This window comes from Miscanthus floridulus, chromosome 11, assembly GCF_019320115.1.
Source record: "Miscanthus floridulus cultivar M001 chromosome 11, ASM1932011v1, whole genome shotgun sequence".
In the NCBI taxonomy this organism is placed as follows: domain Eukaryota; kingdom Viridiplantae; phylum Streptophyta; class Magnoliopsida; order Poales; family Poaceae; genus Miscanthus; species Miscanthus floridulus.
This window is the reverse complement of record NC_089590.1, coordinates 34,847,431-34,980,274: the sequence shown is the minus strand read 5'-3', so window position 1 is coordinate 34,980,274 and position 132,844 is coordinate 34,847,431. Positions and strand designations below refer to the sequence as shown.

General features: G+C 47.7%; 2 protein-coding genes and 2 non-coding genes across 6 annotated transcripts; 2 read left to right on the top strand and 2 right to left on the bottom strand.

Moving 5' to 3' along the window:
- Positions 1-20,317: 20,317 nt before the first annotated feature.
- LOC136495033 (small nucleolar RNA R71) lies at positions 20,318-20,424 on the bottom strand. Its single transcript, XR_010768826.1, has one exon. It is a non-coding gene; the product is annotated as a small nucleolar RNA R71 (small nucleolar RNA).
- Positions 20,425-31,839: 11,415 nt separating this feature from the next.
- LOC136494788 (uncharacterized) lies at positions 31,840-111,703 on the bottom strand. Of its 3 annotated transcripts, XR_010768698.1 has the most exons (10): positions 110,481-111,548; positions 99,974-100,117; positions 99,553-99,862; positions 33,890-33,987; positions 33,522-33,787; positions 33,166-33,426; positions 32,873-33,085; positions 32,688-32,780; positions 32,452-32,590; positions 31,840-32,194 (listed from the first exon to the last, which is right to left on the bottom strand). XR_010768698.1 is itself a non-coding variant. In XM_066490972.1 (5 exons), exons 2-5 carry the CDS (start codon positions 110,523-110,525, stop codon positions 83,691-83,693), a joined length of 510 nt encoding a protein of 169 aa, XP_066347069.1. In that variant the 5' UTR covers positions 110,526-110,700; positions 111,582-111,703; the 3' UTR covers positions 83,369-83,690. The 3 variants fall into 3 exon arrangements, 2 of the variants coding, with proteins under 2 accessions (XP_066347069.1, XP_066347070.1); XM_066490972.1 differs by lacking the exons at positions 31,840-32,194; positions 32,452-32,590; positions 32,688-32,780; ... (2 more) ...; positions 33,522-33,787; positions 33,890-33,987 and adding exons at positions 83,369-83,701; positions 111,582-111,703 and having other exon boundaries at positions 110,481-110,700; XM_066490973.1 differs by lacking the exons at positions 31,840-32,194; positions 32,452-32,590; positions 32,688-32,780; ... (2 more) ...; positions 33,522-33,787; positions 33,890-33,987 and adding exons at positions 83,369-83,701; positions 100,199-100,229.
- A 2,143-nt stretch (positions 111,704-113,846) lies between these two features.
- LOC136491781 (zinc finger BED domain-containing protein RICESLEEPER 1-like) lies at positions 113,847-115,956 on the top strand. The gene is made up of 3 exons (XM_066488017.1): positions 113,847-114,051; positions 114,673-114,841; positions 114,975-115,956. Exons 1-3 carry the CDS (start codon positions 113,847-113,849, stop codon positions 115,954-115,956), a joined length of 1,356 nt encoding a protein of 451 aa, XP_066344114.1.
- Positions 115,957-125,034: 9,078 nt separating this feature from the next.
- On the top strand, positions 125,035-125,108 carry TRNAV-CAC (transfer RNA valine (anticodon CAC)). Its single transcript has one exon. It is a non-coding gene; the product is annotated as a tRNA-Val (tRNA).
- Positions 125,109-132,844: the final 7,736 nt, after the last annotated feature.

Below are 132,844 nucleotides of genomic sequence, written 5' to 3'. Positions count from 1 at the left end.
CTGTCTGGGTTTGTTTTGGTGGAGGAGGTCCTTGCACCGCGCTGAGTCCGGGACTCAGGGGCGGGGGCTTGGAGTCCCAATTTGGACGGGGACCTAGACACCCGGGACAGGAGAGTGATGGGTTGGTCCTGCTTGTGCCCGGGGTACAAGCGGGGCGTGTGTTTTCGGGGTACCCAGCTGGGGGCATTGATTCGCGAATCGCCGGACTATCCGGTACGGCTTGTCTACGGTTTAGCATCGTAGTAAGAACTGAAAGATGAAAGATGGAAGATGGACAAAGGAAATCTGATTGCTTACCACTTGCTTGAAAGTAGCACAGGTGCTTACATAGAATGGTTAGTTAATGAACCAATGCGGCTATTAATAAAAATCGAATATAAGGACGCACGCTTAATAATGCTTTCTGCAAATGCAACCCACAAACCTGATAGCCTTGCATATCCTTGGAGTCTTTTCTTTTCTCCTATCGGGTAAGTCTTGCTGAGTACAATTGAGTACTCAGGGTTTTACTCCCCCCTGTTGCAGGTGACAGGTGGACGCTTGAGCTGACCTTTGTGTGTGGATCCCTCCTGGTGGGCTCAGAGAGGATTTCCTTTACGCTGCGATCGTAGTTGTTATTTATAACTCTCACCAAATACTTTTATAAATGAAAGTTTCATAATCTATTGCCGTAGTCTATATATATCAATACTTCACCATGTCATTAATAGATGTTTATTTCCGCTGTAACTCTGTTCATATGTTTCTATTCCGCTGTTCAATTAAATTATTTATAACTCTGATAACATGATTTCATTCCGCTGTTATATTAATAAATATTATACTCTGATGTTGTATTAAAAGTGATGTAAGAAATGGTTACGAATGATGTAATCTTTATTCTCTCATTTGTGATTCTGGTGGCAAAAATGTGGATTTTCGGGTTCTCCCCTGGGGTGTGTCCGACGGAACCGAGTAATTTAGTGTTCTCCCTCGAGTGCTTAGTGTCTAATGGAAGACAAGCACTCTTGTGAGGCATTAGATTAGGCGGTTCTGCCACAACTCCTCACTCCTCGGTGCTCGGTCATCGACAGCAACACCGGGGACTCCTCGCTCCTCGGTGCTCGGTCATCGCTAGCGACGCCGGGGACTCCTCGGTGCTCGGTCATCGACAGCGACGTTGGAGACTCCTCGCTCTTCGGTGCTCGGTCATCGCCAGCGACACCGGGGACTCCTCGCTCCTCGGTGCTCGGTCATCGCTAGCTACACCGGGGACTCCTCGGTGCTCGGTCATCGACAGCGACGCCAGGGACTCCTCGTTCCTTGGTGCTCAGTCATCGCCAGCGACGCCGGGGACTCCTCACTCCTCGGTGCTCGGTCATCGCCAGCGACGTCGAGGACTCCTCGGTGCTCAGACATCGCCGCCTATGCCGGGGACTCCTCGCTCCTTGGTGCTCGGTCATCGACAGCGACGCCGGGGACTCCTCGCTCGTCGATGCTCGGTCATCGCCAGTGACGCCGAGGACTCCTCGCTCCTCGGTGCTCGGTCATCGCCAGCGACGTCGGAGACTCCTCGCTCCTCGGTGCTTGGTCATCGCCAGCAACATCGGGGACTCCTCGATTCTCGGACATCACTGCCTACGCCGGGGACTCCTCACTCCTCGATGCTCGGTCATCGAGAGCGACGTCGGGGACTCCTCGATGCTCGGACATCGCCGCCTACGCTGGGGACTCCTCGCACCTCGGTGCTCGGTCATCGACAGCGACGCCGGGGACTCCTCGCTCCTCAGCGCTCGGTCATCGCCAGTGACACCGGGGACTCCCTTGCTGCTCGGATCTTGCTACGTCTCGTCGGTGTGCTATGAAGCTGCTCCATGCTGTTCAGATCAGGGTGCTGATCTTGGGCAGCACATCTAGGGTCTTGATACGCGTATGTCAGACGATGTCGACAAGCTTTTGGACTTCTTTGACCCTGCTACAAGATTCATTCTTCATCTTCTAGTAGGCTCGGGGACTAAGTGGGCACACTTTACCTTGCGGTGAATGTGCTTGTTCTCATCTCGAGGCTACGCCCAGGGACTGGCTGCCTGCTCGGCTGGTCTTCTACTTTATGACCCTGACACCACGTGACTGCATCACCTACTGTCAGGATCAGGGACTAACTGTGGGGGTATGGCCCCCAAGACATGGGCCGCACCGTCGGAGGTGGCCCGGCCCATAAGATCAAGGCGTGCACAGCGCTGCTCAGCGTGCACCGTAAGACATTGTATAGTACCAAATAGGATACTTTACGTGTAACCCTGCCCCTCCAGAGTATATAAGGAGAGGTAGGGGTCCTCTACTCGACATCATGTATTCAATACAATACACCAAAGACATAGGACATAGGGTATTACGTCGATCAGATGGCCCGAACCTGTCTAAATCGCTGTCTCTGCGCTTTGTGTTACCATCCAGTTCCTGATCACGCGCATCCCCACCGACAAATCTACCATCGTGGGATACCCCTCGGTGGACTGCCGAGCATATTCTATCGACAATTACATAGACTAAGCTCCTCCTAGATATATGCATACATATGATGGAGAATGTAGTTTATGCATGATTGGTAAATTAATGCTCAAGGGAGTTTAATCTATATAATGCATGGAGAAAACATATAAATACCAAAGTGAAATCAACATGATGATATCGGTTTAGAAATACCACATGTGGAAACCAATTTGATTTATACCACTTGCAATAGGTGGTGGATATTTGAAGTATGATGCTTAACTCTAGGGACTCCATTTTCCTTGCAATGAGACTACTACACACATGATAAGCTTGAAAAGGTGTTAGTCTCAAAGCATCCAACTTGTAGAGTAACCTCCCCCTAAATTTGTGCACACAAGTATGGAATACTTGTAGGAGACATGCACATTGATTTTAGAATCATAAATACCACTTTAAAGATGACATCACATAAATGTGAGAATCATTTTCGAAAGTGATATTCGGGAGAAATTATCTACAATTTGGACTTTGGCACATATTAGATGAACAATTTTAAAACAAGCTATGAGCCGTGCTCCTAAACAATTTAAAACATGTAGGTTTGCTCCAAGGGTTAAGAGTGAAAACGAGCAAACCTACCATAAGATATACCTAGTATATGCAAGACAAAAGATTAAACATGCAAATGCAAACCTAGGCATGAAAAGGAGCTAGATGCTAATTGAAATTGCAAGAAATTAAATCTAGTTACATAACATGGGAAGGGGAATTTGGGTCCATAGTTGTAACACCCAAAATTTTTACCACAAATTAGCAATTAATTCTTAGCATTTATTACATTTTCTAGGTATTTTTAACTTAGGCCAAATAATAAATATTGAATAAATAAAATAAACTATAAGTTTAGAAACTTGTTTGTTGCATTCATGCCGAGTCATATGGGTTTTGATTGAGTGTAGGGTTAGAAGATTTGAAATTTGTATTCAAACTTATTTGAATTTGGCTTAAAAATGAAAATGGAGAAAAATAGAATTTGATAAACATTTGATTTGAAAAAAAAAGAGAAGGACACCTTCTGGCCCAGCTAGCCCGGCCTTTTTCCCCTCCTCCTCCCGCTGGCCTGTCCCGGCGGCCTGCCCGCGCGGCCCGCTCGCTTGGGCCCGCTGCCTCCTTCCTGCGCCGGCCCGCAATGCACACGGCCCAGCTGGCCACCCGCGCGCACGCACCAACGCGGCGGCCCAGCTGCTACTTCGCTGTGGCCCGCTTCGCGTGACTGCACCGTGCGGCCTGCTTGGCTTCACCGCGACGCTCGCCCTCTCCCTTTCTCTCTCGCTGCGCTCCGGCCCCATCGGTCAGCACCCTTCCTTCTTTCCTTTCTTCTTCCCCAAGCTTCCTTTTTCTCCCCCGGCGTTTTCCTTTCTTCGGCCACCGATGGCGCGTCCCCGATGGAAATCACCGGCGCCGTTAGGAAGGTGCCGAGCCCCTCCCTGCTTCCCTTCCTTATTTCCGCGCACACCCAGCCTATAAAACCCCAAGCCGACCCCGCCTTCTCTCCCCACCTTTGCCCGCTACCGAGCCACCGCCGCCGGTGAGAGCCTCCCCCTTCCGAGCGCAAACGCCGACGCCAAGGCCACCCGAAGCTTCGCCGGACCTTCCCGCGCCCGTAGGTACATTCCATTTCGCATTTTGGCGCTGTTTTGCCCGGCTACGCCCTCACCCACGCTCTCTTTCTCTCTCCAGAGCCCCGCCGCCGTCGACACCGCGTCTGGAGCTCGTCCCGAACGCCGCGTTCCCTTCCCGGCGACTCACGGTGAGCCCCTCCACCTTCCCGTGCTCTCAGCTTTCGTTTTGGCGCCCTAGGAAGCCGTAGCCCGAGGTCCCGGCGCACCGGCCATGGCGCCGCCGGCCCTTCTTTCTTCCCCGGCGAGCCATCACCCGGATCTCACCCTGTGCCGTCCGATCATCAAGGAACGGTCCAGATCAACTGGTACCGGTTTGGTCCACAGCGGACCGTGGACTCAGTCCACCGTGGCCGCGTCAGCGCCCACGTCAGCGCGCCCACGCCCGCGTGGTGCACCGCGCCCAATGAACAGCCGCCATGTGTCGATGAGTCAGCAGCCCGGTCAGCCATCGGGTCAAACCCCAGTCAACCGAGCGCGTTTTGCAGAAAAGCCCCCGCTTTTTCCAGAAATCAACCCGCGGTCCAGTCCAGTTCAAACTAATTTTTATTTAGTCCTGTTTTTATTCATTCAAGTCCCTGAAGTTTCCAGAAATAGTAAGCCCAGTCCAGATTTCTTTTAAATTCAGATTTTTAATTATTTTAATTCGAAAATAGGTTAGTTTATTTACAGAATTGCCATTTCATCTTATTTCATGCATAACTTTCACGTTTTAAGTCCGATTTGAGTGATTCTTTCGCTCATGTGTTCGTAGAAATGCGTAGAACAGATCTGTAAGTTTTTCAACATATGTTTTCACTGTTTGGTGTACTGTTCTAATAGAGTTCTATCTTGTATGCATGTAATGATTGGAATGATGCTTGATTGATGATTGGATCACGATTAGAGGGTGAGCCATTCGAGGTGACTGAGGACCCCCAGCAGGATCAGCAGTACTCCCAGGACGACTTTGAGGAAGGCAAGTGTACCAAAGGCCCCTTGTTACCTATGAACTACTACCACTTACATTCATGCATGAGTTTAAATTGAATTGCCTTTAAGGACTTTACCTAGATGATTCATTGTATCACATATCCTTGAAACCTGGGTTTATTGGGTAGGCATTTTGGATAGATGCTGCAGCGCTTAACATGAAGTAATTGTTAAACATATTTAAAGACTATATGCAATGTGATAAAATGGAGCTTTTTAGCAACAGATAGGGGGCTGGAGTATGGGGTTGAGTACTCTAGTGCCTCTCCATAAGGACTTTATCCTGAAGCGGCAACCCAGGAGGGACCGTACAACCCCGAGTGTCAAATGGCTCTGACTTTAACCTATTATCTAGTTTGTACTAGCTCGTCTGTAGCTCCAGTAAGGGGTAAGAGGGTATCTTTCCTTTTTCTGTTAGGGTGTGCACCGTGCTGCGATGCCCACGTGTGCCATTCCTTTGTAGCTACGATTTGTTAGTGCAACTAGCTAAGGGTTTCATAGTGAAACTCTGCCACACTTCCTGGGAAGAGGTGTAGTGGGTCTCGCGAACCCCGGCATTGGGAATCATGGCTCGGTGGGTAAAGATGTACAATTTCTGCAGAAATAATTAACCTGTTATAATAGCCGTGCTCACGGATACGAGCGGTCTGGATCCTTCGAGATTAGTGGTTACTGTGGATGATGGATGGTTGGGAATTGAGACAAAGCTGGATGATACTTTAATACCACTTGGGATTTGGGACTGTCCATTAAAGTTGTAATTCAGGTTGCTAAAAATTAATCAATTAAAATTGCGAACCGCAGTCAAACAGTGTCAAGCCTATTTGAGCCTCATAGATCCCTTTGTTATACTTGCTAAGCATGGTGAGCTTACACTTGCTTTACATCAAATGAAAATCCCGGATGGGTAACAGATAATGGATATGAAGAGTTTCCAGAGGATGTCCAGGACTACTAGGAAGACGTTCACCAGTTGGAGTCCCTGTGGCAGTTGGGCTAGTTTTTCCGCTGTGTTTGTAATAATATTGCCTTTGAGCAAACTTCGTATTTAACTTTATGATGAGATATACGATGTAATAAGTACTTTACTTTGATACTACTGTAATTTGTGATATATGTGTGTGTTTGGACATCCTGGGCGCACATATATGAGTACCTGGTTTTGCTTTGCAAAATTGGGTGCGACAAATTGGTATCAAAGCTATAACTGACTGTAGGACGAACAACCTAGTTAGAAATGGACGTTTCTAGGATCACATTATCTTTATTTTACTACTTTAATTTGCTATAAAATTTTTGCTTATATTCTGTTCTTTATCTATTGCCAAAAAATTATTTTGTTCTAATACTCAACCTTTTCATTCTTATAGATGGCTCGTACCAAGCTGACCGCGCGCAAGAGGACCATTCCGATGCCCACCAGGAGGACCAGGTTCACTTTGGGCAAGCGTGTCCCGGCACATCTGGTGGAAGCTCTGAGGAACCAGGAGGAGGAACCACCTGTGGAGGTACCCATGGGGAAACCTCTGGAGGACTTGTTGGAGGATCCGATGGATGAAGAAACAGAGGAGGGACCCATGTTTGAGGGACCCATTGAGATAGAGGAGTCTGAGGAAGATCTTGAGGAAGTACAGGAACAAGGTGGCCATGAGGGAGCAGGTGACCCCGATGATGGAGATGGTTCTGATGATTCTGATGGTGATGAGGGTAATGGTGGAGACGGTGGAGATGGTGGAGACGATGGAGACGGTGGAGACGATGGGGATGATGACCATGATGATGATCACAATGCACCGTTGGCTCAGGGATGGACTGCGGAGATCCACTACGACTTGGAGGGTGATGGCTACTACAACCCTAGACTTCTTGCACTTGTGCATCGCTACCACCCTGGAGGCACTGTTCAGTACAGGACGGAGCATTGGACCCACCCCGACTACACCGGCTTCTGGGAGATAGAAGTGTACATCCGAGAGGGGACTCGGGTGCGCTACATCCACCGCGCCACCACTGCACGGCTCACACGTGCGGCCGTCATCAGGGATGCAGCTCGACAGGCGTTGATGGTCAACCGCGACCGTCACTTCGACGACATCGCCTGGGAGGATGACCGCTATCTTCCCCGCCGTCGGAGCAGACAGTCTACGTGCAACATCGCTACACCACTTGGAGAGGCAAACCTGAGGCTGAGGCCTACCCTGTTGTGCTTGGCTAAGACCCACACTGACTTGGATCAGGCCCTAGACGAGCTCGATGTCATGGGGAGGGCCTACATGCAGCTGGCTCGTGAGAACGCTACACTGAAGCAACAGCTGGGAGGTCCAGATGTGGAAGATTCAGGAGTACCCGCTCAGTCACCCCCGAGGACCAGAGGAGAGTCTGGAGACCCCAGTATCAGCACCACCATCGACCCGTACCCATAGGAGAGTCTTAAAAATATGTAATAAGCACGCGTAGCTACGCGAGAGAGTATTTAGTTTCTTTCTTTTAATGGTTGGACAAGTGTTAGTTGCATGGTTGGATGTTTATCATTATGAATAATGTTTGATTTGGATCTTTGATATGATTGTGATGACTTGTGGGCATGTCCACGGTCATTTAGTTAAGGTTAAGGTTTAGGGATATTATGAATAAATAGTTGGGTTTCGTTTTATCATGCTGTCCATTCTGTATCTTTCGGAACAGTCTGTCTTTATCAGTTCATATCTCATAATCTAGATACTCAAAGGACATGAAATTTTTATGGAGATAAGTAGACTTCAATATCTTTCTTCTGGCTCTGGAATCACCTCAATAGCTATTATAAATTGTGAGATACAACTGTTGTAAGTCGAGGTTTCTGTGCTGTCAGGATTCCGGAACAGTACTTCTTATCGTCTGAATTTGACTAAGTAAACGTTGGAATCTGAAAAAGTATTCTAAACGAAAGTTGTAGAGAATTTCATAAGCTTTCCAGAAAGGTATGCTATGCAATCATATGATAAACAGAGACTGAGATATGCTCGTTTTACAGCACTGCTGCTATCCAACTCGCTGGAAAAAATTCAGAACAAATATCTTCTTGCATACCCTACATATATCTCTTGTCTACACCTACTCTTGTTACACCAGTATCTTGTAAGAGTTATATGCTTGGACATGTGAGACTTATATGATGCCTCTACAGATGGTGAACACCAGGAGAAACAACCAGGGAGGCGAGGAACTGCCACCACCACCCCCAGTCTTCATGGAGCAGCTGATGATAATGCAGACCCAGTTGCTTCAGCAGATGGCCCAGAACATGCAGAACATGGGGCAAGGGAATGGAAATACACCCCCTCATGTCAGGGATAAGAGGGGAGAGTTTCTGAAAGGACACCCACCTGTATTCAAGCACTCTGCCGATCCACTCCAAGCTGATGACTGGCTACATGCCATAGAGAGGCAACTGGAGATTGCCCAATGTGATGATAGGAAGAAAGTTTTATATGATTCTGGACAGTTGCAGGGAGCTGCACAGGATTGGTGGGACTCATTCCGCTTCGGCCGCACCGAAGCTAATCCCATCACTTGGGCTGAGTTCCGCAGTGCCTTTCGCACTCATCATGTGCCTGCGGGACTGATGAAGCTGAAGAAGAAGGAGTTCTTGGCTCTCAAGCAGGGGGGCATGACTGTTGCTGAATATCGTGACAAGTTTATACAATTGTCACGGTATGCACCTACTGAGGTAGACGAGGATGGAAAGAGGCAGGAGCTGTTTATGGAGGGCTTGAATGATGGTCTCCAGTACCAGCTGTTGTCCCATACCTTTGCTAACTTCCAGCAGCTGGTGGACAAAGCTTTAGTGATTGAGAACAAGCGCCGCCAGATGGAGGACAAGAAGAGAAAATTTCAAGGACAGCAATCTGGGAGCAACTCTCGCTTCCGTACCAACCCTCAACAAACTCAACCTCAGCAGCGCTATCAAGGTCAGACAGGTCTCAACCGCAACCAGCAGCAGCAGCGTGCACAGCAGCAGCAACAGCAGTTCAAGGCACCAGCTCAGCGCCAGCAGCAACCCAATAATGTACCAGTGAGGAATAATGCCCCCAATGCTCCGCAGAGGAATGGCGCACCAAAAGCGCCAAATGCAGTTAATGACAACAAGTGCTTCAATTGTGGAGAGCCGGGACATTACTCTAATAGATGCCCCAAGAAGACTAACTCACAGCAGAACTACGTTCGGGGAAAGGTGAACCATGTTACTGCTGAAATAGCTCAGGAGGCACCGGATGTGGTGATCGGTACGTTTCCGGTCAACTCAAACTCAGCTACAGTACTTTTTTATTCTGGTGCTTCGCATTCCTTCATAACATACACATTCATAAAGAAGCATAGTATTCCAGTAAGTGTTATGAAGAAACACATGTTAGTAAGCTCACCTGGTGGGGTAATGAAAGCAGAGTGGATATGCTTAGCTGCTAGTCTCAGCATAAGGGGGGGTAGAATTTCAAGCAAATCTTGTAGTCATAAATTCCACCGGTATCGATGTCATCTTGGGTATGGATTGGCTAAGGTTGCAGAAAGCAGTTATTAATTGTGGTAATAGTTCGGTGAATCTTATCACTTCAACTGGAGAAGAAGTGGTGTTTGTGGCAACTCAGTCTGCTATAGAAATCTGTCGGGTTAATCAGTTGGAGGGCACAACCTTAGAAGATATAAGGATAGCAAATGAGTACCCGGATGTCTTTCCCGAGGAATTGCCAGGTATGCCACCTGACCGAGACATCGAGTTTATAATTGAACTTTTACCTGGAACTGCACCCATAGCTAAGAGACCCTATAGAATGGGAGTGAATGAATTAACAGAACTTAAGAAACAACTAAGGGAATTGCTAGATAAGGGTTATGTTCAACCTAGTTCATCACCATGGGGTGCACCAGTACTGTTCGTAGAAAAGAAGGATGGTACACCAAGGATGTGCATAGACTACAGGTCACTTAATGAAGTCACAATTAAGAACAAGTACCCATTGCCTAGAATTGATGACCTATTTGACCAATTGAAAGGGGCTTGTGTGTTTTCCAAGATTGATCTTCGATCTGGATACCATCAGTTGAGGATAAGGCGTACTGACATCCCCAAGACCGCCTTTGTGACCCGCTATGGACTGTATGAGTTCACAGTTATGTCTTTTGGTCTGACTAATGCACCTGCCTACTTCATGTATTTGATGAACAAAGTATTCATGGAGTACCTTGATAAGTTTGTCATCGTGTTTATTGATGACATACTAGTGTATTCTAAGAATGAAGAAGAACATGAAGGGCATTTGAGATTGGTGTTGCAAAAGCTTAGAGAACATAAACTTTATGCCAAGTTCAGCAAATGTGAATTCTGGTTAAAAGAAGTATCTTTCCTTGGTCACATAATCTCTAATGGAGGAGTAGCAATAGATCCCAAGAAGGTTAGAGATGTGTTGAGTTGGAAGCCACCTAAGGATGTTAGTGAGATTCGGAGTTTCCTGGGTATGGCTGGGTATTATAGGAGATTCATCGAGGGATTCTCTAAGTTAGCCAAGCCCATGACTGCGTTGTTGGAGAAGAATGCCAAATTTGTATGGACTAAACAATGCCAGGATAGTTTTGAGGAGTTGAAGAAGAGACTGACTTCTGCTCCAGTGCTCATCTTACCTGATCTCACCAAAAGTTTCTCCATCTATTGTGATGCCTCACGGCAAGGTCTAGGAGGTGTTCTTATGCAAGAAGACAGAGTTGTTGCCTATGCATCGAGACAGCTGAGAAAACATGAGCTAAATTATCCGACTCATGATCTGGAATTGGCAGCTGTGGTGCATGCTCTTAAGATATGGAGGCACTACCTGATTGGTCATAAGTGTGAGATTTATACGGACCATAAGAGTCTAAAGTATATATTCACACAGTCAGATCTGAATCTGAGGCAACGAAGATGGCTCGAGTTAATTAAGGATTATGATTTGGATATTCACTATCACCCGAGAAAGGCTAACATTGTAGCAGATGCCTTGAGTAGAAGGAGTTATGTGAACATGGCCTATACAACTCAACTACCTGAAGAGTTGTGTGAGGAGTTCAAATACTTGAATTTGGGTATTGTGGCCAACACCATGGAGTTAGAGGTAGAATCCACTCTGGAACAAGAGATTCGTAAAGGACAGATGGGTGATGAGAGGATCAAGGATATTGCAGAGCATATAGTGATTGGTAAAGCCCCAGGATTCCATATGGATGATCAAGGGACAGTATGGTTCGGTAAAAGGATTTGTGTGCCAGAAGTAAAATCTATTAGGGAGTCCATCTTGAGGGAAGCTCATGACTCAGCCTATTCCATACACCCAGGAAGTACTAAAATGTATCTTGATCTTAAAGAGAGGTACTGGTGGTATGGACTAAAAAGAGACGTAGCAGAACATGTGGCTATATGTGACACGTGCCAAAGAGTGAAAGCGGAACATCAGAGGCCAGCAGGTTTACTACAGCCTATGAAGATACCCGAGTGGAAATGGGAAGAAGTTGGAATGGACTTTATAGTTGGATTACCCCATACACAGAAAGGATTTGACTCTATCTGGGTGATTGTTGACCGATTGACAAAAGTGGCCCATTTCATTCCGGTCAAGGTAACTTATTCGAGTGCAAAGTTAGCAGAGTTATATATGGAAAGGATTGTATGTTTACATGGTGTACCAAAGAAGATTGTTTCGGATAGGGGTACACAGTTCACATCACATTTTTGGCAGAAATTGCATGAGTCAATGGATACGAAGTTGAACTTTAGCTCAGCTTACCATCCTCAAACAGATGGACAGACCGAAAGGACAAATCAGATCTTAGAGGATATGCTAAGAGCTTGTGCTCTGCAGTATGGGACAAGTTGGGATAAGAGTTTACCTTATGCCGAATTCTCCTACCATAATAGCTACCAAAAGAGTCTTAGAATGGCACCGTTTGAGGCATTGTATGGCAGAAAGTGCAGAACACCATTGTTTTGGAATCAAACGGGGGAAAGCCAAGTCTTTGGACCAGATGTTTTGCAACTGGCAGAAAAACAAGTGCAAACAATAAGGCAAAACCTAAAAGTTGCACAGTCCCGACAGAAAAGCTATGCAGACACGAGAAGAAGAGATTTGGCATTTGAAACTGGTGATTTTGTCTATCTCAAAGTTTCACCCATGAAAGGAGTAAAGAGATTTCATACCAAAGGAAAGTTATCACCTAGGTATGTGGGACCATTCAAGATCATTAACAGGAGAGGAGAAGTTGCTTACCAGCTAGAGTTACCAGAGCAGCTCTCAGGTGTTCATGATGTCTTCCATGTGTCGCAACTTAAGAAATGTTTGAGAGTACCTGAGGAACAACTACCCTTGGAAGAACTGGATATCCGAGGGGATCTATCATACAAAGAGTATCCAGTGAGAATCCTGGAAACAGCGGAGAGAATCACAAGGAGCAAAATAATAAGAATGTGCAAGGTTCAGTGGAACAGACACTCAGTGGATGAGGCAACGTGGGAAAGAGAGGAAGATCTGAGAACTGACTATCCCAATCTCTTTGAACCATCCGAATCTCGAGGACGAGATTCATTCTAAGGGGGTAGGTTTGTAACACCCAAAATTTTTACCACAAATTAGCAATTAATTCTTAGCATTTATTACATTTTATAGGTATTTTTAACTTAGGCCAAATAATAAATATTGAATAAATAAAATAAACTATAAGTTTAGAAACTTGTTTGTTGCATTCATGCCGAGTCATATGGGTTTTGATTGAGTGTAGGGTTAGAAGATTTGAAATTTGTATTCAAACTTATTTGAATTTGGCTTAAAAATGAAAATGGAGAAAAATAGAATTTGATAAACATTTGATTTGAAAAAAAAGAGAAGGACACCTTCTGGCCCAGCTAGCCCGGCCTTTTTCCCCTCCTCCTCCCGCTGGCCTGTCCCGGCGGCCTGCCCGCGCGGCCCGCTCGCTTGGGCCCGCTGCCTCCTTCCCGCGTCGGCCCGCAACGCACGTGGCCCAGCTGGCCACCCGCGCGCACGCACCAACTCGGCGGCCCAGCTGCTACTTTGCTGTGGCCCGCTTCGCGCGACTGCACCGTGTGGCCTGCTTGGCTTCACCGCGACGCTCGCCCTCTCCCTTTCTCTCTCGCTGCGCTCCGGCCCCACCGGTCAGCACCCTTCCTTCTTTCCTTTCTTCTTCCCCGAGCTTCCTTTTTCTCCCCCGGCATTTTCCTTTCTTCGGCCACCGATGGCGCGTCACCGATGGAAATCACCGGCGCCGTTAGGAAGGTGCCGAGCCCCTCCCTGCTTCCCTTCCTTATTTCCGCACACACCCGGCCTATAAAACCCTGAGCCGACCCCGCCTTCTCTCCCCACCTTTGCCCGCTACCGAGCCACCGCCGCCGGTGAGAGCCTCCCCCTTCCGAGCGCAAACGCCGACGCCAAGGCCACCCGAAGCTTCGCCGGACCTTCCCGCGCCCGTAGGTACATTCCATTTCGCATTTTGGCGCTGTTTTGCCCGGCTACGCCCTCACCCGCGCTCTCTTTCTCTCTCCAGAGCCCCGTCGCCATCGACACCACGTCTGGAGCTCGTCCCGAATGCCGCGTTCCCTTCCCGGCGACTCACGGTGAGCCCCTCCACCTTCCCGTGCTCTCAGCTTTCGTTTTGGCGCCCTAGGAAGCCGTAGCCCGAGGTCCCGGCGCACCGGCCATGGCACCGCCGGCCCTTCTTTCTTCCCCGGCGAGCCATCGCCCGGATCTCACCCTGTGCCGTCCGATCATCAAGGAACGGTCCAGATCAACTGGTACCGGTTCGGTCCACAGCGGACCGTGGACTCAGTCCACCGTGGCCGCGTCAGCGCCCACGTCAGTGCGCCCACGCCCGCGTGGTGCACCGCGCCCAATGAACAGCCGCCACGTGTCGATGAGTCAGCAGCCCGGTCAGCCGTCGGGTCAAACCCCAGTCAACCGAGCGCATTTTGCAGAAAAGCCCCCGCTTTTTCCAGAAATCAACCCGCGGTCCAGTCCAGTTCAAACTAATTTTTATTTAGTCCTGTTTTTATTCATTCAAGTCCCTGAAGTTTCCAGAAATAGTAAGCCCGGTCTAGATTTCTTTTAAATTCAGATTTTTAATTATTTTAATTCGAAAATAGGTTAGTTTATTTACAGAATTGCCATTTCATCTTATTTCATGCATAACTTTCACGTTTTAAGTCCAATTTGAGTGATTCTTTCGCTCATGTGTTCGTAGAAATGCGTAGAACAGATCTGTAAGTTTTTCAACATATGTTTTCACTGTTTGGTGTACTGTTCTAATAGAGTTCTATCTTGTATGCATGTAATGATTGGAATGTTGCTTGATTGATGATTGGATCACGATTAGAGGGTGAGCCATTCGAGGTGACTGAGGACCCCTAGCAGGATCAGCAGTACTCCCAGGACGACTTTGAGGAAGGCAAGTGTACCAAAGGCCCCTTGTTACCTATGAACTACTACCACTTACATTCATGCATGAGTTTAAATTGAATTGCCTTTAAGGACTTTACCTAGATGATTCATTGTACCACATATCCTTGAAACCTAGGTTTATTGGGTAGGCATTTTGGATAGATGCTGCAGCGCTTAACATGAAGTAATTGTTAAACATATTTAAAGACTATATGCAATGTGATAAAATGGAGCTTTTTAGCAATAGATAGGGGGCTGGAGTACGGGGTTGAGTACTCTAGTGCCTCTCCATAAGGACTTTATCCTGAAGCGGCAACCCAGGAGGGACCGTACAACCCCGAGTGTCAAATGGCTCTGACTTTAACCTATTATCTAGTTTGTACTAGCTCGTCTATAGCTCCAGTAAGGGGTAAGAGGGTATCTTTCCTTTTTCTGTTAGGGTGTGCACCGTGCTGCGATGCCCACGTGTGCCATTCCTTTGTAGCTACTGATTTGTTAGTGCAACTAGCTAAGGGTTTCATAGTGAAACTCTGCCACACTTCCTGGGAAGAGGTGTAGTGGGTCTCGCGAACCCCGGCATTGGGAATCATGGCTCGGTGGGTAAAGATGTACAATTTCTGCAGAAATAATTAACCTGTTATAACAGCCGTGCTCACGGATACGAGCGGTCTGGATCCTTCGAGATTAGTGGTTACTGTGGATGATGGATGGTTGGGAATTGAGACAAAGCTGGATGATACTTTAATACCACTTGGGATTTGGGACTGTCCATTAAAGTAGTAATTCAGGTTGCTAAAAATTAATCAATTAAAATTGCGAACCGCAGTCAAACAGTGTCAAGCCTATTTGAGCCTCATAGATCCCTTTGTTATACTTGCTAAGTATGGTGAGCTTACACTTGCTTTACATCAAATGAAAATCCCGGATGGGTAACAGATAATGGATATGAAGAGTTTCCAGAGGATGTCCAGGACTACTAGGAAGACGTTCACCAGTTGGAGTCCCTGTGGCAGTTGGGCTAGTTTTTCCGCTGTGTTTGTAATAATATTGCCTTCGAGCAAACTTCGTATTTAACTTTATGATGAGATATACGATGTAATAAGTACTTTACTTTGATACTACTGTAATTTGTGATATATGTGTGTGTTTGGACATCCTGGGCGCACATATATGAGTACCTGGTTTTGCTTTGCAAAATTGGGTGCGATAATAGTATTCACTAACCCACTTGGCAATTACCTTGTCCATAATGATGCACCCCATGAAATGCACCCATACTTTGTCAAGTCTCCAAATTCCCCAAAGTCCATCAGACTTCTCACTTCCCTTTTGGGATCCAAACCTTCTTGGCGCTCTTCATGTTGGAAATGATCTCCTTTGGCACCCAAATGTGTTTGGCCCCATTGTTGGCTTGCTTGTTCACCTTGATGGCCACCACATTGTCATTTTTCTTCTTCTTCAAGAGATAAGGTGTGGAGGCCTTTTTGTCCACCTTGTTGGTGTAGGTGTTGGAGAGCTTGCTTGTTTCCTTTTTGTTTTTCTCTTTCTTCTTAGCTCCTCCCGCATTCTTCACCTTGCACTCATAGGGCTTGTGGCCTTTCTTATGGCACACGTAGCAAACCACGGTTTGTCCTTCATCAAGCTTCTTCACTCCCTTAACGGTGTTATCTTGATGATGTTGGGCTTGCTCCATTTTGCCTTTTACTTGAGTCAAGTCCTTGGTAAGGCGAGCCACTTCTTGCTTAAGTTGCTCATTCTCCATTGCTACCTCTTGTGTGCATGTATCTACAACAACTTTCTCAACACAAACTTGGTTGTACAAGGGTAAGTCTAAACATAAATCATTGCAAGAAGTAGAAGCATCCTTTTTAGGCATGTCAAAGATAGAACTTTGCTTTTTAGGTGCCTTGGTGAGGGTTGTACTGATGGCTTCAAGATTAGCAACTTTATTAGTTAGCTCATCATAATGTTTGCACATAGTTTCCATTTTAGCAAGCAAACTTTTATAAGCATGTTGTGAGCTAGCTAACTTTTCTTTTAATTTTTCATTTTTCTTTACAAGTTGCTCATCATTGATTGTGCATGTATTTGTTGTTGCACTAGCCTCGAGTTGCTCAATTTTAGTAGATAGTTCAATATTGAGATTAACAAATGTCTCATATTGTTCAAGTAAGGTTTTATATGCTTCTTGTGAACTACCTAACTTTTCTTGCAATATTTTTAGCTTCTTTTGTTGGCTAGTGCAAGTCTTAGCATATTTAAGATTTTCTTGCACAAGTTCATTAAGAGAAGGCATTTCATCATCACTATCACTCTCACTAGAGGATGAGCTTTCGTTACCTCATGCCATAAGGCACACACGAGAAGAGCTTGATGATGAGTGCTTGTGGCCTCGCCTCTTGTGATGGTCTTCTTCTTCACTTGAAGAATCATCCCATGACCTTATTGATGTGAGGGCTTTGTCCTTGCATACCTTCTTCTTTGTCTTAGGTGTGGGCTTGTTTGGACAAACTTCCACAAAGTGCCCCAACTCATCGCATCCATAGCATCCTTTCTTTCTTTGCTCATTTCTTTGATTGGTGAAGATGAAATCTTGAATTGGATGGGCACACCCTTGACATTGAGCCTTTGGATCATCTTCTCCACTTTGTTGATAAGTTTGATTGATTCTTCATCAAGGTCAGAGATGGAGGAGGAAGATTGATCATCATCACTTGAATCATCATCATCATCATCATCATCATCATCATCATCATCATCATCATCACCATCTTCTTCTTCTTCATCATCTTCACTTAAGGAGCTTGAGCTTGAGCTTGTCTCAACTTGCTTGCCTTCATCTTCTTTTTCTCACTACATGTGAGAGCTTTGTGCTTGATGACAAGGCTTCTTCTTGACCCATCTTCTATGACATTTCAAATGCCACTATCTTGCCAATGACTATGGCCTGGGTCATGGTGCTCAAGTCCTCCATGTTGTGAAGGATAGTGATGATGCTTGAATATTTCTTTTGTGGTAGCACGGAGATGATCTTCCTCATGATGTCCGCATCATCTAGCTTTGTTAATCCTATTGAATGGAGCTCATTGATAATTAGATTCAAACGAGAATACATATCATGAACAAGCTCATCAATATTCATTTTAAAGGAATCATAATTTTGTTTAGCTAGACAATATTTTTGCTCACGGACATTAGTTGTGCCATCATGGAGCACTTGGAGTTTTAACCAAATTTCATGTGCCATATTTAAAGTGAACACTTGGTTAAACACATCCATGCTAAAAGATTCAAACAAGCAATTTTTAGCTCTAGCATTGAAATGAATTTATGTTTCTTCACTCTTTGTGGGTTTATCAAGATTCTTAATGAGTTTCATCGCATCACAAGTGACTCTCCCAACACCCAAATCTATCACCTCAAGGTGACAAGCCATTCTAGCTTTATAGTAGGGGAAGTTAGTGCTATCAAAGTGCGAAGGCCTAGAGGTATCCATCCCAACTACTCTAAATAGCATCGGCTCAACGGCGGTGAAGCCAAAGGTCCAAATTGAGCCAACTAGCTTTGATACCACTTGTAAGGGACCATGACGCCTAAGAGGGGGGTGAATTAGGCAACTTAAAACTCTAACTCTAAACTATGAACTTTTTTTCTATCCTTAGAAAAAACCTATGCAAAAGATAAACTATCTAGATGTGTAACTACAGTTTAGCTAGTGTGTTGCTATCTCTACCGTAAAAAGGAGTTATGCAACCTAGGTTCCAAACATATCAACTAGCCTATCACTAAGCTAGGAAAGTAAAGCACAAACCAAGATTGCAATGTAAATGCGGAAGCTAAAGAGTAAGGTAGAGATATGCAAACTCCCGTCGACGACTTCGGTATTTTTACCGAGGTATCGAGAAGCGCGCAAGATTCCCTCTAGTCCTCGTTGGAGCCCCTCATAAGGAATCCCTCGCAAGGACCAAGCTCCCAGTCAGATAACTCCATGGAAAGCCCCGGGCCTTCTCCATATGCAAGTGGGTCTCTGGTATGCCTTCCAACAAGCCTCTCCCAGACCACTCCCTGCCATCTTCACTATCAAGCTTCTGGTCGAACCACCGCGGGCCTTATTCCCTTCGGTACAAAGTGGCAGCCACACCATAAACGTTGTTGGTGTGATCTCATAAGACTACAAGCCCCTCCGATGTACAACAATGGTGCGCGTAAGCACCAAGTGGTAAGAGATGTGCAAACCTCACTAAACACTAGGTCTAAACCTAGAGCAAGTGCATAAGCAGTGGTCTAATCAACCTAAGCTCTTCGCAAAGCACCTACGCTAATTACCTAATGAATCACTAAGCATTATGCATGTGGTGATCACTAAAATGGTGTATCAACACACTTGGTATGTTTCCTCAACTCTCCACATCTCAAATGGCTGGTTGGGTGGTCTATTTATAGCCCCACAAGTGAGAACTAGCCATTGGACCTGAGACCCAACTTTCTACTGGTGACCGGACGCTGATCACATCTCGATCGGACGCATCCAGTCCTACCGATCATTGGATCACGCGCGTTGATCGAACTCTAGGCCGAGTCTGTTCTCACTCAATCAGACACATCCAATCACGCTGGCGCCGCTCTAGAACCTTTCTAGACATGATCAGACGCTACTTCTTGGTGCGTCCAGTCGTCCTGCCATCGCGTCCGGTCATGCTGAGAACATTGCTATTGATGATGAACAGTGAAGTCCGTGCATCCAGTCACTACCTCGCTCAACGTCCTGTCACTACTACTGATGCCTACTGTTGCCGAGCAACTGGCCGAACACATTCGGTCCTTATAGGGCCGTGTCCGGTCACCTCTGTGGAGCTCGTTTCTTCATGATCTTGTGTCCGGCTTGGTTGCTATCTTTGTGCTTGGAGTTTGCTTGATATCCTAGATCCTCTCATATGCTTCTTGGGTCTTACTTAAGGTGTTGATCATCAGATCATCATGTCTCCTTCATCCAATTCATGTTTGCACCCTTATTGAACTACAAAACAATTGCTTGTAAATTTATTAGTCTAATTTGGTTGTGTTGGTCATCAAACACCAAAATCCAAAGTAAATGGGCCTAGGGTCTATTTTCCTTACACATAGGTTAAAGAATCTAGTAGGACATGATCATGAGCACATGCATGTAATGGTAGCCATAGTTTATGCAGGCTAATTCTACTTGTTTTCATCCTGCTGTGGATGAAAATAGGATAGTGTATGAGTGGTTTTGATCTACCAAACAATTACACCGATAATCTAGAGGCACTGCTAAGGAAGAGCTGGTCTTGTATCGCTTCTTCTTCTACTACTCCACTGGCAGTTGAACTAGTCACCCATGTACCATCTGCTACTACCGCTATGGCCAAGTCACTCCACGACTACTCCACCCCCGATGTTGCCAACATGCCCATTGGGACTGCTGTCAACATGGGTACCAAAAACTTTGAGCTATGCACTAGCCTAATCACGATGGTGCAGGCAAACCAATTCCGTGGTTTGCCAAGCGAGGATGCAAGTGCACACTTGCAACACTTCCTAGAGCTTTGCAACACCATTGTCATCAAAGATGTCGCACCAGCTAGCATCAGGCTCCGTCTATTTCCCTTCTCCCTTGTGGGGAAGGTGAAGCAGTGGTTCTATAAAGAGAAGGAAGCTGTCAACACATGGGACAAATGTTTTGTGGCGTTCCTCACAAAAAAATTTCCCATGGACAAAACCAATGCCCTGAGGGGGAAAATTGCAAACTTCCAGCAAAATTCACTGGAATCCATCCCTGAGACATGGGAAAGGCTCTAGGATTACATCTAGGCCTGCCCACACCACGGAATGGAAAATTGGCTCATGCTCTAGAATTTCTATGAAGGGCTCACGCCCATGTCGACGGGGCACGTAGATGCCACTACTGGAGGAGGATGCCTCAACGCAAGATCGTCGTCAAACTCCTCCTCAATCTTATCTTTAAGAAGAGCATAGGTTATATCCTTTGTTACAAACCCATACAACTTCTTCGATAGCTCATTCCTAAGATCTATAACATCCTTCTTGATATTGTCAGTAACAAGTGGAGGATCAACACCAACACAAGGCAAAGCCAAATACACAATGAATAGCAAACTCATCGACGATGATTTTCTTGCCACCTCCAATTTCCAACAACACTTTCTCTAGATCCAATATATCCATCAACCATATGACACCGCCTCTATTGATTTGATTAGCCTTCAATTTAAAAAGACCACCAAATCCCATCTCTCTAATCTTTTCCTTCACCTCATGACTAAGAACTTCAACAAATTGATTAATTTTCTTAGGCGAGCAATGGCAATTTAACTTCTTTGGCTACACATCATCAGAATTTTCAACACCAGGAACTTGCAAAAAAGTCAATTAAAACTTTCTATAATCTCCTCTAATATTTTTTTCATCTTAAATAGATAAATTGATTGATTAAAACAACAACATACACTGCATATGTATTCATTGTGACTATAACATTACAAGCCACACAGTTACCACCAAAAACACCTATCAGTTACAAATTATTGATAACATTGTACAAAAAAATATAAACAAAAATGATAAAAAAAACCTCAATTCTTTTTGATCTAGGCTTCGTTGGATAGCTTATTTTTTTCAATGGTTCATCGGACTCTGGTACATCATCAAGCCTACTTCGCTTCTTCTTATGCATAGCAAACTTTCCTGCACCCTACGCTCTAACAACACCAGTACAAATCCATTTAAAATAATAAGAGCAAAATAACAAAATCACTTACTGTAAGCACAAACTTCAAACAAGGGTACCGAAAAAAATACCTCACCATTCTTTCCTCTACGCTTCCTTTGTCTGCAAGAAGCATTTAATAATACATCTAAAGTTTCTAATGCAACATTCTCAGAACCACCACATGCTTCACCATCCTTGTCAACCCTAGAGAGATTTCCAATCAAACAAGCCTTTTCTGTATCGCAATGTCCACCCATCTAAATAAAAATGAATCGTGAATAAATTTTAAAAAAAGAAACATTGAAAAAAATTAGGTGCCGCGTAAATACAGACACTAGAAAAAATGGCAAAAAAAGGACATCCCCCACATACTATAATAAGCACATGATAAACGACTACAGAATCTTCGACAAAGGTAAGCGATTTGGTAGAGGAATGCTTACAGTGACACCACATGCAGGCAATGCGAACGGCTAGCCAAAAATCAAGTGCCACCGGGCCTCCGCTAGGGCGAGGTCTGACACCGGTGACCTAGCAATGCGAGGACAAAAGGCAAACAACAACCACACCACGCAAACATGAGAAACTACAGCAGAAAGTGAACACAAACAACAAAAATAACAGACCAACCACAACAATGCGAATCACTTGTGAGTCCCTAGGGAGAGCAACTGCTCCGCGATGCGATGGCTTGCCGGCAACTCTTTCGATGAGGAGGCGAGAATGTCAAAAGGTTGTAAACACCAATAATAAAGGCAGTAAAACCCTATAAAATAGATCGGTAACTCAGAGATTTAAGAAGAGCAATGGAATGGAATGGGAGAGAGCCAAAAAGGTAGCTTATCTCAGTTTCACCCAACGCATGTAGTCGCCGACGCTCGCTAGCTACCGGGGTCGTGGCCTACCAAGGACGCGGCCTGCCACCCCTGGGGAAATGACTGTCGTGGCTGTTGCCTGCCGCTGCTTGTGGGGATGCGGCTCCCAGTTGTGAGCCATGCCATGTGTTATTCCTCTGAGTGATGCTGACGCTCATCTCCTTTTCTTTTCTGGTTTGGGTGGCTCTCGTTGCATGCACTCGTAAGCGGAAGACATAAGGCAAGTTACACCAGGAAGACTGAGGAAAAAAGAAAAGCTAGGGGCAATGCGGTAATTTTAGTCCTTTTGTCCATCACATGAAATTGTTTTGCCAAACAAAGTGAATAAAAACAGCTTAGCTTCACCGATAAAACAGTTCATTGAGCTAAAAACCAAAAAAATAGCTTCACTAGTGAAGCTGAGCTATGCCAAATGGAGCCTAATAAGCACATGATAAACGACTACAAAATCTTTGACAAAAGGAAAGAGATTTGGTAGAGTAATACTTACAGTATAACCACATGTAGGCGACGCGAACGGCTAGCCAAAAATCAAATGCCGCCGGGTCTACGCTAGACTGAGGTCTGACACTAGCAACCTAGCAATGCGATGACAAAAGGCGAATAGAAACCACACTTCACAAACAAGAGCAACTACTACGGAAAATGTACACAAGACAACAAAAATAACAAACCAACCGCAACAATGCGAATCACTTGCGAGTACCTAAGGTAAGCAACTGCTCCATGACGCGGTGGCTCACTGGTGACTCTTCCGACGAGGAACCAAGAATGTTAAAAGGTTATAAACACCACTAATAGAGGCAATAAAACCCCTATAAAACAGATCTATAACTCAGACACGGAAGGGGAGCAAGCGGGATGAAGCCGTGCAACAAGGGCGGAAAAAAACACAGCGAACACATCACCTCCATATACAGAACAAACGCAACCAAAAATAAATACAATCATTGTAATTACTATACACATAGGTAGTAATCACTTTAAAACACACCTGTAACTCAACAAAAAATGACGCATCATGGGAGAAACCAACACATCCGTATATACCCGAGACACAAAATAGATAATCAGTTAAAGATAGGTGCAGTAACTGATGGAAAAACATGATTGTAACTCAATAAAGCGTACGGATCGGGGGAGAATCAAAGACATCACAACCAAAGCCCAATGTTTGTAAATACTTTAAATATAGATAGTAACTAATACAGAAACATGGATGTAAATCAACAAAGTGGGCGCACAGCGGAACAAAAAAATGATGTCACCTATATGGCCCACACACAACCAAACACAAACGATTGTAAATGCCAAAAAAATAAGGGCAGTAACTACAACGAAAAATGGCTGTAAGCCAATAAAATCGAGCATGTCTTAAAAACGGGAGCGGTACCCCACAAAAAATTACATCAACAACAAAACATGTGTGCGTCACCACAAAAATAGGAAAAATAGCCACACGCATGGCCCAAACAACAAAAAAGGCCAAGTTGGGCCATGGGAGGCGGCGATAGGTGGCATGGCCTGCCGGCATGCAAAAAAGATGTCCATATACAGCCTAGAAATAACCACAATCAACAGTTGTAACTGTCGGAAATTTGAGTAGAAGCTACAATGCAACATGGTTGTAACTCAACAAAGTGGGCGCAGCTCACAACCGCAAGCGGTACACAAGAAAAAATAATATCATAAACAAAACACACACGCGCGACCACAAAAAAATGTGGCCCAAATAACAAAGAAAGCATAGGCTGGCCCGGAGAAAAGAGGCCTCCTGGCCTGCGAAAAGGGGCATATCGAGTACACGGCCCACAAACAGCCAAAACATCGATTGTAACTACACTACAACACTACTGTAACCGAACCAGAACATAGCATACAAAAGATGATTGTAACTGCCTGACATTTGGTACAGTACCTAAAACACAACACCCATTGTAACCCGACACACCAAAACAAACAATGAAAATAGGATGCGCCTGCGCCACAACAAAAAACATAAACAAACAGGCGCACACGGCCCAACAAACAACAAAAGCTAGATTGGGCCGTGCGGGGAGGTGGGAGGCGGGGCGGCCTGCTGGCCCACACAACTAGGGATGTGCATAGTGGATATATAGTCTGCACGTGGGTGCAGGATATAATCTCTCTATATATATATATGGTGAAAATATTTCATACTATAGATGGATCTAGGAACTGTGGAACGACCCTATTTGGTGGTGGCGTGAATGGCAAAGCGCCAGGGTGCAAACCCAGTTCCTGTGACAAAGAAAGTCCATTGCCATTTATCATACCCAAAAAACTAAAAAACTTCAAAATAAATATAGAACCCCAAATAAATACCATGCAATTGTTAGAGAAATGAGAAAATTGCATTTTTAACAGCCCAAACAATGCGCTTCGCAAAACTAACACCTAAAACGTTTCTTTCATAAAAATAGCAGCCAAAACAATTGCTTCTTATTTTCATATGCGCCTACTCTAGGCTTAGGCTTAGTTGCTAGTGAGGTTTGCATACCTCTTGATCAAAGGTGCTTGTGCGCTCCACATTTGTACTTGGTGGGTCTTGTAGTCTTGCGAGACCACACTAACCGCGTTTGTGGTGTGGCTACCCCTGTGTACCAGAGGGAACAAGGCCTACGACGTTTTGGCTGAAAGCTTAATAGTGAAGATGGCGAGGAGTGATTCAGGAGAGGCTTATTGGAAGGCACATCGAAGACCCACTTACGCATGGGGAAGGCCCAAGGCTATCCATGGAGTTACCTAACCGAGATCTTGGCCCTTGCGAGGGGCTCCAATAAGAACTAGGGAAGTTTGCTTGCTTCTCGATACCTCAGTAAAAATACTAAAGTTATCGACGGGAGTTTACATCTCTACCTCATATTTAGCTTCTGCATTTATATTGCAATCTTATTTGTGTGCTTTATACTTCCTAGCATAGTTGATAGGCTAGTTGATAGGATTAGAACATAGGTTGCATTACTCTTTTATGATAGATATAGTAACACATAAGCAAAACCGTAGTTTCATATTTGGATAGTTTATTTATTTGCATAGGTTTTGCTAAGGTTGGAATTAGATGCCACAGTTAGAAATAGAATTTTAAGTTGCCTAATTCAACGCCCCTTTTAGGCGTCAGGGTCCTTACACACTCCACCCCACTCGTTATCCCTCCAAAACCAGTCCACACCAACCAATCAACTGCCCAAAACCATGGTTCAAAACTAACTCAAACTATCACTATGAAATGGTTGAGTAAAGACCGGTGGCCTACGCTCCTTTTTTGCATTCAATAACTATTAACCACGTGTTGCGGTAAGAGAATCTCTAGTAGTACTAACTATTTCTTTATTTAGGGTAGCCTCCAATTTTCATACTACCTATATTTTGCTCCCAACTCCAGTAGCACTACCTAAATCAGAATACCTAAATCAATCCTAGTAGAGAATGACATGTGGGTCCCATGTGTCATCCTCTTCCTTGTCTCTCTATCATAGAGAAACTCGGCCATGGCAGGGAGGGTGCCTGTAAGGAAGGGGCGCGTTGGACAGGGTCGCACAGCACTGCTGTGGCCACGGCGGAGAGACGCGCCTATGGGGGAGGGGTGCGTCGGACGAGGAGGGCCACCGGAGTCGCACAGGGATGGAGTCACATGGGAACCTCTCGGCCATGGTGGGGAGGGTGCCATCATGCGCCCATGGGGGGCAGCTGGCCATGCCTGGGTAGGGGAAGGCAGGGATGCTAGGCGGCTCGCCGGAGATGGCGACGTGAGAGAGAAGGGTGGCATGGGAGATGGCTCGCCGAAGATGGGAGGGGATGGTGGGGGAGGTCCGAGGAAGAAGTAGCCCATCGGTGGTGGGCGGATCTGGTGATGGCTCCCTAGGGCTGACCGGTAGCGGCTCTATAGAGGCGCTCCCTGTAGCGGCATCGGGCAGCGTCGGGTGCTTCTGAGTGCCTACGGGAGGAAAAAGATGATGGAAAAAATAGGTAGTCACTTTTGTTGGCCCAGCACATGTAGGTAGTGGGAGGGGAAATTTGTTGGGCCAACAAAATTAGGTAGTCTGATAGGTAGCCTGTTGGAGACATTTTTTGCCCTGCACTACCCAGATTTAGGATAGGTAGTGGGTTTAGGTAGCCTGCTGGAGATGCTCTAAGTGGTCTATGGCTCACAAAGTCATGACCATGCCGCCCTTACACCATGCCACTTGTTGAAACCACGATTTGAGCCCATTAGAAAACCAAAAGTGCATATCAACACCAAGCCATACTGGTCCACTCAAACACTTAACTCAAACCAAGCTCGCCCACTAGTCTTCTCAAACCGTTAGCCTCCAAACTAAATTAACCCAATAGGATAACCAGACCTTGGAAACTAGTTTCAACCCGAACTATTACCAGGTTTGATCCCGCAATCGCATTAGGCTACTATACCTTGTGCATAGCTAATCTAAAAAAGAATTATGGTAGCCACCTATAAAGGTATATATTTGTGTTCCTAAATTTGATATTAGGTAAGCGTATTAAGGAAAATAGGTATGTGTTGGCATAGTGTAGGTTCCAAAATATTAATAGGGTACAACTATGTGTATGACCAATATGCAAAAAAAAGGAAACAAAAATGATCAGGTGATCATTAGATACATTTTGCATGAAATGGATTAATAAGCACTTTTAGCTTAAACTATAAGCTAATTGAGTTAATCGTAAATTGTAAATATTGCAATAATAGATGTTATTGGGAGGGAATATCATTGGACAAACACTTTGCACAATAGAAATTTATGAAAAAAAATATATAGGGTCGACAATGCGAATTTACAAGCGATAGATTCAAGTAGTGATGTATTTACACATCAGGAGGTAGGGAGCGAGGGGCTACCAGGTGGGGCCGTCGCCCAACCCCTAGGCCCACCTATCAGCCTCCACGTTGTAATGTCGGTTCTCCATCGCCTCCTAGGCTACATCTATGCCGTTCCTTAAGTCGGTTTGATCCAAGGGCTCACGTTGGACGCTCCAGCCTATATATATCAGCCCCTGCCCCCTAAAGGCATCAAGTCATTTGAGAAGATAGAAACCCTAATCATCCTCAGAGCTCCACATATTCTAGGGCATAGCTAGTTAGGCTAGCTCTAGAGGGAGGCAAGCAGGCTTTGCTTGGATTCCCGATCATGTCAAGAGTGTGGTTCGGTATAATCTTTATACCCCCTCTCTCTTTTGTATCTCCATTATTTTTATATATTTGCTACAATTGTTATGACAATATGAGTAATCATCTTATTAATGTTCTTTGTTATAATGTTCATTGTCTACTTTGATTATATACCTAGTATAGTTGGATTATCATCATATTCATGCATATGTTCGTATAGCACTCACCCTAAGGATCCATGGGTGGGTGGTCGACATTGTGTAAGTGTGGTGCTTATACGTTGTTTACCTATGGATACACCCTATATTCCGGGTTATGTTGTAGATCGTGGATGTGACACTCCTGTTGAGTCCTTTGTAATCCACTCCCCGATGTAGGTAGCATGTAGGATCTGGTTACGAAGGGGGACAAGCTCTGTTCTTAATCTCCCTTAGTAATATCCCTTATGTGTAGATATGAAGATGATCTTAGCAATGACTATTAGGTGTAATTACACTCATCAATGTATGCTTTGACTTATAATTAAGAATGACATAGGAATTATTCCTCTAATATTCTACCTGATCATGCTAATGCCATAGAAAGGAGTACTCTAAGTGATTTATCATTATCATTGATCAATACTTATCATATATATATCATATCCTATGACTTACCCTTGTTTTGAGTAGAATATTGGTTATGGTTTACCTCTCCATCAATATTATAAGTTATCAATACATGTCGATGCTAGACCTTCCCTGTGGTAAAAATATAAATAACAATACCTAAAATACTCTTAGGTGAAGTGCTACAATGGTATAATTATCTGTGTGCTTGTAGATTCCTCTTCATTCATATCTATATATTCCTCCTAGTCACATAAATTATTAAAAGAACTATTTAGTCATATTCTAGTAGTAATGCTAGGTAGTACCAACAAGTAGTGGGTTTAGGTAGCCTGTTGGAGACATTTTTTTCCCTCCACTACCTAGATTTAGGATATGTAGTGGGTTTAGGTAGCCTGCTAGAGATGCTCTAAGTGGTCTACGGCTCACAAAGTCACGACCACGTCACCCTTACACCATGCTACTTGTTGAAACCACGATTTGAGCCCATTAGAAAACCAAAAGTGCATATCAACACCAAGCCATACTGGTCCACTCAAACACCTAACTCAAACCAAGCCTGCCCACTAGTCTTCTCAAACCATTAGCCTCCAAACTAAATTAACCCAATAGGATAACCAGACCAAGGAAACTGGTTTCAACCCAAACCATTACCAGGTTTGATCCTGCAATCGCATTAGGCTACTATACCTTGTGCATAGCTAATCTAAAAAAGAATTATGGTAGCCACCTATAAAGGTATAGATCTTTGTTCCAAATTTTGATATTAGGTAAGCGTATTAAGGAAAATCGGTATTTGTTGGCATAGTGTAGGTTCCAAAATATTACTAGGGTACAACTATGTGTATGACCAATATGCAAAAAAAAAATAGGAAACAAAGATGATCAGGTGTTGATTAGATACATTTTGCATGAAATGGATTAATAAGCACTTTTAGCTTAAACTATAAGCTAATAGAGTTAATCGTAAATTGTAAATATTGCAATAATAGATGTTATTGGGAGGGAATATCATAGGACAAACACTTTGCACAATAGAAATTTATGAAAAAAATATAGGGTCAATAATGCAAATTTACAAGCGGTAGATTCAAGTTGTGATGTATTTACACATCAGGATGCAAAAATTTGGGTCTGAAGTGAATATTTACATGGGATAAATTTTGTGCATCTAAGAGTTTATTTGAAATCCGAGGGATCAAATGAAATAAACTAAACTCAAATATCGTCAAGTATGGAATTGCACTTTTTTAGAAACACGTGACACCATAAATGTAAATTTACATGAGATAAATACCACATAGTGCAATCAGAGAATATGAGTGCTAAACAAGAAAAGTACTATACATAATTTAGAAATTTATTGAAACTTAGGGGATAATGGTAAAACATCCTTAAGCAATCTGGGCAAGGCACCAAGGCCAAATCGGGCAGAGTTGACCAGGACATTGGCCCCATCGAGCTTTTCATGAGGGAGGCTGAGAAAATCTATGTTGCAGCCTGCTTGATCTTTGAGCCCATTTGGGCCACCAAACCCTTGTTAGCGTATATTCCACAAATTAACCCTTTTAATATCACAATTATCTTCAAACACCAATTTTTCCTCCTAAGGGCCCATTCGGTTATGGTAAAACTAGCCTAGGAATTATTCTAACCGATGAAGCTTATACAAATTTAGCTAGCATTCCAGCTAGGATTTTTTCCAGGTTGTCATTCAAGGTGAAACAAATGAGGCCTAAATCTATAAACCGGATTGTCCTCTTAACTTTTAAAATTGTTTGTTTTTGCACCCTGAGCGGTTTAGACAATGGTTTTAGCCTATATGTTGCCACATTGGTGCACATGGCATGAAAATAGCCATGAGCAAGGTAGGACTACATTGATAGTTTGAGAGATCAAATAAACTATATTAAAAATTGTATACATATATAATTTCAAAAATGTCTAAATAATCTTTTCTTGAAAAGTTTTATGCAATTAAAAATATAAAACCATTGTTTATTCTCAGAAATTTGTTAGATCTTGCAAAAAAATGGAGTCGGTTTCAGTGTTCCCCAAAATCATGTTTTATCTTATGGTGCCTAGCTTCACATTATTTGAATCTTCTTTGGTCCACTTATGGTTATTTGCTAGTAAATTCTCTACTTAGTTGACATTGATGACCCAAACTACATAGAACACAAAGTAACTTTGAGATAACACAATTTTATGTAACCACTTCACCATTGGTCCAATCTATATAACCTATATAGATAGAACGCACTAAAAGATATGAACTCTTATTTCTCTACAACCACGTCGCTCCACGTCCCCTCAAATTCTTATCTCTGTGAGATCATCATGTTCGTTCAAATATCTATCCATCCATGTGGCAGAAGGATTGAATGGTCAGCAAGCTTTGGTGATAGTTGTGAACCCATTCATCATATTTTTGTGGCACATCAACAAAGCAACCATCATTCAACTTAGTTATGAACTAAGAAAATTGAACACACAACCTAAATGCTCCATCTGAATTGATTCTATAGGGTACCAATAAAAATTAAAAGAGACAACTTAGATAGTGCCCCAAATCACCAGGAACCGCAAAACACATAGTACAGATATTTGGGACTGGGGCTCTTACCTTGGAGGAGCCATCTAGAGGGTGAAGGGGGTAGCCTGTAGGTGGAGGACATAGGGGGCCGTAAACCCAAGCGTCTGGCTATCGGGCAGACGCGCCGACTAGGTCAGGGGTCAGGAGGAGGAGGCATACAGTCGTGGGCAATAGGCGCTGGCCAACAGTGGGAGTCTACACGGGTGGTGGCGCACCCTGGTCTTGCGATCGTGGCACCGCCTCGACTCGTGAGTTGTGATACCAAAAGGAAAAATTCTATCGACTTCAATTTGGAGGATGTGGGGGTATAACCCTAGATACCCATAGGGTTGTACATGAGCCACGCCGCTAGGAGAGGCCTAGCCCACACTACTAGAAATATCCACTTCTATAATGAACAACTTTCATCATTGAAGGAGCCAAATTCGTCATAATTTCTGTTTTGTGATGAATTGATGACAAAAAATGGTTCGTCATAAAAGTCGCATCATTCTTGAAATTCTATGGCGATTCTAGAAAATCATCATAGAAGTGGATATATCTATGACAAAAACTAACAGTCAAAGAACTACTTTGGCATGCATGGTAGGGGGCAGCCACGTTGGTGAGTGCTTCCATTGGAGATGCTTTCCATGTGTACATGCTATAACTGGTTGCATTGGAGATGGTTTAGGTACATGTCACCTTCTTATTGCACAACATGGCCATCTCTGGTTCTTGACCATTTTAGGTTCTTACTAGACCACATGTTGGGACCCTGTTATTCCACATGTCAGTTTTCTATTGGCACATGTGTCGTGTTGCGGTTGGGTTAGGTGTCACTTCTTCATTGGACCATGTGTCGTATTTTTATTGGTCCACGTGGCATGACCACAATACCATGCATGTCTTTCTTTTACTCGACCACGTGTCTCAATGTTGTACATTCACGTGTCGGTATTTTATTGGGCCACGTGTCGCGCCCTGAGCTACCCACGTGTCTTTTTCTGATTTGACCATGTGGTAGGATGGATTTGTGCCACATATTTTGTTTGTATTGGCCCATGTGCCCTGTTTGTGGCTGTTACACGTGTCATTCACTGGTTCATCCATGTGTCAGATTCTTATTTAAAAACATGCTTGTGCTAGATCTACCACGTGCACACCAATCATTACATCAAAGAAAATGATTTTAGATCTACACTGCTGCACAAAATGACTACATGCATAATTATATTGAACCTAAATCAAATAACAGTAGTTCAGCTCAACAGCAAACCACTAACAAAGTTCACATATCAAGCTGCCAAAATTTCACATCAAAACAGCAAACAATCCACATGTTCACTACATCAACAAGACTGAGAGTTACTAGCGCTTAAGAGCATCATCTGCTCATGGAGCTTATTATACTCCTCCTATTGATGTTTCTTGAACTCCTCAAACTCCCTATTAGTGTTTTCTGCCTACCTCTTAAGTTGATCCACTTGTTCGATGAGGATAGCTGAACTTTCCTAATGAGCAGCAAGCCATTCCCAAAGTCTAGAGTAGCTTGTCCTAATACCAGTATTCTTCAAAGAAAAGGTGTTGTAGCTGGCCTAGGAGAGGACCTTGGAAACAACATTAGCAATAGGTTCTGCTCGTATAGTTTCCATAGCTTCCTATGAAAACCAAGGAGTAAACATTAGGAAGAGGACTTAAATTGTAGAACCAAGAGATTATTCCATTACAAGAAATGAATAAGTCTTCCTCAGCCTACTATTGACAGAGATTCATAAGTGCAACGCATAGGTAACATATTAACTGTTGTAATATTACAACTTCAAAATGATGGTGCCACTTTAGGCTCCTCCTACTTTTCCTTCTTTTATGCCAATGGCTTCAGTAGATTTTAAGGAAAGCAAATGAAGATACTTACCACTGCTTTTCTTATAGCATCGCTCAGTCCCGTGTTGCTACTAGTATGGAAGTTGTTGAAGATTCCCACTGCATCAACATCTTCATGAGGTCGATCATGTTCTTCAACGAGCACTTCTTGATCGTGTCCTACGTCCTTCCTATTTTTATCCTTTTGTTAAAATTGCATATGCCATTCTGTTGATATAAAAGGCATTGCGTATTTAATATAAAAAGAGTAACACAACCATCACTTACATATGTTTGTACGTGGGAAATATAGGAGCGAGATCTTATAACCTGGTGGCACTTGAATTTTTCAAGGTTTCGCTTGTTATGCTCCAAGACTACCTATAACCACAATTGTGTTAGACTACAGCACAAGTAGACCACATAAAGACTAGACAAGAAATAAATGAGTTCACACACACACACACACACACCTTGTTCTTGGAACTTAACCATATGTGGACAAGTACACACCACTGTGTGTCATTCATGTAAGACACATGAGAGGTCTTTCTGATTTCATCAGCAGGGACGCAGTTGAAGTAAGATCGCTTGAACCTATACCGTGTCTACCATACAATAGACTGGAATATACTCGTGCATGCTTCTTTTGTTGCTTCATCACTGTCATCAATGGCTAGCCTCAACTACAGAAGTGTGAATGCAAATTAAATCCATTACTAAGTTGCTCAAGGCAGAGTTGACTATCAATAGAGGATATACATACTTATAGATAGCTTGGACACAAATCCATTGAGATGTTTGATCCATTGCTTGTAATGTTTCCAGTGCAGGAAAATTAGTACTTGAGACCTGACTACTGCACCTGCCTCTGAGACAAACTTGATAGCGTGCAATGGATCATGAGGCCTTCTGTTCCCCTTAACAACTGAGATGGGCATCCTTGTTCCCATTGATTGGGTGGTTTTGTGAAGCCCAACCCCCTTAGTTGCTTGCCTCAACTTCCTCGCTCTTCTCTGTAATGGTACTATACAGTTTTCATACATTCAGATTGTTAGAAAAAGTAACATGGATATCAAATAGAGTGACTTGATTTATAGACATGTCTAAGGTAGTACCAACCTTTGCAAGTTTGGTCATTCTACTAGTGGGGAGGTGGAGTCTCCTCTTCGGCATGGCTAAGGTCATCTTCACATGACCAGTCCCTCATAGGGCTTTTGTTCGCCTTTTGCATGCTGACTTTTGGACCTAGTTGGAAGTACAAGATGTTGCAACTCTGCTAGACTAGTTGGCTTCACTCTCTTGGATTGTCATCCCCTAGGACGCATATCGATGCTGCCTTTTGCCCTGCTGGCATGGACTTCTCTATGGCTTGTTTAACCAACAACCTAAAATTGGAGAAACAAACTTAAGCGGCAAGCACGTAAAAATTGCATTGCTACCTAAACCAACCCCCCTCCCATCCCAACATGACAAGATAGAACAAGGACCTCAATTGCAAGGGGTACTGGCTCTTCTAAATCTATATCTGTATCACCATATCCCTGAACACGCTCCCTTGCTTTAGAGAGATATTTTAGATTTCAACCTGTAGATTACAAAGGCATTTGTTGAGTTAACCTTGTACCGAATGTCAATAAAACAGAGCAGGAGCATGTAAATTAGGCGCCTAAACTACAACTTATATGGAAGCCATTACTTGAATAAAGCACATGTGAACTACAGCTTATACAGACGCTATTACTCAAAAAAAGCACATATGAACTACAATCAACTAAGAAACATGTAACCCCATCACTATATATCTACATGTCCTAGATCCAACCACTAGAATACAGCAGGCATCATAAGGCCTTCTTTGGATGCGCATGTATTCATCTTGATCCACATGTGTTGAAGTACATTGGAGTGGAATTAAACTATGTTCCATTCCAATCCACTCCAACACATGTGAATTTAGGTGGATACACATGCATCCAAACAAGACCTAAAAGAAATTTGGGTACCTCTTCCTATTCCTAGCTATGTTGCATCGTCAACATCGCCCTCTTGTCATCCTGGTCGCGGAAGTGGTGCGGCCAGCATCGACAAAGGGGTAGCAGATCCGGTGTGGCATTCATCAACGATGATGCTAGGGCTCGGTCATGGCAGGTGCTGATGTAGGGGGTCCAGATCTAGCATGTACCGCCATTGACGGTAGTCCTTCCATCATCAGTGGACCTGCTGTCGATGAAGGGGATTAGATCTAGATCCAGCTCTAGATCTAGCTAGGGTTTGAAAAGGTATGAGAGATGGTGCGGCTAGAGAGTGTAGAGGGAGTCAAGCTGCTGTGCCAATGAGCCTAGCTAGGGTTCAGACTAGGGTGGCAGAGGGGGTTAGGATTTGGAGCAGGATGAGAAACGGTGCGGCTGGTCTGGTTGGAGAATGGAGATGGAGGCAGAGATGATGACTCATTATGCTTTTATGTGGCCATCACAATACCACAAATACCCTTGTGTAAAATCGATGGCGTGGTAAACCAATTTCTATGAGTAGGGCAAAAGAGAGATCTAATTTTAAGTTCGTGTTGGCACACTACTAGGCGCGGGGATTTCATTTTTGCCCAAAATCAAATTTTTGTGTGGGCAGATCACTGCCCCATCTAGCGTCTGGTGAGTAGAGACTGAATTTTATATGATGAATGATGATGATGTATACGGAGTAATACACTAAGGCCTTGTTTGGATTCATGTGTATCCGCCTTAATCCATATGTGTTGGAGTGAAGTGGAATGAAATTTAGTTCAATCCACTTCAACACATGTGGATTGAGATGAATACATGCGCAAGCAAACAAGGCCTAATATGTATTAATCGTTGGATCACCAATATGAATCCCCAAGTTTCGGTGGACCCCCCCCACGGTAGTTAACAACCATTATAAACCATCAATATAACATGAATAAGGGCATAAATATGATCACCAACAAAGATCTAGGGGTTTAAACTAATAAATTTCATGAGTTTTGGTGAATCTATATTTTTTATAGGGTTTAACAAAAAAACCATCAAGGTGGACCTACATGTCAGATTTAATTGTGCTTATCCGCCACAAAACAGACACTAGAAGGTTCTAGAGGACACCAGAGGACACCATGCCAAGGCAGACAGGCAAAGGTTGCCAGGTAGGGCTAGCCGGCCCCACCTATAGGTCACCTAGCCCCTAGGGCCCACTGTCAGCCTCCATGTCGCAATGTTAGTTCTCCACCGCCTCGTAGGTTGCATCTACGTCATTCCTTAAGTTAGTTTGATCCAAGGGCTCATGTTTGATGCTCTGGGCTATATATACCAGCCCCTACGACACCCCCTAAGGCACCAAGTCATTTGAGAAGATAGAAACCTTAATTATCCTCAGAGCTCCACCATATTCTAGGGCATAGCTAGTTAGGCTAGGTCTAGAGGGAGGCAAGCAGGCTTCGCTCGGATTCCCGATCATGTCAAGAGTGTGGTTTGGTATAATCCTTCTACCCCCTCTCTTTTGTATCTCCATTATTTTTGTATGCTTGCTACAATTGTCATGACAATATTAGTATTCATCTTATGCATGTTCTTTGTTATAATGTTCATCATCTACTTTGATTATATACTTAGTATAGCTAGTGTCGGTGTTTCGTACAAGCACCGGCAAGTAAATTTATAGTAATGCGCGTTAGGTTCGGATGGTGCGCTAAAGGACACAGGAATTATACTGGTTCGGGCGGAACGTCCCTACGTCCAGTTTGTTGCTGCTTGTGTTATTAGCACCATAAACGATCTGTAGTAAGGGATACAAACTGCCGAGAGAGGGACTGGTCCCAAGTCTCTGATCGAAGGATTGAAAGGTGGTCAAGAGCTTCGTAGCTGCTTGAATGTGTGTGAGTGCGTTCTATTGTTCGGTCCTATTTTTTCCCCATCCCTTTGATGGAGGATGTGCCTCCCCTTTTATAGATGAAGGGGCTGGCTTTACAAGGGTGAGGGCTCCAGAAAGCGGACTCTACTTAGCCTTGTGGCTCATGTCTACCTGGTCAGGTCCCCCACTCTGATGAGTGCGCAGGAAGATAAGTGCTCACGATATTGTCGATATCTCTGTAGGATGTCCGATTAGTCACAGCATGCTGCCCCCAGGGTATGGGTTCTAATACAGTGGTTTTGACTTAGGAGCCTCCCCCAGCCTTGCTCCACACGCCTTCTGGCCATGATTCTTGTTGGGAGAATACGGGGTCGGGGTCCGGTGTAGCGCCGTGGCCAAGGCTCTCTGACCTGGAGGACCTAAGGGGTCGGGAAGGGGGCCCCCTGCTCCCTTGGGTCCACAGCGCGGTGACGGAGTATCCGTCGTTCGTGGAGATAGCAAATCTGTTCTTGGAGCGTAGCGGTTGTCGTATATCTTCGTTGGGTTCCGTGTCCCAGAGCTGAAGGCGGCGCCTACAACTCTACAGAGTGAGGTGCACGCACCTGTAATACCTTTTGGGCTCTGCGGCACCCGGAAAGGTCTAAAGTATTAGTCCTGTCGTTCCCTGGCAGTTCTTTTCCTGTCAGGGCGTAGGGTATGGTCGTTGGAGCCATGGTTGACCCGAACGTCTTGTCTCGTCCTGTACCCATCGTTATCAAGGATAGATATCGATCAGGGCGAGGCTCGTTCTGGGCCGTCGGATGAGACGGAGGCCAATCCCTATCTCTTGGGCGAGGCTAACCCTATCCCTCCGGGATCGGGCGAGGCGGAATCTATCCCTTAGCCTTCGGGCGAGACCGAGCCCGCCCTATAGGCGTCGGGCGAGATGGAGGTTAGCCTTGAGCCTTTGGGGCGAGGCAGTGTTATCCCATAAAGGCATCGGGTGAGGCTGACCCCACCCCTCTGGGATCGGGCGAGACGGAACTCATCCCTCAGCCCTCGGGCGAGACCGAGCCCGTCCTCAAGGCGTCGGGCGAGACGGAGTTTATCCCTCGGCCCTCGGGTGAGACCGAGCCCGTCCAAAGGTGTCGGGCGAGGCGGAACCGGACTCCTGTCACTCGAACAAGGGATGACATGGCGCCCTTATGCGTCCAGGAGTTTTTTACATTTGGTGGTTATCGGTTCCACCCCCGGGGGTACCCTGGTATTAGGTCCCCGACAGTAGCCCCCGAGACTCTAGGTGATTCGGGTAGAACCGCCTGGAGGGTGTTTTTTGATTTAGTTGAAGCTAATTTGCCGGAGGGTGCGCGCGAGCGCACCCGATGGGTGTAGCCCCCGAGCCCCCGGGTGACTTGAGTTGAGTCGCTCGGGGGTTTGTACCGGCCCCTTCGTGGGTAAGGCTGAAGGACTTAATTTTACATTAACTGGGTGTTTTTCTGAGTGGGTCGTGGCGTCCCGTTCGCTAGAGACTGATTCGGAGCTGTCCCAACTGGCGCTTCTGCCCTTGATGGCGGATCGTTCGCGGATTCCTTCTTAGTTGGGCCGGCCGGCAAGTTTCTGGGCCCTAGGTGGGCCAAAGAGAAAAGAAAAGGCCTTTGTGGCCTGCGCTTCCCCAGTGGGTAGAGAGTCCGGATTTGTTTGGGGAAGGCGAACCGTCCGCCGAGATTTTTGGGGTGAGAGGATAGGGACTGCGGGCGCGTGTCCCGCGATGTGACGCGGTGGCGCGCGTGGCAGGCCTGGAGATCGAGGCGGCCGGTTGCCCTTCTCGTGTCCGTCGCCACCTATAAAACCGCAGGGTTCGCCCCCAGGGTTCCGTATTTCGCTCCCCTTCCTTTGCGTTCTGAGACATCCGCCGCCAATCTTCCTAACCTCTCATGCCCGCATCGCCACCGTCAACCGGCCTGCGTTCGTGTTCCAGCCGCCGTTAAGCTCGCGCCTGCCCTTCCCCCCTACTGCTTCAATGGAGTTGTGGGGCAGATCAAGCATCACTTCCCGGCGTTTGGAGGGCCTCGTCCGCCGTGGCCTTCTCCGCCCACAATCCGCCGTCCAGGAGTGGTTGCTTCCTGGCGACGAGGGTGAGCCGGTGCCGCCCAAAGGGTATGTCGTCTCCTTTGCCCTCTTCCATGAGCGGGGATTCGGGGTACCCGCGCATAGATTTCTTCGGGGGCTATTAGATTATTATGAGGTAGAGCTGCAGCATCTAACTCCCAATGGGATACAGCATATGGCAGCGTTTGTTGCCCTATGCGAGGGTTTCCTGGGGATCGATCCCCATTTTGATCTGTGGCGGTATTTCTTTAGCGTTAGTCTGTCGAAGAGGAAGATTGGGGGGAAAGAGGTAGATGCGCCGATGGGGTGTGCCAGCATTCACCTGCGCCATACCCGATCGAAGGGTTACCCGTACATGCGTCTGGCCACATCCAACAAGGGATGGCATTCGCAGTGGTTTTATGTTAGGGATGATGCGAGTGCCCCCCTACCGAAGTACACCGGACGTCTTATTGTGGATGCTCCGGCGTCATGGGGCTGGGGCGTCTAGGCTAAAGACAAGAAGCACATCTCCGACCTTCTCTCCGCCCTCCATGCCCTGAAGGGTCGGGGTGTAAAGGGGTCGGGGATTATCGGTGCCTACCACGCGAGGAGGGTGGCGCCACTGATGGCGCGTGTGCTTCCCCTGCATCGGATGATGCCAGGGATATTGTTCGAGGGGACGGTGCTCGTTGACGAGGCGCTCCCTTATTCGGAAGTGGCGCAGCGTGTCAAGGAGGCGACGGAGCCGACGAAGGATTCTGCCGGCATGGTCCTTGACGTCGTGTATCCGGTGCCCGGGCATCCCCCAATGCGGCCGGAGCCTGGGTTTTTTGAATTCGTAAGCCCTCTTCTCCTGCACTCCTTTCTTTCTCCTGAATCTCCCTTCTTTAATACTTGCTTTTGTGATGTTGGGGCTAGCCGAGGGGGCTAGTCTTCAAGGATAGTCCGGCTCCACTGCCGAAGGACAGGGCTGTGGCGGCGGCGAATCGACTCGCGGCCGAGCGGGACAAGAAAGCGAAGGAGGAGATGAAGAAGGCGAAACGGCTGAAGCAGGAGGCACGGGACCGGGGAGAGGACGTGAGCAGCGAGGATGACGACGATGATGATGATGACGACGACGACGAGGAGGTAGCCGTCAACGTGGATTGGGGCGTCCTGGCGGACGAGGAAACGCTGACAAGTGGCCACCCACCCGTGCAGGGGCCCTTCGCTTTTCACGCAGAGGGAAGTGAATCAATGAGGTCAGTGGAGGCTGGCGAGTCCGCCGCTTTGCACGGCGCGCCAGCCGAGGATCGGTGGATGGGGGACACCGGGCTTGCTGTCGCCGACCCTGAGGCGATCATGGAGGGGGGGTGGTATTGGAGCCGCGCCCGGCTTTGGTGCCACGCCTCGTGATGTGATGGAGGGGAGCAGCTCTGGTGCTGCGCCCCGCGAGACGAGGGAGGGGGACAGCTCCGGAGCCACGCCCGACAAGACGATGGGGGGGAGTGACTCCGGTGCCGCGCCCGATGAGACGAACCCCCCTGCCCCGGAGCAGGGGGCAGGCATGAAACGGTCCCGCCCGGACGAGTCAGGGCAGGGGTCTGGGGATCCGTCCCCAAAATGCTTCCGCCGGCCGAGGACGTCAACGTAAGCTCTTGACTCCTCTGTTTTCTTCTCTTTTTCATTTTTATTTTGACTTAACGGTTATTACCTTTGTGTAGGTTCTTGCGGACGGGTCACCCCCTGGGGCTGGCACCCAAGAAGAGTTTCGCCCTTCAAGCGGGACAGACGGCGTCGCCTGGAGTTACCCCTGTTTCGGGCAGGGGTGGTGCCGATGTTGGGGCCGCGTTGGCCGAACCGACGGCGTCCATGGTGGCTCCCACGCCCGCGGAGGCTACTGAGCGAGCGGCTTCTTCCGTGGCGGGCGTGGAAGAGCCGCCCGAGGATCGTGTGCCGCCGGTGATCGTGACTACGCCGAGCCAAGATCAGCCAGGCGCGGTCGTGGTGGCACCCGAGGGCGTGGTGCAACCCGCGCCGCTAGGTGCCCATGTGGATCCGCCCGTGGCGCCCGAAGCGGTCCAGACGGAGGAGGGTCCAGCCGGAGGGTCCTTGAGTGCTGCGGTGGTGCCGCACAGGGTCAGGAGGGTGCTGCCACCGGCCCCTTTGTCGGGAGGAAGCCGCTCCCCTGCGCGGGGGGAGCCGCCGCTCCAGTGGATGGCTGCTCAGGACCCGACGTCGGCTCTTTTCTCGCTCGATGATCATTCCGAGAGTATGGAGCGAGAGGGTCTTGACATCGGGATTTCGACCATGCTGAACGCCCTGGACCAGGCCAGAGGAGCCCTTCGTGAGATCATTATCCCTACCTCTCAGGTATTCTCTGGACTTTCTTTTTTCTTTCTTCGTGTGTTTGTGGGTTCTCGTGTTTCTGATATCAGTCTTCTTCTTAAGATTCTTGTTGCTCGTAGCCGGAAAAAATCCCAATTCCTCCGCGAGCAGAAGGCGGAGCGGGATCGCCTCTCCGAGGAGGCCCGGCTACGAGCAAACATGGCCGCCCAGCTTGCCATCGTCCAGGAGCGGGAGGCCCAGGCGCGTCAGGATGCGGAGGAGGCGCACGGGATGTTCGAGGACCTGTCGGCGAGGTCCAAGCTGGATGGAGAGGAGATTGCCAAACTCCAAAAAGAACGAGACGAGCTGCTGCAGAGGAATGCCGCGGCTAATGAGAAGGCCAGCGAAATCCTGAAGGAGCTGGAGATGGAGCGGGACCTCCGGCAGAAGGCCGAGAGTAGGGCCACAGCCCTCCAGCAGAAGGTGGACGAGGACGTCGGGGTGGTCCGCTCTCTCCGGGCGGAGCTTGATGACGCGGTGAAAGGAAAGTTGAGTGCCGAGAACGTCGCCGCCAAGCTGGAGAAAGAGGCTGCCTATACGCGCAGGGCCCTTCAGGCGAAGAGCGATGAGCATGATCTTCTACAAGCTACGGTCGGGGTGGTCCTTAACGCCCTGAATGTGACGGAGCCTGTGGAGACCAGCCCGCTCGCGGCTCGTGTCGGAGGTATCACGGCTCGGGTGGGCCAACTTGAGGAGAGTGCCTTTCACGCCGGGATTACCCAGGCCTTCACCGTCGCCCACGCCCATTATGAGAAGGAAATAAACCTGAGGGTGATGAGCGAAGGCTTTTCGTCCACCTACGAGGATGAAGAGCTGGAGGAAATGGAGAAGATGGTCGCTCCTCTTGCGAAGAACCTGGCAGACAGTCTGAAAGAAATGGTTCTCCCTTCGCGGGAGTAATTAGTCGAACAATTTTGAGAATAGCTTATATGTAATATGTGGACAAGTGTCGGTATTTTTCGAGTCTGGACGCCTTTCGTGCTTTTGCGTCTTAATTTCGTTTTGTTTGATTTTTTGTGATTTGATTTTTTACGGTCTTACCAATATGTTCCCCTGAATTATGCCACTGATTATAATGTGAGGAGATTGAGGAGGTAGCCGTACCTTAACAGCCCCCGAGTAAGGTCCGACCCCCGCACCTGCCTGGGGTCGGGTGTTACTGGAGACCGGAATCGTGGTTTTGGTGACAATGGATGTCCTCGCAATAATCCCTGCCCTGCCTTCCAACAGAAATCCCAACTAGGGACTCTATGGGCTCGGCAAGGTGGGGCCTTTGCTCCTGCATTGTTTGGCCCGAGCCCTCGAGCCTTGTTAGGGTCTGATGGGGGTCGGCCGTTATTTGCATGTTACCCCGTCCTCGGTTTTCGCAATCGGAGGGGCTGAGTGAACGACACTTGCCTCGACGGCTTGAGTACCGTGCTCAACGAGCTCGCTAACGGGTACGTTCGTGTGGAATCCGGGTCCATCATTTGCTGATGGGATCGGCAGAGCCCTCTGGTGGCACTCCACAACTTCTTAACCCGCCTCCCGGCAGATGCCTGAGTCGTTCGATAAGCTCAGGGGGCCCGATGGCCTCTCCTCGATGGAGATTCTGTGGGTTTGGCTCGAGGTTAGAATCGAACGAGAGAAGGTCGAGACGTCCCGGTTCGCTTCTGAGCGGGATCGGGCAAAGCCGCTGGGGCTCGTCTTGGTTATCTCTCCCTGGCCCTGTTCGGCGTGAGGCGGCCTCGAGCCCTTCGCGGGCCGACCTTCGAACCTCAGCCTGTGGTTGCCTATATCGGATAAGGCGACAGCCGTTTCGTGATGCGACACGAATCATTGGGATGCAATTTTTTGCATATGAAATGTTTCGAATGCAAGATTTAATTGAAAATAAAAGCGGTAACGTTACCTTGGTGGTATGAGTGGCGGAAAAGCTCCTTCCAGATGGGTTCGAGCCCTGACGTTTGTGACGAGGTTGGAAAAACCTGCGTAAGAATTGCTATTCTTTGTTTTTGTGTCTCAGTGACGATCCGAGCTGTTCGATTAACTTGGGCAACCTGATAGCTGTAGGTGGATCCCTCCGATCCCTTCTTTGGGAAAGGCGGACGTCGAAACTAGAGACGCGAGAGGCGTTTGAGCGTAATCTTTCTGGTGAACAGAAACATCGTAGCTCCCAAGGCGTAGAGTTTGCTAGTTCATCCAGTTTTACTCAAAGCTCTGTGCTTATATATCGTGCCCTTAGTTTCAAGCGTACGGAGGGGTTGGGTGAAGAGGATGTCTGGATTGGTAGTCATCCTCGACAGCCCCCGAGTGATGTTCGCGCCCCTGCATTTTGACGGGGTCGGAATCTTGCGAACAAATTTTAACGCACAAAATGTGAAAGCTGAGAGGCTTATCTTTCTTTGGTCGTTCGTTCGTCGTGTCTTCTGGGCCGAACGGTCGACCCAGGAGGTCTGAAGGGTCCCGTCATCGAGTCATCCGTGGTCCTGCATGGGGAGGCGAAAAAGTTGTCTACCTATGTGGGCGCCTTAATCGCCGCGTCCGGAGCGGGTCAGTGGCGGGCCGTACCCAGGCAGTGTTTAGTTTGACCAAAGAGGGACGCTTCGTAGACCGGGGTTCGTCCCGTCACCTCTGGCGCGTCCCTTCAGATATCAATCAGCATTGATTGCGTATTTAAAAAGGGGAAGGGAGAGGGTTTTTCGTCCGACCTTTCGCCTTTCCTTAGTTACTGCGCCTCCTCTTTAAATAGGGAGGGGGAGAGGAGTTCTCATCCCACCTCTCCTTCTGCCTCCGAGCCGCTATCTCTCCTTCTTCCTTTCCGCCAAACGCATCCGTGCGTCGCGGTGGTTCCTGAGTGAGGAAGAGTAATGCCCGAGAGAGAGATAGAGAACTTACAACCTTGCTCGTGAATCTGGTGCGTGATGTCGAGCCGGAGGTTATCCAACGTAGATGAGATGGTACGCGCGGCCCTTGGTGAGGAGTCGCTGCTGCTGAAGGAGAAAAGGCGTCGGTGGGTGTCGTGCGTCGTTGACTGCGCCGTCGTTCGCTGCGCTCCTCCCTTGGCTGGAGGCGTTTCCTGCCCCTACGCCGTTGTCAGGGTTATGGCTGGGGATGATGGCGTAGTCCCTAGACGCCATGACGGTGGCGTTGCTGCCGGGGTTGCGGCTGACGACGATGGCGTAGTCCCCGGACGCTCCGGCGGAGGCGTCATAGATGGTGGCGCCTTCGAGGGTCCAGCGAAGATGTCGCCGATGGAGAGCGTGGTATGGCGCCCGCAGTAGATGAGCTGGCCCGTGTACATGCCCTCGACGTCGCCGATGGAGAGCGTGGCACGGCGGCCGCAGTGGACGAACTGGCCCGTGTACATGCCCTCGACGTCGCCGATGGAGAGCGTGGTACGGCGATCGTAGTAGCACTTGTGGTAGAGCTGAGCCGAGACTGTAATGAAATAACGTTGTGGGGAAGCCCCCGAGTAAACAATCTTCAGGGTATATTGTTCCTTTTTTGTAATGACATCGCTTTGTAAGTGGTGAATTCGTGCAAAAAATGAACAAAATTACATCCTTTGCTTGTGGCAAGTCATTTTAGCGCTTTCCAACTCTTCTCATGGTCTAAGTCATAGGAGGCTAGGAACGTGGGCAAACTAATTCTGATTGAACTGGTGAGCAAAGAGGTTGCAGCCGCTGGGGCGTGGGTGTCTCGCAGTCCTACCAGTTGTATTCAGAATTAGCTCCCAAGATCTTAGCCCTCGAGACTCATTTACGAGGCGAATGGAAAATTTATAGAATGTTTGTAAGTATAACACAGGGATTTTTTGCAAGCGCGATACTTGTATTACACATAACATATGTTACGATCACATGCCAGCCCCTGAGTGAGATCTGTCCCCTCACGATTTGTAGGGGTCGGAAATCACTATGGATCGGGGTTCTATTAAGACAAAAACTGATAAAGAAAAGTGTAAGCTTATTTTAAGGATAGAAACGACGTAGCTGCTCAATGTTCCAGGCGTTGGCGAAGACCTCCCCTTTGATGGTTTTCAACCGGTAGGCGCCTGGGCGAAGTATTTCCGCGACGATGTAGGGCCCTTCCCAAGGCGGGGAGAGTTTGTGACGATCCTTGTTGCTCTGTACAAGACGGAGGACGAGGTCTCCGACGTTGAAGGCTCGACCCCGCACCCGTTGGCTGTGGTACCGCCGCAACGCTTGCTGGTACTTGGCTGAAAGGAGGAGGGCGATGTCGCGGGCCTCGTCCAGCTGGTCCATGGCGTCTTGGTGAGATGCCCCGGCTCCCTTAGCGTCATATGCTCTGATTCTTGGCGCTCCATAGTCGAGGTCCGTCGGGAGAACGGCCTCGGAGCCGTAGATCATGAAAAAGGGTGTGTAGCCGGTGGCCCGGCTAGGAGTCGTCCTTAGGCTCCAGAGCACAGCCGGGAGCTCAGCGAGCCAACGCGCGCCGAATTTGTTCAACCGGTTGAAAATTCTGGGTTTGAGGCCTTGAAGGAGCATGCCGTTTGCGCGCTCGACCTGTCCGTTCGTCCGGGGGTGCGCGACGGCTGCCCAATCGATTCGGATGTGTTGTTCGTCACAGAAACGAACAAATTTCCTACCGGTGAACTGCGTGCCGTTGTCTGTGATGATGGAGTTCGGTACTCCAAAGCGATGGATGATGTCGAGAAAGAACAGCACAGCTTGCTCGGATTTGATTGTGGATACTGGCCGAGCTTCAATCCATTTTGTGAACTTGTCTATGGTGACAAGCAAGTGGGTAAAGCCTCCGGGCGCTTTTTTAAGAGGCCCGACCAGGTCAAGCCCCCAGACCACGAAGGGCCACGTGATGGGGATCATCTGGAGAGCCTGGGCCAAGAGGTGTGTTTGTCGAGCGTAGTATTGGCACCCTTCGCAGGTGCGTACAATTTGCTCGGCATCAGCTACTGCGGTGGGCCAATAGAAACCCTGTCAGAATGCCTTCCCAACCAAGGTTCTTGGTGCGGCATGGTGTCCGCATGCCCCACCATGGATGTCGCTCAGTAGGAGTTTTCCCTGTTCGCCAGGGATGCAAAGCTGAAGAATTCCGATGTGACTTCGTTTGTAGAGTTCGCCCTCTACAAGAACGAAGGATTTGGCGCGTCGCGCGAGCTGTCGGGCTTCTGTCTCGTTGGTTGGTAGTACATCGTGGAGGAGATAGTCGATGTAAAGCGTTCTCCAGTCATTGGGAGGATCGGACTCCATTGCTGGGTCTTCTTCAATCTCCATGACCATGGGGTCGGGAGGAACAGTTGGCGGATCGGCCTTAGGGGTCGGACTAGAAGGGCCATCGTCGGCCTGTTCCGACCCCGCGTAGCGTACCGAGGGTTTGTGTTGATCACTGGCAAAGACGCCTGTTGGAACCGGCTCTCGGCTGGATGCCGCTTTTGCGAGTGTGTCGGCCGCTTCGTTGAGGCGCCTGGGGATATGATTGAGTTCGAGGCCGTCGAACTTGTCCTCCAGACGTCGGACCTCTTGACAGTATGCCTCCATCTTGGTATCGTGGCAGCCCGACTCTTTCATGACCTGGTTGACGACCAGCTGAGAGTCGCCCCTGACGTCAAGGCGTCGGATGCCCAGCTCGATGGCGATTCGTAGGCCGTTGATGAGCGCTTTGTATTCTGCAGTGTTGTTTGATGAGGGAAAATGAAGCCGAACCATGTACCTCATGTGGACCCCGAGGGGGGATACTAAGACTAGTCCTGCTCCGGCGCCCTTCTTCATCAGCGATCCGTCGAAGTACATTATCCAGTACTCTTGATCGACGGCTGCTGGTGGCATCTGGACCTCGGTCCACTCCGCGATGAAGTCAGCCAGTGCCTGAGATTTGATCGCCGTTCGGGGGACATAAGAAATGCCCTGATCCATCAGCTCGAGCGCCCACTTTGCGGTTCTTCCCGTAGCGTCATGGCTACGAACGACCTCGCCGAGGGGGAATGACGTCACTACTGTCACGGGGTGTGACTCGAAGTAGTGGCGTAGCTTCCTTTTGGTGATGAGGACGGTGTAGAGGAGTTTCTGGATCTGGGAGTAGCGGGTTTTGGAGTCGGATAGCACTTCGCTGATGAAATATATAGGGCGCTGCACCTTGAAGGTGTGCCCTTCCTCCTCTCGCTCTACTATTAAGGCGGAGCTAACCACCTGGGTGGTGGCTGATATATATAGTAGGAGAGATTCTCCATCGCGTGGAGGAACTAGGACTGGCGGCTTAGTTAAAAATTGTTTAACCATGTCAAGTGCCTCCTGAGCCTCGGCTGTCCACTCGAAGTGGTCAGTTTTCTTCAGAAGTCGATAAAGGGGGAGTCCTCGTTCGCCGAGGCGTGAAATGAATCGGCTGAGGGCGGCAAGGCACCCTGTGATCCGCTGAACCCCCTTTATGTTTTGGATCGGGCCCATCCTCATGATGGCCGATATCTTCTCTGGGTTGGCTTCGATGCCACGCTCGGAGACGATGAAGCCGAGCAGCATGCCCCTCGGGACTCCGAAAACACATTTTTCGGGATTGAGCTTGATGCCGTTCGCCCGGAGTTTCGCAAAGGTGCGTTCAAGGTCGGCGACAAGGTGGTCAGCCCGCTTGGATTTGACTACGATGTCGTCGACATAGGCCTCAACGGTTCGCCCGATGAGGTCTCCGAAGCAACTAAGCATACAGCGCTGGTACGTCGCCCCAGCGTTCTTCAAACCAAACGGCATTGAAACGTAGCAAAATGATCCGAAGGGCGTGATAAAAGATGTCGCGAGCTGGTCGGACTCTTTCATCGCGATCTGATGGTAGCCTGAGTATGCGTCAAGGAAACAGAGGGTTTCGCACCCCGAGGTGGAATCGACTATTTGGTCTATTCGGGGCAAAGGAAATGGATCCTTTGGACACGCTTTGTTGAGACCAGTATAATCAACACACATTCTCCATTTCCCACTCTTTTTTCGGACAAGAACAGGATTTACTAACCACTCTGGGTGGTATACTTCCTTAATGAATCCTGCGGTCAGTAGTTTGGCTATCTCCTCGCTGATGGCCCTGCGTTTCTCCTCGTCGAAGCGGCGCAGGCGTTGTTTCACCGGCTTGGAGCCCGGGAGGATCTGGAGGGTATGCTCGGCGACCTCCCTCGGGATGCCCGGCATATCCGAGGGTTTCCACGCAAAGATGTCCTTGTTGGCGCGGAGGAAGTCGACGAGCGCGCTTTCCTATGCGGAGGAGAGCGCGGTCCCGATTCGGACTTTTTTGCCCTCGGAGCTACTGGGATCCAAGAGGACGTCCCTGGAACCCTCTGCTGATTCGAATGATCCGGACGACTTCTTTGCGTCGGGTGTCCCTTCAATGACCTCCTCCCTGAGGGTGGCGAGCTCTTCGGACGCGATGACCGCGGATGCGTGTCCGCAGCATTCGACCTCGCACTCGTAAGCGCGTTGGAAGGAGGTGCCGATGGTGATGATCCCACGGGGACCTGGCATCTTCAGCTTCAGGTATGTGTAATTGGGTACGGCCATGAACTTCGCGTAACATGGTCGCCCCAGAATGGCGTGGAAAGTCCCCGGGAATCCCACTACATCGAAGGTGAGGGTCTCAGTTCGGTAATTGGATCGATCCCCAAAGGTGACGGGCAGGTCAATCTGCCCCAGTGGCACGGCTTGCCTTCCAGGCACGACGCCATGGAAAGGTGCTCGGACGGGATGGAGGTTCGTTCGGTCGACGCCCATCTCGTCAAGCGTCTTGGCGTACATGATGTTGAGGCCGCTGCCCCCATCCATCAGTACCTTGGTGAGCCGCTTTGGACCGACGATTGGGTCGACGACAAGCGGATACCTCCCCGGGTGTGGGATGGCATCTGGATGGTCGGACCGGTCGAAGGTTATGGCGGATTCCGACCACCGGAGATAAGCTGGCATAGCCGGTCCAGCGGTATAGACCTCTCGACGTGCGACCTTCTGGCGGCGCCTGGAGTCGTAGGCCGCTGATCCTCCGAAGATCATGAGGGCACCGGTCGGTGTTGGAAAGGCGTCGTCCTTCTCCTCCGTGTCGTCAATGGTGGGAACAGGCTCCTTCCCCTGCTCCTCCTTGTTCAGGCCCCCGGCCAAGTATTTGCGCATAAGGCCGCATTCCTTGTATAGGTGCTTGGCCGGGAAGGCGTGGTTTGGGCATGGCCCCTCGAGCATTTTCTCGAAGTGGTTCGGAGTGCCCTCCGCGGGCTTCCGGCCACCTTTGCGGTCGGTTGCGGCCACGAGCGAGTTGTCGCGCCGTTGCTTCTTACTTTTCCCTTTGGCGGGACGGTTGGAGGCGCCTTCGCTGGCGCCCTCGTCCCGCCTTGTCTTTCCGTCGGAGCGATCAAAGATGGCTCCGACCGCCTCCTCTCCAGAGGCGTGACTGGTGGCGATGTCCAGAAGTTCCTTGGTAGTTCGTGGGCCCCTGCGTCCTAGCTTGTGGACCAGGGACTCGCAGGTCGTTCCGGACAGAAAGGCTCCTATCACGTCGGCGTCGGCGACGTTTGGGAGCTCGTTGCACTGTCGGGAGAAGCGCCGGATGTACCCGCGGAGGGTTTCATCGGCCTTCTGACGGCAGTTCTTGAGGTCCCATGGGTTTCCAGGGCGTTTGTACGTGCCCTGGAAATTACCCACGAAGATCTCAGTTAGATCCGCCCAACTCTGAATAGCATTGGACGGTAGGTGCTCCAGCCATGCTCGTGCCGAGTCGGCCAAGAACAGCGGGAGATTGCGAATAATAAAATTATCATCACTCGCACCACCGGCCTGACATGCAAGCCGATAGTCTTCGAGCCAAAGCCCGGGATTTGTTTCGCCAGAATATTTAGGAATGTTCGTAGGCGGTCGATACCTTAGGGGGAACGCGGCGTTGAGGATGTGCCGGCCAAAGGCCTGAGGGCCGGGCAGAACAGGGCTCGGGCTTCGGTCTTCGTTGCTGTCGTAGCGCCCTCCACGTCGGGGATGATAGCCGCGGCGCGCTGCTTCTCCCTCGTCGCCGTGGGCACGTCTCCGGGCGTCGATGATGCTGCGTACGTCGTGGCCACGGCCGAGGCGTTGATGTACAGGGACGACGGAGGGCTGCCCGCCGGCTGGCGGTGTTTGGTGTATGGATGCGTCCTTGGTGGGACGCACTGAGGGCGCGTGCTTGCTGGTGTCGGGTTCGCGTCGTCGAGACAACGAACTTTCCGCTTGCTGCGCTGCTGCATGCTCGAGCAACGTGCGAATCTCCCGATAAGCGTGTCGATCCTCGGACGTCGCGGCCTCCGGAAGGCCATGCAGCAAAGCGGTCGCTGCGGCGATGTTCTGGCTGGCTTGGGCAAAGTGAGGAAAGGCCCCATCGTCGGTGAGGATCCTTTGATGTATGGTGCGGGCTGTGGCGCGCGCGCGCCCCCCGTCTTTGCGGCGTTCAATCTCGCGATTGATGTCCGCGTATTCCCGTGCGAGCCCTTGCCCGGCCTCATCGATCTCTTGCTGACGAGCCCTTAGCTGCTCCATCCTCAGGTGAGATGGGGCTGTCCCCTCTTCCCCGGATCTGCCGTTAGGATTGTTTGTAGGGGTGGCCTCTTCCCTGGAGGCGCTTTCGACGTGACCCTCGGGGGTCTGCGTCATGTAGCACTCTCGGGAAGGATGGTGGCTCCCCCTACTGGAATCTGAGCTGGAGAGCGATATAGGCTTCTCGTTGAGGAGCTCGTAGAGGGTCTCCGTATCGCGCTCAATCACCCCCACGAACTCGATGTCCGTGGGTGATTGAACCACACGTAGCGCCCAAGGGCGGCCGGCGGTCGCCGCAGCGTTGCGGAGACCGAATGGAAACGCTGTCGGGGCGCTCCATACGGACCTTTCTGGATACATGGTGGCGTCGTGGGAAGCCCCCTTGGGTGACGGGACTCCTCGGGAGTTGTCTGGTGGGCCCTCAAGCCTGAGACGGCTGAGGTTGATGGAAGGGGGAGAGGGGGCGGCTGAATGAGTCAGCGCCAGCTCTCCTCCTAGCGTGATGATGAAATCCAGGTCGCCGAAACGCACGTGTGCGCCCGAGGCCCAGGTGATTGCGTGGGTGGCCATCCGAGACCTGATTTGGAACGCGTAAAGCCCCTACCTGGCGCGCCAACTGTCGGTGTTTCGTACAAGCACCGGCAAGTAAATTTATAGTAATGCGCGTTAGGTTCGGATGGTGCGCTAAAGGACACAGGAATTATACTGGTTCAGGCGGAACGTCCCTACGTCCAGTTTGTTGCTGCTTGTGTTATTAGCACCGTAAACGATCTGTAGTAAGGGATACAAACTGCCGAGAGAGGGACTGGTCCCAAGTCTCTGATCGAAGGATTGAAAGGTGGTCAAGAGCTTCGTAGCTGCTTGAATGTGTGTGAGTGCGTTCTATTGTTCGGTCCTATTTTTTTCCCCGTCCCTTTGATGGAGGATGTGCCTCCCCTTTTATAGATGAAGGGGCTGGCTTTACAAGGGTGAGGGCTCCAGAAAGCGGACTCTACTTAGCCTTGTGGCTCATGTCTACCTGGTCAGGTCCCCCACTCTGATGAGTGCGCAGGAAGATAAGTGCTCACAATATTGTCGATATCTCTGTAGGATGTCCGATTAGTCACAGCATGCTGCCCCTAGGGTATGGGTTCTAATACAGTGGTTTTGACTTAGGAGCCTCCCCCAGCCTTGCTACACACGCCTTCTGGCCATGATTCTTGTTGGGAGAATACGGGGTCGAGGTCCGGTGTAGCGCCGTGGCCAAGGCTCTCTGACCTGGAGGACCTGAGGGGTCGGGAAGGGGGCCCCCTGCTCCCTTGGGTCCACAGCGCGGTGACGGAGTATCCGTCGTTCGTGGAGATAGCAAATCCGTTCTTGGAGCGTAGGGGTTGTCGTATATCTTCGTTGGGTTCCGTGTCCCAGAGCTGAAGGCGGTGCCTACAACTCTACAGAGTGAGGTGCACGCACCTGTAATACCTTTTGGGCTCTGCGGCGCCCGGAAAGGTCTAAAGTATTAGTCCTGTCGTTCCCTGGCAGTTCTTTTCCTGTCAGGGCGCAGGGTATGGTCGTTGGAGCCATGGTTGACCCGAACGTCTTGTCTCGTCCTGTACCCATCGTTATCAAGGATAGATATCGATCAGGGCGAGGCTCGTTCTGGGCCATCGGATGAGACGGAGGCCAATCCCTATCTCTTGGGCGAGGCTAACCCTATCCCTCCGGGATCGGGCGAGGCGGAATCTATCCCTTAGCCTTCGGGCGAGACCGAGCCCACCCTATAGGCGTCGGGCGAGATGGAGGTTAGCCTTGAGCCTTTGGGGCGAGGCAGTGTTATCCCACAAAGGCGTCGGGTGAGGCTGACCCCACCCCTCTGGGATCGGGCGAGACGGAACTCATCCCTCAGCCCTCGGGCGAGACCGAGCCCGTCCTCAAGGCGTCGGGTGAGACGGAGTTTATCCCTCGGCCCTCGGGTGAGACCGAGCCCGTCCAAAGGTGTCGGGCGAGGCAGAACCGGACTCCTGTCACTCGAACAAGGGATGACATGGCGCCCTTATGCGTCCAGGAGTTTTTTACATTTGGTGGTTATCGGTTCCACCCCCGGGGGTACCCTGGTATTAGGTCCCCGACAGCTAGTTTATTATTTTTTATGCATAAGTTCACAAAGCGCTCGCTCCAAAGTACACAAGGTGTGTGGTCGACACTGTGTAAGCGTGGTGCTTATACGTTGTTTATCTATGGATACACCCTATATTCTAGGCCATATGGTAGATCACGGATGTGACACTCCTATTGAGTCGTTTGTAGTCCACTCCCCGAATATAGGTATACAAGTAGGATCTAGTTACGAAGGAAGACAAGCTCTATTCGTAATCTTCGTTAGTAATATCCCTTATGTGTAGATATAAAGATGATCTTAGACATGATTACTAGGTGTAATTACACTAATCAATATATGCTTTGACTTGTAATTAAGAATGACCATGCTAGTGCCATAGAAAGGAGTACTCTAAGTGATTTATCATTATTAATGATCAATACTTATCATACATATATCTTATCCTTTGACTTACCCCTATTATGAGTAGAATATTGGTTATGGTTTACTTCTCCGTCAATGGTATAAGTTATCAATACATGTCCATGCTAGACCTTCCCTGTGGTAAAATATAAATAATGATACATGGAATACTCTCAGATGAAGTGCTACAATGGTATAATTATCTATGCACTTGTAGATCCCTTTTCATTCATATATCTTTATATTCTTTCTAGTCATATAAGATGACAAAGACCTACTTAGTATTATTCTAGTAGTGATCCTAGGCAGTACCAATAAGCATCTCTAGCACCATCACTAGGGATGACAACCTCGTAAAGTAATGTTAGGAAATGTAGCCAATTAATAGGTGGCTACTAAAACAAGTGACAAGTTAATAAATACCAACACCCCCCAAGTTTTGATGGACGGCGACTCTTGACAGCGTTTGTGTCGGTGATGCAATTATGCGGCACATGGGATAGTCCACCGCTAAAGGCATTCTCTCAGTACCCATCTTTCCTCTATTGTGTGTCATTTCCATCACCATTCACATCCTCCGATGCCACCCACCCTATGCCACCTCCGCCCTCCCCCTCCAAAAATCCCCCACCCCCTCCCCCTCGCACACCGAAACCTCTTGCCCAGATCCTTCCACGACATGGGGATGTACTGCGTCGTGGTGATCTACCGCACCACCGTCTATCAGAGCGCCACTCCTCCAACGAGCAAGATGGTCGAGATCGCCTTCTCGCCTTGGCACGGTGAGGGCATCTATGATCTCTTTTTTCTTCATGATTGTATGGTATTTGATGAAATGCATGTGTACTTTTTTATGATTGTTGCGGATGGTGCAAATTAAAGTAAAGTCAGAACTACCACATCACAAAAAGAGCTTGAGGCAGGCAAACATTCTTCGAGAAGCAGAGGAATAGGCACCACCACACCCCAGAAAGAGCTAGAGGAAGGCTTGTAGTCTCCTAGAAGCTAAGGAACAACCACTACCATAGCCCAGGAAGAGGCAAAGGAAGGTGGACAGTATTCGAGAAGCAGAGGAAGAAGCAATCAAAGCTATGCTAGCCCTAGAGTCCAGGAATTCTCATAGGCGGACTCGAATGGTCTACCGACAGCAACAGCGTGAGGCGAGTGCTGAAATAGAACTCAGGGAGGAGGAGCTCACTAAGGAACAACTACAGCTCATGACCGAGTTCCACTCCAAAAACTAGACCAGTCGCTTTGCACCTTCCTGGGTCCAATCTAGAGTTAGTCATGGGTGCATGTGCGCTCACACTCATGGAGGTTCAATGTGTGCCACAATTGGCGGTACGAGGAGCAGTCGAGGAGGTAATTTGATCTCTGCCAATGGTGGTACGAGGAGCAGTCAAGGAGGTTTAGTGTCTACCAATGGTGCTATGAGGAGTAGTAATATTGTAACAACCCGGGTTTTTTTGAGAAACCAAAAATACGAACTTTTTAAAATTTTTCCTGCAATGTGTGAAGCATGTAGATGCTAGGTCAAACTAAGAACAATTTATAAATAAATTGTTGCAACCATGTAGAAATGCTCGTAGAGGTTTGCCGGTGTTCTTTAGTCGGTTTAGATTTTTGTTGGAGAGCACAATCCGTAGCAACTCTCTTGTCCAATCTCGCACCTCTTCCGAGTTCCTCCCGACCTTCCTCGAAATCCCTTCCAAAAATTCCATAAGCCATAATTCATAGGAGGGGGGGGGAATCCTTTTCTTTTCCCCTCAACCCCTCCTTGTTTCCTGCCTAGCTCATGCACAAACATATATGCATGCCACTGTGCTCATGTACTTATCACGTGAGCATCCTGCTACTTCTCTAGTTCTCCTAAAACTAGGAACACACAAGGTACATGCAAGCTGTAGGCAGCAACATGCACTGCCATGCTAGGCTCTACACGTGTATATACATGTATACATGCTAGTGCCTAATAGCAAGTACCGGAGCCCAGCTTCCCTTCCGGCCCATCACCATCACGGCCAGCCACAGCAAACCGCTACCCAATCCTCTAATCACGAGAGCTCCTTGCTGTATACACAGCCATGCAAGCACTCTATATGTGTATGTAGACGTATATACGAACTAGTGCCCAATCGCAAGGCCCATCTCGTGCAGCACCATGACCCAGCTAGCAACGCGGCCCAACTCGCGCTTGTGCTCGCCCGCAGTCCGCATGTGCGTGCGCACAGCCCAGCTTCCTTCCCTGCATCCCGCGTACACAGCACGTGACGCCGAACTGCATGGCCCTGTTCCTTCACCCAGTGGGTCCCGCACGTCAGCCGCACTACAGAAGGAACCGAAGCCTCCGTCTACCTTTTCTGTCCAGCGCTTTTCCTCTTTTCCGCTGGCGTCCAGAGCAAGGAAGCAGGCCACCGCGTCGCCCTCGGATGCTCCTTGCACCCCACCCTGGAGCCTGTCTCGCGTGACGAGAGCCCAGCCGCGGACCCCGCCTGGAACGAACAGACCTGCCACGACGCCACCAGGACATGGACCCGCATTGCAAGCCGTAGATGCCCTCGAACCGTACTGCAAGCTGGCGAGCCCGGCGCCCGTTCTGGAGCACTCCAGAAGCTTCCCAGCTCTGCTCACCTACCCCGCTTCGCGGATGGGCGCCACGCGTCCGGCCGGCCGCACCCCAAAGATCACCGCCGCCCGTAGCATGCCTCGGCCTCCGCGAACCCTAGCCCGAGAGCTATAAGAGCCATGCCCGCCGCCTCGCCCTCACCCTTCCTCCACACAGCCGCCAGCGCGCCGCGGCAAAGGCCCGAGGAGCCGTTTGGGCTGACGCCACGCCCTGGCGGCAGGTGCACGACGCCGCCGTCGCCGCGAAACCACCTTGCGCCAAGCTCGGGTCATCTCGGAGCCGCACGCTTGCACTGCGACGCCGCCACCGCGAGCCGTCGCCGAGCCGGAGCACCCCCGGCGTCGCCACCATCAACGCCACCATAGCCCGCTCTACGCTGCACCGACCTGTGCACCAAGGCGGAGCCACAGCACTACGACCGCGCCCTCCGGCCAGCCACCGTGCTGTCTCCTCCTCGTCACAGTGCGACATCGCCCGTGCCTCGACGGTCTTCGATGAAGCCGCAACCGCCGTGGTCACGTCCTCGCCGTGCTGCACGTCAAGCCGCCGCCAGCCGTCACCTCATCGCCTCGCCACGGCAGCACCTCGCCCTGCACCGCCATCCTCTCCTCGCCGCCACCAACGGTGAGTCACTGCAATCCCTTGCTTACCGTGAATACCGAGACCCGCCGTGGTGCCGCGCGCTCCCATGCCGAGGGGAAGCGAAGGCGGAGCTCTTCCGCTCCTGGACACTCACATCACGAGCACGCACGAGCAGTTGACCAGCCAAGCCAAATCGACATACGGCGTTGAAGAACGCCGGCGTGATCACCCTGACCGCCATGACCGTCATGGTCAAGACCATGCCCCGTCGACCATCACCGCTGTGTTCCGGCCGCCCTGAGATAGTAGGAGCAACGCGAGCCCCAGGACCAGCCCTGCCTCGACGTGAGACATACCGTGCACTGGCTGGATGTCTGAGCCAAGCCCGGGAGCCAACGCCCATCCCCTGCCTCGCCGGAGTCACGTGCTCCCATGTCGCCCCCGTAGCGGAGATGCCCCTGCCCTCTCCGGTCACCTCACGTCGCGGGGACGCGATGTCAAGAAACACCCTCGCCGACGCCTCGTCATTTGCCGCCACTGCCGTCGCTGGTCGCGAGCTCTTACACGCGCCCGCGCAGACCCGAGGCCCCATCTTTCCTAGTCGCCACGCCGTCGGCGAACCTCGTCGTGGCCATGACCACGCCTGCACACACACACACCACCTCGCCCTCACGACCATGGCCTAGCACCGCCATCGTGGCCTCACCATTGTGAGCTCAGCCGACCCCTGCCCTGCCAAGTGCCCGTGCACGCCGCGCTCTCTGAGCCTCACCTTCCCAGACGCACCGAGCACCAAGCCGCCGGCCTGCTAGTAGCCACGGCCTCGCTACCAGTCGCTGCTCCAAGCCGATCTGCCACGCCGTGTTCCACCGCGCCGAGCACCTCGCCGTCGCAGTCAAGCCTCGCCTTTTCTCATCGTAGACGCCATCGTCCTCCCTGCCTATGCCGTCCTGACCTCGCCGTGCGACTGCATGACCAGCGTGGCCATGGCGTCAACATGCCACAGCCACGACCGCGTCGCCATGAGCCACCGTCGCCTTCCTCTCCTTCGCCGAGCCACGCCAACCATGCTTCGCTGGCCTCTATGCCCCGCCTCTGTAGTACCCATCTCTAGGAGCTGCACCGCGTCGGGCTCCTTTACATGGTACCGCACACCACCACGAGGGCTTCGACAGGGCGCGTCACAGCGCTAACCGGCCACAGCAGAGCCCGCGGCCACGACCACCGATGCCGTCCTCGACCATGAAGCCGACCACGACGTGCCCCTGCTTCGACACGGAACCACGACCGGAGCTGCGACCTCGACCTTATTGGCCTTGCTGCCCTGCTACACCATGCTGGAGCACCACCACTAGCCATGGCTGCGCCAAGCCTCAACCCCGTCTTGGCCACGGCAAGCATAAGCGCATACTGCAATGCCTCGTCTTCACTGAATCCATGCCACCGCAACGCTGTGCTCTGTCTCCTCGTTCGAGCCGTGGACGCGTACATGGTCGCCGTCCCGCAGCACCTCCCCGCTAATCCGTGCCTTGCCCGAACAGCCGGTGAGCCACCAACGCCTATAACCCTTGCCTTTCTTTTCCATGTTCTTTTCGTACTTGTTGACCTTGATCATCAATATCATTTATCTACACTGTTATTTGATCTATCAATATCCATTGCCTATACATGATCATGATCTTTATTTATTCTATGCCTATGTCGTGCCTTCGTCGCCGGTCTATCTATCTTCTTGTGATTGCTATGGAGAAGTGCTACTCCACGTCGCGTCGTGTGTGGTCGGTTGTCGAGTCGTGGTTCGTTGTTGTGCCTTGTGGTCCTTCGTGGGTTGTTCGTGTGTCTTATGTGGACCGTGCCTTCGAGCCGGTTGGGAAACGTTGTGTTCGTCCATCTCGGTCGTGGGTTTACCCCGCCGTGGCCGTGGTGCCGAGCATAACTCGTTCCCTTGTGTTTCGTTGTCTTCGTAGTGCCATGATCGAAAGCTCCTACCTACGTCCCTAGGATGCAGTCACCATGGACTTGATATCGTTATCGATGCGGTTCTCATCCGCACCATTCGAGCCCTGTGAGACCTAATCTAGTGGGATATGAGATAGGGGACGACAATCGTGGTACCAGCGGGAGCCAACTCGTGTAGGTACAGCTTGTAGCCGCGAGTTCACCTCGCCATGACCATCGGGCTCTACCTCTCCTCTCTCGTTCTTGTCCTAACCACCTCGTATGTTTGTACCACCTCTACCACGGCGTTCCTTCAGGTCTAGCGATGACAACCACATCACTACGAGCCACAGGAATAGCCTTGTGCCGTTTAGTTGCACGGTTGTGATGCCCTATGAGTTGGTTTGGGTTGTGGATCGTGCCTCTTTTCGTCCAACTTTCGTCCGTTCCATGACAAGATGGTCGAAGGAGTGCGGGTTCCATTCTTTCTTCTTCCTCTCTTGTTCTAAATCCCCGTCGATCTAGTAAGATGTGGATTGAGCTTTTGGCTTGTTTGGTGTTTGTTGCTCTTTAGATTCCACTTCCCCGATTCCCGTCGTTGCCATGGCGAGTGGATCAGAGGAAGGTGAATCTTGTGTTCCCCTCTTTTGGTTCTCTCGTGCTTAAGCACTTGTATGCTTGTACCTTCTTCGACCGTAGCATTTCTGTGGTTCTTGCGGTGACAACCGCACCGCTAAGAACCCTAGGGATGTCTTAGTGCATTTAGTGCACCTAGGTCGTGGTACCCTACAAGTAACTTGGACACTCGTGTTCTTTGTGTGTTGCTCCCCTCCAATGCCTCATCTCTTGCCATGGCGTGTGTATTGGAAGTAGACCGCCTCTCCTCTCTCTTCTCTTCTCTCCCCGTTCCACCCTCTCTTGGTTCTCGTCAAGTATAATGGTGTACGGATTGAGAGAGAACGGAACTTCTCCTACTCGTAGTCCTTTTGGTTCTCGACAAGTCTCCATGGCGCAAGAATCGAAGACCGCGAGCTATGGTGTTTGCTTGGAATGAGCTAGGGCCTATGCCATTTCTATTTAAGTTGTACCGGTCGACACGATCGACCCGGGAAGTACTGGCTAGGCTAAGACCTAAGTTTGTGCTTAGCAAATCACCACTTGCATTTCTTTGGCCCAGGGATCGGACATCCGCCGAGAGGGCTAAGTCATTTCCCCTTTTTGTGTTCTTCTGGTGTAGTTCTTCTACGCCTTGTTGCCTCTCTTTCCGCAGTCTTTCTAGGTTTAGTGGTCTGATAGCTCTTTCGCTTGTCGCTGTTTCGAGGTAGTCGCGTCAAGTATAGCGATGATCGGATCGGGACCGTTAGAGGAAGGACATGCGGGTGGAGGAAGTACCATGGAGGAGTATGACTACAAGTGCACCGAGGATCTCAGAAAAGACCTTTAACAGGTGTCCCATGTCCCACCCAACCTCGTAGAACCTATTAGACATGCTACAATGTAGATGCTAGTGCTTTACTTTTATGCAAATGAACTGTGATAGGTTGCATGGTAGATTGCTTGTGAGCCATTACCTTGTCGCAACCTATTCCCCTGCACACCCGCTGTTAGGCTAGACGCTCGCATTCTACTTACTGCTTTACTTTCACTACACATTATACCTGTGATGTGATGCTTGGTGAAGGGATAACATGAGTGGATAAGGCACGTGGTGCCGATAACTTGGTAAAACTGGATAATGAACTTGGGGAGATCTTGGCGTGCGTCTTGGGTGTGTGGTGAGGGTTGAGTCTATCGGATAGGATCCTACGACGAGTCTTTGGGGCAAGTCATGCCGGTGGGGTGCGACCTGGGCATCCCTCGTGGGAGGTACCTGTGGCAGGTGCATGTGAGAGCAGACGGGGTGTTGGTTATCCCCGGTGGAGGTGCCGTCGAGGCACGGGGTGTTGGTTATCCCCTTGAGAAGATATCCTGTCCGGTCCCCCTAAGGACTGGTATGTCTTGAGAACCGGAATCATAGGACCCTTCGTGCACACCACTCGCTCCTGATGGGCGGGAGACGATTACCCGACTGACTAGGGCGGTGCCACTACTACTAGGTTGGAAGGTGATAGTGTAGGGAGGTACGGGCATGGGGGCCCACATCCTACCAAGATAGCGTAGTGACCCTGGGGGCCCGGTACTACGTCTCACAGTCTCAGCGTTTCGGTGGACTCCGGGGTGGCCCAGGGCTGAGTGGTAGGGTGGTACCGTACCGGTTGGGAGGCAGTCGGCATCAGCCTAGGCGGGGCACCACCGATGATGGTGATCTTGTGGATTTCCAGGTGTACACGCTCTGCAGAGTCGATCAATCTATACGTATAGCCGCGTCCGCGGATATGGACATTCCTATGACCTACGCTTCACTTGACTAGCGAGAGGAGTCCTTTCTACCTTCCCCCTGGGTTTTGGTGTTGGATCCGGCTTGGGCCGTTGAGGCAAGGTACGAGTGGGAGTCGACCTTGCCGCCTAGAGAGTGAGAGTGTGGTGAGATGTGTGTGATGGGATGGGTGAACGTGTGGATGAGATGGGTTAAAACTTGATGAACTATTATTATAAAACCTTGTTGAACATGCATTGGGAAACCTACAGCCATATATAGGCTTTTTCATCTACCCTTGCATTCCACTTACCACAAAGCATACGCAAAAGCATAGGGTGGGAGACAGTGGCCAGTACAAATCGTACTGATAGATTTTGGACAGGTTTGGACGAAATCTACTAAGACCACGAGGACTTGGAATAGGAGTAGATGGTCTCGTGCCTACGCTCAAGTGTGGTTGAGAAGATGGAGTCTACGCCCGCTGACATTCTACGCCAACTCTGATGACTGCCGTAAAGGAGGAGCCTTCACCCGCTGATGCGCTACAACGACTCTGATGAAGATGTGTGTGCGTTTTCTCTAGATTAATCGATGTAATGGGTGTGCTAACCAGTGTTGTATAGCTTGTGTAAACTTGTAAATCTGCGATGTATGACTATGATATCAGCTGATAATTGATAATGAGATGGATTGCTTTCATGATCTACTACATTATAAATCGTATCTGTGGATTTTCCCTTCGAGGAAAATCGAGATCGTTTTAGTTGGTATCAGAGCCATACTTGACCTTAGGACGAGACCTTTAGTACCAAACACTAGTGTAGACGCCAAACATTCTATCTGTAGTGGAGTCATAGCTACTGACACTTGATTCCCCGTCTCTACCTTGAGTTCTACTACTAACTGACTATCCCCGATCTAAAAAGTTGACCACTAGAAAATGATCCCCTATGTCGCCCACGCAAGATCGATAGATGTGTGAGACTCAAAGGCTTAGGAGTCGCCTTAAGTCAACACTATGCATATAGGAATTGTAATGTTGCTTGAGTGCTTGGATCTTTTTGCTTCTTTTTGCTTCTTGTGTTTATATTGCTTGAGTGACGAATATAGAAGCTATTTTATTTGTATGTGACTCCAGGACCCTGGCTAACCTAGCGGACTATGAACCAGGACCGCCATATGACTAGACAAAACCTCTAGAGATCCTTGGACACCCCGTACAAATTTGGATTGAGTTATCGAAGAAAACAAAAGGACGACAACTCCTTTTGCAAGGTTCTATGGACACCCTGCCTCTTCGCCGACCGAGCAACACCTAAATCTTGAGGACGAGATTCTTGTAAGGAGGGTGGACTGTAACAACCCGGGTTTTTTTGAGAAACCAAAAATACGAACTTTTTAAAATTTTTCCTGCAATGTGTGAAGCATGTAGATGCTAGGTCAAACTAAGAACAATTTATAAATAAATTGTTGCAACCATGTAGAAATGCTCGTAGAGGTTTGCTGGTGTTCTTTAGTCGGTTTAGATTTTTGTTGGAGAGCACAATCCGTAGCAACTCTCTTGTCCAATCTCGCACCTATTCCGAGTTCCTCCCGACCTTCCTCGAAATCCCTTCCAAAAATTCCATAAGCCATAATTCATAGGAGGGGGGGGGGAATCCTTTTCTTTTCCCCTCAACCCCTCCTTGTTTCCTGCCTAGCTCATGCACAAACATATATGCATGCCACTGTGCTCATGTACTTATCACGTGAGCATCCTGCTACTTCTCTAGTTCTCCTAAAACTAGGAACACACAAGGTACATGCAAGCTGTAGGCAGCAACATGCACTGCCATGCTAGGCTCTACACGTGTATATACATGTATACATGCCAGTGCCTAATAGCAAGTACCGGAGCCCAGCTTCCCTTCCGGCCCATCACCATCACGGCCAGCCACAGCAAACCGCTACCCAATCCTCTAATCACGAGAGCTCCTTGCTGTATACACAGCCATGCAAGCACTCTATATGTGTATGTAGACGTATATACGAACTAGTGCCCAATCGCAAGGCCCATCTCGTGCAGCACCGTGACCCAGCTAGCAACGCGGCCCAACTCGCGCTTGTGCTCGCCCGCAGTCCGCATGTGCGTGCGCACAGCCCAGCTTCCTTCCCTGCATCCCGCGTACACAGCACGTGACGCCGAACTGCATGGCCCTGTTCCTTCACCCGTGGGTCCCGCACGTCAGCCGCACTACAGAAGGAACCGAAGCCTCCGTCTACCTTTTCTGTCCAGCGCTATTCCTCTTTTCCGCTGGCGTCCAGAGCAAGGAAGCAGGCCACCGCGTCGCCCTCGGATGCTCCTTGCACCCCACCCTAGAGCCTGTCTCGCGTGACGAGAGCCCAGCCGCAGACCCCGCCTGGAACGAACAGACCTGCCACGACGCCACCAGGACATGGACCCGCATTGCAAGCCGTAGATGCCCTCGAACCGTACTGCAAGCTGGCGAGCCCGGCGCCCGTTCTGGAGCACTCCAGAAGCTTCCCAGCTCTGCTCACCTACCCCGCTTCGCGGATGGGCGCCACGCGTCTGGCCGGCCGCACCCCAAAGATCACCGCCGCCCGTAGCATGCCTCGGCCTCCGCGAACCCTAGCCCGAGAGCTATAAGAGCCATGCCCGCCGCCTCGCCCTCACCCTTCCTCCACACAGCCGCCAGCGCGCCGCGGCAAAGGCCCGAGGAGCCGTTTGGGCTGACGCCACGCCCTGGCGGCAGGTGCACGACGCCGCCGTCGCCGCGAAACCACCTTGCGCCAAGCTCGGGTCATCTCGGAGCCGCACGCTTGCACTGCGACGCCGCCACCGCGAGCCGTCGCCGAGCCGGAGCACCCCCGGCGTCGCCACCATCAACGCCACCATAGCCCGCTCTACGCTGCACCAACCTGTGCACCAAGGCGGAGCCATAGCACTACGACCGCGCCCTCCGGCCAGCCACCGTGCTGTCTCCTCCTCGTCACAGTGCGACATCGCCCGTGCCTCGACGGTCTTCGATGAAGCCGCAACCGCCGTGGTCACGTCCTCGCCGTGCTGCACGTCAAGCCGCCGCCAGCCGTCACCTCGTCGCCTCGCCACGGCAGCACCTCGCCCTGCACCGCCATCCTCTCCTCGCCGCCACCAACGGTGAGTCACTGCAATCCCTTGCTCACCGTGAATACCGAGACCCGCCGTGGTGCCGCGCGCTCCCATGCCGAGGGGAAGCGAAGGCGGAGCTCTTCCGCTCCTGGACACTCACATCACGAGCACGCACGAGCAGTTGACCAGCCAAGCCAAATCGACATACGGCGTTGAAGAACGCCGGCGTGATCACCCTGACCGCCATGACCGTCATGGTCAAGACCATGCCCCGTCGACCATCACCGCTGTGTTCCGACCGCCCTGAGATAGTAGGAGCAACGCGAGCCCCTGGACCAGCCCTGCCTCGACGTGAGACATACCGTGCACTGGCTGGATGTCTGAGCCAAGCCCGGGAGCCGACGCCCATCCCCGCCTCGCCGGAGTCACGTGCTCCCATGTCGCCCCCGTAGCGGAGATGCCCCTGCCCTCTCCGGTCACCTCACGTCGCGGGGACGCGATGTCAAGAAACACCCTCGCCGACGCCTCGTCATTTGCCGCCACTGCCGTCGCTGGTCGCGAGCTCTTACACGCGCCCGCGCAGACCCGAGGCCCCATCTTTCCTAGTCGCCACGCCGTCGGCGAACCTCGTCGTGGCCATGACCACGCCTGCACACACACACACCACCTCGCCCTCACGACCACGGCCTAGCACCGCCATCGTGGCCTCACCATTGTGAGCTCAGCCGACCCCTGCCCTGCCAAGTGCCCGTGCACGCCGCGCTCTCTGAGCCTCACCTTCCCAGACGCACCGAGCACCAAGCCGCCAGCCTGCTAGTAGCCACGGCCTCGCTACCAGTCGCTGCTCCAAGCCGATCCGCCACGCCGTGTTCCACCGCGCCGAGCACCTCGCCGTGGCAGTCAAGCCTCGCCTTTTCTCATCGCAGACGCCATCGTCCTCCCTGCCTATGCCGTCCTGACCTCGCCGTGCGACTGCATGACCAGCGTGGCCATGGCGTCGACATGCCACGGCCACGACCGCGTCGCCATGAGCCACCGTCGCCTTCCTCTCCTTCGCCGAGCCACGCCAACCATGCTTCGCTGGCCTCTATGCCCCGCCTCTGTAGTACCCATCTCTAGGAGCTGCACCGCGTCGGGCTCCTTTACATGGTACCGCACACCACCACGAGGGCTTCGACAGGGCGCGTACACAGCGCTAACCGGCCACAGCAGAGCCCGCGGCCACGACCACCGATGCCGTCCTCGACCATGAAGCCGACCACGACGTGCCCCTGCTTCGACACGGAACCACGACCGGAGCTGCGACCTCGACCTTATTGGCCTTGCTGCCCTGCTACACCATGCTGGAGCGCCACCACTAGCCATGGCTGCGCCAAGCCTCAACCCCGTCTTGGCCACGGCAAGCATAAGCGCATACTGCAATGCCTCATCTTCACTGAATCCATGCCACCGCAACGCTGTGCTCTGTCTCCTCGTTCGAGCCGTGGACGCGTACATGGTCGCCGTCCCGCAGCACCTCCCCGCTAATCCGTGCCTTGCCCGAACAGCCGGTGAGCCACCAACGCCTATAACCCTTGCCTTTCTTTTCCATGTTCTTTTCGTACTTGTTGACCTTGATCATCAATATCATTTATCTACACTGTTATTTGATCTATCAATATCCATTGCCTATACATGATCATGATCTTTATTTATTCTATGCCTATGCCGTGCCTTCGTCGCCGGTCTATCTATCTTCTTGTGATTGCTATGGAGAAGTGCTACTCCACGTCGCGTCGTGTGTGGTCGGTTGTCGAGTCGTGGTTCGTTGTTGTGCCTTGTGGTCCTTCGTGGGTTGTTCGTGTGTCTTATGTGGACCGTGCCTTCGAGCCGGTTGGGAAACGTTGTGTTCGTCCATCTCGGTCGTGGGTTTACCCCGCCGTGGCCGTGGTGCCGAGCATAACTCGTTCCCTTGTGTTTCGTTGTCTTCGTAGTGCCATGATCGAAAGCTCCTACCTACGTCCCTAGGATGCAGTCACCATGGACTTGATATCGTTATCGATGCGGTTCTCATCCGCACCATTCGAGCCCTGTGAGACCTAATCTAGTGGGATATGAGATAGGGGACGACAATCGTGGTACCAGCGGGAGCCAACTCGTGTAGGTACAGCTTGTAGCCGCGAGTTCACCTCGCCATGACCATCGGGCTCTACCTCTCCTCTCTCGTTCTTGTCCTAACCACCTCGTATGTTTGTACCACCTCTACCACGGCGTTCCTTCAGGTCTAGCGATGACAACCACATCACTACGAGCCACAGGAATAGCCTTGTGCCGTTTAGTTGCACGGTTGTGATGCCCTATGAGTTGGTTTGGGTTGTGGATCGTGCCTCTTTTCGTCCAACTTTCGTCCGTTCCATGACAAGATGGTCGAAGGAGTGCGGGTTCCATTCTTTCTTCTTCCTCTCTTGTTCTAAATCCCCGTCGATCTAGTAAGATGTGGATTGAGCTTTTGGCTTGTTTGGTGTTTGTTGCTCTTTAGATTCCACTTTCCCGATTCCCGTCGTTGCCATGGCGAGTGGATCAGAGGAAGGTGAATCTTGTGTTCCCCTCTTTTGGTTCTCTCGTGCTTAAGCTCTTGTATGCTTGTACCTTCTTCGACCGTAGCATTTCTGTGGTTCTTGCGGTGACAACCGCACCGCTAAGAACCCTAGGGATGTCTTAGTGCATTTAGTGCACCTAGGTCGTGGTACCCTACAAGTAACTTGGACACTCGTGTTCTTTGTGTGTTGCTCCCCTCCAATGCCTCATCTCTTGCCATGGCGTGTGTATTGGAAGTAGACCGCCTCTCCTCTCTCTTCTCTTCTCTCCCCGTTCCACCCTCTCTTGGTTCTCGTCAAGTATAATGGTGTACGGATTGAGAGAGAACGGAACTTCTCCTACTCGTAGTCCTTTTGGTTCTCGACAGTCTCCATGGCGCAAGAATCGAAGACCGCGAGCTGTGGTGTTTGCTTGGAATGAGCTAGGGCCTATGCCATTTCTATTTAAGTTGTACCGGTCGACACGATCGACCCGGGAAGTACTGGCTAGGCTAAGACCTAAGTTTGTGCTTAGCAAATCACCACTTGCATTTCTTTGGCCCAGGGATCGGACATCCGCCGAGAGGGCTAAGTCATTTCCCCTTTTTGTGTTCTTCTGGTGTAGTTCTTCTACGCCTTGTTGCCTCTCTTTCCGCAGTCTTTCTAGGTTTAGTGGTCTGATAGCTCTTTCGCTTGTCGCTGTTTCGAGGTAGTCGCGTCAAGTATAGCGATGATCGGATCGGGACCGTTAGAGGAAGGACATGCGGGTGGAGGAAGTACCATGGAGGAGTATGACTACAAGTGCACCGAGGATCTCAGAAAAGACCTTTAACAGGTGTCCCACGTCCCACCCAACCTCGTAGAACCTATTAGACATGCTACAATGTAGATGCTAGTGCTTTACTTTTATGCAAATGAACTGTGATAGGTTGCATGGTAGATTGCTTGTGAGCCATTACCTTGTCGCAACCTATTCCCCTGCACACCCGCTGTTAGGCTAGACGCTCGCATTCTACTTACTGCTTTACTTTCACTACGCATTATACCTGTGATGTGATGCTTGGTGAAGGGATAACATGAGTGGATAAGGCACGTGGTGCCGATAACTTGGTAAAACTGGATAATGAACTTGGGGAGATCTTGGCGTGCGTCTTGGGTGTGTGGTGAGGGTTGAGTCTATCGGATAGGATCCTACGACGAGTCTTTGGGGCAAGTCATGCCGGTGGGGTGCGACCTGGGCATCCCTCGTGGGAGGTACCTGTGGCGGGTGCATGTGAGAGCAGACGGGGTGTTGGTTATCCCCGGTGGAGGTGCCGTCGAGGCACAGGGTGTTGGTTATCCCCTTGAGAAGATATCCTGTCTGGTCCCCCTAAGGACTGGTATGTCTTGAGAACCGGAATCATAGGACCCTTCGTGCACACCACTCGCTCCTGATGGGCGGGAGACGATTACCCGACTGACTAGGGCGGTGCCACTACTACTAGGTTGGAAGGTGATAGTGTAGGGAGGTACGGGCATGGGGGCCCACACCCTCCCAAGACAGCGTAGTGACCCTGGGGGCCCGGTACTACGTCTCACAGTCTCAGCGTTTCGGTGGACTCCGGGGTGGCCCAGGGCTGAGTGGTAGGGTGGTACCGTACCGGTTGGGAGGCAGTCGGCATCAGCCTAGGCGGGGCACCGCCGATGATGGTGATCTTGTGGATTTCCAGGTGTACACGCTCTGCAGAGTCGATCAATCTATACGTATAGCCGCGTCCGCGGATATGGACATTCCTATGACCTACGCTTCACTTGACTAGCAAGAGGAGTCCTTTCTACCTTCCCCCTGGGTTTTGGTGTTGGATCCGGCTTGGGCCGTTGAGGCAAGGTACGAGTGGGAGTCGACCTTGCCGCCTAGAGAGTGAGAGTGTGGTGAGATGTGTGTGATGGGATGGGTGAACGTGTGGATGAGATGGGTTAAAACTTGATGAACTATTATTATAAAACCTTGAACATGCATTGGGAAACCTACAGCCATATATAGGCTTTTTCATCTACCCTTGCATTCCACTTACCACAAAGCATACGCAAAAGCATAGGGTGGGAGACAGTGGCCAGTACAAATCGTACTGATAGATTTTGGACAGGTTTGGACGAAATCTACTAAGACCACGAGGACTTGGAATAGGAGTAGATGGTCTCGTGCCTACGCTCAAGTGTGGTTGAGAAGATGGAGTCTACGCCCGCTGACATTCTACGCCAACTCTGATGACTGTCGTAAAGGAGGAGCCTTCACCCGCTGATGCGCTACAACGACTCTGATGAAGATGTGTGTGCGTTTTCTCTAGATTAATCGATGTAATGGGTGTGCTAACCAGTGTTGTATAGCTTGTGTAAACTTGTAAATCTACGATGTATGACTATGATATCAGCTGATAATTGATAATGAGATGGATTGCTTTCGTGATCTACTACATTATAAATCGTATCTGTGGATTTTCCCTTCGAGGAAAATCGAGATCGTTTCAAATATAGAGAAAGAAAGAGGTGGTTCAGTTCTATGACTTTCGGTATTATAGCTCAAAGAAGATACGGAGGATCAGATTCTACGATATTGAGTTCTGGTTTCCACTCCTCAAAGAGCCTGGCACAAAATCATAGTTCTGGACCGTGACATAGGAGAGTTTCTTCAGGAGCTACTATGCTAGAGGGATAGCACTAGCAGACCAAAGGATACTTCTTTGAGAAAGCAACTGATATACCCATTCGGCCCCTCTTTGAGCGGTTCCCTGGCTTCGTTCACCTTTTTAGTGAGGTTGATTGGATTATGATAAGCTAGGTGCGTCAGTTCTATGCAATACTGTGGATTCATCCGGAGCATGACTTCATTGGTTTTATGCTCGATGGTCGGCCAGAGCGATTATACTATAACTGCCTACAATAACTCCTTGGGGTTGGCACTTCAGACAAGAAGCTCCACCAGATAGTCTATGGATATGCACTTCCTCCACGTCGTAGTAGGGCTAGAGGTACTTTTCCTATAGACCAGGTGATTCGGCCACTCTTCATGGAGCCCTTTGGCGATGACTCCTTGCGTACACTGAATAGACTGCGTCCAGAGGCTTACATTCTACACATGGCTCTGAGGAAGATAGTCCTACCTTGTGTTGGCAATAGGGAGTCATTGACTAGCTTACAATAGTGGCTACTATTATCAATATAGAGAGGCGAGCAGTATGACTTCTTACACTTTTTCCTGTCTAAGATTGAGGATGTGATAGCTAATTCTATCAGTACTAGATGGCAACACATGTACCCTCACATCATCAGCTATCTACTATGCTCGATTGACTCTGAAAGGAATGGGTTGTTGTACAACGAGTCGACCTATGAGGTTATGACCTACATGCTAGCAAGTCTGGACGATCATCATCGTGGACTATGTGCCCTTAGGTCTATTCAAGAGCTGTTACCATATAGGACAGAGAAAGACATAAAACAGTGGATGTAGCCCAAGAGCAGGTAGAGCACCAGTCTAGGATTGGAGGAATCTTGAATGTACGAATGCAAGATTCAGACTCCGATGACAACAACTACTGTTACCCTATGTTAGACGACCATGATGAGGGAGGGTCGTCCTTCGGTGGTGTGGCCGACAAAGAGATGGACGATGTTCTACCTACTACAGAGATGTTAGCCAAGTAGGCACCACCTCTAGTGTCTATTCAGCAACTGTTGGAGCTTGGACAGATACTTGTTAGGCTAGTTATCGGCCAGGAAAAAAACTAGAAGCGTATGGAATGATAAGAGATGTGTTTGAAAGCAAGTATTGATAAGCAAGCGGAGAGTGTTGTCCTTCTCAAAGAGTAGATGAGCCAGCAATCATCTTCTTTTGGTGAGGCCATCAACCAACAAGGCCAAAAAATCAACATGATGTGCAATGTGTTCACCGGTTGCTTTAATCAACTGTATAGTGCCATAGGGGTTAAGGCCCCTGACTTTTAGACACTTCAGTTGTAATGTGGTAGTTAGGTCAACCTCATTGCTAGTTATCTAACTAGTCCAAATAATACAACTATCAACAAAGAGTTACCAATTGCAACGCTACATAAGCAGAGTTTAGCTTTAGGTTCTGATTAGGTCGGTGATCCACCTTCTTCACCCCCTCAGGTCGAGGTTCATGCTGCCACGGAGGCATATACAGAGCCTCTCAGGGCTTCTCCAATTCTAGAGATACCTAAGCCAGCTTTAGGTCCTAATGAGGTAGGTGATCCACCTTCTTCGCCCCCTTAGGTCAAGGTGCAAGCCGCCACGAGGACACATACAGAGACTCAGGGCTTTTCCAACAACCGAGATGCCTGAACCTGCTAATGCTAGTATTACTACATTCAAACATAAGTAGAGTTTAGCTTCAGTTCATGAGGCAGTTGATCGACCTGCTCTTCCCAATTAGGTCGAGGGGCCAGATACTACGTGCGATGCCATAGGGGCACATATATAGCCTCCTAGGGCTTCCCCAATAATCATGGAGCCTGATGCGACCACCAAGCCTACTAATCCTAACATTGATAGAGCTGAGTCGACCCTAGGGTCTGATACTACTACTTTAGTTTATAGACCGGAGAGTCCACCATTCGTCTAGGTAACCACGTCACTAAGCATGATGAGACATTGGATTTGGACGATGAGTTTTTAGCATACTCACCATGTGAGATGCACTCACTAGGCGAGTTTGACCTCAACAGCACTGTGATGACTTTGATGCCTACTTCATCGTCATCACCACATTCTTCGGATGCGTAGTCACCTTGATTCCCTATCGAGGAAGGGGCATACAAGATATTAGTGATAGTTTGATTGTCGAAGGGAGGGATGCGGTAGAAGGTGAGGGAACGGAGGCATCAAAATTTGGATTTAGAACGATTCTTGATGTAATAATTGAAGTCTTGCTTATGACACAATGTCTATTTTATGGTTCTGTAATAAGTTGTACATGTTGAACCATTTTTATCACTATGTTGCCACTGTAAATTAAACCTAACATCTAAGTGTGATATGAGCGACATCTATCTAATCTGACTACCTTGTTGCAACTCAAGCCGTTTATTGGTATAAATTAACGCACACAGAATAATCCGCAAGCGCACGGATAATATACCAATGTAGATAACTAGCAATCCTAGTTTGTTGGGAGTATCCTAGTTTTATATCAAACTCAAGGAAACGTGTGTGAGAATAACTAAATCTAACTTAATCTAACTTCACAATTAGTGCTAGATAACAGGAGTATAAAGGACATCACAAAGGTTTTCTACTTCTAACTTCGGTAAGCTTTGTCTTCTATTGTTCAATTCTAGGGATATTACTAAAGAAAACATCAGCAAAGTATGTTCTCTATAGTAACAAGGTCATACTAGGCCTACAAACTAGAGGTGGACTACAAAGGATTCAATGAGGCTATAAGAGTCACACTCATGAGCTACCACCAATCCAGAAAGTAGGGTACATCCACGAGTAACCGAGTCTAAGCACCACGATTACATTACGAATACTACTTTAACCTAGGAGCTACAAGGGTTAAAGTACTCCAAAGAGAGTCGCAAACCTAAAGAATAATATGAATAAGATGCTTTCTTAAATTAGAAGTCGATTATAAGAGAATCTCATAACCAAGCTCAAAAAGAACTTAATTCCGCCAGGGTACAAGATGTACAGAGAGCACCGATAGGCCAACACTTCCTCAAAACTCTTCCCTCTTACTCTATCTCTCTATTTCTAATACAAGACTAGATCCTATTGAGGACTAATCTTCCCTTGATTGCTAGCTCTGATCCCAGTGGAAATATGAAATAGGGTTTCTGGCCCATAGGCTCTCAGGATCAAATGCATGCATTTTCTAGAGATGGGGGTACAGGTAGGTATATATAGGGGCCTTCAAGCATCCTAGACCCTTAGATCAAACTAACATAAAAAGACAGCATAGATGCAAACCTAAGGCGGTGGAGAATCAACATAGCAAGGAGGGACTGACAGGGTGGTGCCATAGGGCGATCGGCCTGATAGTGGGGCCGGTCGGCCCCACCTATCAGTGGCTCAAGCCCTGCTTTGGTGGAGTACCTCCTGGGGTCTTCTATAGTCATCCCACGTAGGTATCGCTGTGGAATTCTATGATTTCCTTTGACAAACAGATCCTCCTTGGCAGTTTTCTGATTAAATCCTACTGGAAACACAGATTTACCAAAACTCATGGAATTTGTTAGTTAAAACCCCTAAGTCTATGTTGGTGATCCATTTTAGTCATTTATACAAGGTATATTGATGGTTTGTGATGTATATTAACTACCGTCAACAAACTCCCCTACACTTAGACTTTTATTCATCCTCGATAAAAGGATGGATTACTTAAGACATAACCTTAGGACAAGACATCAACATAAAACCATTCCTGGTCATACATACTCTACAGGATTCAACATGTCTACCATGAAACTATGGGTGGTTGAAGAATGGAACAACTTGAAATAGATCACCATCTTCCTTCAGTCAAGTGAATTAGAGAAATATTTTAAGATTTTGAAAACATAACATAGCTTACCTTCTCCTCTTGTGGTACTCTCAAATCACTCAATATATATGTGGTATTTTTGGATCCTCACCAAGGTAATGATAACTTTGCCTTCTTTTTGCCTACTTCTAAAAGCTTATGTGGAGCTCAAGTAGGGATAAATACGAAAACATACTTGCATTGCATATATTATAAAGTCAAAACAAGGATCCAAGGAGAAAAATGTCATACTCTTAGATCAAGATGTGCATGTGTGTGCATGGATATATATATGGTGGCTAACATAATTCTACTATGCTCCTTGGAATATATCTCTCTTGTTTGAAACTTTGAAATACTTTTGTTGCAAGAAAACATGGGCTCTCTTATTCATCTTTCTTTTTCTCTCTTTTTTTAGGTGGGTATCAGAGTATCCAATGTTTTAAATATCTCGGACACTTGTTCATTTTGTCAATACTTTCTTTTTTTCTTTCACGAATAACTCTTGCATAGCACATGCCTCTTTTCTACAATTGAAACTTTTCAAGAGAGATACTTACAAGACTTAGAGCATTTATCCTAACAAACTTATTTTTGTGTCTATTCCCAGTGTAGGAGTAGAATATTTTTGGGTGGATGAAAAACATGTTGTTGCATACTCCTAGTGTAGGAGTAGCAGATATATGTGGAGTGTACGTGATCTTGATCTTGGGAGCATGATAAATTTCTCAACAAGGGTCACAAGGTTTGACCAAACTAAATACAATGACAAGTAGTATATGTAGAAGGTTTTCCTAGTCTATCATATCATGAATGGCTTTGGTAGGACATTACTTTACCACAAAGGAGAGGTGTAGCTATTCTTTTAACTTTTTGAAATAAAATTCTCCAATAACGAGATATCAAGAATCAAGTTCTCATTATTCTACTATATCTCATTCCACAACAAATTAAGTAACATGGGGTCCCTAATAATAAGTTCCCAACAGTAGCAAGACTTCCAGGAAATGTATTATGTGAGTCTATCCTTATGTCATGACTGAAATAATCTTTCCTCAAGTTTTAAAGTTGTTTATTAAAGAATTTTCAATTTGGTTCGAAACAGAAAGCGACACATGTGAAAATAGAACATATTGGACTCAAACATGACTGTGGATGAAGCGCGAGGTGAGGCAGAGCTATGATGGGCCGGCTAACCCATGTAGGAGATCGGGCGGCTTGCCCCAAAGCACAATCGGGTCCTGCTTTGGTCGACGTGGTTCTTGGTCTATTACTTCCTGAATTTCATGATTTTCGTGATCGGATTTCGTTCTATTGTCACCGTGTGCTTCCCCCACACCTGTTTCTTATTTACCTTTATGCACAACATGTGGAGACAAACAAATATACAGAATAGAGAGCAGGTAATAATAACATAATTTATTAATATCATAGGGCACTTTATTACACAACCAAATCTAAGCACAAACTTTAATTACTCTAACTTCTGAGCTAAGCAAAATGACCTAAACATTGACCTAATTGTGCCCTAATGATCCACAACCTAACTCTTAACTCTCATACTTCTCCTTGTTGCAATATAATGACTTAAGATCGCAAGCTCATATTCTAGGTTCTTGCGATAAACGTGCTCCTTATCTATCCTAAACTGCAGAGCGTGGGTATAATCAGTGAGAGTTTTGATCTTGTCATGTAGCATGGCAATGGTTGGCCATTGGTGCTTCTCATCATTTTCTAGATAGAGGGTGGTGCCCTCTTCTTCTTCTCCTTTGGTGGCATGACCTTGATTTGCTCAGGAATAGCACAAACACCATCAATGCTCAAGTGAGGCATGACCAACTTGTACTTCGCACACGTGATGTCTCCAAACTTGTTGGTCTTTATCCTGATCAGCGTCTCGTTCGCCCTTAGAGGAAGGAGGTTGTTCTCCTTCGGGACCTTAATCTTCGGCGCCTCCAGCTAGTGTGGCTTGTCTTGAAAAAGTAGACACAGCGGCAGCGGAGCGATCATTGGACAATAGATGGCTTGGGCAAAGTAGGATTGGTTGGAGGGAACAGGAGCTACTTCTCATGGTGGAATGATGCTGAGCGGTATAGGGGATGATCTCTCTACCGGCCATTGGAACTAGGGAGGTGGAGAGCTTAGGTGCTGCTAGAAGTAGAAGGCTTTGATGGAATGGCTATGGAGGCAAGCAGGGGCTTGTTTATATAGGGGAAAACTTGTAGCAGGGGTCAAGATATTATCCTATAGGGTTTCATAACGAAGGAAAAACGAATGCGGCAGAAAACTATGGGATAGTAGAGGGGAAGGTTCTAGAATACATGAGAGAATTGACCAGAGGTGAGGCGACTGACATGTGGACTGGCCGACTAAGAGGTGGGCCCGATCGGCCCCACATGTCATCTCCTTGTGGGGGTTTTTCTCATGGTGGTTTCTAATGCCTAACTAATCCCGAAAAAGATATTCGCACATTACAAAACATAAAGAGGATGGTAGTGGTGTAAATCTATAGAAAAATAAGAAAATCTACCTCTTCCAAATCCTCAAGTGGTTTTTCAGATTCTAGAAAGATCTTGAGACGATGATATCCAGGTACCAGCCATCAAGAAGCAGCACCAGCCAATAAGGATGATATCTAGGTAGTTCAGAGTTTATCTGAGCAAGCTCAAGGTGCTACTACGAATCAGATATAGTATAATCCTAGATCGTTAGTGCAGCATGTGTAACAGCCGACGGGGCAAGATCAGAGCCAGATGATTTTGGCACATCAGGCCACATACCGTCGTCAGCTCAAAAATAGCACCACCAATTCAAAGGATCCGTAGAGATATAGATCCTAATGTCTATAACCAGAGACTTCAAGCGGCAAGCCAGCAAAGGACCCAGCAGATAGAGATTCCACAGTGACATCATTATGGCACAGATTACAACACTCTTCACATGATTCCAAATCTAGGGTATCAAGGTACACGAGATTCAATCCATAGATGGGTCAACAGGTGTAGAGAAATCCAAATTCAAATGCTGATGAGTTGTTGCTGAGAGTGTCCGAGATGATGAAGAATCAGTTCAGTCTGAAGCCAAATGGGTTGACCTTCTCATACAAATGCCCATATCAAGAATGGTATGAATTGGTCGCTTTTTCTATAAATTACAAGCTCCAAAGTTTGCTAAGTTCACTAGCCAAGACAGCACAAGCACAATAGAACATGTCAGTCGGTATCTTACACAATTGGGCGAGGCATCCGTTGAAGATGCCCATTGAGTTCATTTCTTCTCCTTGTCACTATCAGGGCCTGCCTTCACTTGGTTTTCATCACTGCCAGTCAACTCCATTGCCAATTGGGCTGACCTAGAGAAGAAATTTCATACATATTTCTATACTGGGACTGGAGAAAAGAAGATTACCGATTTGACAACTATAAGGCAGAAAACTAATGAATCGGGCACTGAGTTTCTTAAGAGGTTCCGAGACCAGAAATGTGTGTTTCTCATTAAACTTGGCTGATGATCAGCTAGCTGCTTTGGCCGTTCAAGGGATGCTGCCAACATGGAAAGAAAAGCTGTGGGGACAAGAATTTGACAATTTGGGTCAATTGGCTCAACGAGTGGCAGCGCTCAATAGCCAATTCTAGAGTATACGCAGAGATACCCGATTCCAGAAAAATACCACAATGGTCAAAGCTTATAATCCATATTCAGTCGATGACAGCTATGAAGATAAAGAAGAGGTTGCCGCAGCTAAATGGAATTGGGGCAAAAAGATAGTAATGGTGTCAAATCCTTGGGGAAGAGGAGTCGAGGAGAGCTATAACTTTAACGTCACAAAATCAGACAAGCTCTTCGACTTCTTGCTTGAGAAGGGATAGATCAAGTTACCCGATAATCAAGTTATGTTGCCCCCTGATCAGTTGAAGAATAAGACGTTCTGCAAGTTTGATAATGCCACATCTCATTCTACTAATGAATGCAGAGTTTTCCAGCAGCATATACAGAGAGCTATTCAGTAAGGAAGGCTCAAATTTGATACGCCTCGAAAGATTAAAGTTGATAATAATCCTTTCCTAGAAGATCAAAACATGGTCAATGCTAGGCTGCTCAAAGGAAAGACTAAGGTCCTAACATCAACCAAATCAAGAGAAACTAGAACAGGCGATATAGAGATGCAAATATTGACTAACGAATACAAAGAAATTAAAAGACGTCGCGACAAGCAAAAGAGCCGATATGAGCAGGGAGAAACGCCAAAAGATGGGACGACAAAGCCGCGAGTAACATCTCGAATTCTATTGAATAAATGGCAGCGGCAGAAGGAAAAGGATTATCAGCGTTGGTTAGAAGAGGAAGAATACCAGCGTCAATAGGAAAAAGAGAGGTATGAAAGAAAGCAAGCTGAATCACATTGGAATTATCCTTTCTTTAGACATTGCTGAAACGAAGGTTTGAAATTGCCTACCAAAAATAACTATCCAGAGTGTAGCGATCAATATTGGGAGTTTAGGCAATCTCAAGCCAACCACCGGTCTATCCATGCTCAAGATACGTATCATCATAATAACATGGATCGGCGCTTAAAAAATGGAAGTGTTCATGGTTGGCTTGGAAAATGAGTTGTTGATCAAAACTGGGCTGATTATAAAAGTAATAAAGAAGAATGTGTTTGGCAGGAAGGCCAATGGTGTCCAGGAGGTCTGACAAGAAATCAGAAGATAAGAGTGCAATGCCTAAGGAATAGAGAGTTGAAACAGGCTCAAGCATCCGATAAACCTCAAGTATGGCATGCTAAGAAAACAGCTGATAAAAGACAACCATCGGCTAATATTCAAATGGTTTTTTTTGTTGCCGTCAGAGTTCAGAGCTCCAGCAGATCAAGAAGTTTACTCAGATTTTGATGAATCAGAGTATGAGGAGATAGTTGCCAAGTTGATAGTTATACAACAGGCAATATTTGATAAACTAGTCAACCGTCGGCACTTAAAGGCTTTATATGTAAAAGGTTTTGTTGATAGGAAGCCAATGAATAAGATGTTGGTGGACGGAGGCGCGTTTGTCAATCTCATGCCTTACACCACTTTTCATAAACTTGGCAAGGGACCAGGAGATTTGATTGAAACCGACATGATGCTTAAGGACTTTGGGGGTAATGCGTCTAAGACCTAGGGGGCAATGAACGTCGAACTGACAATTGGGAGTAAGACTCTGCTCACCACGTTCTTCATCATCAATGGAAAAGGGTCATACCGTTTACTCCTTTGTCGTGACTAGATTCATGCAAACTATTGTGTGTCATAGACCATGTACTAGTGTTTGATTCAATGGCATGGAGATGATGTTGAGCTGGTTCGTGCTGATGTTTGCCATCCATTTGTTATAAACTGATTTAAACCTCCTAATCAAGATTTCCTTATACACAGGCACTCAATCTTCCAGCCCTGAGTTACTCTTTCAATCTTGATGAAAATGAAATCAGTTCGTCAGTCACTTCCTCTAAGAAAACCTTGCCAGAAGAGACCAAATATCAGCTAAGAGATGTTCTGCCAATGTTTGAGAAGAATATAGCCGATTTGGTCCAAGACACTGATCCAATGCAGTCTTCTTGGCCATCAAGGGTAATCCATCCCCAGCTCTCTTCAAAGTCTTGTCTCCTTTTTCTATCTTTGAAGATCAGGTCCTAAAGGTGAAACAGGCTCAGAGGAATCTGTTTGATCGTGAAACTTTATTGGCCAAAGGGAACTCTAATAGGCAAGAGGCTAAATTACTATCACAGTCGATTGATCACTTGAAAAACTCCTCGCTTAGTATTGACCTAGAATTGTCTCAACTGGAAGCTAGGCGTGCAAAACTTGAGAAGGAACTAGAAAACGTGAAGACGGCCATTGATCGTTATAAGACCACCTGGCTCAAATACCTGATGCCATTCAAAAAAACAGAAACTGCTGGCCAAAGTTAGAGAAGGCAGAGCCATCCGAAGTAGCCTCGAGAGCATTCCTGGATCAACCGAAGAAGATAAACAATAGATCGCAGAAGCTGATGGTATTCGGCTAGAAGTGTTGAAAGCGATCTAGGATGTTCTAGACTTGTAATCCATGTATCAACATATGTCTTGTGTAGAACCAATGACAACCACACTTTCCGTTGTCTCACTGTGTTTTTCTTTGTTCCGGCTAAAGAGCCGATTTTGAAAATAGTCGATTCCAGACTCCCGATCTTCATCCCATTTAGGTCTGAAGACAAGGCCTTTATTAAGAGAGCCCCTTGATCTTCTGTCTTTAGTCGCCCCACGCCGTATTCCCTTCGGTATTAGTGAAGTGGTGCTTCGCTTTCTATTGATTGTGGTTGCATTTTGCATGTCCTGAGGCATCTACCTCTTCGCCCCGTGGCTTCAAATACCAGGCGAGGGCTCCGACCTCGAACACATCTGCACTCGCAACCGCTCCTGTTCCTTTGCACTTCTCCTCCCTCATAGAACTCTGTAGCGGCCTTCCTCCCTTCTCATAGATCTGATCAATTTCATGGCCGGCGAGGACAACCGCGGCAAGCGTGCAGTGGAGGTCCCGGAGGAGAATATGCCAGTGAACCAGCGCCTCTGACGCACGAGGTGAGATTGACATCTTCTGCTTGTGACGACAAACTGTTCTGATTTGTCTATAGATTTATTTTGAATGATAGTCTAGATCCTCTTCCTAGGGCCGGCGAGCCCACTGACGTTGCATCTTCTACGCCGACCTAGTCGTCGGATTCTTCCGACTCATACAACGGCGACGATGCCCAGCGTTTCCTTCACGGGTGGAGGGCAGCTCAGAGCCGCTATGCCAAGGCGACTTGGGAAAATGGCCAGCTCAATATCCATCTCGGGGTCTCTCAGGCTACCCTTCATGCGGCCGAGGAGGAGGCCAGTGCTGTTCAAACGCGGCTAGCTGAGTCTAACGCCGCGGTGGCGGGTAAGATGAATTCCATGAATGCTTCTATTCTAATTTCCACTGTCTTTATTTTGATAGTGCTTCTGTTTTCTGTGATCGTCAGCCCTAACAGTGCAGTTAGAGTCCCTCCAACTGGCGGCGAACACAACTGCGGACGCCGTCAATGCTTGGGGTCCCCTCATTAATGCTTGCCTCCAAGACATTCTGACCCACGTTCAGGAAATCTCCCTCCACGACGATCGTCATGGCACGTCAGTAGCTTTGACTGCGGCGCAAGTCCAAACCAGGTATGAGCTCCACGCCATGGAGACTGGCTTCTCGATGGGCGACGGCCCCGAGGAGCATGAGGATTTGCTAGAAGAATTCGTCGTAGTTTGTGGACATCACATCTGCTCAGGATGTGGTGAACAAGGTCTTTGATTAGTTTGTATTTAGGGTAAATCGATGAACAAAAACTCATGTTCTTCTATGACTGTGTCTTAGTGCAACGCCCTTGTCTATGTCATGATTGTCTTCGTTTTCGCTTTTGCTCTATAAGCGATACATATCATATCAGCTTTTACATCTTCAGGTTTATTTTTGAACTAGAGGCGATAGCCTTCTGGTATCGGCTATTAGAGCCGACGACTACACCAATCGACTGTCAGGTGTTGATCACACGCTAGGATAATACCCCTTCAAATATTTTTTCATTGATTGCTATTAACAGGTTGCACCAAAACTCTCCAGACCAAAGGTTAAATGATCGATCGATCCAGAGCAAGCATCTCATCAAGCGCAACAAAACTTCCTTTAAGAAATCTATCAACTCTGACTCGCACTTAGGATTCCATTTAGTGTTCATATACGTCGGCATAAACCCATATTCAGAACCAATGCTTATTTCCCTTAATCCAACGGTCGACGCGAAGCCATGATTACTAACTAAAACAAACCCTCAGAGCCGATTGCTTGGATCGGCTGTTGACCTTCATTGCTGATTTTAATGAAGCCTCCTTCCCATAACTTGTCAGAAAAGCATTCGAAGTCTGCTAACTCCCAAAAGACTGGATCGGTTGTTGCGATACTTATAGACTCATCAGCGTGAACTAGTTCGACATCATCTCCATGCCATTGAATCAAACAATGATGCATGGTCGATGGTACACAACAGTTCGCATGAATCCAATTACGACCAAGGAGCAAATTATACGACCCTTTTCCATCGATGACGAAGAATGTGCTAAACAGAGCCTTACTCCTAATTGTTAGTTTGACGTTCATTGCCCCCTGGGTCTTAGATGCATTACCCCCAAAGTCCTTAAGCATCATGTCAGTCTCAATCAGATCTCTTGGTCCCTTGCCAAGCTTGCGAAAAGTGGTGTAAGGCATGAGATTGACAGAAGCACCTCCGTCCACCGTCTTGTTCATCGGCTTCGCATCAACCAAACCTTATACATATAAAGCCTTTAAGTGCCGATGCTTGACTGATTTATCGAATATAGCCTGTTGTATAACCATCAGCTTGGCAACTATCTCTTCATACTCCGATTTATCGAAATCCAAATAAACTTCTTGATCTGCCGGAGCTCTGAACTCTAATGGCAACAGAAAAGCCATTTGAATATCGACCGATGGTTGCCTTCTATCGGCTATTTGCTTAGTACGCCATCCTTGAGGTTTACTGGATGCCTGAGCCTGTTCCAACTCTCTATTCCTTAGGCATTGCACCCTTCTCTTCTGGCTTCTTGTTAAACCTCCAGGACACCATTGGCCTTCCTGTCAAACATATTCTCTCTCGTTGTGTTCTTCTTCATAATCAGCCCAGTCTTGATCAACAACTCTTTTTCCAAACCGATTATGAACATTTCCATTTTTTAAGCGTCGATCCATGTTATTATGATGATACGCATCTTGAGTATGGATAGACCGGCAGTTGGCTTGAGATTGCCTAAACTCCCAATATTGATCGCTGCACTCTGGACAGTTATTCCTGGTAGACAACTTCAAACCTTCGTTCCAGCAATGTCTGAAGAAAGGACAATTCCAATGTGATTCAGCTTGTTTTCTTTCTTTTTCTTGCTGACGCTGGAATTCTTGCTTTTCTAACTAACGCTGATAATCATTTTCCTTCTACCGCTGCCATTTATTCAATAGAATTCGAGATGTAACTCGCGGCTTTGTTGCCCCTTCTTTTGACGTTTCTCCCTGCTCATATCGGCTCTTTTGCTTATCGCGACGGGCTAATTTCTCTGTATTCGTCAGCCGATATGTGCATCTCAGGATCGACCGTTCTAGCTCCTCTTAATTTGGTTGATGTTAGGACCTTAGTCTTTCCTTTGAACAGCCTAGCATCGACCATATTTTGATCTCCTAGAAAAGGATTATCGTCAACTTTTATTTTCCGATGTATATCAAATTTGAGTCTTTCTTGCTGAATGGCCCTCTATATATGGTGTCAGAAAATTTTATATTCATTAGTGGAATGAGAAGTAGCATTATCGAACTTGCAGAACTTCTTATTCTTCAACTGATCAGGGGACAATATAACATGATTATCGGGCAGCTTGATCTGCCCCTTCTCAAGCAACAAATCGAAGAGCTTGTCTGAGTTTATAACATTAAAGTCATAGTTCTCCTCGACTCCTCTTCCCTAAGTATTTGGTACCATTACTATTCTTTTGCCCCAATTCCATTTAGCTGCGGCAACCTCTTCTTCATCTTCATAGCCGTCATCGATTGAGTATGGATTATAAGCTTCGGCCACTGTGGTATTCCTCTAGAATCAGGTATCTCTGCGTATACTCTGGAATGGACTATTGAGCACCGCCAATCGTTGAGCCAATTGACCTAGGTTGTCAAATTCTTGTCCTAGCAGTTTTTCTTTCCATGTTGGTAGCATTCCTTGAACGGGCAAAACAACTAGCTGATCATCAGCCAAATTTAATGAGAAGCACAAATTCCTAGTCTCTCGAAACCTCTGAAGAAACTCAGTGCCCAATTCATTAGTTTTATGCCTTATAGTTATCAAATCGATGATCTTCTTTTCTCCAGTCCTAGTATAGAAACATGTATGAAATTTCTTCTCGAGGTCTGTCCAATTGACAATGGAGTTGACTGACAGTGATGAAAACCAAGTGAAGGCTAACCCTGACATGGACAGGAAGAAGAAACAAACTCGATGGGCCTCTTCAACGGATGCTTCGCCCAACTGTGTAAGATACCGACTGACATGTTCTATTATGCTTGTGTTGTCTTGGCCAATGAACTTAGCAAACTCTAGAAGCCTATAATTTGTAGGAAGAGTGACCAAATCATACCATTCTGGATATGGGCGTTTGTACGAGAAGGTCAACCCATTTGGCTTCAGATCAAACTGATTCTTCATCATCTCGGTCACCTTTAGCAACAACTTGTCATCATGTGAATTTAGATTTCTTTACCCTTGCTGACCCATCTATGGATTAAAATCCCGTGTGCCTTTATACCCTGAATTCGAAATCATGTGAAGGATGTTATAATCTATGTCATAATAATACACATGTGGAATCTCTATTTGCTGGGTCCTTTGCTGGTTTGCTGATTGAAGTCTCTTATTATGACATTAGAATCTATATCTCTACGAATCATTTGAATTGATGGTGCTATTTTCTGAGCCGACGACGGTATGTGGCCTGATGTGCCAAAATTAATCATCTGGTTCTAACCTTGCCCCGCCGGCAGTTGCACATGTTGCACTGACGATCTAGGATTATACTGTATCTAATTTATAGTAACACCTTAAGCTTGTTCAGATGAACTCTAAAATGCCTGGACAACATCATTACCAGCTGGTGCTGCTTCTTGATGGCTACTACCGATTTGATTAGTCCCTTGAGTCAACAAATGTGGAATAATGTAATAATTCGGTCCAACCTGATCAACTAAAAACCCATGAAACACCTCTTTCATGGTGTTATGGAATATGTTCAAGAAAATTTTATTATGGTTCGATATGACATCATGAACAGACTTGTTTATAGCTTTCGTGAAGAAACGTCTGTCTTTAGTCTCATCTGCATCTGTCTGCCCTTGTAATAGAACTTTAGGCATTGAATATTTCTGAACAATTGTATTATCACGTGTTTTGGTATAGGACAATAAACACTTGTTATGAAATTCTTCTATAGCTTTGTCAGCGACATCTTTATCTCCATTAGGTAAGTCTTCATAATATATCATAAGGATGTCGTTGTTGTTGTAAACGACATGATGATTGTGGGGTCCCACCGGGCGTGATAGAACGTGTGTCAGCACGAAATTTCGTCCTGTGTCGAGGGCACACAAGCAAGCCAGAAGAGTTCGCTCGATGAAGCTGAGGATCCACCAAGCTTTAACGCAGGAATTATCGATCCTACGCACTCCACCCGAGACGTGCCAGTCAATTTGACACTGCAATTGACAAGGAGAGAAAGGTAATCAGTAATTTAAGACGGAACATGTCGATGTTGCTAGACAGTCCCGAATGTGCGGCTTTGACAGCTGATGTGGAAGAAAATCGACTAAATAGTCTATTCCAGCATGCTCATTAGAATAAATCAGTTAAAGCTCATGGGGTTGCGAAAAAAAAATTAGTTATCATTCAGGATGAACATCGTTATTTAGACAAATATTAGTCAATGGCAATAGAATGTCAACAATAATCATTCTATGCTAAGTCAATGACTGCAAGTAACTGAATCCCTTTTTATATAAAAGAAGCAGCTCATCATCATTTAACCATTTAATAGAGATAAATCTAATGAACATATTATATCTTATCTATCGTTATGACCAATGGGGCATGAGACAGAATCATGCAGGTCGTAGAAACAGCGATAAATTCAACGATCCTAACTTATTACTAATATCAGTAGGACATGAGACAGAATCAAGTAGGCCGTAATACAATAATAAGATCATAGGGCTAACACATCTTTCAACCTATTTTTACTTCAACAATCTCATGACGTGAACTGCATATGTGAAAGCACTCGATATCGGTTAAAACAACCGATTCAGGCATAGCGCATAGTTAAAGTCGTACTCTATCAGGAACAGATCTACCAAATAACGATCCCCACTCCACGGTGCTAATAGTGGGGTGTGAGGCAGAATCACATAGACCGTGATAACGGGCCATGGAACAATTTTCGTTAGCCAATAGATCTATTCAAGACCAGACATATCTTAACCGTACACTATGCATGATCAAGATTGACATAAAATAGCCGATAAAACATAACTCGTCGTTTAAGATGCAGATTAGATCAGTTTAGATTAACAAACAATGAGTTAAACAGGATATAAGGTCAATCTAGATCAATTCCAATCGGGCGAAGTGATATTGCTGTTATTAAATAAATAATGAAAGCAATAAGCAATATCAGTAACTTAATAAATCTATCGAAGGAACGTCACCCTTAGAGCCGATAACTTGACCTTAATCTAGTTCGAGCAGTGGAGGTCGACCGGATCAATGCAGTCATACTTGAACTAAACAAGAGTCGATAACTAGCTTATACCAAAGTCGCAGTGGAGGTCGGTCGGATCGATGCAGCCGTACGAATAGAAGTATAAGCCATGACGGTACTTACAGACAAGCTGGAGGTCGACCGAACCGATGCAGCCCTGCTCGCTGAAGAACTCGCCGAGATCTACTCTACTCCTACTCCTAAGGGGTAGCCGGAGCCGAAAAAATTAACTTGTATTTGATTGATTGTGTGTCCTCTTACAATAGCTGGGGTCCGATATTTATACCTGGAGCTTAATCATGAATCCTACTCGACTACGACTTATTACAATCTTCGGCATAGAAGAAAATATTCCTAATTTAAGATAACTTGGACCCTAATCTTTTCCTTTTTGTAGAGTCTGATATGCAATTTCCTGGTGCCAACCATAGCTCATCATCGCTATCTGCTAACGTCATCCAAAGAGATCTGATTCCAGAGTCGTATCTGAATCAGCTGATATCGATCCTTATGCAATCGACTCCTTGATCGACATAATTTTGGAAGCTTCGAGTTCCCACGTTTTTGTCTCCAAATTTTGGTGTAAACACTGACCCTACTCCTTATTAAATTCTTCAACGTGCCCAGTCGCCGTTCTATTGGGTACATACATCCGTACTATACGGTCCCTCTAAAAAGTGCATCGTCAGGTAGATGGACAGTCAAGTGCACCATAACATCAAAAAAGGCTGGTGAAAAAATCTTCTAAAGCTTGCATAAGATTAGTGGGATGTCCCATTTCAGCTTTTTCATGACTTCTTTCCGAAGAGTTCTACTACACAGTTGCCTGAAGAAGTTCCCAAGTTCTAAAACAGCTTCATATACATCTTTAGGAACAAAACCTCTTAAGCCTGCAGGTATGATCCTCTAGAGAAGGGCATGGCAAGTATGCATTTTCAGCTTGCCAACTACCTTGGTACCATCTGCACTTATGGATTTTGCTAGGTTGGCCACATAACCATCTAGAAACTTGACACCCTTACGGAACTTGCAAAATTCTACTCTGTGTTTTTTCGTCATGACATAGTGAGCTTCCGGAAATTTAAGCGAGGTGCCTTGTAGCACGCCGTGATATTAAGGCCTTATGTTCTTATCATGCAAATCTAGCCTAGCATTTGTTGTGTTCTTTGTCTTGCCCTCCACTTTTAGCAATGTGCAAAGAATGTTTTCACATGTGTTCTTCTCGATGTGCATGACATCAGGAATATGTGGCAGCAATAGGTCCGTCCAATACGGCAGCCTCCACCAAGCAGATTTTTTATTATAAATCACTAGCTCTTCTCCACGCTTTCGTTTCCTTTTTCCACCATGCTTACCTGGACAGACATCTTTCACCTTTTCGAGTTCCTCAAGGACTTCCTGTAAGGTGAACTTTTTCGGCACATCTCGATCCTCAGTTTCTACATCAAAATCCAAGCTCTTCCTCCGAGGATGATCCCTAGGAAGGTAACAATGGTGTCCAAGGTAGCCTAGCTTCTTTCTTAAGCTACTTGACAATGGATTTTTGTCGCAATAAATACATGCATAATAACCTTTTGTAGTTTGGCCTGACAAGGTGCTCAATGCTAGAAAATCGTGTATACACCAAAGCAATTCGATGGGTTCACATATTCTCATCGTGGAGTGAAGCCCTTCTTATTATCACGATGTAGTACATGAAAACTATCAACACCATTCCATAGTTCTTTTAGTTCTTCTATAAGAGGCTCCAAGAATACATCAAAATCCTTTCCTGAAGAGGTTGGACCCGAGATCAGTAGAGACATAAAGCAATTCGATGGGTTCACATATTCTCATGGTGGCAGCAGGTTCAGAGGCGTTACAAAAATAGGCCACATACTATGACACTCAAAGTGTCAGGTACCATAAAAAGGGGTCCCCTAAGCAAAAACCAAAAAAATCGCTTAGATCTTGTAAATATCGAAGCCAAGAGATAACCACCGGCAAACCCCCATCTTATCCGAGGCCCGGCTAGACCACCCGACCCACCTCGAACAATATCCAGGCTCACCCAAAGTGGGCTCGGCCCTCGAACAATATCCAGGCTCACCCAAAGTGGGCTCGGCCTAGAATGAAACCACGAGGCCTCGGACGAGGTACTAGTTTTCCAACACGCCCGAGGCCCCATGCCACAAGGCCTCGGACGAGGTACCGATTCTACGACTCGCCTGAGGACCCACGCGCAAGGCCTCGGACGAGGTACCGATTCTCCGACTCGCTCGAGGCCCCGCACGCAAGGCCTCGGACGAGGTACCGATTCTCCGACTCGCCCGAGGCCCCGCGCGCAAGGCCTCGGATGAGGTACCGATTCTCCGACTCGCCCGAGGCCCCATGCCACAAGGCCTCAGACGAGGTACCGATTCTTCGACTCGCCCAAGGCCCCGCGCGCAAGGCCCTGGATGAGGTACCGATTCTCTAACTCACCCGAGGCCCCGCGCCACAAGGCCTCAGACGAGGCACCGATTCTCTGACTCGCCTAAGGCCCCGCGTCACGAGGCCTCGGACGAGCACCCAGTTATCGGCTTGCTCGAGGCCGGCTCGGCATCAACCCCGTCACCGCCGCCTTGATCGACTTCTCTAACGGGACGTCACATCCAACTAACGCGTCCAACCACTCCCGCGACGTTAGCCGAACGACAGCACGATACAGCGAAGTGGCCGACGAGACGAGAGTCACATCGACGCCATGCCGTCCGGGACAGGATGGGACAAGCGTTACCGACCGCTGTGCTCGGCACTGTGCCCACGGCTGACACTCGTGCTGCACTGTGCTGCCCAACCCTTGCTCCAAGGACAGCACGGCATGGAAAGTCAAGTCCGGGTCCCTGTAGCCTCATAATCGACGTACAAGACCAACTGCAACCTCCGAGCCTCGGCTATCCGCTTCTAGGCTCCTGTAGCCTCAAGACTCACGCCCACCGAGCCCCCCACAATGGTTCAGCCTCTCACTAACTAGGCCTTGGCTCTCTACATTGTCAGCACTCTAGGACCGGCACGTCGTCCGCAGTACGCGCCATGTCCTGCATCAAGCTGTAGGAGCTCCCACGTCGTGCACAGGGCCGAGCTCCTGTAGCCTCGGAATCAGCGCACCCGTGCCATCGCATCTACCCAGCCTCGGCTCTCCGCGCCGGTCAAACATACAGTGACCAGCACGCCTCCAACAGAAGAAGGCGTGCATGCCACCACAGGAGCTCCCACATCGCACAGGATCAGGCATGACCGGCATGTCGCTCCAGTGAACCGAGGACAAGACCGCTCCACCGACCATGCCGCCACAGTGATGAGCTGCAGGACTCGGACATACCGCCTCTGCTCACAAAATGCCACGTAGCAAATACATGTACCGCCCCTATGCCTCCCTTCGACTATAAAAGGGAGTGACCAGGGCCGCTCCTAGGGGGAGAGGGGACTCACACATGCAAGCAACGCACAACGCTCTGTAACACACACGCTCCCACACTGCAAGAGATCAACATCTCAAGCAACCCACGCCACTCTACGCAGAGACCTGAGACTAGCTCCCTCTCCCGCTCAGCTTATAAGCCCCTACTACAAGCACCTCGGTGCAAGGAATACAAGATCGCTCTCTCAGACTAGACGTAGGGCACCTATTGCCTGAACCAGTATAAATCTTGTCTCTACATCACCATTCGGGATTAGGGGCGCACAGTACACTTTTACTAGTCGGTTGAGGACCCACCGGACCCAAAACACCGACAGTTGGCGCGCTAGGTAGGGGAGCTACTGCGTGTTAGCTTAGTCATCCCAACAAGTTCCGGATGGCAGAGCCCGTGTGACCACTGTGTCTCGACACGGTGATCTGGTTTGGGAGCCTATAGTTCATGTCTCTAGGATATGAGTACGATATGGTACTCCTCCCACCTAGGGCCCCATCGATCGACGACGACATCACGCACCAGTAGCCTAGGCGTAGATGGCGCCCGGGCCGCCGCTCTCATCGCACTCGCCAGGCACGACACGGGCGGTACCACCCCGACACCGCGTGAGCTCAGGGCGATGCACCGCGCTTCGCTAGTATCCCATACCCGGCTATTGGTACAGAGTCCCTGGCTAGGGACCTGTCTAGCTTAAGCCTAGGCAAGGGAAAGACGCCGGTAGCGCGTAGCGACGCCCCATCATCAAGCTCTGCCCGGCCACCTCCTAAGGAGTCGACTCCAGTGGAGTGGAGCCCGACGACGACACCATCCCCGTACCCCTTCGGCTTAGGCAATGCCGCCGCCACCTACCAACGTTTTGCCCTCGACCTCATCGCTACAACCCCGACCCACGCCCATGCTAACTCCTTGAAGGAGGACGAGGCGTGGGCCGGAGCGGACTTCTCCGGGCTTCGCGACCCTAAAGCCATGCGCCGCTTCATGGCCCCGAGCGACCACTGCTTCGGTTACTCCGACTCCGATGACGAAGACACTTATGATCCCACTCGTGAGTGCTTCAACGCCGAGCTCGGGGTGCCGAGCGCGAGCGATGAGGACAAAGGGGCAGACAATCGCTCCCCGCCCCATGAGGGGGTAGGCGACGCCACACCTCCATGCGTCGAGCCCCCGGTAGCGTGGAACGAGAACACCGCCCCTGAGGAACTTCGACGCCTAGACCTGGAGCAGCTCCGTGAGCTTCGGGCCAAGGTCGAACAAGACCGACTCCTTCTGCAGTAGCTCCAAGACACTCTCGAGCAAGAGTAGCGGGGTCGCGGTGATGGCGGAGCAGCTCAGCGGAGGGCTCGCGACGTCACCACCACCGCATCAACAACGACGAAAGGGGCGAGCAACCCCCTATCTTCAATCGCGCTAGCCAGAACATCGCGGCAGCAGCGATGCTACTTCGGACAATGCCCGAGCCCTCTACCTCGAAGGGGCGATGGGTCCACGATGAGCTCCGAGACCTCCTCGAGACCGCCGTGGTACAACAGGCCAAAAGTTCTGCCTCTCGACGGCGCGGGGGTGCCTCGGAACTACCCGCGGCACCGCCTCGATAGGATAGAGAGGCCTCAGATCGTCCCGAGTCTGCTCGGGCACCGAAAGCAAACAAGGCCCCCTCGGTGCATGACCGCCTCAGCGACCGACGCGAGGCGCAAGACAACCACGATGTGGTCAGCAGGCGACGACACCACGACAACAATGGGCCTGCTCGAGGCTACCACCCGCACCGAGGCGATCGCTACGACAGTGGGGAGGACCGCAGTCCTTCTCCTGGGCCACCTGGCCCTCAAGTCTTCAGCAAGGCCATCCGCGGCGCCCACTTCCCGACCCGGTTTCGGCAATCGACCAACCTCTCAAAGTACAGTGGCGAGACCAACCCCGAGCTGTGGCTGGCCAATTACCGCCTGGCTTGTCAACTAGGCGGCGCGGACGATGACCTGCTCATCATCCGCAACCTCCCCTTGTTCCTGTCAGACTCGGCGCGAGCCTAGCTCGAACACCTCCCTCCCTTGCAGATCAACAACTGACGCGACTTGGTAAAGGTCTTCGTCGGAAATTTCCAGGGCACATACGTGTGCCCCATGAACTCCTGGGACCTCAAGAGTTGTGGCCAGAGGCCGGACGAGTCTCTCTGGGACTTCATCCGACGCTTCTCCAAGCAATGCACCAAGTTGCCCAGCGTCGATGACTCAAAAATTGTCTAGGCGTTCCTCTCCGGCACCTCCTACCGAGACCTGGTCCGAGAGTTAGGCCGGAACGTATCGACCACGGTGGCCGCGCTCCTCGACATCGCCACCAACTTCGCCTCGGACGAAGAGGCTGTCGGGGCCATCTTCCCCGACAACAACACCAAGAGGAAGCGGAGGGACGAGACCCCTAGGGCCTTAGCCCCCCACCTCCCCAAGAAAAAGAAAAAGGGTCGCCAGGGGAAGCAGGAGGTCCTCGAGGATGATCTAGTCGCAGTCGCAGATCGCAAGAATCCCCGAGGCCCTGCCAGAGGCCCCGGGCTATTCGACGACATGCTTAAGAAGCCCTGCCCTTACCACCAGGGCCCAGTGAAGCACACCCTCGAAGAGTGCACCATGCTCTGGCATTACTACGCCAAGCTCAGGCTCCCCAACGACGATGCCAATGAGAAGGGCGAAATCCTCACCAACGCTTGGAACATAGAACAGCTACGTCGCTTCTACCCTTAAATTCCCAAGCATTGCATACATTGTTTCTCGAAATACAATAAAGAAGCATTCTTTAGTTGTTCTAATTTTTCGAGAAACCCTCGAGCCCATCGATGGGGGATCGACGTTACGATAACACTATAAGGGAGACTCGGCTCTACCTCTGCAGAGGTGCCCACTGCGGGGCTCAAACAAGACTCGGCTCTACCTCTGCAGAACCGAGCCTCCCTCGGGGGCTAGAAGGGGGACCCCCCCTATGTCCTAGACACCGTTTTTTAGTCGTTTTTCAAAAAAGTTTCTACGCCAAACTCTCTCGCGTACTCTAACAAATCGATTGTAAAAAACCTAAGGACCGAAAGTCTGTCTCAGGGCCAAAAGGCCGACCGAGCCACGAGACGACCTATGCCTCTGGGCTACGGCAACTCCCTCACCACCTTTTGCTCAAAGGGCAGCTTAGGCTCCGAGGAAGTTTTTTGCAAGAGATATGTTCAAAGACGAGACAGAGGGCAGAGGCTCGGAAATACAATAAAAATGATTAAAAAGCATATACACACAAGTACTTTAAAAAGGCCTCGACGGCCACAAGCGTCATGGTACAATGATGTAAGTCCTAATCTATTTACATGGCCCCTTTGGCCTAGATCAAAACTCAAGGTCGCCAGCGTCGGCGGTCGGCGTAGGAGGAACCACCTCCTCTTCGAATAACCTGGCCAGTGCCGTACCAGGGGCCTCAGCCGCCTCCACCAGCTTCATGACCTCCTCCTCGGCCTTCTCGTCATCCTCAGCCACGACATAACCGTCGCTTATGGCCTCAAGGTCGATGCCGGCGTAGTGCGAGGAAACAACGGCCAGGGCGCGCTTAACGCCCATATGCAGCGCCCCCCGGAGCCGCTCGTGGACTCGGTCGCTCAACGCGATCAAGCGGCTCCCGAGGGAGCTGCCTGACTCGACCCCCCCCCCCCCCGACCTCTAGGGCTTCGCAGGCGGTACGGGCGGCGCTCCGCAGCACGCTGTGCTCCCAGATCTCGGCCTCGAGCACCGCCTGCACTGCGACGGAGGCCTCAACTGCCTGGGAGACCTCCTTCTCCAACCCTACGCCAAGACAAGCGGGATGGGGTTAAGCATGAAAGAAAGCAAACCGAATAGGGGCGCAAGCCTATGAGACTCACCCTCGGCTTTCTCCCTCCAATTTTGGACCTCAACCCAAGAGGCCTCGGCCGCCCTAGAAGCCTCCCTCTCCTGCTCTGCGTCACATCAGGGAGTTAGGGGTCGAACGCAAGAAAAATAAATAAAACAAGGGGCGCGGCTCAACAGGACTCACCCTCGGCCTTTTCCTTCCAGGCTAAGGCCTCGGCCCGAGAGGCCTCGGCCACCTTGACAGCCTCCGCCAGGGCACCTTTCGTCAGCAGGTGCGCGCCCTGCTCCGCCTCTAGCTGCTCGGCGACGGCCTTGGCAGAGGCCGCCTCTTGTTTGGCCCGGGACCTGAAGGTGTCCCGCTCACCGGCCACCTGGGTCAGCTCCTCCTCCAACTCCTAGATCCACGCCGCCAAAGGGGCGGCCTGCTCCCAAGCCGTGGCCGCCTCGGCCCTCATGTCAGCACAGCGAAGGCGAAGGTCCTCCACCTCCGCGCTCCGCGCTGACAGAAGCTCATTAGCATTGGCGAGTAGGTCCTTCTGCTGCCGAAGCTGGTCCCAGACGTCCCTCTCTCGCCGGAGGAACATCGACTTCTCAAGGGACCAGGCCTCGAGCTCTTGGATAGGCAGAACAAACGTCAAGCACTGCAAGAAAACTCGGGAAAAAGATGACACAACACGAGAAAAGAAAGCGCGTACCTGGACAACGCTAGGCAGGTTGTCAGCCACAACGGACAACGCTGTCCGCAGTGACCGCTCCGCCAGCTGACGGAATTGCTCGAGGGGGCCCCAGTGCCTCCGCTCGTCCATGTCCTCGAGGGCGAACAGAGGTTCCCCCTCAGGGTCGTCTCGGCTCCGCCACAAGACACGTGGGCTATCCCACCCGCGGGGCTCAGATCGTACCCGGACGAGGGTCGAGCTTCCCTCGCCAGAAGTCAGAGCGGGCTGCTCCGCGGTGCTGGCCGCCTCGGTGTCCGCCACCTCCTTCCCTCGGGAAGCATCATTGGAGGAGATTGAATGAACCTCCACCTCTCGGGTGCTCTCCTACGATGGCGACGGGTCTTGGACCGGGGCAGTACTGAAGCTTGCCCCGCCTCTGTCTCTGCATCCTAGGCCGCCGGCTCCGCCGCGCCCAAGCCGGCCTCCGCCACCTCGGCCTTGGTGGTCCCCGGAGCTCCAGCCTCCGCCACCTCGGCCTTAGTGGTCCTGGGAGCCCCGTCGTCCACCACCTCGGCTTCGGAAGCCCTAGAAGCCCCAGCCTGCGCCACCTCAGCCTCGGAGGTCCTAGGGGCCTCGACCTCACCCTCGGTGGCCTCAGCGATTGAAAGTGCCTCGGGTTCACCTGACTCTAGGCCCCGGCCTCGTGGGGCGTAGGCGCCTCCTCCCCTGCCTACTTCGTGGCCGCCTCGATAGCCTCTCCTTGGGCGACCGGCTCCTTCAGGTCGGCCCTAGCCAATGCCGCGCCACGCTGCATGGCGGCCTGCGCGTCCACTACCCATCGGGCGGTGGAGCTGGTGCTCACCTTGAGCGCCTTAAGTGGCGCCAGGGCAGGCGCTTTCGCCTGACGCTTCCGACTGAAGACAAAACACTCACAAGGTCAGCATACGACCAAAGAACGAGTGGGAGATGCTGCAAACTCCACTGACAAAACACTTACCTCGAATGGGGAAGCAATAGCTTTTGCACCGCGTCCCTCGTCCTCGGCAATGGCGGTGGCAGCGGCACGACCCCCGTGTCCGCCAGTACCGACCGGCCCTCGCTAGACTCCAACGCCCCCTCGACCCTCTACGAAGGCGGTTGAGTCACCCTCACCGTCGCCCGCTCCACCTCCGCCGTCGAGCCCATCGGGCTGACGGCGCGCTTCCCCGATGCCTGTGTCTCGGGCGTGTCGGCCTCGGCCCCAGGGTGGGCGATCACTAGCCCTGAGGCGCCCTCTCCTCCTCCTAGAGACACCAAGCCGCTCGCCGACGCCCCAGGCGTCGTCTCCCCGATGTCAGGGAGGTGGTCCAGGGGACCCCGCCCCGCCTCGCTCTCGCCATCGTCGCTCAAAAAATCCATCGACGACGATGACGGAGACAGCTCCTCCGGGAGACCGTCGTGTCTCTATTGCCGGCGATGTTTCTCCAGCTCGTCACGCTCGAGGCTCTTCCTCTTACGCCTTGCCTCCTCGGCGTCCTTCCGCTCCTTGTACGCCTCGGCGTGCGCCCTGCTCTCCGCTCGCCGCTCTGTGTCCTCGAGAATGGGCGGCGGGGAGGCTCACAAATCCCTCATCCCTTATAGGAACAGCAAACGCAAATAAGGGAACAGATTGAAAACGTAAGGAGCAAGGAGGCCTCGGGGGGCCGCAGCGACGCTTGACTCACCAGAGAGATGTACCCCCACGACGGGCGCATCGAAAACAGGGTCAGATCACTGCTCCTCTGCCGCCCCTCCACCATCTCTCTCACCCGACGCAGAATCTCCTCGTCGGAAAGGGTGACAGTGGACAACCGGATGCCATCGATCGACTCACCCGGTGTCATCTCGAACAGGCATTGCCGCTGAGCCATTAGTGGCAGCACCCTCCGGTGGTGGAAGGACGCCACGACCATGGCTGCCGTAAGGCCGCGGCTACACAGCCTCTCCAGCGCCCTCAGGAGCGGCTGCAGCTTGGACTGATCAGCCGACAGGACACCGTACCTCCACCTCTCCGGCTGGCTCTCCACGACCCGCCCGGTATAGGGGGGAAGCCCGCTGTCATCATTGCGGAGGTAGAACCAGCTGTTGTACCAGTGGCGGTTGGACGACGCAAGCTGGGCCGGGATGTTGAAGGGCTACCGGTCTTGGCGCACTTGGAGAGTGCAGCCGCCGGCCCTCAACGCCTTCCACGTGCCTGTCGTGCCCACTGGCTTGGTGGTGAGCCCCGCCCGAAAGAAGTGGAGCCACAGCTCCCAGTGGGGGCAATGCCCAGGTACCCCTCGCAGACGGCGATGAAGATGGCCGCCTACGCGATGGAGTTGGGGTTGAAGTTATGGAGCTCCACGCCATAGTAATGCGGGAGCGCCCGCATAAACCAGTCCACCAACAAGCCGAGGCCGCGCTCATGGAAGGCCACGAAGCTCATGATGTAGCCATCGCGTGGCCTCGGCTCCGGCTCGTCCCCCAGAGCAATCAACTCCGGTCTGTTGGGGTCGGTGACCGGGCAGAGGAGATCGTCATCGATGAGCGACTGTAGCGTCGCCATGGACATGTCGGACGGACCCCAAGGATCCGCCTAGAGGACAATAGCGCCGCCGGCCATGGGTGCGGTGGAGAATATGGCTACGGCGGTAAGGCGTGCTCTCGCTATCTCTCTCTCCCTCTCTCCTTTCCTCTCCCTTCTCCCTTCTTCTCCCCGGCGCTCTCTTCCTCTGTTCTTAGCAACCGCTCGAGGGCAGAAAGGGCGAACGCAGGCAGAAAAGGTAAGGAGGGGCGGGGCGCGGCTCATCACGTATTTATGAGGTAGGAAAGAGGGCGAAACGGACGGGCGGCGAAACTGGGAAAGTTTCCCTCAGATCTAGCGCAGTTAATCCGGATCCGACCAAACCGCCCACGCATCCACCTTTTTCTTATTAACCGCGAGCACACAGTAACGTCCCATCCGCAGACGTCGCGTCGCATTCGACCACAGCGACGGCAAACGCCGTTCCGTCTCCCCGAGGAACCGCCTTAAAAGGCGCACCCACCGTCGCCAGCCAATGGGAAGGGAATATCCCCCACCCGATTCCTTTTAGACTAACAAACTGGGCACCGAGCCCGTTACGGTCCAGGGGTTCAAAGGCTGGGCCCCCGAGGGTCTCGACAGCCGCCCCAAGACAAACAAAGTCAAGGATGACTATGGGCGAGCCCGTACATGGCCGAGGCCCAAGCAAGCAATTGCTTGGGATGCCCTAAGTCATGTCCATGATCCACAGGGAGGTCTCTAAATGAGATCCCACCGTAGGGAGGCACCGAGCCCCCGGGGCCAATCGAACGGACCCACTAGAGAAGCCCTCTGGTACTTTTGGAGTGTGTCTCTGGACTGCTAGCCGACCCTATCGAATGGGGCACGGGCCTCCACTCGGACTTACCCGGTAACAGCTTACCAGAGGTGTCACTGCTCGCCCACCGAGGGTAGCCTGGCATACTCCACCCCTCCTTCCGAACAAAAAGGATGCGTGAGGGCCACACAAAAAAGACAGAGAAACTCCTGATCGCCCTCTTGCTCCGAGCAAAGGCTCGGGGGCTCTTCCTGCAACCAAGCCGAGGCCCAGCGACCCGAACTCGCACTCAGGGGCTCGGCAAACACGATAAAACCCCTCACTCAACATGAAAAAAGCCCCTAGAGGAATAAATCCACTCCTCCAGGGCCTCGGGGGCTACACCCAGCGAGTGCGCTCACGCGCACCCACCGAAGCCTCGAGTACAAAACACCATCCCGCTAGGAGCTACCACGAGCCAAGTCTCGACAAAACCTCAGGAAGAGCGCTCGCACTCTCCCCGAGGCTCGGGGGCTACTGTCAGGTACCATAAAAAGGGTCCCCTAAGCAAGAACCAAAAAATTGCTTAGACCTTGTAAATATCGAAGCCAAAAGACAACCACCGACAAACCCCCACCTTATCCGAGGCCCGGCTAGACCACCTGGCCCACCTCGAACAATATCCGGGCTCACCCGAAGCGAGCTCGGCCCAAAACGAAACCACGAGGCCTCGGATGAGGTACCGGTTTTCCGACTCGCCCGAGGCCCCGCGCGTAAGGCCTCGGACGAGGTACCGATTCTCCGACTCGCCCGAGGCCCCGCGCGCAAGGCCTCGGACGAGGTATCGATTCTTCGACTCGCCCGAGGCCCCGCGCACAAGGCCTTGGACGAGGTACCGATTCTCCGACTCGCCCGAGGCCCCGCGCGTAAGACCTCGGATGAGGTACTGATTCTCCGACTCGCCCGAGGCCCCGCGCCACAAGGCCTCGGACGAGGTACCGATTCTCCGACTCACCCGAGGCCCCGCGCGCAAGGCCTCGAACGAGGTACCAATTCTCCGACTCGCCCGAGGCCCCGTGCCACGAGGCCTCGGACGAGCACCCAGTTACCGGCTCGCTCGAGATCAGCTCGGCATCAACCGCGTCACCACCGCCTTGATTGACTTCTCTAACGGGACGTCACATCCAACTAACGAGTCCAACCATTCCCGCGACGTCAGCCGAACGATGGCACGATACAGCGGAGTGGCCGACAAGACGGGAGTCACATCAACGCCATGCTGTCTAGGACAGGACGGGGCAGGGGTTACCGACCGCTGTGCTCGGCACTGTGCCCACGACAGACACCCGTGTTGCACTGTGTTGCCCAACCCCTGCTCCAAGGACAGCACGGCATGAAAAGTCAAGTTCGGGTCCCTGTAGCCTCGGAATCGACGTACAAGACCAACTGCACCCTCCGAACCTCGGCTATCCACTTCTGGGCTCCTGTAGCCTCGGGACTCGCGCCCACCGAGCCCCCCACAATGGTTCAGCCTCTGCATCAACTGGGCCTCAGCTCTCTACGTTGTCAGCACTCTCGGACCGACACGTCGTCTACAGTACGCGCCATGCCCTGCGTCAAGCTGCAGGAGCTCCCACGTCGTGCACAGGGCTGAGCTCCTGTAGCCTCGAAATCAGCGCACCCGCGCCATCGCATCTACCCAGCCTCGGCTCTCCGCGCTGGTCAAACATACAGTGACCAGCACGCCTCCAATAGAATAAGGCGCACATGCCACCACAGGAGCTCCCATGTCGCACAGGATCAGGCGTGACCGGCATGTCGCTATAGTGAACTGAGGACAAGACCGCTCCACCAACCATGCCACCACAGTGACGAGCTGTAGGACTCGGACATACCGCCTCTGCTCACAAAACGCCACGTAGCAAATAAATGTACCGCCCCTGTGCCTCCCTTCGACTATAAAAGGGAGTGACTAGGGCCGCTCCTAAGGGGAGAGGGGACTCACACATGCAAGCAACGCACAATGCTCTGTAACACACACGCTCCCTCACTGCAAGAGATCAACATCTCAAGCAACCCACGCCACTCTACGCAGAGACCTAGGACTAGCTCCCTCTCCCGCTCAGCTTGTAAGCCCCTACTACAAGCACCTCGATGCAAGGAATACAAGATCGCTCTCTCAGACTAGACGTAGGACACCTATTGCCTGAACCAGTATAAACCTTGTGTCTCTTTGCATCACCATCCAAGATTAGGGGCACGCAGTACATTTTCACTAGTCGATTGAGGACCCGCCGGACCCAAAACACCGACACAAAGATTCATTTATATGGCACTCTCAAGTCTCTCAAAATATGTGGTATTTGTGTATCCTCACCGAGGCATAATTTGTTGTTGCCTTTTCTTTTTCTACCACTAAGACAATATAGAGTTCATAGATAGAGAGAAAACTAGAGCATACTTGCAATACATATATTATAAAGTCAAACAACAGATCCAAAGAGAGATGAGTCATACAATCAAATCAAGATGTGTATGTGTGTGGATAAATCTGTGGTGAATATATATAGTGAAAATCTAATTTTACTATGCTCCTTGACACATTTCTCACTTGAAACTTGAAAATATTTTACAAGAGAATAGGGACTATCCTTATTCATCTTTCTTTTTTTCTTCTCTTTTTTCAGTCAGGCATCTAAGTACCCATTGTTTTAAATACTCCAGACATCTTTGTGTCCATTTTTTCTCAACTATTATTTTTCTTTTTTTATGAATAACTTTGCATAGCCCATGCCTCTTTTCTGCAACAAAAACTTTGAGAGATAGCAACAAGAACTTAGAGCATTTATTTAGTGAATGGAAAACCTATCAAACATGTTTTTGTGTTTACCTCAAGTGTAGGAGTAAAATATTTTTTGGTGGATCTAAATGGAATGGTATGTTTTTGCGGCTACCCCTAGTATAGGAGTAGTGCATATTTGGATGTTGTGTATATGATCTTAATTTTAAGAGCATGATAAACCTCTCATAAGAGTCAACAAAGCTTGACAAAATTCAATACAAAATAAGTAGCATATAAATAGAAGTTTTTCTAGCCTAAATAACATGTATGGCTCGAGTAGAAATTCAAGCTTTGTCATATAGAACTCATCATGTAGCATTTTTGTGTTTTTCAAAAAGTAAATCTCTAGAGTTTCGGTATCACTTTGGAACTAGATAAATAGCAGCTCAGACCATCTAATATTATATCTATCAACCACCTACACTTAGATCAAGCATTCGCTACCCACGAGTATCAAGTTCAAAGTAAGTTCTTATATCAAATCAAGTTTATCCAATACTCGGAAGAATTTCAGACTGAAAACTAGGCACTTGAAAGAAATTACAATAGAACAACCATTCATCATATCCATCAAAAGTTTATTGAGGATTAAGTCTTAAACTCCCAACTATATTTATTCTATTGGTACTAAGCATACATTTTTTTTATCTTATTGCCAGAATTAAAATGAAGTGAAAAGATACTTACCTGAATAATTGGAGATGCTCCTCCCCCAAGCTGGTTTATTCATAGGGATGTATCTCCCCCAAGCTGGCTTTTGATTTATATTGTTTTTATAAGTTTTATGATTTTTTTTTGGAAGCTTGTGTTCGTTGCTATTTCCTTCAAAGATTTCTGTTCTCATTATCAGTTTTAACATGTAAGGTGCATCAACAACTCTGTACCCAGGCTTAGCTCTTTCAACACATGCTTTCCATATGTAGAGAACCTTTCCTTCTAAATATTGTTTAAACTGAGGCAGCACTTCTGGAGGTGCCTCGCAGTACATCGCATAACCCTGTAATTTGTAACATTTAAAGATAAGTACTTAGGGAAACAATAGATTTGCAGAAAAAATGGTGAGAAAGAACATTTCTATAAAAATTGCTGATAGAGTATGCAGTTATACCTTTTGATCGATGACCACCATATCAAAATGGATCAGAGGATTTTTTTCACTTTTGCCCCTATATTCCCAAGTCCTTGACACCCTGACATGAATATTGTACAGAGTGTTTATGGGACGGACCTCTGATAATGGAGTTATTTTGCCCTGCAATTTGGTTAGTGGAAATTCTTAATATCTGTTGAATTTGGATAGCAGTAAAAACAATAATGTAGGTGGAGACATTACCTGCATTGTTACTTGAACAATGCAAGGAAACCTGAGGGGGGGGGGGGGGGGGGGGGTAAAAAGGAATAGGTTAAAACATAATAGTTAATGCATAATAGTTAATGTGAAGTATAATAGAAACAATTAGGTTGAACCAAATATTTGTACATTTTAGACCATGTTCAGTATTTCTTTATATACTATATTTGTAGTTTTATTTCCACACGTTCCGTCTTCATTTTCTATCAATATTTTTAGCCCTTGTCTATCCTTTACTCGAGATACCGCAACATATAGTTGGTCGTGAGTGAATACTGGTTTTCTTAGGTACACTCCTACATTGGATAGTGTTTGTCCTTGGCTTTTGTTTATTGTCATAGAATAGCAAATTTTGATTGGGAATTGTCAACAACATAGAACGAATGGCCAACGACAACCTTGCGTGGTAAGATTTATTCTAGGTATATAGACCTTTTGTCCGATCTGTGTTCCTGTTATAATTATTGCCTCTACGACGTTTTGTCCAAGATTTGTTACTATTAATCTTGCTCCATTGCACAATCCTATGCTTTGGTTAAGATTTCGTAGGAGCATAACAGGTACTCCAATTTTTAATTTTAGTTTATGGGTTGAGAAATTGTTTGCACTTAGACTGTTTAAATATTCGATAGGGTATAATATAACAGCATCGTTACAAGTATCTGTGCATTTGGATAATGAGTCTGCACTGTAGTATTCAACTTCATTTCCAGGTACATGTACTCATTTATTTCATCAACTGTTTCATTTGTCGTCGCTAATATTGCTTTATTTTTTAGATACTCGGGATCACTGTAGTTTGATCTAAAATCAGGGAATGTTGACTCTACAAGAGCATCTATCTTATTCTCTGCTTGTTTTATCAATAAATCATCTGGGATTTCAACTTCAATGCATTCTGAAAGATCATTTGTGTCAGATGTAGAGTTATTTTCTGTGCTTCCATTTCCTATACTTAGTATCCATTGGCTGAATTCATTTAATTGTTTGTACTCTGATATGTTTGCCTCAATTTTTTTCAATCGCATGTTTTCATGTAAGTAAAGCTTTTTTGTGTATTTCCATAGATATGAGCGAAATATGGAGGCATTAATTATTTGTGCTCTTGTAGCATTTTCGATTACTGGTAATATTTGTTTTGGGTCTCCTCCTAGTACTACAACGTTTCCTCCAAATGGTACATCTTGTAATTTTGGTTCTTTTTCAGAATGTATATCTCTAAGTGATCTATCAAGAGCCTCAAAGCATTGCTTATTTGTCATTAGCGCTTCATCCCAAATGATGAGATCTGTGTTAAGAATGAGGTCTGCTAATTTTGTTCCTCTTTTGATATCGCAGATTGAAAGTTCATCCACATCTATAGGAATTCAAAATCTTGAATGTGCAGTGCGTCCATTTGTTAGTAGCAAAGATGTAACTCGTGATGAAGCAACTGTAAGTACAATCTTTCTTTGTGCTCTTAAATATGCGATTATAGTGTTTCATAGGAATGTTTTCCCTGTTCCACCATGACCAATGACAAAAAAAATATTTGGCTCTTTATTTAGAACAGAATTTATCATGGAATGAAATGCAATTCTTTGGTCATTATTTAGTTGCTGGTAAAGTTTATTTGATTCTACTTCTAACTCATTGCAATCATAGCTTAGTTCTTCCTGAATTAACTGGTTGTTTACATCAGTTTTGTACTGTGTGATGACTTCTGTGGAAGGTTATAGTTGTACATGTAAATTCCATTCTTTGAAAATATTTCTTCCAGCTCTTAGTAGCATGTCGTGTAGTTCCGTATCTGTTGGAGTGTATATAATTGGGTGATATTTAATAATGAGATAACGTTGAATGTCATCGGTCATTTTCCTCCAATTTTCGTTATAAAATTTTCGTTCATCTTGTAAGTTGCAAAATAATAGCATGGTGAAAAATAGGTATCGCAGTTGTGCTGCAGTTGCCCAATTCGCAGCCTCAGTAAATGTATCATATCATTCTTTGTCATCTTTGAGGAGTCCACGTGCTGCACATGCTTCCTTGAATGTTTGATATACTGTTCCATTATATGTTCTTATATCTTTGTAGCTTTGTGGTCCTTTGAGTATCATAAGCAGCATCCGTAGATAGAAAATGCTCTCCTTCTATTGGATTTACATAGTATAGTCTACCAATTTTAAAATCTCTGTCTCTTTTTGTCCACTTTCTATTTTTATCATCCCATTTCCATTCTTGTGGAAATTCACAATATGTCAGTTTCCTTGCGTCTTCATACAGATTATTAGCTTCGACCTCTGTTAATTTCATTCTTTGGAATTTTGGATCTTTAGCAATTGTTTTCAGCTTTGTTCCTTTGCGCAATGGCACCATGTTTTGTAATGGTAAATGTACAGGCAGTCTTTCTACTGGTGGCCAATGGTAATGTATGTCATATTCTAATAACCTCCAAAGAGCATCTTGTTCACATATATATCCACAATCTAGGTACTCTTTAATTTCATCTATGGCCCCGTTCGCTGGTCTGAATCTTGGCTGAAACTGACTGAAAAACACTGTTCTGGCTGAATTGTTGTGAGAGAAAAACACTGTCCCGGCTGAAAAAACAAGCCGAATATGGGGTAAGCCGAACGGAGCCTTTAACTTGTTCACTTGAACCTTCATGTTCTCCTTTTCTTATGCGTTGGAATGTGATCGATGCTTGGTCAGGTCCTTTGTTAACATATTTGCATAGATATTTTAACAATTTACTTTTGTTTACATATTCTATGTTTATATGTGCTTGGTACTTTTTAAGCAGTTTTATATTGTACGGAACTACCCATCTATTATCTAAGTTATGATTTTCTCTTCAGATATACATATTGGTATCTTGTCTACGATATAGAGTGAATCCATTATCTGTGAATGTGGTCTCTTCTGTAAAATCTTTTGGATAAAATTTTGAGCATTTTCCCTTTTTCACGCAAGGCCATTTATCATTTTTGTCACCACATGGCCCATGCATCATATGTTCAGATACAAGGACATAAGCTAAAGGATCATCTTCTGGATTAGGAATCTCAGCTGATATCCATGAGTCTATTACTTCAGCGTTGATGACCAATTTTTTTTTTATCTATCCATAATATGATGTGAACATGGGGCAATCCTCTTTTTTGGAATTCAACTGAATATAAGATAGCTAATATTGGACCAAATAGTTGGCCAGACCAAATATCCTCTATCAATTCTCTAAGTTTCATATGGAAGACTCGTATTATAATATCTGGTCTATCACTGGTTGTTCACCATGTCTTAGGGTATGAACTATTTCTTGCCATTTTGGATTACATGTAAATGTTATGAAAAGGTCAGGAGGTCCGTATACACGACAAATAGCGATGCCATCATGGTAATTTTGTATAGCATAGCGTTTAGAACATGTGTGACTTGATGGTAGTAACGTTTTTTTACCAACCTGATTACTTTCAGTTAATCCTTTTTCTATGGCATCAAAAACTCCTTGTAAGTACTCGACTCTTAATTTGTCCTGGTTTCTAGCAATATATGCCAATCTATCTTCATCCTCCATTGCCCTAGCGTCTACTATGGCTTGTTTGGATAGTCTACCATAGCATAAAAATGGATTTGGTTGATTTGGTCTATAGTGCATGTGGTATTTATAATATTCATGCATTGTAACAGTATTCCTTTTTCTATCTTTGCTTTTGTACATTTCATTCTCATGATATGGTATCCCAAGTTTGAATCCTCTTTCGCCGTAGGGGAAAAGTAGTGGATATTGTAGAGCCATATATGCTGGATGGAAAATAGTTATATGTTGAAGGCCTTTGTTTCTACTACTAACGATAATATCTCTCTTGTATTTTTCTAGATTCAGATCACCAACTATTAGCATTGCTAAATCTTCAGTGTGTGGCATCTCATATTGTATTGGATCTCCTTTTTTAGCACCAACTATATGTATGCTTACATCTATTCCATTATGTTCTTCTAGTAAATCACGAGCATGGCGAAATATTTTTACCAATGGGTTACATTTGTCAAGCATATTTTTAAGCTCTTGTACTATATTTGGATCTATATCTTTTTCTTGAGGGTCTTCTATAATACCCCAGGTGTTTGTCGCTAGTTCAGCAACGGGTTTAAGCTCAACCATGACATGTTAAGTGGCGTTGGAGATGTCAAGGTCAAACCTATGGAAATAAGCCCCTACCTAAACTCGGATATTGCACCCTTGCTTTACATATAGGCCCTTTTCAAGATATATGCTTGGCTAGTGTTATTGGAATACCTTCATGTGTCTCACATCAATACCCATCTATATGGATCACTGGAAAAGTTTCATGAAGTTTGGAATCAAAAAGTCACATGAAATGATAAGTTATATCCTTATTGGAATGATTTTACTAAGTGCTTGAATTGCACTATTAAGTGAATGAGAACATGAGATGTCAACCAAACCTTGGCACCTTTCTCAAACAACTCTACTTGCACTCATGAACAAAAGTTATGAAAGGTTCATGTTGAGCAGGTGGCCAGAAAATGCTCCAATAGATCAAAAATGGTAATTTAAGCTTTATAGTAATGCTACTTTGACTTGGTTTGAACTACAGCTTAGAGTGTTTGCATGGTAGTGGAACCTAAATAAAAGTTGGAGTCCATGTTATGTACAACAAACTTTATGTTTGGACCAAGAGCTAGATCAGCATGTAAGCAAGTCAAACCGAGGCTCAAACTTTGAATCAGCAGCTGTTTTCAGCACTTTGAAATTTGGTTTAAGTCATGGATGACTGAATGCATGATTTCAGTTTTCGTGTACCCCACTTTGGAACCTTGTATCTCCCAAACCAGGCCTAATTAGACTTTGAAGCTTTAATAAAAGTTGGAGCTGGTGTGTAGATCTACAACTTTTATTAATAGAGTTTTTGCTAATTCATCGTGGTTTAGGAGTTACAAAGGCACGAAGTATGAGTTTCAGTGGTATGTTTGAGGTAGAATTGGAAATTTGAAATTGATGAGCAGTGCCGGCACCGTGCCTAGAATGCTCGCGCCGCGTGGCCTCCCGTGCCTGCGTCGCTCGCCACCTCACGACCGTGCTCGTGAAAACGGAGACCTGGCGCCCTCAGCTCTCTCTGGCTCACTCGCTCACCCATCCCTCTCCCTCTTCCCTCTCCGCCCCTGTCTGCCTCTCCGGAGTGCCGGCGCCATGGCCAAGTCGAGCGGAGCTTCCAGCCGGCCGTCGCAGCTCCTACAATCGGGCTGCGCCCCTTACTTCATGGGCGCGAGGCTAGGGCCAGCCGCAACTCCTCCTCCTCTGGCTGCTCGGCCCTCTGCTCGCCCCGTGGCCGAACCGACCGCGCTGCAGTCGCGGCCACGCTCGCGGATGGAGCCGCGGAGGCGCGCGGGCCGTTGTTCTCGACCGCCGCCGGTCAACGCAGGGCGCGGCCACCACCTGGGCCGGGCAAGCCTCCCCGCCGCTGCCGGCTGTCTCGGCCGAGCCCGGCCGGTCCAAGCTGTGACCTGCTTCAGTCTGTGAAGAAGAGAACACCAGGGACTTCGCGCTCGAATTCGATAAAAGGGAAGGTTCTTTCTGCGAAGTTGTGACACATGTGAATAGTGCTTAGGAGGACCTCTTCGCTGACGTTTGATTTATATTTTCCGTAGGGACCCCGATGCAAGATTTCAATTCCTTTTCTCTGGTTTTTACAGATTTGAATGCTCCACTTTGAAAATTTGTAGTAATTTGTAGAAAAATCGTAAAATAGTAAATGAAGACTTTTTGGAATCTTTGTGAAATTATCTATACACTAGATCTATAATATTACATATTTTAGTTTAAAGGTTTAGCTGTAAAAATATATTTATGCAGTTAGGTTTTTAATGCTAGTTGTATTTGTCTTTTTCATAACTGTAGTTCTTTTGCTCAAATAAATGTGAAATTTTTATGGAGTGCTCACATGGTTATTGATGTTGTCTGGTAAAAATTTTAGAAGTGTAGGATTTATATGCTTAGAGTTATAAAAATAACAAATGTACTGTATTGCTTTGCTCCTATTCTGAATAGTCCTGCATGTTTTAATTAATTGGCTTAGTTAAGTTATGAATCATGACTTCATGATAATACATGAGTTGTAGTACTTTTATTAAGCTTTTCAAAAAGCTAAATATTATGATTTTTGGTTAAGTAGATCTTGAGTTATACTTGCTTAAATCTCTGTGGTTGTTTCTGCCCAAACCCAGAGAGGGTTTCCTTGTTCTTATTGTGGGGCCTTCTTAATAGTAGAATTAGCTTTAGGTGTTTCTAAAAAGTTGTTTATAATTTGTTAAGCTTTCTAAAAAGTCTAGAACCACATTTATTGGATATATATAATTCCATTTATAGCTGTTTAAAATGGCATGTCAATTTATATCTATGTTTTGGACAGAGATGCAAATATTGGATTAATTGACCCTTCTAACTGTAAAATCATCTTAAAATGTGAATAAGAAAATTGTAGGTAACTTCCTAATCTTTTCAAAAAGTTATGGTTCATGTTTATTGGAGGTCTAGAACTCCAGTTATGCTTCTCTGAAGTTCCTATCAGTTTTTTGTACCACTACTGTTGGGTTGCATTTGCAGTTTTGCTTGTGCAATTATTTTCGTGGTGTAAATAATGTTTGCTATGGTTGTAGTGAATACAAAAGTTATAGAAAATTTCATGATCTTGCTTGTGTTCAACTTGTAAGGCCATAGGCCCGATAGTGTAGGAGTTACATAACTTTTAAGTCTTCTGTCAGGTTTTGATTGTATTCTGAGCAGATCTGAAAGATGCTAGTGTTTGATCTAGTTAGGATTTGAATGAGCTTTTGGTGATAATAACAAAGTTGTAGATAATTCATGTATCTAGCTGCTGTTAAAATTTGGTGGTATTTGGTCTTGTGGTTTGTGCGTTATGCCTGTTTAAAGTTGGGTTTCAGAAATGGCTGCTCTCTGTCAATTGTGGACCAGTTTATGTAATATATAATTTCGACCCACTTAATTTGAGAATCATGCTAAGATGATTAAATATGAATTATAGAAAATTTCATAAACTTTCCAGAATATCTTGTTGCATGGCTATTGGATTTGTATAACTCTAGTTATGATACAAACATGAAGCTGTTGTTTCCAGTCCAGAAATAGACATATGCTAGTTGTGGTTGTTTACTCCATGCGTTGCTAAGTGTAGCTTATGCCCTTGTTGATGGTCAAGTTATGATACTTGTGACCTTGTAAAACCTGTGTCATGCTTGATGTGCTTGCTCTCTATAGTTAGTTATGTGATGTTAGTTAACTAGCTATTGGTGTCTATGTCTTGCATAATCTTGTCTGTGTCTTGAATGTTTATGTGATGCCTCTTGTATTATCATTCTTCATATTCATGCGCTTGCATCTTGCATCTCATCTAGATACGGTAGATGAACCACACGAAGGAAGCGATGTTGGAGCCAAATCCGAAGATTTGGTTTGGTGGATATATCCTGAAGATGAAAGGACTAAGCAAGTGTCAGGACCGAAGGTGTCACCAAGACGGTGCAAGCTAACTGAACTGACTTGTGTTGGATCCCAGACAAGCCCCGGAGCATATTAAGCCTCTTAATTTCTGAAATACAATTAAAGTATTATTGTTACATATATATTGTTGCATTAAGTTTAGGTGTTGGATGCAAACACTTGCTGCATTGGTTATCCAATCCTTGTCCAGATATTGATACCCTGAATTCTATGTAGCTCAGGCTCGTGTAGTGCTTAGCCCTGCTTAAATGCGGTAGAAGTCAGGTGATTTTCTATCACCTGCGAGCTATAGGGATATACATATGGCACGGTTGGCTATATTTGCTATCGTAGAAAAGAACCTGTCTTAATTTGAATTGAAGACCGGGCGGAGGCTTGCCGGTTTGCAGTGACTCCGTCTGTGTCGCTTAAGGACCGAATCTTGGAGCCTTTCCTGTTCATGTTGAACGCATACCTCTCTCTTAGTTGGCCGGGTCTGGAGACCGACCACGAAGTCGAGTAGCTCAACTCAGGCTGGGAGTCGATAAGTATAAAGTACGCCTCGGAAGGGAGCCGTAGGCGTGAGTCCAAGGGCAGATGATTTTAAAAGTCCTGATCGTCCTGGCAGAAGGGTAATCCTTGAGAGTGCTGGCGCTGATCGAACTCGCGAATTTAGTTCCTGAGTTGTACCAAATGTGACCCACGGCTACCCTTGCAAAGTATGCCAGGGTGAGAGTTAGGAATACCCCCTCAGCTGAGTTGTAATTCGATTCGAGTCGCCGTCTCTCACCGGTTAGTGAAAACTTAACGGGCTTATCTCCAAAGTAGATACACTAAATAACATAATGGTTCAGGAATGATGGTATGATGATGACAGCCTTATTATACCTGCTATGGTTAATATTGTTTGCTCCTAATAAGTGAGTGCTCTAGTACATGTGCTAATCTAGTGGACAGGTAAATGATGATAAACTTGATGCTAAGTTTAAATTGGTCACTATATTCATAAGTTCTTTTATGCAACTGTGTCAAGCTAGCCCACCTCATAAGCTTTGCATGACCCTTGGTGTCCTTTATTTCTGGTTTTGACGGGTAAGTCTAGCTGAGTACCTTCTCGTACTCAGGGTTTATCCCACCTTGTTGCAGGTGCAGTTCTCGGCCTGTTGAAGATGGTGGCTAACCGCCGGTGGGCTCGGTGATTCTATAGTTACTTCTCGTCTATATGCTTTTGTCGGATGATGTCACTTATGCTAGCAATATATTTGGAACTTATATTAATGTAATCATTTGAAAGCTATGTTGTTTTCACTAAGCGGTTTTGAAACCCAAACTCGTACTTTTATTTGTGAACCCATTTGTAATATTATTTTCGCTGCAACCCTGTGTATATGATGTGTATTTGCTTAATCACGCGATCTTGGTTGTGATGTTGATTTACCGAGATCTTTTGGGACACTCGGCGGACTACCGGGTTTATATGGGTGAAAGTATGCGCGTGTCAACGTGTTAGCGAGGACAGCCGTACTTGATCTTGTATAAATTGGGCGGTTCTGTCACATCTTCTTTGTGTAACGCTTTTATTCTATTTTCGATTTCATTTTTTGTATCAAAAATATATAGTTCAGCATATTGTGGTGGTTGACCTTGTTCTCGAAGTAATGATCCTATACGGTGATGTATCTGTCCATTGATACGGAATATATATGGTCCTTTCTCCTTTGTTAATGTCTTTTATTATATTTGCTCCCATTGAGGTGAATGCAAAGAGGCTATTGTATTGTCTTATTCTTTGTAAGAAATGTTTTGATTCTGTGCTTTTTCTATCGTTAATTAACCGTGGCAGAAATTCAGGACGGCCTTTATATGGTGGTATCTTTATTTTTTCATTTTTACAACAGTTTGTGTATATAACTTGTCTACTGCGCCGGCTCTCTGTTTGGTTACGTTCATTGTACAGAATATAGCTCCAGTGTTTACACTGGTAATTTGGTTCACCTAAATATGATCGTTTATCATATGATTCTTTTAAGTGTTGAATATATTCTGGTGTATATGACACCATGCCTTGATCAGAAGTAATTTGCGAGCATATTTTCTTTGAATTGTTTTTTCTTCATGAGGTTCATTGTTTTGTTTCCTTTTCTTGATCTGGTGTGATGATATTTTTTCTTGCCTGATCTTTTTAGAATGTGGCTGAATATCTATAGGAGCAACAGGTTGGTCCTTCCTCTTTGTACGGACCATATGGGGCTGAGAATTTAGCAATGTCTATATTTATTTATGTGCAGCTATAGAGTATATAGATATTTCAGCTAAATATATTTGTGTAGGATTATATTCCAGTATATATATAGATATGTACACACAAAAAAGATATTGTTTTGATTTATTTTTTATATTTACAACTGAAAAAAGGTAGGATAAGTTAGTAACTCATGATAAAACAGGAGAAAAATACACGCTTTGCAGCAGGGAAAAAACAATTATGTAACATACATATAAAAAGTAATACAAGGTAGGCTCAGATTTGTCTATGTAGTTTCTAGCTAGATTTATTGCATGAGCTTAACAAAGAAGTCAACCAAATATTAGGATTAGAAATAGACATTCAATGTTTATAGGCCATAGCAGTATAGCGCAATGCAAGCATAAGAGGCACCCCATGCTATATTTTAATGTTAATATATCAGTTATGGTAATATGAATTGGTAAACAATATTGGTAAGTTGAAGGGCGGGCCTGGTGCCAGCGGTAGAGTCTTACCGTCTGTGACTGGAAGGACCCGGTAGAGTCTTGGTCTCCTCGCATTGTAGAGGCGAGGGTAAGACTCGTCACTGACACCCTTCTCCAGACCTCGCACAGAGCGGGAGCTCTCTGCACTGGGTATGCCCCTTAAACAATATTGGTCAGTTGGTATTACATACCCTTTTTTTTTGGACTCCTTAGTCCTCACTTATTTGGGATAAGTCTTTCGTGATGATTCCTGAAAATACATGGTAAATTTCTTAATATTAAACAATTGAAGTAATAGAAATTGACATAGCACCACATATAGTTGGTGGATCGAATACAAGGCCCTTTTGGTTTATGTGCAGGAGCATCACGGTGTCCACCTATTCGTTTACTGCTACGACAAAAGGGTGAACAGTACAAGCTAATAAGAGCTTGCACATTGGTACTAATCCATATAAAAATTTGTGAAAATTATAGGAAAATAGCAATAGATCCAAATATTATTATTTTTTGATTCAGAAAATAATTCTCTAACTTTTCCAAATATGTTTGCGCATGTTGCTCTAACCAAAATTTCTTGATTTATTGTAATGTGCAGGACGTGAATAAATGCAAAATAAATTCCCGAGGGCTGGCTGTGCCCCGTGCCGCAGCTTCCCCACGCCGCCGCCCGTCCTCGTGGCTACGCTGTGAAGCCTCGCGGATCCGCGTCGCCGGCCATGCGCGCGGCCGCCGCGCTGTAGCTCCACGCGCCATAGCGCGTACGTGCGCCCATTGCTCCTACGACGTTTTCCCTTTCTTCTTCCCCGCAGGAGCAGAGCAGAGCACGCGCCCGGCCTGCCGATTCCGGCCAGGGGAAGAATGGCCGGCGACGATGTGGCGGCGTTGGAGTCTGGGCTCGAGCGGAGGTGGCTTGTGCTGCGCGACCACGGGCGCTGCTGGCTGGGCCCGTACGGTTTTGCGGCGGCGGTAGCCAGTGTGGATGGGTGCGACGACTGGATCCGAAGGAGGAATTTTTGGGACCACTGACTGGGTAGGGTTTTCGCTAAGCTTTTTGAGGTGGAAAGAGGATTTGGTTATGGGTACCGCAAGATTCCGATTCCGATTCTACTAGAGAAGAAGATGACGTACCTCTCGTTTGATCGGAGATTTCTTCTGCGCTGCGTTTGTGACGGTGGCAGACTGGCAGGGACGGGAAAGAGACAGCAGTAAGAGAAGAGAAGAGGGAACGACGGGGTAAAAAAAGATCCCCCTTCGGCCGGGACTTGCCAGAGACTTCACGAAGCCTTTGGTACCGGACTCTGTACAGGCCAGAGTCCAGGCCACGCTGAAACGCTCGATGGTCGTTCGTCTGTAATCTGACGGTTGAGGTTGAAGCAGGTGACGTGGACCAATGAAATGGCCTGGTTTGGTGCAGGAATCGTTCTTAGAGATTAAGCACGAAACAAGCAGAACAATAGACAAAGAAAAAAGAAAAAAACGAATGGGAACAAAGCCGTCCACCAACCTCCCTCCCTCCCTTTTCCCTTCCCAGTGGACTCCAGACGTTTCTTCTCCTTGCTCCCAAAAATCGGAGGAAGACGCTGCTGCTCCAAATCCAACTCTGGAGACTTCACACCGTGTTTAGTTCCAAACCTAAATTCTCAAAAAATGCTACAGTAGTTATTACATCGAATCTTACGATACGTGCAAGGAGCATTAAATATAGACGAAAAAAATTAATTGCACAGTTTGGTTGAAAATCGCGAGACGAACATTTTGAGCCTAAGAGCAAGGCTAATAATACGGTCGGCTTACTGGCTGTAAGGTTTCTTGCAGCCTTCTCTCAGTCCACTCATATAGTAGTTAGCTCTTTACAGTTAATACATGGCCCACTTGTCTCTCTCACAGACTTTCTTGGTTCTTGTGCCTAAGCCGGCTGTAAGCTTACAGCCCGCTTCTTCTCTCTCTCCTCCCCTCTCTCCTCCACCTCAGCATTTAGTCGGCTTACAGCCTGCTGTTATACTTGCTCTAATTGGTCCATGATTGAACACTAATTACCAAATAAAAACGAAAGTGCTACAGTGACCCAAAAATTCCAAAATTCGGCCAACTAAACACGAGCTCAATTATTGGTGCTTGCTGTTGCCTGATCAAGCGAATAAATTACAATAGTGATGGGCACGCAATATACTTGGCCATGCAGCCCGAGGCACGACGGCACGGCACGAAGCACGTTTTTTTAGCCTGACACGAGCACGGCATGGCCCGGTAACATGCGGGCCCAGGCTGGCCCAGCCCGAGGCTGCAGGCCGTGCCTGGGCCGCTGCTCAGGCCCATGGGCTGGCATGGCACGGCCCGGCCTGAGTCAGCCGGCCCAGCAGCGGCCCGGCCACCCTCCTCCTCTTCCTGGGCTCCTGGCCTCCTCACTCCACTCCTCCATCCTCCCCTCCCGGCCTCCCCACGGCCCACAGCGCTGCGCGGCCCACACCCGTAGCCACGGCCACACACCCCCTCCTCATATATAAGCTCACGCCACGGCCGCGGCGGCCACACCCGAAAACGTTAGCTCATTTCACTCGCTCGCCTGTCGCCTCGCCTCGCTGCTCTCGCCTCGCAGTCTCGCTTTCGGCTTCGTCCTCCCCGACTCCGGTGAGGTGACCTCGACGATCCGCCTGCCGCCGGCGAGCAGCTCCCTACTCCTCCTACCTGATCCCCTCCCTGCTCCCTCTCCGGCCTCCGCCTCTCCCTTCTTCCTATCCCTATATCCACTCTAGATCTCGGTGACTATGTGAGTTCGTGTCCCGTCTGCCCCTCCTCCGCCGCTCGCCGTCCTTCTAACCGGTGTGTCGTCTTCTCTGGGTGGCCCTCGTCTTCTCCGGCACCGGGCTCCGGTTGCACAGGTACATCCCAAACCCTAACCCTAACCCTGCCTACCGCCGACGAGTAGCTCCCTACTACTAAGTCCTACCTGATCCCCTCCCTGCTCCCTCTCCGCCTCTCCCTTCTCCCTATCCCTATCTCCCCTCTAGATCTGGGTAATTTATGTGAGTTTGTGTCCCCGTGTGCCCCTCCTCCGTCGCTTGTCGTCCTTCTAACCTTACTGTCGTCTTCTCTAGGTGGCCCTCGTCTTCTTCGGCACCGGGCTCCGGTTGCGCAGGTACATCCCTAACCCAAACCCTAACCCTAACCCTAACCCAAACCCTAGCCCTAACCCTAACCCTAACCATAACCCTAACCCTCCTCTTCTTCCATTGATGAATGGTTTGTGTCTTTGTGATCTATTCTGATGTACTGTTTTCCTCCTCCTCCACGTCTTTACGTAGGTCGGTAGCCGATGCGTCGTCTTCTAGCTATGGCTTAGAGCGAGCAAGGCGGCCACCCGCACCGTCGAGGAACGGGGCTGGAGAGGCGGCCATGGCTGACGAGGATGGCCTCCTACCGGTTGGCCTGGCCCCAGAGGGTGAGAACGACGACGACACTCGAGCCGACGCTGTTGTGTTGTTCAGTATCGATCTTGGGGATGGCTCTGCTGCTCCGATCGATGTGGACGCGAACGGTGGCGAAGGGGGGACGACGACTGCGAACTCCAACAGCACTGGTCCTTCGGTTGCTGGTACAGGTAACACTAGTAAGCACAAATCGCCTATGTGGGCTGATTTTGAGGAGATCTATGAGGTTATTAATGGTTCTAGAATTTGCACCAAGGCTGTTTGTAAGATGTGCAAAACTACCTTGTCTGCTAGATCTTCTGCTAGCACTGGTCACTTAAAAAGGCACAAAAAATCATGTAGGATTAAAACTGATCAACGTGCTAGGGTTCAATCTAGGCTTTCATACAATCCTGATGGTTCTGTTTATAACTAGGATTATAAATCTAAAGTTGCTAGATCTGAATTATGTCGTTTGATTGCTAAGCTTGATCTGCCTTTAGGAATTGGTGAGACTGATGCTTGGGAAGAATACATTGTTAGAGCTCATAATCCTAGGTTTGTAAAGGTCTCTAGATAGACCACCACTAGAGATCTTGGTAAACTTTTTAATGAACGACGTAATATAATTAAGAACTGTGTGTTATCTGGTGCTTCTTCTGTTGGTCTGACATCAGACATTTGGTCTAGTAATGCAAAGGAAGACTATATCAGTGTTGTTGCTCATTATATGACTGCTGACTAGGAGTTGTAGAAAAAGGTAATTGGTCTCCGCTTGATTGAGGTAAAACATACTGGTGACAATATTGCAGTAAAAGTTGCTTATGTGATTGAAGAATTTGGTTTGCTTGACAAGGTGTTCTCTGTTACTCTTGACAATGCTTCTTCCAATGCTAAGGCTATGGAAACATTGACACCTATGTTTGCTGGTTATCTAGGTTCTGAACCTGCACCTACACCTTCAGATCCTAATAAGGTTAAGTATCATCTTGTGCATCAACGTTGTGCTTGCCATATTATTAATCTAATAGTAAAATCTGGCTTAAAAAGGTTCAAACCTTACACTGAGGATTTTAGAACTGCTATTAACTTTTTTGAATTCATCTAATCAAAGGATTGCTTTGTTCAAGAACTTTTGCATTGCTAAGGGTGTTAGACCTAGAAAGTTTGGTTTGGATATGGATGTTAGATGGAATGCTACATATCTTATGCTTAAACACCTGCTTCCATATAAGGATGTTTTTTTTGTGTTCATTAATTCCAACTATGGCTCAACATTGTTAACTGCAAGTCACTGGTATATTGCTGATAAAATACTTGAATTCCTGGAAGTTTTTTATGACTCCACAGTCACTCTTTCTGGTGTTTACTATCCAACTAGTCCACTTATTCTGCACCATCTGCTAGATATTATAACTCATTTGCATGAAAGTTCAAAGGATCAGAATCTGTTTTCTGTTGTCTATCCTATGAAGCTTAAATACCTAAAATACTGGAAGGACATACCTCTGATGTATTCATTTGCATTCATTCTTGATCCTAGAGGTAAAATGAGAGGTTTATTTAATGTTCTTACCATAATGCAACAAAAAACTAGTTTTGACTACAGTTCTTATTATGGTATTGTGAAAACTAAAATTTTCAAGTTGTTTAACAAGTATGAAGAAAAGTTTGGTGTAGCTAGGTCTCAAAGGAGGGCTGCACATCCTGCAAGCATTATAGGTAAGAGGAAGCATGCATGGGGAAGAATTTTTGGAGGCCCTGGAGCATCTGGTGTTGTTGGACCTTCCCCTGCCTCTGCTCCTAGTCCTTCTTTATCTATTTCTGCTGCTACTTATCTGGACAGTGACAATGTCACTGCATATGAGGATGACTTTGATCTACTTCTCTGGTGGCGTGACCATAAGCTAACATATCCAGTGCTTTCTATCATGGCTAGAGACATTATGTCAGTTCCTGTTTCAACAGTGCCTTCAGAATCTTGTTTCAGCTTGATAGGAAGAATACTTGAGGAGCGGTGCCATCGACTATTGCCTGAACATGTGGAGATGCTTGCTTGCATAAAAGATTGGGAGCTAGATGAAAGAAGACTATAGCATGATGTTGACAACCAAGAACTGGTAGACTCCTTCGAGCATCTCTATCTTGATGAAGATGCATCTACTTCTGGTTCTGGGGCTCCTTCTGCTACCACATCTACATCTATGGCTTCTGCATCTGGTGGTTGAGATTGAGAGTTGAGATTGAGACAGTGAGATTGTGAGACTTGAGAGGTGAGCTGAGAGCCCCAGACTTGATTATGATCTGTATCTATGATGTATCATGTAAATCTTTGAACATGATTAAGACTTATAAGAGCTATGCTGCACTCTTTTTCCCTTTCTGGGGTTTCTCACAAGGGTGAGTTTTACCCAGAAAGGTTTTTAATGAGGCAGCATTGCACACAACTCAGTTATCCTTTTAATTTCCTCTTGTTCTCTATGTGTATGGTTTTGGTTTTAGTTTGAAGCTCTTTTGGGAAAAAATACTTTAAATTTGAATACTTCTTGTTGAGATGAATTTTTTGATGTGTAAATGTGTTTTTGAACCATACGGGCCTCGGGCTAGCATGGCTTGGTGATTTGGCTGTGCCTACTAGGCCGGCACGGCACGGATTTAGGCCCACAGGCCCGTGCTTGGGCTATTGGCTAGGCACGAGGCCCGCAGCGGCATGGCATGGGAGGCACGACGTGCCGTGCCGACCTGACATCCTCCGGGCCGTGCCTGTCCCGTGCCCGAGCCGTGCCGAGCCAGGGCGGCCCGATGGCCAAGTATAGCACGCAATGCTACTCTATGGTAGGGCAGTTAGCTGACGGGGCAACCGGGCAAAAAAACGCAAAGGTGTGTCAGCATCCGAATTGAATTCCAACGATATTTGACTTTGGAGCGGCGATCGACAGTGTTTGCAAAAACTGAGAAAGGGAGGGTGCGAAATAAAAATGGACAGGCCAAGGATTAGTGGTTTGAGGTGGAGATTGGGTTTGACGAACATGGTGGTGAAGGATTGACATATCCGGTGGATTTTCCTGTCTATACATTGACGCATGCAGATATCATGGAAGGTCGGGTTTGGTGTGGTGACTCATGGGTTTTTATGGAGAGCCTAGTATAGAAAAGGAAGTGGAGTCATGGCGAGCTCTACAATACTGCTAGGCGTCATCCATGGTTATGTCTATGTTTTTTAGGGGAATGACGAACATGGTGGACTAGGAGACTTGGGTTTTGTAGGAATCCGTATACATGGAGGAATAATAGCCACTCTAGTATCAATTACGCTAGAGAGTGGTTGGATCGGGCGGTTGCAATAGGGGACTAGATCCCACGGTTCCCGGTATACAAGGTGACTAATGGCGAGCCACGACATTTGGATCATAGATCGATTATCGTGGAGCTAGAGGGGGTGAAAGGAGAGGAAGGCCGACTAGAGGAAGTTATTTTCCGTTGTTGAAGCCAGGTGGGCAGAGGAGGATTGCACTATAATTGTGTTGAATGCATAGCGGAGGATTGTGGAAGTGGGGGGGTTGCAAGAGGTGGTGAAGTGTGTGGCGCAGGACCTTGGCAATTGAAGCAGGAATGTTCTTGGTGATTTGGAGAAACATATTAGACGTGCATGCCATTGTTTGGAGGATTGCCAGAGGAGTGAAATTAGTAGCAGGAGTGTGGAGTGGGAAGCGATTTTGAAATATAAATTTGAAAGGTTGGAAGAACAAAAGAATTTGTACCGGTGACAAAGAGCTAAGGTGCATTAGTTGAATAAAGGAGATCATAATACTCGATTCTTCCATCATTATGCTTTAGAGACGAAAGGAGGAGTCAGATTAATCGGCTGGTGAAGGAGAACGAGGAAGTGGTGGAGCAGGAAGCAAAATTGTAGGAGATGATTGCTGACTTCTATAACAATTTATTTACATCTAATGCAGGTAGCCACATAGATGAGTTGTTGCATCATATACACCCAAGGTCTCCATGGCGATGAATGAATCTTTGACGCATCCATTCACAGAGGAGGAGATTAAGTTGGGCCTTGACTCAATCGGTGATTTTAAAGCTCCAGGTGTTGATGGTATGTCCTCACTTTTTACAAGAAATACTGGGGGATTGTGGGGAAAGAGGTGACAAAGTAGGTGTTACTTTTTCTTAATGGCAGTGTTATGCTAGATAAATGGAATGACAATGTGGTGGCTGTGTGATTCCAAAAGTGCAAAATCCAGACCGATTGAAAGATCTGAGACCAATCAGTTTATGCAATGTGGTTTACAAAATAACTTCAAAGGTATTATCCAATTGACTAAATGGTTCTAAGGAATAGATGAATAACATATACAAAACACACAGCTAGTGCCTTGATTCCATGCCCATAGATGTATCAGGATACCTTGCCGAAACTAGTTTTACGTAGTCCATGGGTTATCTTCTTATTGCTATAAACGCCTACGCTATAACCGAATGTGGGGAACTACAAAGGATGGATATGGCTATCATCACCTGCCGCCTACCCCTACAACCCATGGATTGTGCACGTCTTTGATTTGATGGTGTACACCAGTATAAGTACCACACTTAGACTAGTGGACACTACTCTCATCCTCCCAAAAAGAACTAGAGCAAGCCTGAACGCACACCATATTGACACTGTAGCATGGATCAAAACCCTAACTAGGTAGTTTGCATAAGTCAAACAAATAATCTTTATTTGTAATCAACATAGTAATAGGATTAAACTAGTTCTAGAGCGATGAACAATATGAACATGATCATACTAATGGATGAACAAGGAACAAACATGAGTGAGTTCTCATACTAGAACGAAGAACTAGTACAAACAAGATCATAGCAAGTACAAGTTCTAGCATGAAGATAATCATAATAACATAAGAACAATGAACTAGAATGATCAAAGTAGTATGAACACGATGAACATTCCATGAACAAGATGAATATTCCATTTATATTGAAGAGTGTTACAAGATGATCAAAGCTTCTACTAGAGAGCTACACTCACCAAGAACACCCTTAATCTACTTGAGCTTGCATTGCTAGAACTAATTCTCCACTAAAGACAGAGAAATATGGTTACAAGTGTGGGATTTGTAGCTCTGATATGTGGTGTCGAATACAAGAGCACACTATGCTTTTATGAGTGGGAATGACCCCCCTAAGGAGGTGCATTGAAGATCATGTCGAGAGATCTCGGAGAATGGACCAAACGACCTATCTCTTTGGATCGGCCGACCCTTGTATAAGCTGCCTTGGGCTTGGACGGATTAGATGCACCCCTGGTGTCAGTTGGAAGATCTTGGAGATGGTTGGCCCCAAGTCGGGCCCTTTATGGTTTGGTCGAACAAGGGGGTGGGCCAGAGATCGGTCAATCCCTGGTGGTCTCTGGGGCCCATCTTGAGTGGGCCGGACCACCATTGCCTTGTGATTTTGATCTTCCCTGTGTGTCTCTGGTTTGAGCCAATTAGGATTGGATTTGGCCTTTTGGTGTTTGTATGTGTGTTGATGATTCATCGGATGATCGAAATTTGAACTTCTTCACCATATTTCATATGTTTTCCATGAAAAGTTACTTGTACCCAAAATTCTCGAACTATGTGTGAAAATACATTATTAACAACTAAATATGAATGTTAGTAATGCTAGTTCTCCATTATTTTTGGGATAATTGACTATAAAATTTGGCATTTAGTGACCGTCAACAACCATCTACAACATCTGCAATATCCTGGTAGATTAGTTTTGGTTACATATCTACATAGTTTGATACTCGTATAATACAATAATGTAGTTCTTAAGTTGGACAATCTAATCAAACCTTGTTTGGTTGGTGGAGAATAGAATTTAAGCTTTTTTATTTTCTTGATTGATTAATCTTCTCACATTCGTGAAACCAGACACATGCATACGAAAGATTCTCCTGCGACCAACTACGACTCTGCGAGCTCCATCCCGCCTCATTATTTGAGCGCGATTAGACTAGTCTCGGTGGGGTTCATGTCACAATTTTCAACACATCTATATTTTTAAAATAGTATAGAAGAGTTTTATCCCCATAAAATTCTTTCTACTTCCATAAAACTTTTATCATCTCTCTTCATTAATACGGTGCCACATCAACATATTTAATGTCAATAAAACCATGATGAAACCTCCATTGAGACTGGCCTTAGAGCATCTTCAGCAATGCTATCTAAAACATACCCCATACTTCTCTGTTTAGGTAGCCACCTATTTTGAGACTACCCATATTTTGCTTCTAACTTCAGCAATACTACCTAAACCATGCTACTCAAATTCATTTTAGTAGTCAAAATGACACGTGGGGCCCTTTTGCCATCATCTCTCACCTTCTTCTTTACATAGACGCCAGCGGAGCAGAGGCAAGCGCCCGGGCTTGCCGCGCCGCCTAGGGCAGGGCCACCAGTGTTGAGCAGGCCGCGTCAGGCAGGGCGGCACCGCATCGCTGCTCGGCCATATCGAGAGAAGGGGAACCACAGGAGCGCCGCGTCGGGGCAGGGGGACCACAGGAGCGCCGAGTCATGGTAGGGAGGCACCGCATCGCCTCACGCCCGCACCGGGAGGGCGCCGCCGTGGGGAAGCTCGGGCCGGAGCGAACAACAGCGGCTGGCTGGGATCTGGACGCCTGAGCAGACTCGTTGCGGCCCGGCGGACTGCAGCGACTGGGCGGCCGGCAGTGGCGGGGCGGTGGCTGTGGGGAAGGTCCCAACCGGGGCAGACGAGGGGAAGAAGGCGCGTCAGGACCGCTTGCTGAAAAAAAAAACTAGGGTGAGTGGAGTAGGGGCCAACAGAAGTAGGGGTGAAGGAGGAAAAGTAAGAGGCCAACAGAAGAAGGGGTATAGTATGGGTCTGCTGGAGCAGGTTTTTTTTAATCCCACTACTCAAATTCAGAGTAGGGAGAGGATTGCTAGAGATGCTTTTAGCGATGAAGAAATAGGTAGCAAAGACTATTTTTGCATGTTTTCTCACTTCAGAGAAAATTTCAATCAGCCTGTGACGTCGCCCTTGTTGGGAACCATGAAACGATTCTGTCTGAGATTGTTCTGCGCTTGCCTGGTCAAGCGAAACGGCTCCACCTAGTTTGACACCTATTTGTTTCTTGCCTGTCTTGTACACTAGCGATATGATTTGTTTCAGTTGTCCTTTTTAAATGTAACAAGTTAAAATATATTGCAGTTTTAGTTGTTATTTACTAAAAAAAAACCCAGAATTTTTTGAAATACATATAGTTTTCTTTATAGTTTTTTATGAAAAATATTTTTTTAATTGGAATCCACATCATATATATCAACCAAACACTAGGGAATCAGTGATTACGAGAGTACTGAAACATTTTCACAAGAATCTGAATCTCTAACAAAAGTAGCATAAATTAAAGTGAATGTATGAAAATTGAAAAGTATATCCACGACTGCCGATTTTCATTTTCGCAAAAAAAAAAAAAACACTGCCGATTTTCAAGCATCAAGACTCAAGACGCTGCTACAACATGATCCTATAAGTACATACTTGTTAAAATAGGCATACAGCACATGAAGAGCCACGCGGCGTCGATGGCCGGGCGCCACCGTGTGACCTGAGACGAGAGAGTACAAATACAAATGACGGGTTTGGCGTCTCGACGACGATGAAGAAGTACGGTGCGTGCGGTAGTCATCACTGGTAGGCAGCGCCGCTAGCTGGCCGGCCACAGTAGGTACGGCTAGCTAGGCGCCGGTGTAGATGTGGAGGTTGCATGCCATGGTGACGATGACGAAGATGACGAAGAAAAGGATGGTGTGCACGGTGGCGGCCTTGCCGGTGACGCGGAGGCTGCCGAAGTCGACCCAGCGGTGCAGGCCGGGGAGCTCGATGAGCAGGCCCGGCGAGAGCAGCACGAAGAGCACGACGCCCACCACCACCGGCGCCCAGTCCAGCATCCCGGCCAGTCTCGATTAGTTGGTCTCCTTTTTCCTTCCAGATCACTAACTAGCTAGTCTAGCAGCTAAACGATCGTGGATTATTTACTGCCGGCTGGTTTGGTGCGAGAGAAAAATATTATTTCAACTTATAATCCACGATCGTATATGAGCGAACGACAGGTTGTAGATAGCTACTGTACTGCTGCGTGTGCTGGGTGTGGTCGTGTGGATGCCCAACGTGTGCTTGCATTTTGTGGAGCTCGAGCAGCAGGAAGGAGAGGGAAAGTGGGCAATAATAATGGGGCGGAAAAGAGAGGAGATTCATCGAGGAATGAGACGTCGACGACATCCACGCCTGGTTTATCCAATCGACGCTAAAGAGTGAGAAAGGGAGGAGGGGAATCCATGGACGAAAAGCATCGGGATGAGGATGGGATCAGAAAGGGAGCGTTGCATTGCAGCTTCATCATGGAAGCTGACTCTGACCGCGCTTGCTTGATTAATTTGGCGATACGGTGGCATATTTTTTTCCTTGTTTCGTTGATTTGATTGATCTTTTGCTGATCGACTTCGGGGTAATTTATAATAATTCAACTGAAGAACTGCCGCTTGCTTTTTTTTAAAAAAAACGAAGGATGGAGCGGAGCCGGCGGCCGGTGTAAAAAAAGTCTATTGGATCTTTGAAGGGCCCAAGCCCAGCAGGCCTCCCTATTCTCTGCTGCTCCGGCCCGGACCCGTGAGCCGCTGGGGCCCGCGTAGATCCGGTGCGTTGCCCCACACGCACGCTCGCACCGCACCCGTGTACTCCACTGCGCAAGCAAAGCGGCAACGGCTGGATTCCTTGCCCCCGCGCCGGACAGGCTGGCCCACGCCCACGCACGCATCTGTCCCTGCCAATGACGCGTGGGACCCCAAGTCGCTCGCGCACCACGCAGTGGGCCCCGGCCTCGCTTTCTTTTCCCCTCTAAAAATGCGTGACTGGCAGGCGCCACTGCGGCGCTCCTCATTCCCCAAGAGAGACTTCGAGAACAACAAAAAGAGAGCGTAGATTCGGGAGCTTCTTCACTTGAGAGGTCCGGGAGCGAGGTGAAGGAAGGAAGAGGGAGAGGGAGAGGGAGAGGGAGGCGTCGATGGCGGACTGGGGCCCCGTGATCGTGGCGACGGTGCTGTTCGTGGTCCTCACGCCGGGGCTGCTGTGCACGCTGCCGGGCCGGGGCCGGGTGGCGGAGTTCGGCAGCATGCACACCAGCGGCCTCGCCATCCTCGTCCACGCCGTCCTCTACTTCGCGCTCATCACCATCTTCCTCATCGCCATCGGCATCCACGTCTACGCGGGCTAGTACCCGGCCGGGGCCGGAGTAGGTTGCGCCGCCGCCGGCGTGATTCAGATCAAGATCTGCTCTTTTTTTCTTCTCTCTTCTTTCTCTTTCTCTCTCTCCTTGCCCTTCTCCCCAGATGCTGTCATGTCATGCTGCGAGTATGCGAAGGAATGATTGATTATGGTCTGGAAGTCTGCTTGTGATCCATCATGACTTCGGTGTAATTCTTGCCGCCATGAGTATCAATCAAATAGCAATCGCGCCTAATCGATTTTTTTTATTTGAATTGGTTCTCTCGATTGTTCGTTTGCTCTGCTTGCTTGCTTGGTTGGTGGCCGTCGCGTGCTTTGCCCATGTTCAGGGCCATTGATTGGTGAGGTTGATTAATGAGTAGCGTAGGGCCCTTGGTTAATCAAAAGTTACCAAAAGTTTAGCAAATATATTTATCACAGATTTGACAACTTATTGTGAGATATTAGTAAATTTTGTCAACAAATCAAATAGAGGTCAAATCAGTGCTTGCCCAAGTTTTCACAACTAAAATTTGTGTGTCAACCAATCAAGCTCGTAACAACAACTCCGAGAGACTCTTCATGTTATACTTATAATTTATAAAACAAAGATTTAAGATAGAATACCCTCCGACAACATCTTTAAGTGAATCTTTAAATATAGATCTATTATATTCTTTGATTTCTCCTTATCCAAAGATGACGTATAAATGATTTTTTTTGCAAGATCTAGTTACAAACACGGACGCTCACTCACACACATGTACCCTAGCACTTTCAAAAGAACTGTTGAACTGACAAATCTCGAGATTGATGAATTTATCATAAGCGTCTCACCGTCGACGACATTGTCTACCACTGAAAGAATAGCGTCGTTAAATCTTAGAATAAATCTAAAAAAATACAAGCATCCATATTAAATCAGGAACTTAAACCGAGGTGAACGAGAAACCCGATGACATGGAGTATAAATGATCTAGAGAGAATTCCTTATTTGACACTGGGAAAATGAGTCGTTCCTTTCTTGGCCCTGAAATTTTCTTCGTTCCCTATTTGACACTCACTTCAACTTTCGTTCCTAATTTGACACTGCCGTCAAATCCGTTAGCTAACGGTGTTAACTGGCCGTTAAAAAGACGTTTTTGCCCCTAGAAAAAAAAGCGGCGAAGCAAATTTGAGAGGAAAAAAAACGGCGCCCGCCTCTGATACATGCGCCCAGCTAAAAAAAAGGCGTAGGTTTTTTTTCCTCTCAAATTTGCTTCGCCGTTTTTTTTTCTAGGGGCAAAAACGTCTTTTTAACGGTCAGTTAACACCGTTAGCTAACGGATTTGACGGCAGTGTCAAATTAGGAACGAAAGTTGAAGTGAGTGTCAAATAGGAAACGAAGAAAATTTCAGAGCCAAGAAAAGAACGACTCATTTTCCCAGTGTCCAATAAGGAATTCTCTCAATGATCTAAGGTGCGCAAATCAGAGCCAAGAAAAGAACGACTCATTTTCCCAGTGTCCAATAAGGAATTCTCTCAATGATCTAAGGTGCGCAAATCGCAATCACCATCGGATCGGAAATGCCGTGTCCACTCGTTCATGTGATTCTGTTGGCTCACTTAAATCCACTGTTTGCCTAAACGGTCGTTTAGCCCGTTTAAACACTGTGTAAACGCTACACGGTGGTCCGCCGTTTCCGTTTAATCACCCGTTTACCCCGTTTAATTGGCCGTTTAGCCTGTTTAATGGGACGTTTTGTCCGAATAATGGCTAAACGGTAGGTGACCGACTATATACCGTTTAGCGTTTAGGAAAACAGTTAAATCCAACGCAAAAGCGAAGGCGACAATTGGATATCTTATCATGTGAATAGTCGAATAATCAGATCACTAGACAACAAGTCTGGGTGGTGTAGTTGGTTATCACGTTAGTCTCACACACTAAAGGTCCCCAGTTCGAACCTGGGCTCAGACAAAAAACATGTGGTGTTAGATTTTTTTTCCCTTTTTCCCTATTTTTGGTGATTCTTCATTTTCTTTTAAAAACAATGATTTTCCATTTACCCCATTGAAATGTTGAAACGAACAATGTTTTTTCATTTACCCCGTTGCTTCGTCTTATATGCTCCTCTGTACTAAAGTTTCATACCCCTAACCTGCCCTCACAGCACACAAAACTGGAGAAGGAATCAGGGATAAGCAGCATAGAGCTGGAGGATCAGATGATGAATGCTTAGGACACTCTCAACAATATGAGCTACTGCCTCTAAGATAATGATGTTAGCTTTTAACAGTAGCTCGTAATATGATTAGGTTCATATGATAACCTCGTATGATCTTAAAATAGTGTATGAGAGTAGCTCTTGATCAAAAGTTAGTTTTTTTTCTCTCTTCTATTAAAATATAAAATAAAATACTTAGAACTAGATAATGACTCACTATGGAGCTGTCATTAGACCGAGGAGTTCTGGGTTTTTTTTACACATGGTATCCTTTCCTCACCCTTCTAGGAATGCAAATAGGATACAGCTTGGCAGAGCCTACACTATACTTGGCCAAATGGGCCAGGCTCCAAGGGCCAGCACTAGCACGGCACTATAAAAAGCACGGCCTGAGCACGGCCCGACCCGAGGCTTATCGTGCCCGTGCCTGGCATGGCCCGGTGGTAGTGCCGTGCTTAGGCCGCAACTTCGGCCCGTAGTACCGGCCCGGGCACGGCATGGCTAATGGGCTGGCACGATGCCGGCCCGATTATTTCCACCGTCAGATGCTCTGAGGATAGATGCTAACCGTTGGATGCATTCTAAGCCACATATATAAACGTCACACCCTTTCAAACCCTAGCTCCTCAGCCTCCGTCTCTCTCGATCTCTCACTGTGCCGCTCCCTGTCTCTCCCTCTATCGATCTCCCACTCTCCCATTGCCTTTAGGCCCCGACGGTCGCGTGCCCTCAGGCCCAGTGCCTACGCGGCGGCGCGCGCATACTCTCCCCATGGCGCATCCCCATGGCGGAGGTCGCGCGGCTGGGGCGCATCCGCGACGATGGCGGCGAGGCACGGCGGCTACGCCGTGGTTGCAGCAACCTCGCGCGACACGCGGGCTGCCGTGCCTAGCAGCACGGCACGACTAATAGCCTATAGTGCCGTGCCTGAGCCGGGATACTGGCATGGCAGCACTACGCGGCACGGCACGGCAACGCCGCCGTGCCCCACCGTGTCAGTGCCATGCCATGCCTGGACGGCCCGTTTGGCCATGTATAGCCCACACACACACCCTGCTCTTGCTGACTCCTCACGGTCTGGACTAGACTCACTTCGTCAGCACATGGACCCAGTCCGGCCCAAAGACGCGACCATTCAGCTTCCTTAAGAGTTTGCCGCTCTCCTGGCCCAAGCTATGATCATCCAGTGACGCTGATGTGTTAACAAAAACTCACGCCTGATCATCATATTGGACGGAATGTGCTGATATAAATTCACAAGTAAAGCTTGTCTTTAGGTTCTCGCGATGAACATGTCATATTAATTTGCAACTACAGCAAAGTAAAGTTAGTGCCTTTCACAAGTGAAGTAGCCACTCTCCCACTCGCCTCGTCAACCTTCCGCATGGCTACATTCATTCTTTGCTTTAGTTTTGAATAAGGTATTGTTTGGATCATAGAGTTAATAGTTAATTGCTAATAATTAATTTCTTTGATTCAAACAGGTCTAGCTAATTTTAGTTGAATGCTCAGCTAACAACTATCTCACTAGTTGGGATAAACCAACAACTAATATCAGCTAATATATAGTTAGATAGCTAGCATTCCCTTCATTCTAAATTGTTTTTTCTAGATACGTAGTTTTGTTAAGCACTTAGAGCTGAATTCATCGGTGAAGCTGATTTTCGAGGTTAAGTCACAAAAAAATTGATTCACCGGTAAAGCTGAGCTGTACCAAACAAGACCTAACTGAGCCACACAAACTGGCAGCAAGGCGCCTCCACCTGTCCATTCTTTTTGGATTTGAAACTACTCAAATGTTTGGTAGCGAGAAACGTTTAGGGTGGGTTATCGACAGGAAGGCATCTAGTGATTTTCCTGTTAAAATAACAAACCTCAAAAGTTGGATATCTATGTTTTATTTCACTAAGTCGTGGCTTCGGCTTCTACCTCTCTGCTATAGCTTCATCTTCACCACTGCTTCTAGTGGCTACAATTACTGGCTCCATGTCTTCTTTTGGCCCTCTAAGAATTTTGTGTGCCAATCATCTCTATCCATTTCTAGCATGTATTAATCCCCATGGTTAACTCAAATATGTGTGTTGTACCTTTTTCACAGTTCTTAATTTAATTTAAAGCAGCAGGGGCTGTGGCCCCTCCTGACTCCTAAAAAATAATATGGTGTCCACTTCGGCTAGCTTCAACTTCCTGTCGTGATACTGAAATTCCCTTCGCTTTGATAGATCTAACAAATTCTTACCTTCGCCGGGAAGACACAAAACACTAGCAACCACTTAGGCCTACAAATCATATTTAATAGTCTATATAGTCCTGCTCGCATCTCTATCGGATTAATGATATGCAAACCCTGCAGTGATGGCATGACAATAGCGCCTGAAAGAAATCCAAGCGAGGCCTTATTTGTCCAGTCGTATCCACCTCATTTCACATGTGTTTGGGTAGATTAGGATCACCCTAACACATCATATATGAGATTAATACGAATGCACCAAGGAAGAAGAGGAGCACTGCTCGACGGCACAGGAGGGAGACTGAGATGGCGATCGTCTTGGAGAAGTTGGAGGCGAGGATTGATTGATATTTGATCTAGGTTGAGGCTCGTAGGTGAGTGAAGACACGTGGGTGGGTAAGAATGTGCGGCGTGTAAAATCTTGGATAGGTAACGATAGCACAACTGTGACAGAACCGACCAATTTATAAGACCACAAGTACAATGACAACCACCGAAACGATCGCACTGTCATACTTGAGCCTATATAAACCCGGTAGTCCGTCGAGTACCACGAAGGGTCTTGATTCATCGCCAACATACAACCAAGATAGTACATGATTCAACATACATGCCACATATTACATAGAGTTCACAAATACCTCATCATACATCGGAGTACAATTAAAGTTATTACAAACCAAGTTCAAATGAAGTAGTAGCGGAAGCAAAGGTAGTTGTGAAACTAACATCTCACACCATTGTTCAAATACTTGCTAGTTTGTGATCACATCCCACAAAAGCATTATAGATTAGATATATAGAAGCGCCTTGCCCATGGCCTACTCCTCGTACACGGCAGGATAGAAGCAATTCTTACAATATCCATGATAGACTGTATTATTTGCAACAAGTGGAGAAATAAACCCTGAGTACAAGAAGGTACTCAACTAGACTTATCCGTCATAAACCTAAAATAATGTGACTCCAAGGATAATACAAGGCTTTATAAGTGGAGCTAGCATGACAATATTTTGCATAAAGAGCCACTAGTTCAACTATACATTTTATAATTCGGGTATCAAGTTAATTATAGCTATTCACCTCTAGATTAACAACTAACCTATGCCAAACATGTGATATATCATTATGTAGCATCAAAATAATAACCATAGCCGATGTAGCATTCCTATGTCCAATATAACCATCAAATTTCATCGTCCAGTTACTACGATGTTGGGACTACTCAAGTTTCTCACTATCCGGGAGAGACGGCAATTCGAATCGGTTGCAACCAGCTGGGCAGTTATTCCTTACACAAACCCACACTTCCCCCATTAGGGTCACGTCGGGTCACCTTTGGTACAACTTAGGTCCACATTTCGGGGGTTCGATCAGCGCCGCATAACCAGGAACAACCAGCTGCCAGGACGTTCAGGCCCGGCCTACCCTTGGGCTCACGTCTGGCTCCCCACACATCCTTAATATCATCTAGAGTGCGCACTCTAACAGAATGAGGCTCGGCTTGAGTTGAGCTACTCGGCTTCGCGGTCGGAACGAGTTATCCGGCCAGCTAAGTGAGAGGCATGCATTCAATCTCGACAGAAGCGCCAACAACGGTATGGTCCTTAATCGACATAGACGGGATCAACATAACCAACCCACACCATGTGCATATATGATCCCACCCAGTCTCCACTTAGATAACATCACATGGTTATTTTCCACGATAGCAAATATAGCCAACCGTGCCTCGGTATCCACCTATATCTCGCAGGTGACAGGAAATCACCCGACTTCTACCGGTCTAAGCATGGCTAAGCATATGTTCGATCCTGGACCTACATAGGGTTTGTTCAAGGTATATTTTTGGACAAGGTAGTTCTATGCATCAAGTGTTTTCATCCAACTCTTATAACTTAATGCATCAAATATAAAGGACTCAAGTGATATTTGTAAAAACATAGGAGGCTTAGAATGCTCCGGGGCTTGCCTTTTAGAAAGGAGGTAGGCCTGTGATCGGGGCACTCCGGTAATTCCTCAGGAGCCTGCTCCTCGCTTTTGGGGGCTACCTACTGTGGTGCCTCCTGATTCTCCTCCTCCTCTGCCTCAAACTCCAAGAGTGTGATTCCTTCTGGCGATCCTATATGCATGAGCGCAAAATAAGATACAAGAATGCACGGTAATGATATGGATGATATGATATGATGCATAAACATAAATGTTCTTAACAACAAGGTATTAGGGTGATAACAAGATTAACTTTTTTTTACCGAGTAGGTGCATATCTCCTCTCTAGTAATTAAACAAACACCTATTTAGTATTTTTTGGGCTGCAAGACAGCAGCTACTTATTTTCACCATAACTAGAGTTTTATACACCCAAATAACATGATCTTTGACTTTCTAGAAAGCTTATAAAATTGGCTACAACTTTATTGTAATCATCTTAAGGTGATTTAGTATCTATATAGGTCAAACAATTCAATCTTTTAGATCTGTCCAGAGGACAAGCAAATCTAATAGCATATTTCTAACAGCTATAAATCTTAAACCATTAGGCCTATGACCTTGAAATTTTAGGACAAGCAATATGAGTAAGTTATCTATAACTTAGTTATTAATAAGTTTCACAGAAAAAGTCACTGTCATCATGAATTTGTCAACCCAACAAAAACTACTCACGCAACCATTTAGTTGAATTATAGAGCAATAATTAACTAGGTGCCTATAATCAATTACTTCTAAGCCCAACTACTAACATCTACAGATCATATACATCACAAGCACCCTAGAAAACATCATGGTTAAGCCCAAATAATTTATTTATATTCATTTATTAATTTTCCTTATATAATAGGGTGATTTCGAGGATAAATATTTATAGTGCTCAATAAATTCAGATAAACTTACGGTAGGTCACATATAACCCCAATATTGACCACGAAAAGCTCGCCGACGGTGAGGTCTCCGGCGGTAGCATCACCACCGTCATGTTACCCTCAACATCCTAGATCGAATGAGGTAGGTCGTCGGACCTCTAACGGTAGTTGGCTACGGCGGCGGCGCTAATGGTGGCTCGATGGAGGCGTGCGGCGACGCTCCGGCCATCCCCAGCCATGGCATGCTTGGGCGAGCACGGCTATAGCTTTGTGGTGACCTAGCGGAGATCTAGGGTTAAGGTAGGGCTTCGCGGTGGCACTGGTGAGGTATGGCCACGTGCATGGTGGCTCGACGACAAGAGCATGACAGTGCGACGTGGCGTTCACCTCCGGCAAGGCCGGCATTGGCCAACGGCTGATGGCTCGAGCAAGCGCGAACCCTAGCGGCTACAACATGGAGGAGAGAAAAGGGAGAGCAACCATGAGCTGTCCTAGCCATGGTGGGCCCAAGCTCGATGGTGCTCTGACAGACATGGCGACGACGGTGATGGCATTGGCCTGAGGGCCCTCACCTTGGTTCAAATGGCGACGTGAGCAGGTCAGGGGTGAAGAGGATGGCGCGGCAACTCTATGTACATGAGTGATTGCGCGGTGGTGTGGCGTGGTGGCAAGCTAGTCTAGCGAAGCTCAATGGCGGCGACGGCATGGTGCTCCTTCGCTTCAGTGCTGTACGAGAGCGAGAGAGAGAGATAGGAGAGCGTGATTGAGAGTGAGAGAGGGTGCGCGCAAGGCTTGCCCTCCTTTTGGCCTAGCAGCACGGCCCAGCGCTAGCTTACGGTCGCTAGATTGTGCGCCTAGCCTGCACGCGATCGGCCACTGAGGCCATTTGAAATCGGCCATCAGGCTAGATTCAGTTGATTGGCAGGGCGACTTTGAGCTCCTAGATCTCCTAATCCGTAGCGAGTTAGCAAAAACATCATTACTAAGAATTGTAGAGCTATAGAATATCTACAACTTTGCTTAAAAGGGTTTTGTCTAATTCACAATGGTTTTCAAACTACAATGCTCCAAAGTAGGCTACTTCAAAACTAAAAACCAGCTTTAGACTTAGCAAAATTTCTAAGTCCCTAAACAACATTTGATTGCTACTTTAGAGCTATTTTTGACTATGTTAGGCACTGAATTAGCTCATCACCCTTAAATAAAGTTTGTTACCCATGTCAAGAACTACAACTTTTATTAAGGATGCACTGTCATGCAAACAATCTAGACTATAGTTCAACTCTAGTCAAAGTAGTATTATGAAAATTGAAGCTTTGAGTAAACTATGACTTAGAAGCAAATTTGGCCCGTGTCATGAATACAAACATTGTTCTATTTACCATCCTAGACTTGTTTAAGGTGTTTTCATGACCTCACAATCATCTCTTGCATTGGTCACACATGATCTTAAGGATATGCATGTATATAATCAACATCACATGTGATAATATGTAAGAATAAGATGAAATTCCATATGCTCATGCTCATGAATCCTTGGATGATGCTTGTGCTCATGAAATGCAAGTGCCAAATGCATGCTTAACACTAGGGTGTTATAGCCCCTCCCCTTATAAAAATCTCGTCCCAAGATTTGAAAGACCTACCATTTTTTATAAAAGGTGGGATAAACTTCACGTAAATAATCTTCTCGTTCCCATGTGGCATCTTGTTCACTGTGGTTATTCCACACCACCTTGTAGAACTTAATGACTTTGCTTTGGGTTACTCTTTCCATTTCTTCTAGCACTCGAATTGGTTTCTCTTCATAAGTCAAATCTGATTGGAGCTTAGTATTGGTGGGTTCAATCGCCTCATCAGGCACACGAAGACATTTCCTCAGCTGAGAAACATGGAAGACATTGAAGATAACACTCATCTCTAGTGGAAGTTCCAACTTGTAGGCTACCTTTCCCTTCCGTTCAATAATTTGATATGGCCCTACATATCTGGGTGCAAGCTTCTTCTTTACTCTAAATCTCTGTACACCCCTCATGGGCGAAACTTTTAAGTACACATAATCTCCCACTTCAAAGGTTAGTGGCCTTCTTTTTTCAGCATAACTCTTTTATCGTGCTTGGGCTGCTTCAATATGGCCTTGTATAACTCAAACCTGTTGTTCGGCTTTCTTGACAAAATCAATACCATAGTACCTCCTTTCCCTAGGCTCAACCTAGTTCAAGGGGGTCCTACATTTTCGACCATAAAGTGCTTCCAAAGGAGCCATCTTGATACTCTATTGGTAACTATTATTGTAAGAGAATTCCGTGAGAGGTAACTACTTCTCCCATGATCCCTTAAAGGATACAACACTTGCTCTCAACATATCTTCTAAGATTTGATTCACTCACTCGGTCTA

What these genes read in the sequence shown, in the direction of transcription:
- LOC136494788 (XM_066490972.1), bottom strand. Translation starts at nt 110,525, where the DNA reads ATGCGAGGAGACCAAGACTCTACCGGGTCCTTCCAGTCACAGACG. An exon ending in GGTCCTTCCAGTCACAGACG is followed by an intron (nt 100,118 to 110,480) that starts GTAAGACTCTAC and finishes ACCAAATTGCAG; the next exon opens with GGCAAAATAACTCCATTATC. An exon ending in TGGTGGTCATCGATCAAAAG is followed by an intron (nt 99,863 to 99,973) that starts GTATAACTGCAT and finishes TACAAATTACAG; the next exon opens with GGTTATGCGATGTACTGCGA.
- LOC136491781 (XM_066488017.1), top strand. Translation starts at nt 113,847, where the DNA reads ATGGCTGACGAGGATGGCCTCCTACCGGTTGGCCTGGCCCCAGAGGGT. An exon ending in TCCTTCGGTTGCTGGTACAG is followed by an intron (nt 114,052 to 114,672) that starts GTAACACTAGTA and finishes ACAATATTGCAG; the next exon opens with TAAAAGTTGCTTATGTGATT. An exon ending in TCAGATCCTAATAAGGTTAA is followed by an intron (nt 114,842 to 114,974) that starts GTATCATCTTGT and finishes ATCTAATCAAAG; the next exon opens with GATTGCTTTGTTCAAGAACT.